The sequence below is a fragment of the Marmota monax genome, unplaced genomic scaffold (genome assembly GCF_021218885.2).
Source record: "Marmota monax isolate L192 unplaced genomic scaffold, Marmota_monax_Labrador192_F-V1.1 WCK01_AAM20220418_F8-fsc00182, whole genome shotgun sequence".
Lineage (NCBI taxonomy): Eukaryota > Metazoa > Chordata > Mammalia > Rodentia > Sciuridae > Marmota > Marmota monax.
Genome location: NW_026693043.1, coordinates 384,510 through 528,688, shown reverse-complemented (window position 1 = coordinate 528,688; position 144,179 = coordinate 384,510). Strand labels below are relative to the sequence as shown.

Below are 144,179 nucleotides of genomic sequence, written 5' to 3'. Positions count from 1 at the left end.
AAATCTGGTTACAGAAGCCTTCTGTCCCCTCCTGGAGGGATGTCCCTTCCCTGGAGAGGTGGAACTGGTTTGTGATTCTGCCTGACCTGCCTTTGCAGTGGTGGCAAGGTAGAAGGGCCTTGTCGCTCCTCTCAGCTCCCACGTCCGCCACCTTCAAGCAAGCTGGCCTGGGCCTTAGTTTGCACAGTGACCAACCTGAACAGCTGCACAGGGAGCTCCCACCCTGATAGAGCACGAAGCGCTTGGGGAGACCTTCCTGGATAGGGGTGGGTGGGGCTCCCCATGTCATTCCCCAGAAAAATGTATATAAATGTTCATATTTGCACAGCTCAGGGTTGGGTGAGCAGAAGGGCATTTGGGAGGTCAAAAGTGGACCTGGTGGAGGAAGATGGGTTTCCTTTCTGCACCAGTCGCAAGCATGTACAGAAAATGCACTCAACCAGAAAAGGCGTCAGGAGCAAGTGTGCAGGTAAATTTCCTCATAAAATCTCTCCAACCTCCCCCTCCCCCACTTTGTTCAACTCTTTGTTATGGAAAATTTCAAAAAATGATAAAAACAGATGACTAGATAATGAATCCTCAGCGTCAGCAATGACCAGTGTAGGGCCCATTTTGTTTTGTCTCTGTCCCTCCCCACTCCCTGTCCTGGTCAACCCTCTGGAGGAGCTGGGATTATAGGTGTGCATCACCTGCACCCAACATCCTTTCTTTCTATTTTTCTTTTCTTTTTTTTGGTACTAGGGACTGAACTCAAGGGTATTTAAGCACTTAATCACTGAGCCACATCCCCACATCCCCAGCCCTTTTTTGTGTGTTTTATTTACAGACAGGGTCTCACCAAGTTCCTTAGGGCCTCGATAAATTGCTGAGGCTGGCCTCAAACTCACGATCCTCCTGCCTCAGCCTCCCAAGCTGCTGGGGTTTCAGATGTGTACCCCTGCTCCCAGCCTCTTCTTGTTTTAATGATAGATTGAGGTTCTGTTTTAGTTAACCTTTGCTGTGTTACAAACTGTTAGCACAAAGAGATTGGGCTGGATACAAGCTTCATGGGTCATTTCAGCCTTTATTCAGGACCAGAACTATACCTACAGGATGGACCCATTTTCCTGGTGGTAAATGAGCCACTGAACAAAGGAGGGGACTGGGCTTATACAGGTTGTGGGTGATTGAGTGAGCATGTCAATCTGGGTACTCAGGAATTTGGGTCTTTGGCTTGGGGGTGGGTGGCCGGGGTTTATTTTGGAGGTGGTCATGTTGCCTAGGGACTATCATTCTAGGTTTCATGAAGCACATTCTCCCAGCCTGCGGCCAGCATCTGGGAAGGATTTATCTTGAAAGAGACCACAGCTATCAATGTATGCCTTTCTTTTTCACTTTCTTCTCCCAGGCCTCAATATTCTGGGGTTTTTCATTTTCCATATCCAATACAAACCAACCCCAGAACATAATCACCCCAAATAATAGTTTTTCTTATTTCCCACCATTATGGGGAGCGGCCATCCTGGCTGTCCTTTTGTCTGGGCTGACTGCAGAGCTGGGAACTCAAACCCAGGGCCTCTGGCCGGCTAGGAAGGCTCTCTACCACCGAGCTGCATCCTCAGCTGAGGTGTGCCAGCTACTGCAGGGCTGCGGCCGGCACCCACCACTCTCCCCTCCACCACAGCCACCCCCAGGAGGCTCCATGGGCTTCTTTATAGAGCAACCAGCTTCCTCCAAGAGAAGCCAGACAGAAGTCTCAAGTTTCCTGACGCGTAGGAGTCCCTTCTATTTGAGCAAAGCAAGTCACAAAACCAAGCCAGCCTGGGGTGGAGGTGGGGAGAGAACAAGACCCCCAGTTCTGGATGGGGAGGAACCAAGGGCAGAGACACATTGCAAAGTGATGCGCATGCTAGGAGGAAAGGATTTGTGGCCTTTTAACAATTGGCTGCAGTTTGTGTCCCATGAATGTCTCTTTTTATTTATTTATCTATTTATTTATTTTTGTGGTGCTGGGGATTGAACCCAGGGCCTTGTGCATGTGAGGCAAGCACTCTACCAACCGAGCTATATCCCCAGCCCACTCAGCACCTTTTCATTTTTTCTCTCTCTTTTTTTAGAGAGAGAGAGAGAGAGAGAGAGAGAGAGAGAGAATTTTTTAATATTTATTTTTTAGTTTTCGGAAGACATAACATCTTTATTTGTATGTGGTGCTGAGGATCGAACCCGGGCCACACGCATGCCAGGCGAGCACGCTACCGCTTGAGCCACATCTCTAGCCCAGCACCTTTTCATTTTTATTTTGAGACAGGGCCTCACTAAATTGCTGAGGCTGGCCTCCAACTTGTGATCCTCCTGCCTCAGCCTCCAGAGTTGCTGGCATTGATTACAAGCAAGTGCCACCACATCTGGTTGTAAGGTTCTTATTGTTACATCTGTCATATAGGTGATCTGGTGGTGCAAAGCTATGACCATTATTATTCATTTTATTTTTTCAAAAGATATTTGAAATATAACTTTATTCTGATTCTAAATAAAACAGAATGGAAATAATATTGACAAGATTTCACAGGGTGTGGTGATACACTCCTGTAATCCCAGTGACTCAGAAGGCTGAGACAGGAGGATCTCTAATTCAAGGACAGCCTGGACAATTTAGCAAGACACTGTCTCAAAATAAAAAAAAATAAAAAGTTTGAGGATGTATCTCAGTGGTAGAGTGCTTGCCTAGCGTGTTTGAGGTCCTGGGTTTAATCCACAGCACTGCAAAACACAGTTTCACCACGGAATATTGTGACATGACCTTAGTAAAAATCAAGAGGGAAATAACTACATCCCAAAACATGTGGGACCAACAGGGTTTAGTGGCACACATCTATAATTCCAGAGACTTGGGAGGCTGAGGCAAGAGGATCATGAGTTTGAGGCCAGCCTTAACCCTGTCTCAACATAAAACATAGAAAGGGCTGGGGATGAATCCCAGTGGTAGAGCATCCCTGGGTTCAATCCCCAGTACTGCAACCTATCAATAAAAATATGTAGGGCTAGCTGAGTGTGGTGGTGTGCACCTGTAATCCCAGTCACTCAGGAGGCTGAGGCAGGAGGATCACAAATTCCAAGCCAGGCTTGGCAACTTAGCGAGGTTCTAAGCAACTTAATGAGAACCTGTCTCTAAATAAAATATATTTTAAAAATGGGCTTGAGATGTGGCTCGGTGGTTAAGCAGTCCAGGGTTCAATCCCTAGTATCAAAATAAAATAAAATGTGTGTGTGTGTATGTGAGTGTGTGTAGAGCTAAAACATTTTTTTTGGTACTGGGGATTGAACCCAGGGGCAGTAAGCCACTGAGCCCCATCCCCAGCCCTTTGTGTATTTTATTTAGAGGCAGGGTCTTACTGAGTTGCTTAGCCCCTTGCTAAATTGCTGAGGCTGGTTTTGAACTCGAGATCCTCCTGCCTCAGCCTCCGGAGCCGCTGGGATTACAGGCATGCGCCACTGCACCTGGCTTAAAACACAATTAATTGCCACATTCGCTCTGAAGCCCATGCATATCCTTCAGCACCCTGAAGTTGCAGCACACATCTATTAGCTTTGCAATCAAGTGGCAAACACACACACCACCAAACGCACAGCACAGTGGCCAGAATGAAGGAGGTGTGGGTGAATGAGAGTCCAGCTGAGGACTCAGTCCCATGGTGGTGGGTTGTATGGAGAGGGAGGCAGAGAGGCCCACATCAAACTGGCCTCCCAAGAAGCAGGCTTGGGGACCCTCCAGCATCCTATGCAGGCAACCCTGCCCTGCAGAAGACAGTCTGCAGCGACAACCCCAGCAGTCAGGGGGCCCACTGGGTTTTCCCTGTGGGAGGGTCAGACATGCCAAGATTCATGCTAAATGTGGACACTCTTCCTCAGAGTTCAATACTAGCTTAGTTTTTAATAAACACAACACTATTTTGGTGCCATAAACCTATTTTTCACCATCTGGCATCTCCTTCTGCCTCTTCTAGGACAACCTAACTGAAAAGAAAAAAACTGTCAGGGAACCAGAAACACGCCACCAACCAGGATATCACCATGCCGTCCCTTTCGAGGGGACAGGGGACCTCTCTTCAATTTGCATCTGCTTAACTTTGAGCAACAGATCTTTAAAAAGCTCTCTTCCTATAAGTGTCTAGAGAACAAAATAAAGAAATTTAGCTTACGAAATGCTAACGAAAAATGAAAGTTGGATTTTTTTAATTTTAATATTTATTTTTTAGTTTTCGGCGGACACAACATCTTTGTTTGTATGTGGTGCTGAGGATCGAACCCGGGCCGCACGCATGCCCGGCGAGCGCGCTACCGCTTGAGCCACATCCCCAGGCCAGAAAGTTGGATTTTTTTTAACATAACAGATGATGATAATCCTAAAATACCCCTAAGACTAAAGAAGAAATCCACCCGTTCTGTCTGAGAGAATGGTGAATCATGGCCCTAAGCCATCCTCTGTGATTTCTTTGGGGGTGACACGGAAGGAATGGAAAGCACCGGGGGGGACCAACAGGAAAATTAGCTTAATTAGTCAAATTAGCTTAATTAGTCAAATTGGCTTAATTAGTGGAAAATCATTCTCCTTGGAACAAGCTTTTAATCCGTCTGTGGTAATGGTGTGATTCTATGAATTTTCTGGAATACGTGCCAGGTGTGTCTGTGGGAGTGGGAGTGTTTGTGCCTGTGCGTGTGTATGCACAGGTGTGTGGGGGCAGGTCCAGGTTTTGTGCTGCTTGATTGTACAATTTGAGTGGCCCTTTAAAAAAAAAAAAAAGAAGAAGAAGAGGGGCTGGGGATGTAGCTCAGCTGGTGGAGTGCTTGCTTTGCATGCACAAGGCCCTGGGTTCAACCCCCAGCTCTGCAAAAAAATAAAGAACACAGGGTTGGGGGTGCAGCTCAGGAGTAGAGTGTATCCCTAGGGCCTGCACCTGAGCCCTGGATTCCATCCCCACACCACTAAAGACATGCACACACACGCACACACAATACGGATACAAAGAAGGAATGTTTATGTATATATTTTTAAGTTTTTGGTACTGGGAATGGAACCCAGAGACGCTTTACCACTAAGCTACATCCCCAACCCTATCTATCTACCTATCTATCTATGACAAGGTCTCACTAAGTTGCTTAAGGTCTTGCTAAATTTCAGAAGCTGGCCTCGAATGTGTGATCTTCCTGCCTCAGCCTCCAGAGTTCATGAGATCACAAGCGTGTGCCACCGCACCAGGCAGGAAATTTATTTTTCTTTATGGAGGGTTCAGAAAACTTTCAGCTTCAAAAATGGGTTAATAATTCTGTATAGTTGTTTTTTGTTTTTGTTTTTTTTTGGCCATGTTTTGGCAAGTGCTTTATCACTGTGCTATACACCCCAGGCCCTTTTTATTTTTAATTTTGAGACAGGGTCATGCTAAACTGCCAAAGCTGGCCTCAAATTTGTGACCCTCCTGCCTCAGTCTCCTGAGTTGCTGGGATTACAGCTGTATCACCTGGTCCAGCTGCACTCTGTGTACATTTTAAGGATTGTTTTCAATTTTGGGGAACCTCTATAAAGTTTCTTTCATATAAAAGCTGCAAATTTGCTGGGCACAGTGGCTCATGCCTATACTCCCAGCATCTCAGGAAGTTGAGGCAGAAGGATTGCAAGTTCAAAGCCCACCTTAACAACTTAGCAAGACCCTAAGCAACTTAGCGAGACGCTGTCTGAAAATAAAAAAATAAAAAGGGCTAGGGAAAGCCAGGTGTGGTGGTACTTTCCTGTAATCCCAGTGGCTCAGGAGGCTGAGGCAGGAGGATCATGAGTTCAAAGCTAGCCTCAAAATGGTGAGGCACTAAGCAACTCAGTGAGACCCTGTCTCTAAATAAAATACAAAATAGGGCTGGGGATGGGGCTCAGTGGTTGAGTGCTCCTGGGTTCAATCCCTGGCACAAAAAAAACAAAACAACAACAAAAACCCAAATTTTTTTCCTTTTTTTTTAGTGTTGCAGATTTTACAAGGTATCTTTTTATTTGTTCTAATAAATTATAAATGACAGCAGAATGCTTTTCCATTCATTGTACACAAATGGAGCACAATTTTTCACTTCTCTGGTTACAATGTATTTCTTGATGTCAGAATGCTTTCTTTTGTTACCCATAAAATTTCTGAAAAATAATTTTATTGTATTGTAAGCATGCAACTATATCCAGTGATACTCTTTTTTTTTTTTTTTTTGTACTGGAGATTTGGATAGTTTACCACTGAGCCACATCTGCAGTCCTTTGTCCTTTATCCTTTATTTTTTATTTTGAGACAGGGTCTCCCTAACTTGCTTAGACTGGCCTCCAATTTACCATCCTCCTGCCCTGGCCTCCCGAGTTGCTGGGATTGGAGTCTTGCACCAACACCATCTGGCTTTATTATATTATTCTTGACAGGAAAATCTTTCTTTTTGATCTGCTCACATGTTTTTGTATGTAATGGTTGGAAGAATTTTCCACAGGACCGGCTTCTGGATCTATCACTTCAAACCTTGCTTCTCCTCCACCACCCACGTGGCAGCTGCTGTAGCTCAGTGTCATGATGCCAGGCGGGCAGCGGGATTATTCTTGGAAGTCATTCCTACCCCAGAATGGCCAGTAAAAACAGTATGTGGAAATACAGCCCATTAAACCACCCAGAATGTATCTTCGAGGCAACTTCTCCAGGTCCCAAAGTCCCTCAGCCTTTCTAATGCTGCAGGACCCCTGGGAGAGGTCATAGTGGGAAAAGTCAGAGTGGGAAGAGACAGCAATCGTAACCAATAACAGTTCGAATTGTTGTCTTTTGCACATTTTATAAACTTTTGTGATTATGTGCATTCATTTCAGGCGTCCCCGAAGTGTCCTCTGCAAGGGAGCGCCTGATGCTTGAGCTTTATTGGTTTCATAGAGGTGTTCTGGGTATGTGTGCGTGTATAAGGATTTTATTGTTTTCTTTTTCCAATTATTTATTTGATTTGTGGAGGTGCTGCGGATTGAACACAGGGTCTCCACACCCTAGCCCTGTGTCTGTCTGTCTGTCTTTCTTTTCTTTTTTCTTTTTTTTTTTTTTTTGGTACTAGGAATTGAACTCAGGGGCACTCAACCACTGAGCCCCCTCCCCAGCCCTATTTTGTATTTTATTTAGAGACAGGGTCTCACTGAGTGGCTTAGCACCTCACCATTACTGAGGCTGGCTGTGAACTCACCATCCTCCTGCCTCAGCCTCCCGAGGTGCTGGGATTCCAGGCGTGCGCCACTGTGCCCGGCCCTGTGTCCTTTAAAAAATAAAATAAAATAATTTAACAAGGGGCAGCAAAATGCCAAAGGGCTTGGATCTAAGTGACCCTGAATGAGTCTCTCCACGTCGCAAGACCCCTCATGGGCCAGGTAGCCCCGCGACCTCTAGAGGGCACCAAATACTAATCTTGGACGGCTCGGAGGGCGGCGCGCGCTTGGTTGCCAAGGAGACTTCCGACCTGGCGGCTGGCCAAGCTCCCGGGCACTTCCGGCGCTTTGCGCAATCGTGCTTCACGCACGACGTCGGTGGGCGGGAAAAACGCCCACCGGGTGGGCCTGGCGCAGATCCCGCGTGATTTGGGCGGAGGGCGGCCCAACTGCCGGGCTGCGGGGGCGGGGACGGCCTGCCCCCTGGGGTCCGCTGAGCCGCGGTCCGGGCCCCTTCCGGAAGGCCTTGGCCCTGTGCCAGTCAGTAAGGGGCTCTCCTCGAGGGCTTTCCTTTTTTGCATTTATATCATACAGTTATAATTTGACATAAAAATGGGGTTCATTTTGCAATATTCGTCCGTGCACGTTACGTAATTTGGTCAGCCTCATCCCCCAGCATCTTCCCTTCCTGGGTACTTTGATCACCCCTCCGACTTCTGGAGCACACAGGACACTCCTGCTCTTGATTTGGGATGTCTGGGGCAGCAGGGGACATAGGTGGCGCGAGGAGTGCTTTTGACCAGGAAGGGCCACCCCAGGGCGGGCACACAGTCCAGGCAACATGTGCAGAGCCTCACACGGGTGCTGGGGGCTTCGGGCCTCATTTGGAGGTTGGGCCATTCTCAGGGAAGGACCAATTTACAGTGGGGTCCACTCAGACGGGGGCCGCCTTAGGTCAGGGAGTTGGAATTCGGGCAGGACGGGGGGGGGGCGCAATAGACTGCAGAGTCCCCCCCTACAGCCTCCTGTGGGTGGAGGGGCACAAGGACTCTGATGATAATGACTGTTGTCACCCCTGTGCAGGTATGCCAGCATGGTGGCGGTGATCCTCTGTGCAGGGCCCAAGTCTGTCATTGCTTTGGGACCTAACAAAGTGCTCAGTTTAGTTTCAGATTAAGGAAGTCAACAGATACCTGGAAGAGCTGGCCAAACACACAGGGTGTAGGGGAGTGTGGGGACAGGAACCAGCGCACACCACGCAGAGCAGGGCGTGCTTGCGACAGCTCCTTATGGCAACTGCAGGGAAAGTTGCATCTTTAAAATTTATGGCAAAATTCATGTAACATGCAATTAGCCTTTTTAACCATCAATTTCTTTCAACCATGAAACATATACTATAAAATATACCATTGTAACCACTTAAAAAAAACAACTGCAGTACTAGGAATTGAATCCATGGGTGCCCCACCATTGAGCTCCATCCCCAGCCTTTATTCTATTTCTATTTTTTATTTTCAGACAATCTCACTAAATTGCCCAGGCTGGCCTTGAACTTGTGATTCTCCTGCCTCAATCCCGAGTACTGGGGTTACAGGTGTTCATCATCTTCCCTGGCTGTAACCCCTTGAAAGTATATAATTAGTCCTGAGCGGTGGCACACGCCTGTAATCCCAGAGGCTCCAGAGGCTGAGGCAGGAGGATCTCAAGTTCAAAGCCAGCCTCAGCAATGGCAAGGCCCTAAGCAACTCAGTGAGACTGTGTCTCTAAATAAAATACAAAATAGGGCTGGGGATGGGGCTCAGTGGTCCACTGCTCCTGAGTTCCATCCCTGCTACTCCCCACCCGCCCCCCCAAAAAAAAACAAAGTATACAATTACGCAGCATTGAGAACATTCACAATGTTGCACAACCATCACCTGTTATCTAGTTCCAGAACATTCTTGTATCCTCAGAACACCCCCCATTAGCAATCCTCCCCCTTTCTTTATCCCCCTTTCTTTCCTCCTCTAGCCCCCGCCAGCTGTCTCTGCTTTCCATCTACGTGGATTTGCCCATTTTGCAAGCTTCATAAACGGAATCAGACAGCATGTGGTCTTTCGGCAGGTTTCCAAGGTCCATCCGTGTCACAGCATGTGTCATCCTCATTCCTTCTTATGGCTGAATAACATTCCATTCTGTGGACATAATCCATTTTCTTTATCCATTCATCCATGGACACTTGGGCTGTTTTTTTTTTTTTTTTGAGAGAGAGAGAGAGAGAGAGAGAATTTTTAATATTTATTTTTTAGTTTTTGGCAGACACAACATCTTTGTTTGTATGTGGTGCTGAGGATCGAACCCGGGCCGCACCCATGCCAGGGGAGGGCACTACCGCTTGAGCCACATCCCCAGCCCACACTTGGGCTATTTTGACCTTTTGGCAGTTGTAAACAGAGGCATATGAACCTCTGTGTCTGCATCTCGTCCTCATTGGCAGGCCTCTCTGGGTCCAGTACCCTCTGCTACTGCTGGGCTTTAGTCCACCTTCCCTTAGCCCCTATCCATTCCCAGGGAACTTTTGTCTGATCCCCGGATTCATCAGGTGCAAAGTTGCCTCAAGCAGAGAGTTAGAGTTACGGTGTTTCAGAGGTAAGGGCCCTTTAAACTTGGATGTTAGAAACACCTCCTTTTGCTCTACTTCTGCTAATACATCCTTAAGGCAAAGAACAAGACTGGCCTGACTGCTGCCATGATAAGAGGGTGAACAAGTCAGGGATTGGACATCGGGGAACAAAGGTGACAGTTTGAAAATTGGATTTCACGTATTTTCTCCTTTGGATTTTTAGACTTGTCTGAGGATTGAACCTAGCAGTGCTTAACCACTGAGCCCCATCCCCAGCCCTTTTCATTTTTTATTTAGAGGCAGGGTCTCGCTGAGTTGCTTTGGGCCTCGCTAAGTTGCTGAGGCTGGCTTTGAACTCACGATCCTCCTGCCTCAACCTCCAGAGCCGCTGGGATTACAGGCGTGCGCCACTGTGCTTGGCCATGCTGTGTATTATTATCCTCACACTCTCAGATGACAACGGGTAAAACTGATTGGAGGGTGGGACAGTTTGGAAGAACATGGAGGCCACAGGAGATCAGGAAGAGCCACCTTCCCCATCCGCATGGCCAGTTTACCCAGGCCCTACTAGGAAGCAAGAGAAGTTGGGACCCCGTGCAGGGAGTGGGGTCTGTGGAGGTTCTGCCTGGACCAGCAGACCAAGGTGCTCCTTCTTTGCCAAGGAAGATGGGCAAATTGCCATGGCCAGTTCTTGGGGAGGGTGGAATCTCTCCCCAAATCCGCATGAACTCGCCCATATACTTGGATCAGTGCACAGCCCATGTCAAAGCAGGGCACAAGGGTTGGGGCTGGGGCTCAGCGGTAGAGCACTTGCCTAGCATGTATAAGGCCCTGGGTTCGATCCTCAGCACCACATATAAATAAATAAATAAAATAAACGTAAATGTATTGTGTCCACCTACAACTAAAAAATAAATCAATAAGAAATGCAAGACAAAAGTGTTGTCCTTCCACTTACCAAGCTCTCTAGTTACAGAGAACAAACACATCTCTGCCCTCTCCCCCGGTACACTTTGCTACATCCTAATTTGGATGTTTGAATGAAGGAGCAGACCCATCCCAGGTCACCTCATTCAGAATTCAGCATTTACTTACTGTGAAGACCTAGATGAACTGTTCTCAGACTTGCAAACTCATAAGTACATTTTTTAGCACATTTTTATGTTAAGGAGACCAACATTGGCTTTCTAACTTTTTTTGGGTACTGGGGGTTGAACTCAGGGCCACACAACCACTGAGCCATATCCCCAGCCCTATTTTGTGTTTCATTTAGAGACAGGGTCTCACTGAGTTGCTTAGAGCCTCACTAAATTGCTGAGGCTGGCTCTGAACTTGCAATCCTCCTGCCTCAGCCTCTCATGCTGCTGGGATTACAGGCATGTGCCACTGTGACTCGCTGGTTTTCTAACTTTTTGGTGTGTCAAGAGAAAAACAACAACAACAACACTGTTGTAGCATTTCATGTAAGGGTGGATATTTGAATTAAAGATGATTCAGGCCAGCACAGTGAAAAATGTCTGTAATCCCAGCACCTTGGAAGGCTAAGGCAGGAGGATCACAAGTTTGAGGCCAGCCTCAGCAATTTATTAAGGCCCTAAGCAACTCAATGACACCTTGTCTCTAAATAAAACATAAAAAGGGCTGCAGATGTGGCTCTGTGGTTAAGTGCCCTGGGTTCAATCCCTGGCACCAAAGAAAGATGATGCAAAGGTACGCTCTGGTGGCATAGTATTCTAGGGTTTGTTTTCTCTGCTTGGTGGTGGTTGTTTTTGCAGTGCTACCACCAAACTGCCAGGCAAGTTGTACTGCGGAGCTAGATCCAGGGCCCTGATGGTCATTTAAATAGAGTGAATTCAGTTTATGAAAATCTTACTCCATTGTCTTGTGGGAGCATAAAATATTCCACTGAAAATATGCTTATTAGCATATTTCCAGGGGGTTATGCAGAGAAAATTCATACCACTGACAGAGAGAATAGTTCCCAAAAGCTGGTTTTTTGTAAAAGAAAATTGACATCTATCTGCATTAGTGAAGTAAATAGTGAATGCAGATGGTCTCCCTATCCTTTCCCCCTTTCTGCATAGGAGAGCTTTTTTGTTTGTTTGTTTTTGTTTTGTTTTGTTTTTCCAAAGGAGGAAGAGATGGGGGTCTTACACCTGGCCCAGACAAAGACCAAGCAGGTGGCTATTACCTGGAGAGCTCATCTGCATCCCAAAGCAACCCTGGGTTGCAGGAGCCTCCTCTCCTCCGCCTTCCCCACAATGGCCCACCCACCAGCCTTCACCCCCAAAACCAAGCCCCCCTCGCCTTCATCTCTGTATAAGATGAAAAAGAAAAAAAAAGTTATTAAGGCTCAGCGGTCTTGCCCCTCTTTGGGTCTATACCCCCATCCTTTAGGTAGGCATGGAGTATGTTTTGTATATTCCTTTCCCCATTATCTGCCTACTGTCAGTTTTCTTGTAAGTGATCAAAACTTAGGACAGAAAAGAGTGCATTTAAAGCTTCCCTCCAGGGCTGAGGCTGTGGCTCAGTGGTAGAGCACTCACCTAGTATGCATGAGGCACTGGGTTTGATCCTCAGCACCACATAAAAATAAAATACAGGTATTGTGCCTGCCTATAGCTAAAAAATAAATACATAAGAAGGGAAAACTTATTTCTAGTTCTGCATCATCCCCCCCATTTTTTTTTTAATGGTGCTGGGGATTGAACCCAGGGCCTTTTGTGTGCAAGGGAAACACTCTACCATCATTCCTTTTTTTAAATATATATTTTTATTTTTTTGTTTTTTGTTTTTTTTAGTTGTTGATGGACCTTTTTTTTTTTTTTACTTATTAGTTATGTATTTATTTATTTATCTTTCTGTGGTGCTGAGGATGGAACCCAGTGCCTCCCATGTGCGAGGCGGGGACTCAGCCACTGAGCCACACTCTCAGTCCTAATTCTGCATCATTCTGATCAGAGAAAATCCTCCAGGGTTCTGAGGTCTGGGGACCCGCTCTGGAGTTTAGAAACCGCCTCCCCAGGGCACATCCCATCTGGCTATCTTGTTTCCATCTTGAATTATTCTTCCCAGTTTCCTTCTTGAGATAGTCATGAGGGCTTTGGCTGCTTAGAAAACACACTGCTTCTTATATCAGAGAAAACACTCAGCATTTGGTTTTTTGGGGATTGGCATTTAATAAGATAATGCTAGAAGATAATGCTAACTTCACTTAGCATTATGTTCTCCAACTCCATCCATTCACCTGCAAATGCCATGATTTTGTTTTATTGCTGAGTAATATTCCATTGTGTATATATGCCACATTTTTAATCCATTCATCTAGGGGACCATGGGAGGAATAGATGAACTCTAGATAGGGCAGGGGATGGGAGGGGACAGGAGGGGGCAGGGGGCTAGCAATGATGGTGGAATGTGATGGACATCATTATCCAAAGTACATGTATTGGGGCTGGGGATCTAGTTCAGTTGGTAGAGTGCTTGCCTTGCATGCATCAAAGCCCTGGGTTCAATCCCCAGCACCACAAAAAAAAAAAAACCAAGAAAACACAAAGTACATGTATGAAGACATGAATTGGTGTGTACATCCTCTATATACAGAGATATGAAAAATTGTGCTCTATATGTGTAATAAAAATTGCAATGCATTCTGCTGTCACGTATTTAAAAATTAAAATCAATTTAAAAAAAGAAGAAGAAACACAATGCTTAAATCAAAACCCCTTGTAGCATCTAGAAACCTCTCTATTTGTGGTGAACAGCCTTTATTTTCCCCCACAAGAGCCAATGTAGGGGGAAAACGTTGCTTATGGGCTGCATTTCTTTTCCTTCCAAATGAAAATAGCTTTGGATCCCAGGGCGGGGAAATGGATTCTCTTCCAGGGCAGAATGTTTGTAGGATCAAGTGGATTTCTGCTGATCATCAAGCGCCGCTGCTGGGCAGTGGCTAAAATGTGAATATCCCCCAGCTCTGAGAATTCCTCCCAGGGAGGCAGCTTTCCAATTCTTTACCCTAAAATTAGTTGACAGACTGAAGATCGGGATAAATAGAAGAGCACAAAGCCATTTATCACCAGCCTTGTGCTTCATTTCTCGCCCTTTGATCAGCCCCTTAAAGTTGTTCAGCTCCAATACAGGAAACCAGCCAATTAAGAATTCTGCTTGGTGTGAAAGCATTGCAAATTGTACATCTCAGTCAGACCTCAGATGTTTGCTAAGGTTTAGTTGTAAATGCCAGTGCTCAGAACAGCTGCTCTCCCCAGGAAGCCAGGGCTTCCTAAGTCCTGAAGGGAGCCCAGAGCGAATGTACTGGAATTGCTTATTTGGAAGGTTTTTCTTTTTTGTTCTTCCTTTTAATTTTTTATTTTTCTTGTTGTTGTTACTGGCGATTGAGCTGAGGGGTGATCTACCACTGAGCTGCATTCCCAGCCTTCTGTATTGTCTGGTGTGTGTGTGTGTGTGTGTGTGTTGCTGGGGATTGAACCCAGGGCCTTGTGCATGCCAGGCAAGCACTCTACCAACTGAGCTGTATCCCCAGCCCCTGTATTATCTATTTTGAGACAGGGTCTCCCTAAATAGCTGAGGCTGGCCTTCAATTTGTAATCCTCCTGCCTCAGCCTCCCAAATTGCTGGGATTATAAGCAGGTACCACCGTGCTTGGCTGTGTTGAAGGCTTTATAAGAAAATAAGTAACTGCTTATGTGTTAACAGGATTTTTTTTTTTTTTTTTTTTGGTACCAGGGATTGAACCCAGGAGCACTTAACCACTGAACCACATCCCCAGCACCCCCACCCTTTTTTTGTATTTGATTTAGAGACAGGGTCTCACTAAATTGCTGAGGCTGGCTTTGAACTCACCATTCTCCTTCCTCAGCCTCCCAAGCTGCTTAGATTACAGGTGTGCACCACCAGGCTTGATTTAACAGGAAAATTTTTATATACAGATCATGACTCAAAGTATAAAACATCTGTTAGCTAAATCTTTCATGTCATACAACCTAGGTGACCAAGGCTTTGATACAAAGAGGGATAATGTGTTTGATCCTGAGGCATCAGGTTTGTAATTTGGAGTTGAATCACCTGGGTTCAAATCCCTGCGAAAACAGTGCCATTTAATTTACTGACTACTATGTTCTGATTCCTAGCGCAGAGGGACTTAAAAAAACAGGACTAGTGCAGTTAGCGAGGTTACAAGATCTGAAATATGGGAACCACTAGTAGTGATACTGCAAGGGAGAGACAGACACAGCATACAGAAAACTTGAAGAAATCACATGATCTAGGAGAGACTTCAAAATCTATTCCCTGACTGAAGGGGTGCGATGGAGCACACCTGTAATCCCAGTGACTAGGGAGGCTGAGACAGGAGGATTGCAAATTTGAGGCCAGCCTCAGCAACTCAAGAGAGACCCCGTCACTAAATAAAAACTAAAAAGGGCTGGGGATGTAGCTCAGTGGTTAAGTGCCCCTGGATTCAATCCCTGGGACCAAAACAAACAATAATTTTTCTTTCTCTCTTCCTGCTGAGCAACCCCCAAACAAGTTGTGTAAGGTCTTGGAGATGAGATTTCTTGGTGTATAAAATGAGAATATTTCTCCTACCTCATAGGGTTTATGAAGAGTAGAACTAACCCATTGTTTGCAGAGGACAAAATAAACCAACTTTTCACATAGTCCTATTCCAACAGAAAAGTCAAAAGACTGTCTTTAAATGTCATTTTGCAAATCACTGCGGAAAAAAGTCACCATTAGCTAAATGCCAGGATCATCATTGCCCAAGCATTATGAGAATTCATTTGGTGGCCTAGTTCAGCAGATGCGACATAAAATTCTTACTGCTATTCTCAGCAACAAAGCTAAATCTAAACACAAAACGGCAAGCCCAGACTTGTGGCACCCCCCTTTTCTTCAAAAAGAAGAGACGCCTCTGCACTAGCACAGTCCCCGCGTTGGATGCTCTGAAGCCACCACGCATGACCAAAACATCTTGGACAAAAATAAGTTGTGTTTCTTTCTGAGATGGAAATTGCTTTTGGCTGCTCACCCGACCATGATTTTTGCTAAACTCTGGGCTTTGTTTTTGCTTTTCGATTGAAGCAGGTTTATAAACAGCAGAGGCAAAATTCACCAACTCGAACAGATGGCTTCAAGTGCTATTTCATTTGTCATTATTTGTTCAGGGAAGATTGCAGAGTCAGAGTCGGGCTGCTGGGATGGCAGCCTTAAAGCCAGAGGAATTGTCTTGGGCCAAATCAAAGCCCCCTTGTTACAAGTATCTACAAAGGTGAGCCGCAGCACTTTCCTTTCCTGAAATCACAACTCGACAGACACAAAAATATCCTTTTCTTTTTTCTTTTCCTTTTTTTTTTTTTTTTTTTGGTACCAGGGATTGAATCCAGAGGCACTTAATCACTGAGCCACATCCCCAGCCCTTTTTATGTTTTCAGACAGGGTCTTGTTAAATTGCTGAGGCTGGCCTCAAACTTGTGCCTCCGGAGCCACTGGGATTAGAGGCATGCACCGTTGTACCTGGCCCTTTTTTATTTTTGACTTTTAGACAGGGCCTAAGTTGCTGAGGGTCACTTCCAACTTTAGATTCTCCTGTTTCAGCCTCCCAACTTGCTGGGATTGAAGGCGTGCCCATTGTGCCTGGCTGCACACTTAACATTATATGCCCACCCTGGTTCACAAAGTCACTCCAAGTACAGAATGCTAATAAATAATAACCAGGAAAATGTTGTGACCACCTCTGGGTTTCCTTTTTCTTTTGGGGGTTGGGTAGACCTCATTATGTGCTAGGTAAATACTGTATTAATGAATCACACCCCAGCCCCTGCCCCTGGCTTTCTATCAAGCATGTTTTCTGGCTTGCTTTCATCATGACATCTAAGATTGGGTCTTTAGAGCTACATCCCAGCCCTATTTTGTATTTTATTTTATTTTTTTTTTTTTTAGAGAGAGAGAGAGAGAGAATTTTAATATTTATTTATTTTTTTTAGTTTTCGGCGGACACAACATCTTTGTTTGTATGTGGTGCTGAGGATCGAACCCGGGCCGCACGCATGCCAGGCGAGCGCGCTTCTGCTTGAGCCACATCCCCAGCCCTATTTTGTATTTTATTTACAGACAGGGTCTCACTGAGTTGCTTAGGGCCTCACTGTTGCTGAGGCTGGCTTTGATCCTCCTGCCTCAGACTCCTGAGCTGCTGAGATGACAGGTGCACACCATGGTGCTAAGCTACTTCTTTCTTTTCAACCTCTGATTTTGTAATGACCATCTCTCCTCACACTTCTGGGTAGCAGAATGTCAAGTAAAAGTTTACATGTGGGGCTGGAGTGTAGCTCAGTGGTAGAGCACTTGCCTAGCATGCAGGGGGCCCTGGGTTCCATCCCCAACACTCTCCACCCCCACAGCTTAAATGTGGATTGCATATTGATAAAATTATTACTGCCCCCCCAAACCTTTTGCTCTTGATTACCCACATAACCAGTTTTTCTAGAGACAAAAACACAGCATGAGAGATACATCCTGTAGCCACTTCTATCACACTTGGTAAGACTTTTCTACTAACATTCTTCTCCAGCCTGCATTCCTTCTGTAACAATGGGCTTATGAGAATTGGATATTGGCTAACATCAGTATAAGCAGCCTATTTCTACAGTCTAATGCTGTGTTGATAATTGAAAGACAAACCTGTTTATATTTTAGTGCAAGTCTTTGTGGTTTTTGCTTTTTTATTAGTTAAAAAATTCTTGGAGCATGGCGTAGTGGTGCATACCTGTAATCCCAGCAGCACAGGAGGCTGAGGCAGGAGGATCGCAAGTTCAAAGCCAGCCTCAGCAACAGCGAGGTGCTAAGCAACTCAGTGAGACCCTGTCTCTAATAAAATACAAAATACAAATAGGGCTGGGGATGAGGCTCAGTGCTCAGTGCTCGAGTTCAATCCCCAGTACCTGACTCCCACCCCACAAAAAACAAAAAATTCTTGGAGCAATAATAGCAAAGGCTAAGGACAACCTAAGAGCTTGGTATTTAAAACTGACTTAAGGCCTGGGGTTGTGGCTCAGCGGTAGAGCTTCGATCCTCACCTCAGCACCCCATAAAAAACAAATAAATAAAATAAAGATATTGTGTCCATTTACAACTAAAAAATGTTAAAAAAAATAAAACTGACTTTTCGCTTTAGCTTTTAAATTTCTTTCTAGTCCATTTGTACTCTTCATCTTTGAGTAAGACTTCCTAAATAAGTGATGTTTAACATTACCTCTTGGGAATCTACATAAAGCCCTGGAAGGATTCATCATAAATGCTTAAGAAAACATTCTGAAAGTAGATTACTAATTACTAATACTACTGATTAATATTTTCAATAAAGAGGCTACTTATTCATCAAAGGTAAGTAGATACTATATATGTTTCTTATTTTTTAAGCACAACCTGAAAAACTTGTTTCCGTATTACCCAAGAGAACATACTAATTTATACATCAAGAAATTTGTCAGGGACAATCCAAAGCATTTAGACACCTTAGGAAAATGGATTATGATGGGCTCTGGCTCAACACCATACATGCCCTATGTTGACCTACTTCCTTGGCACCCTGGTTCCAAATGTCTCCTCTCCCTAACAGCCATTGTGCAGGCAGTACATTTAGGTGGGCAAGAAGGGAAGGGGATTCTGAACCTTCATGAATCAAAATGCCTCCTTCTCTCTGGGTCCACCTAAAATATTGGATGCAGCCAGGCCTGGTGCAGTGGTGCATGCCTGTGATCCCAAGGACTCAGGCGGCTGAATCAGGAGGATGGCAATTTTGAGGTCAGTCTTGGCAATTTAGCAAGACCTTGCCTCAAAATAAAATATAAATATAAAGTTCAGGGCTGGAGATGTGGCTCAAGCAGTAGCGCCCTTGCCTGGCATGCATGCGGCCCGGGTTCGATCCTCAGCACCACATACAAATAAAACTGTTATGTTTGCCGAAAACTAAAAAAAAAAAAAAATATTAATAAATAAATAAATAAATAAATATAAAGTTCAATTCTCAGTACTGGATAAAAAAAAAAAAGACCCAATCAAAGTTATCCTTACTACTGAATTCCAAAGGAATACGTATTATTCTAATGGTAGGGGGAAGAAGTAGATGAGAACATGACCAAATGGCAAGCAAGTTAACCTGACTTGAGAGGCATAATTCTGTTAAGAATATATTTCCATTCCTCATGCAACACAGTCCCTTCAAAGGACTCCATAAAAACTCTTTTCCATTTCCAAAGTGCCCATTTTGAACTTTTCTCCATCTATACAATTGAAAAGAAATAGAACATAAATACAGTTCTTACTGTCTTGCAAGGTCGCCCCCTCCAGGTTTTTTGGTGAGGGATAGTGCCACAGTCTGGCTGGGCACAATTCAGGAGCCACTTGTCAAGCAGAAATGAACTTTATTTTTAGAACACACACACACACACACACACACACACACGCCACACCACACAAGCTCTTCAGGAATTCCCTCAGAGCCCAACTGCCACCACTGGCTTCCCACAAGCCTCTCAACCTCCCCCACTCCTCCTGCTCTTGAGGCTGATTGGCTGGGTCGTGTGGGCAGAGCCAAAAAAGTCCCCCAATGAGCAGCTCCATGGTCTGAAAGGGCAGGGAAACAGCCCCAATGAGCATCACTGCAGAGGAGCCAATCAGCTGGCAGCTAGAAGTTTGCTGGGGCCGCTGTGAGTCAATCATCAGCTGGCAGCTGGAAGTTTGCTGGGGCCCCTTTGGCTGTGGCTCTCAACAGGATAGCAGTGTGAAGCTCAACTTATTTTTGCAGTACTGGAATTGAATCCCGTGGCACTCAAACACTGAACTGCATCCCTAGCCCTTTTTGAGACAGGGTCTCCCTAAGCTTCCCAGGCTGACCTTGAACTTGCAAATCTGCCTCAGCTTCAGTCACTGGGATTACAAGCATTATAGGGTGCATCACCATGCCTAGGTATACTCTCTCTCTACCGCTGAGCCCCAGCCCCAGCCCCATATATACTCTTACTTTCTAATGTATGGAATGCACAAGAGTCCAGGGCAGCTGATCAGTAGTTAGCAGCAGAAAATCTATGCAGATGAGAACTGGAGATGAACCACACAGAACGATCTCGAAAGAATGGCCATAGCCAGGTGCACGCCTGTAATCCCAGCAACTCAGGGGGTTAAGGCAGGAGGATCATAAATTTGAGGCCAGCTTTGACAATTAAGAAAGACCCTCAGCAGCTTAGTGACACCTGTTTAAAAAAAAAAGTATGGCTATACTATTAAGAATTTTTCTTCATAAATCTATGAACTGGCCAGCTTTGATAGTAACTACTCAAAAATAGCATTTCTAAATTTTGCTAATAGAAAATAAGCAATGTAAAATCTACAAAAAATCTATTTCTAAATGTTAGATGGGAGTTGCCACCATATGGATAATTATTGGATGGATTCCCCACATTTTGATCTCTCAGTGAATTTTCTTAATGGTGCACCTCATAATAGATGACATCTTTGATTTGGTAAAACTCAACGATTCTCTAGTGTTAGTGGGGTAGAATTCGAACCTGTTGGACCCAAGATGACAGCTAAAACCACACACACACACATATTATATATATATATATATATATATATATATATATATATATATATATATATATAAATGGAAATTGAATCCAGGGGGCACTCAACCAGGATCCCCAGACTTTTATTTCTTGAGACAGGATCTCACTAAGCTGCTGAGGCTGGCTTTGAAATTTGTGATCCTACTGCCTCAGCCTCTGGAGCCACTGGAATTACAGGTATGTGCCACCACGCCCAGCTACCACTGATTGTTTCTGTTTGGTACATTTAAATGGAATGTCTTAAACCATTGTTTTAATTTTGCAGGGGATGGAGGGGGGAGTGGGGATTTAACCCAGGGGCACTTTACCACTGAGCCACATCCCTGGCCCACTTAATTTTTTGAGCTAGGGTCTCATCAAGTAGCTGAGGCTGCTTTGAACTTGAAATCCACCTGCCTCAGCCTCCTAAATCAACTGGGATTATAGGAACGCACCATGGCACCCCGCAAAATAGCGAACTTTTTGATGAGTCTGAAATTTTAGTTTCTGGCCTGGTGTGTGGCTCAGTGGTAGAGCTTGCCCAGCATACACCAGATCCTGGATTCCATCCCTGGCACTGGGGAAAAATGCCTAAGGTAAATCATAGGGCCACTAAGAATATTGTAGAAAATTATTCTCAGGCTATGTATGATACATTATGAAACATAAGTGAATTTCGTATTTAGACAGGGTCCAAGTTGCTGAGGCTGGCCTCAATACTTTTTTTTTTTTTTTGGTACCAGGGATTGAACCAAGTGGTGTTTAACCACTGAGCCACATCCTCAGCCCTTTTTTATTAGACAGGGTCTGAGTTGCTGAGGCTGGCTTTGAACTCCTCCTCCTGCCTCAGACTCTCCTGAGTCGCTGGGATTACAGGTGTGTGCCATCATACCTGGATGGCCTTTGACAACTTTTTTTTTTTTTTTTGTATCAGCGACTGAACTCCAGCACTTAACCTCTGAGCCACATCCCCAGCCCTGTTTTTGTTTGAGACAGGGTCTCACGGAATTGCTTAGTGCATGGCCATTGCTGAGGCTGGCTTTGAACTCCTGTCTCAGCCTCACAAGCCCCTGGGATTACAGGGGTGTGCCACCACATCTGGCTGCCAGCAAAGCTTTTGATCCACCTGTTCAGCTTCCCAAATCACTGGGATTACAGTGTGTACCCCCATGCCTGTCCTGCTGTTGAAAATTATCAATAAAATTAGATAAAAAATTGGGATATTTCTTTAGCGGTACTCTTTGAAGTAAACCAACTTTAGGGAAACACCAACAGATGTCTGGAGAAGTCCCAGTTCCCTGAAACATGACAAGTTACTTTTTAGATACCAAGAGCAGATGGCATGTTGAGAAATGTTTCCCTCCTATTACTTGCCTCAAAATATGTAACCTGGCTTTTATTTCAGATCTGAAAGAACTCTTGAGACACCCAACTTTTAAACTTGGTTTTAGAAGAAAGGACTAGGTCAGCAATTAGATCACAACTCAATCTCAGAACTGCTTAGGTAGGAATACACTTTGATCAACCAAAACATGGCAGAGTTCCCTTAAAAAAATTTCCTTCAATGGGGTGTTGAGGTCCTGGGTCTGATCCCTAGACTTGTGGAGTGGAAGGCGGAGAATTCCCTTCTGAACTTAGAAGTCTTAATAAATAAAAGGAAAACCCAAATTTAATTTATAAAGTTTTATTTTTGTATATGTGCTAAATCTTAGGAACTGTGGACAATCTTTATGTCAGTCTGTTGGTTTGTAAAAGGCTAGGAATTTTGAGTTGGGTGGTGAAATTTCCTTTTGGGAATCTGGATTTCAAAATAAAAATTTGCACTCACGCGTGACTTTAAAATGTGGTGTACCTCTCTCCCCACCTTTTCTTACACCTATCAATTTGGAGGAAAAGTGCTACATTTCTGCAAGCATGAAATAACTGTTATAAATACAATTGGCAGTTAAGTTCTTAATACATTTAGCACTTCTTGTAGTGATTCATCACACCCAAAACCTTGTTTTCAAATGGTAAAACACGGAGGTGTAGGACCAATTCTGGTTGAGCCCTACTGCGAAATCAGTACTGTTCTTTTTCTTGGTAACACAAAGCGGGGGAGTGGGTGTTGTCTTCCTATATCGGCAGCATGTATGTTGTACCTTTAAACTGGAGGCCAAAAGTGGGCACTTAAAATGAAAAGGCAATTTTCTTATCCAGTTATAATTCTAAATAAGGCAGGATATAGCCACCAAATTAACCACAAAATCCGGCAAAGTAAAACAGTTCATGGGAGAACGTAAGCTGCAAAAATACTAATAAAAAACTCAAAACTATTCTGAATTCATCTGAATTATCACAAACTGTGGTTTTCATTTACAAACAATTCAAATAAAAAAGGCTCATCGCTTGAACCACTGAGAGGATTAAAGACTTATCATTCACTAATAAAAGTTAATCATGAAAAAAATAGAAAACACTTTAATAATTCTAAGTTTGTATACATCATAACTAAAAGACGAAAGGCTGGGAAATGATGACCGAGAAAAATTCAACAAAAAGAAAAGTCCCCAAATATGATTGTTATTTCTGCCTCTACCATGTTGAACATGAAAATTTTGGTTGGTGGAGGGCTTAGAAACAGCAGCAATACGGTTCTTACCAAGTTGTACACTGAAATACTTAGATCCAGCAGGGCAAACTCCTAGTTCACACAGTTTTACAACTAAAACATCTTCAGTCTTTACGTTAACAGATTCTACTGTCTTCTATGCGAGCAATCATGCCATTTTGAGTTCCAGGAATATCTCTTTTGAAGGAAGACTAGTGATTCTGCAAGAAACATTTAAAGTAGGACGTATATGGCTCAAAAAAATCATCTGAGGGAGAATTAAATAACCTTTAGGCACTTTTGAAAACTTGAAATTGAAAATGTGCCGTGTGTGTTCAGAAAAAGACCTCAGAAATCACCACTATGGTTGCTCTTACGATAACATGCATCTTAAAATTTGCCGTTCTACACTAATACTTAAGAGGTAAATACAGAAAATAACTTGCACAAACAAAAATAACTGTTCGCTCTCCCTCACTCCTGGTCACAAAACAGGCCATTCTTCCTCGGAGAGAGGGGAAAATGATTCTCAAGCCCTCACCTGGCACCACGTGGGGGGAGCGGCTTGTAAATTCAAAGCAAAGTTGGGATCTCCCTCCAGAGAGAAAAATTCACAGCCTTTTAAAATGTCAAGTTTTTTCTCATCTAGGAAGTCATTACATTTTAAATTAAGCCCATTACATACTTTTGTTAAGGACCAGGAAATTTTAAAATCACATCTCAGATGGTGAGATGGTATCATTAACAATAATAGGAACTTTTCCAAATAAAGTTAACCTACTTTGCTAGTTGAGAAAGCTTGTGACTAACTTTTAAGTTAAACTACCAACTGGAATCGCAAACACTGTACAACCCTTGCTCAAACAAATTCAGGCTGGGGATGTAGCTCAAAGGTAGAGCATTTGCCTAGTATGCGTGAGGCCCAGGGTTCCATCCCCAGCTCTGCAAACTACAGAAGAAAAAACACAAACTTAAATTCAGATGTAACATACTTAAAGTAAAAACAAACTATCTGCTGTCAAAATTTCCTAATACTACAGAAAAACCTAGAAGCACAGATTTACTAGAGTACTGCAAATAAGATACCCAAAGCTTTATCTTAAATACCTGCCCCTTTTAATCACAAAATAATGCAATGCTGTTTGTTTCTGCTTTGTTCAGTTCCAACTATTGCCTTTTGACAAAACTTTTTCCCATTAACTGAATTGTAAAAAATACAACCTAGTTTGTGCTCATTAAATATACATGTATATAAAAAACATACAAAAAGTACAAGATTGATTGTTAGGAAACTTCTACAGTGTCAACATTCTGTTTTCTCGAAGTATTTAATTTTGGGGGACTGGGGACTGAACCCGGGGGCACTCTACCGCTGAGCTGCATCCCCAGCCCTTTTGATTTTTTAATTTGGAGACAGAGTCTCGCTAAATTTTCCAGGCTGGCCTCCAGCTTGAGCTTGCGATTCTCTCGCCTCAGCCTCCCGAGTAGCTGGGATTACAGGCGCGCCACTGCTCCTGGCTCTCTGCAGTCTTTAGTAAAGGGCCAAAGGTCAGATATTTCTGTGCACAAAAATGTTAACTGAAATCCTGAATTAAGTGCCATGGCTATGCATGCTATGCACAGAATTTTAATATGCAGTCCTTAAAAAAACAAAACCAAAACCAAAAACAGGACCAAAAAAGTAACCAAAAAGCCAAAAACACACCACAGGACAAAAAGTTCTTCTTAAATCAAATTCTATTTGTGAATTCAGCAAAATAATTTCTATAAAATAAAACAGCAAAATATTTAAATAGAATAGGGTGGGCTGTATCTGTTTGCAGGGGTATTTGGTTTTTAGACAGGTTCCAAAAAAATTACACACATTCAAGTCACCAATTCTCTTTTAAATACAGTATTAACCGATGAGTTCCTTACTTTAATCAAATGTTTATTCTGAAATTGTGATACTTCAATTATATTAACTAACCAGTAGTTTCTTTTTAAATTAGACCCTGCTTTGAACGTTAATATTTTTGGAATAATGGAAAATGAGCTAGGACAATTCTTGCTTTCAAGTAAAATTGTGACTGAGCAGAAAAATCAGTCAGACATCTTGATGCAGAGGTACTCCAAGTACTGTGGGATTCTGATGACTTCCACATTACTGGGATCCAGAAGAAAGGTTTTAGAAGACTCACCTAATAATCTCTACCAAAGAAACAAAAACAAGCATACCAAATACAGTCTTCTATTATGCTCCAGCATCCTGGCATAGCAAATTTTTGCATATTAAAAAAAAAAATCTTTTAAAATTCCCATTACTGATACTTAAGTTTTCTTTATCCCACCCAAAGACTGAACTGTCAAATATGAGAAAGAACATAAGTGCAACTGAAAACTGCCTGTCACATTTCTCCCCTCGCTTTTTATATTCTAGGTGTAAGAAGGAAAAGCTCTGAGCAACACAGCTGTCACTTCCAGACAACTGCAGTCGTTATGGTAGTTTTTTCCTCATTGGCTACACTAACGTGGTGTGAAGCCATGCTAAATGTTACAGCATAATTATAGCCTCAAAGTGATTAACCTAATATCAGAATAAAAAGGCAATGAAAAAGACCTAGAAACAATGTTACATCACCAATTTTCCACATCAACCAAATAATTTAAAGGTTACCAGCCTTACATTGCTCATAGTTAAAATTGACTTCAGTGGCAAAGAATTAACATGAAACTATTGGTGTTGCTGACATGAATGGGCTGTTTTGTTGCTGTTGGTTTATTTTTTGTTTTTGTAAAGGAGTTGATCCAACTGCCAAGAGGCAGGCAACACTGGTTGCAAAGTGCAGTGGGTATAACAAGAAAATTAACTTTTGTAGTAGTTTTTGTAGATCTGTGAGTCCCATCAAGAAAAAAGTTTCTTGCTTAAGAATTAACAGTCAAACATTAATATACTATATACACCTTTGCCATTTACACATTAGCATCAGGCCATTTATTACAAAACACTATACACTTTCCACTGCAGGCGGGTTATATATTGACAGCAAATTTCTGCAGATAAGACAGTGAATAAACTCTCCACTCCATGTTGATTAGGAATAGTTTTCTAGTTTTAAATATTAGCCAGACACAGAAAAAGGTTGGACTGTAAGGCCTGGGTGCACAGTCTTGATGGAACCAGTTAATTATGTGCATTTCACTGATCCTTGGTCTGAGGTGGGGATACTTCTTCACTGCCTTCGTAGTTTTCTTGTGCTCGTTGGCCAGTTCTCTGAGGGTTGTTCATGTGGTGTGCTGCTGGGCCTGTATATGGCTGTCCATGCACATGGTTATTCTGGGAGGGGAGAGGAGATGTGCGTGTTAAAATTTTCCCCAGGCTAAACAAATTTTAAAATCACAAGCTCAAGTTTGTGAAAATGTAAAGATTTCTTTCATTTCTGAGACTTATCCTTTAAATACACTTAAGACTAATAGTGAAAAAATTAACCCGTTTGAAAGAAAAAAAGCTAGTGTAAGTACAAAGCACAAGGCCCCCTCAAAAGAGTGATGATTGTGTAGCTCTGTATAAATCTTTGACCAAAGTTATTTTTACTTGTCTAAGTTGCCCAAGCTGGCCTCAAACTTGAGATCCTCCTGCCTCAGTCTCCCAAGATGCTGGGATTATAGGAAAGCACCACTACACCCAGCCCAAAGTGACTTTTAGTGTGAAACACATGACTGCCCATGATATGAGATCTGCAGGCGCAATAACCACGAACACAAAACAATGTTAGTGAGAACCAAACAATGTTGAAGAAGATAATAAAGCAACCAAGCGTGCTTAATATGAGCATTCTCAGGGTCAAGCAAGTAATTTTCTCCTGTGGATTTGGTTAATCTTTTGAAATGCCAGAACCCTATAGGCACTCGTTCTCCTATATATCCCCACCAGCCAAGCCAAGATTTTAAGCTTTATTTTCTATACATTTGCAATACAAAAATAATTGTGTTGAATATGCACTTCTTAACTATTCGGCATGCTTCTATTTATACCTTGAAGCCTAAGAAAGAATGACTTACATGTGTCTCAAACAGTTTTTTAGACCAGCAGTGGGGAACAGCACACTGTAGGGGGAGGAGACCTGAGGCTCTGGGCAGGGTCTAGCACCCTGTCCTCTAACAAGCCCTCTAGGAGACTCTAATACCTGTTCAAGTACCACTGTCCATCGCCCACTGGAAAACTGCCAAATCCTTATTTTTTTTTTCCTCAACAATTCCCACTCACTGAAATCTAGGGTTAAGTAACCAAGGATCCCTTACTTCATCACCATACCTGAATCAGAATCCATTTGCAGACTTAGCCTAACAGGAAATATCGTTCTAATCCTTTGCACTAAGCAATGGTTATCATTTTATGTTGACATGAATGAATACACAGATTTACCAAGTAAATTACCAGTATCAGAAGGACACCTATGTGATGAGGAATCTACCACAGGGGCCAGTTGAAATGGGCACCATGATCCCACTCTCACCATTTCTCTTCTAATCATGTCCCCTAGACAATCCCTCCATGACTTCAGTCATAAAAGATTTGGCCACTATTTAAGCCTAAGAATTGGTTCTAGAGACTAAAACCAATATCTGACTCCTGTTTACCTGTTGATACTGAGATCCAGGTGAATGGGGGTATAATGGGGCATCTTCAGGGGGAGGTGACTCATGCTCATCTGGGGCATCTTGGTCATCTGGTTCCTAATTTAAAAAAAAAAAAAGAAATTATAAAGGCAAATTCAAGCTCATTTTTAACCTTTTCTATTTTAACTAAAATTTACGTATTTGTTTTTGTGGTATTGGGGATTGAACCCAGGAGCACTCTAGCCCAGAGCCACATCACCAGTCCTATTTATTTTGAGATAGTGTCTTGCTAAATTGCTGAGGCTGGCCTCAAACTTGCAACACTCCTGTCTCAGCCTCCTAAGTAGCCAGGATTACAGGTGTGCCTCACTTCGTCCAGAATATTTTTTTTGTTTGGTTTTATGGTGCTGAGGATCAAACCCAGGGCCTTGTGTATACTAGGTAAGCACTCTACCACTGAGCTACATACATCCCCAGCCCTGAAATAAAATTTTAAAACCTACAAAACTAACCCATTAACAACTTCTTTTACTGCAGATAAACAAAGGAACTGGAATCAACACAACATACAGTAACAAACAAAAACTTCAATATAACTTTTTTTTTTTTTTTTTTTAAGCACTACTGCTAATACATAAACACTGGCCTATAAAGTAAAGAATTACTTTGCTTTCTTCCATTTCTATCTGCTGCATACTGGTGGCTTTTTTTACCTCCTCTGGACAGAGTTCACAAGCTTTTGCAAGTGTCATCCTAGCGCTATGTGATCTCTCCAAGAAATAGCCATTTGATGTTTCATTGCTTTGTACTGGGGGAGACCAATTGTTGTAAGTGTACTGAGGATTGCCAGTATATGGTCTTCTTTCAAGTTCGTCTCCAAGCCATTCCACTGCCCAGGTCCACTTTCTTTTCAGATCGCCATTACCCTTCAAAAGAAAATAAAAACCACATATGTAAGAGGACTTGGAACACTTCAAACTTTAACAAACAAACAAAAAACCCTAAATTCTCAGGACTCTCTTCTTTAAGATAGAATCCTTAATTCTGATTCAGATCTCTACAGAAAAATAAAAAATCTTCACCTGTAGGATTTGGTAAGCAACAGGACAATTGCTGAAGAGAGCTACCATACATTTTATACATTGGTAAGCTCTTTTCTGATAGTGATTCTTAGAGCGCTGGATTGTGTCAAACAGCCCATCTCGGTCATCTGGAATTCCCTTAAGGGCATTATGAATTCTGAAAGAGAAGCAGAATATAAGATTAAAACTTCTAAAATCTAATATAGCAGCTTATATTTATTGCCTATTACATACCACATATTTAATGTCTGATCTAGTCATTTAATCTAATGCTAGACTATAGGTATTGTTATTACGCCCATGAACAGATGAGAAAATGTATCAAATAATTTGTCCAGGCTAGCACCAAACTTGTGGTCCTCCTGCCTCAGCCTACCAAATAGCTATAGGATTATAGCTATATGCTACCATGCTTGGCTTGCAAGCTCAATGTTAGTCAATAATGTATGTTATACTGATAGGTGGATAAAAATGTAAACAGAGGTTCAAAGAAACCAATTTCCTAGCAGGAGTAACAGTTTATTATTTACTACCTCAGTGTCCACAACGACTTTATAGACTGCTGAGGACTACTTTTAAGTAACCAAATATTTCAAGCAACTAATTCTAAAACTAATGTGAACTAATCCTAAAAAACTTCAAGGGAATCATCAATGAACTTAAATATTTACCAAATGCTTATGCTGGAGGGAGGAAGAGAAGCATAGGGCAGTAATATTGGTCAAATTACTCTATTATGTGCATGTATAAATATGTAACAATAAATCCCATCAGTATGCATGACTATAATTTAAAAATTTGATTCAAAGAAATGATGTTAGAATGTTAAGTATGAAACTCAGGCAACGAGAAGAAAAACAAAATAAAAACCAACCAAACAAACAAAAAAACAACAACAAAAAACAAAATAAAAATATCATGCTGGGGGCAAGCACTATCACTGAACCACACCCCCAGCCCTTTTTAAAAATCTGAGACAGGATCTCACTAAATTGCCTAGGTTGGCCTTAGCCTCCTGAGTAGCTGGGATTATAGGTGCATGCCAATACACCTAGCTGTTTTTGAGTTTTTTAAGATAAAATATTCACTAGGACTCTAAAGTGGTGACTATTGCAATTATGTCTAACACCTAGGCACATATAAGTAGTCCAGTAACGAAAACAAGTATCCACCTGTGAGTCTGCCAGGAGTCCTCAATCAGTAAGATTTGTAGAAGGAGATCCAAATAAGGCCGAAGTTCATAGGTGTAGGAATATGCAACCTAAAAACAGGCCAGAGAGAGTGAACAACTTAAAGGAATAACAAATCAAATCACAGAGATTTATCAATGTTTATATGTTCCTTTAACCTGCCAGAGAAGTTCACTGAGGACAGTAGATGAGAACTGAGGATTCTCCCAGCAGCAAAAACGAAGCAATTTGACAGTTTCCTCTGAGTTACTGCAGTCTTCAATGATTTTCTTCACATAACTTGTTCTCACAAATAAAATGTCTGCCACATTCTGCTGAATTGGCATTATAGGTTGTGATAAATTGGGATCACCAAACGGATTGGGAAGAGGAGGATTACCTGGAATGTAGATTTGGCAATGAACAACTAATAAACTTTTCTGTAATAACAATACACTGATTTCACCATAAAGGTAGCCTGTGAATTTATTTTTGAAAAATAACTTCATAAATCATGTTTCTTAAGCACAATGAATATTATGTTACCATGATTAGATATCCCAAGATGACATAATGCAAAAAGTTAACTCTTTAAGTATGCCATAAACAAAGTGTCAACTTGAGTAGCAAGCAGACAGAAAAGAATTCCCTGTTAAACATGTGAAAAAGGTATAAGCACTCAAAAATATTTCCAAACATGGACCTTCCTCCAGACTCTTATTTTGTATTTAAACATTTTCAGAATTAACATTTGATCAAGTGCTATATAGCCCAGGAATATTTCAAAATTATTGGGAAGAATGAGGCTTTCTACTTTACCATTTATTGAAGACTGCATCCTTGATGAGACATTGCAACAGCGGATCAGCTGTGACACTACTGAGTATAATTTGCCTAATTCAGCATACTGATATTTGATTGGAGGACCTGGCCCTTCATCTAAAGACACAAGCATAAAGGTAGCAGGTACACTTAGTTTGAGCAGCTGTGTCTTTTCTGCCACACCTACAGTGAAAGAGACGGTAGAAGGAAGAGAGGAAGAAAAGCATTAGGATAAGGGCTTTGTGAATAAAAAAGATAGTATTCAATAGGTCTATCAAATTCTTATGTCAGAAGTGTATTACATTTCCTTAGCATTCAGACTTAAATTGGGATAGAAAATTCACAGATTAGGTATAATTAGACTTAAATATTAAAATTGATAAACAGCAACCATGACTATAACCTTCTGGTTATACTGGGCTATGTGGAACATGAACTTTCTGGGGCCTGGAGAGCCCAAAAGGACTGACGAAGATGGCAACCTTTATCATAGGGATGATAACTATTAAATGGAGAAATAAGAACTTTTTATAAATTGCCTCTCCTCTTTCCTCTGCAAACTTCCTGAAAAAGATGCTTATATTTGGTTTACTTTCTCATTTTCTCACTCCTCAAAATTCATGCCAATTTGGTTTCTATTTCCCTTCATGAGGTAAAGGAACAGAGCAGTTTTCAAACTGTAACTACTTCCTTCTTAGATTCTTAACTACCTTTTTCCTGCTCCCATCTTTTATTCTTTTCTTTTTTTGCAATACTGGCTATTGAACCCAGGTGCGCTCTATTACTGATGTACATCCCTGGCTTTTTCTTTTTCTTTTTGGGGGGGACCAGGGATTGAACCTAGGGGTGCTTAACACTGAGCCACATCCCTAGCCCTTTTTATTTTGACACGGGGTCTCAAACAAGTTTCTTGGGGCCTTGCTAAATTGCTGAGGCTGGCTTTGAACTTGCAATCCTCCTGCCTCAGCCTCCTGAGCCGCTGGGGTTATAGGTGGGCGCCATGGTGCACGGCATCCCTGGCTCTTTTTTTGAGACAGAGTCTCACTAAATTGCTCAGGCAACTGGGTGTCACACAGGCGCAAACTGAATCTGCCCAAACTGAAATCATCCTCTTCCCCCATGCTTTTCCTCTGGAGTTTCCCCAACTCAGTGGCACTATTATCTTTCGAGTTGGTCAAACTGGAATCCTGGGCATCATTCTTTGTTTTTTTTATTTATTTTTATATGGTGCGGAGGATCTAACCCAGGGCCTCTCATGTGCTAGGCGAGTGCTGTACTGCTGAGCCACAACCCCAGCCCCTGGGCATCATTGTTAACATCTATTTCATGCTCCCTCCCCTGAATATCCAATCACAAAATGCCACAGACTCTCTTTATCAAGTACTAGAATCTACTTGTATTCCTCTCAATGCTACTTCTGCAGTATAGGCCAGAATGATCTTTTGTCTACAGTTCATTTTAACCACCTCTAGTCCTACTCTATTGTAGATCTTTCTAGAAGGCATGTCTGTTCAGAGACCCACAACAGCTCATCATCAATGCTTCAAAATATAAGCCAGACCTCTTTCACAAGGCTTGCCAGAATAACATGAACAGGGACTCCTGTTCACCACTTCTGCCAATACTATATCAATTCTAAATAGACTGAACAACTGTCATTGGACAACGAGCAACACCAAGTTAATTCCACTTATTTGTATTTGCTGTTCACCCTGCATGGAAAACTCAGGTAAGGAATTCCCATGTCAACTTCCCCATTAAATCTTCTACCCCAAAGATGCACATCCATAGTACTTTATATTTTCCCTATTATAACCATGAACATATTTAACTTAATGGCAACTACATTTTGGTTTGCTTCCATATCCTATTAAGACAGTAGACTATTTTAACACAATAAATTCACATCTATAACCCTTATCTGAAATCCTGAGAAAAGTTCTTATTATAATCAAATTTCTTTCATAAAGTTGGTATCAAAAATATGTATTTGGTAGGAAAACCTAGCCTGAACTGAAAACAGGCTATTTTCAGTCTTCCCGCTCCCGTCCCCATTTATTTATTTTTAAATATATTTTCAGTTGTAGATGGACACAATACCTTTATTTTGCTTATTTTTATGTGGTGCTGAGATCCAACCCAGTGCCTCATGCATGCTCGGCAAGCGCTCTACCACAGAGCCACAACCCTGGCCCCCGTTTACGTTTTAATAAACATACAACTCTCATTTACATTTTACTCCAGGAATATTAATGTGTTTAGTTATAAGGAGCTGTTTAGACTCAGATACATTATATATGGCATATGCACTGCCTTATTTTTCTTAAACCCAAGCAATTTTGAATCACATAAAAATATATTTTTTTAATTTTTTGGTTGTAGATGGACACAATACTTATATTTACTTATCTTTATATGGTGCTAAGGATCAAACCCAGGGTCTCACATATGCTAGGCGAGTGCACTACCACTAAGCCACAATCCAATCCCAGCATATCTGTTCTTAAGGGCTTCATATTGAGGCTTATAGACCTGTATTTGCCTTTAGCAGGGAAATTTTATTAGTGAACAATGATATGTGCTTTATGAATATGCAATATCTAAAGGGGAAGTTGAATAGAATAATATTTTTGTGAATGCCTAAATTTGGAATTTCTAAGTTTGAAATACAGATTCTAGTTAGTGTTTGTGTAATATATTTCCTCTTCTTTCTCAACTACAAATACCAAATGCCTCTGGTATGGAAAGGTAAGGGAAAAGATGATCAACTACAGAGACAAACGGAAAGTAAAATGTTCCTGATGTTAAAAGGGCCATGTATCAGCAGAGCGAGCTCATACAGAAAACACGGGAAATGACAGGGATGCTTGGGTACAGAACTTAATTTTGGATAGATCAGTTCCTAAACTGGCCAAATAAATATTATCATCTCATTAGTAATTTTCATAATTTCAATCATAATCATAAGAAATTTACCTACCCTAGGCCAAAACAGAACACCCGCCCCAAATAACAATGAAAATATATTCTATGATATTCCTCACCACCCATCCATTCAGCAAACAAACATTTACCAAGGGCTATTGTGCAATCTAGTGGGGGAGCAACAGAAAAATTTGGTTGCTATCAAAATACAATAGAAAAAGTAGAACCAAGTATAGCATAAATTTTTAGGTAAATTTCAGTAACCAATGAAAAGAAATGATATAGTGATGTCAGAGTAGGCTACTTTGAAAAGGACAGCTGTCATATAGTGGCAACAATAGAATAATTTAAGCAAATTCCTAAGTTTTTCTTGTGGTGCTGGAGTGGAACCCTGGGCCTCATGTAGGCTAGGCAAGAGTATTTCTATACCACTGAGCTACATCCAGTCCCTTAAATGAGGCAAGAAGGGAATTTTATATTTATATGAAATATATAAATAATAAATAAATAAACAAAAATCCAGGGGTCACTCTAACATTGAATTACATCCCCAGTCATTTAAAAAAATCTTTTTTAAAATTTGAGACAGACTTTTTGCTAAGTAACTGAGGCTGGCCTCGAACTTGTGATCTTCCTGAGTGCTTCCTGGGATTACAGGTGTGCATCACCACATCCAGCTAAGTGAATATTTATACTATCCCTCATTTTAATTTTGTTTACTTCAAGAAAAAGTTATATGTAGACCTCTATTCAAAACTTGGGAAGTACTACAATCATCTAGGGACCTTTATAAAATATAGATTCCATAAATTAACTTTGGGAATTCTGATTCAATCAGTGTGAGATTGGGGCCTAGAAATGAGTATGTTCAAAAAGCAGCCGAATCTGGCAGTGTTTTAGGAGACAAAATGTGACGACATAAGATTCTCATCTGTGTCTAATGCAGAGCAGTAACACATGAATTACTATAAAGTATAAGGTTTCCTGTACAAAATTTCTATGTTAAACTAGGTTATATGTGATCAATTGACCTAAACGATTTCACCATATAACATACAGATTATGAAAACCTAAATTCTTACCTAAATTGGCATACATTACAAACAAGTTGAAATACTGCTGTAAATGACGTCCATGCTCTGAAACTTCCCTTCTCAAGAGATTTAGTACTGCTCGTAGTAAGTGATCGCTCAAGCTTAAGTTGTCATAAGCCTGTAAAATATAAAACAGTAGCTGTTTCTCAGCAACAACGTGCAGGTATAACTCTCTTCACACAAGCATAAATTTATGGAAGAACTGATTACACAAACTATTTGAAAGGGTTGATGGTTGGGAAAGGGAATAAAGATCTGGGTAGATTTCATTATAAATCCTTCACATTATCGTATATTTTAAGTCCATTAAAAAACCCTTTAAGAGAAAAATTTACTCAAGTTTATAATTAAGCTACTGTATGTATCTGAACAGTAAGAGTTTCTTTATTATTATTATCCTGCCTCAGCCTCCTGAGTTGTTGGGATTATAGGTACAAGCCACCACACCCAGCTCCCTTATGTTTTAAAAGGTCAGTAATCACTATTCATTTCTTTCTTTTTTCCTGGTACTGGGGATTGTACTCAGAGGTACTTTACCTGAGCCACATCTCCATTCCTTTTTATTTTTTTAATTTTGAGACGGGATCTAAGTTCCCTAGGCTGGTCTTAAAAATTTATAATCCTACTGCCTTATCCTCAGTCTGTGTGATTATAGGTGTGTACCACTGTACCCAGGTCCCAGCCCCTTTTAATGCATTTCCATATAGTAGTTTTCACAGAACTTGAGACATTAGATTCTGTGTGTATGCACACATATGAAGTAAACATATCAAAAGAGATGAACATAAGCCTGTGACTACAACTTCTAGCAAACATTATTCTTTGGTAAGCATTTAATCATTAGAAAGCAAACTGTACAATTACCTGACTAGAAGGTCCAGGAGACGCAAAAGGTGAAGGACATGGCCCATCTTGCAAGGAAAAATGTGCAATAAAAACTATAAGTTTTGCAAATGCACCCCTCACTTCTGCACTTGGGCATTCCAAAAGGTATTCAGAGAAGCGATTTGAAACATTAAAAAGGACATTATGAGCAAACCAAAAACGTACATTCTTGCTGTGGCGAAGGAGAATACACAATGCATCATACCTAAAACAAACAAAAATATCTATGACTATCAATATGGCTTATATTTGACTTATTTCATATACAAAAGGGATAGATCTCTATGAACCAAAAGAAAAAAAGTGAAGGCCTCTACTGCTGGAGAGAGAAGCAGCAAATGGTTGCTTCTAGTACTAACATTAAACGGATAGGTGAATACTATGACTTGGGTCTTTTCTCAGTGACTTAAAAAAATAAGCAAAAGTTTGCACTGTACTCTGAAAAATCTACTCTAACGTTCCATGACAAAATAGCCCCCACTTTCCTTAACATCTTACTCTTGGATGAGTAAGTAAAACTAGCCATATTTAGTCTAAGTATTTTAATCTAATCTCACCACTGCTACCAAGAATTTTTTTTTTTTTAAAACACACTTCAAAATTGAAACAAGATCCTCATGGTTTGGAAAAAGTAAAAGAAGTTCTATTAAAGAACCAAATCAAATGTCAGTATACTAGGAATGAAAAGTCAAAGCAATGTACCAATCACTGGCAGAGCCACGGACTATTTTCTTTGTGTGAAATCCTGTAGTAAAGAGGAACCTAGCAGCAAGTTGAATACTAATCATAGTGATTTCTTCTGCTTCAGGCAACAGGTGATCTTGCCCTATAAATAAAATGCAGATATATATATATATATATATAAAAAAATCAAATTTCTATTTTCAAGCCCCATTTTCCAACAAGTCTGCATTCATGAGAAGTCCTAAATCTGTTAAATACCCCTTTTCCTGCTACTTAGAAAACAATTTTTTAAAAAGTATTTTTTTATAGCAGATGGACACAAAAATGCCTTTACCTTATTTTTATGTGGTACTAAGGATCAAACCCAGTGCCCCACACATGCTAGGCAAGCGTTCTACCAAGTGAGCTACGGCCCCACCCCAGGAAATAATTCTTACTCCTTGATTTTAGCAGCTCATGAAAGCATTTTCAAATCAGTGAGGAAAAAAATCCTTAAAACAAACTAAACTTCCTGTCTCCAAACAGTTAATTTATTGCTCAAAGGTACCAGCCATCTTAAATGTGACCTTAAAATAAGCAAAAACTTAGACCCACTTAAAAATATCAATATTTTATGAACTTAAACATGTCAATGCTTGGAAACCCTTCAAGTATGAATTATTCTTTATTATTAAGAAACCAAACTCTCAACACTTACCTGGAGGAGGGTTTAAGTAAACACCATTACATGTAAGCAGTTTTTTCATAAACTGAAAATACTCCAAACTGTACTGCATTCGGTTATGCATGAATTGTACATTCTGTTTCCGTACACTTCTCTCAATGGCTGATGGCATTATTATTTGATGGGGTCTTGTGGTGATAGCAAGCTCTGATATGTATCTTATCAACTCATCGTCTTGGTCTATTGTGTCCATTCGTTCATAGAAAAGTATATAAGCATTCCACCACCTTTTCTGGCGCCTGTATGACATGCGCTTCATCATGTGATCAAACACTTCTCCCATGTATTCTCCACCAAAACACTGATTTTTCATTTCCTCATCGTCATCCATTTTACATTCGGTTACATCTCCATCATCAAATTTATACCAGCGATTTCTCTCACCATCTCCACCATTCCTTTGAATGATGTAAGAATAATAATGTCCCCCACTTGCTTGACCACTGTGTACAAGCACACCCACAAGCCTATACTTTGTGCTTCCTGCAGTCTCACTTTCAGACTGCTCATTCTGTTGTATCAGCTGACTCTCTGGGTTTACATTATCTCCTTCCAGCTTAGCAACACCTGCAACTGTGTAAGGTTCCATGTCCAGCTCACGAGGAAATTCAAAATAATCATTGAACTTGATTGCACATTCTCTTTCCCAGTCATAGTCAAATCGTTTTAGTTGGATAGCAAGAACAGGAGGTAATTTTTTAATTAGCAAGCGCTTTACGGTATCAACCTAAAAATAAAGAGAAAGTTATTGGCTGCTTTCTTATAATCCACTGCAAACAAACAAACAAAAAACAAGCAAATCTTTAAATGATATTATCAAACTCCCTTTAAGACTTACTTGGATTTTTATGTGTAAAGAAATACATGATAATGAACATAAAGTAATTCTGCCATAGTTGACTTAACTGTAAACCAAAATTAATAACATGGAAATGGCCTCTGTGATGTTACAAACTGTAAAAATTAGTGATACTAACACCACTTCTCGCCTGGTTCTTACACGGTCATAACTACCTAGCCATTACTACTTGATGTTTAATGTTGTTCTAATGAAGGTGGTTTGGTGTGAGAAAACCAAAGAAATAGAACAAGTTATTTATTGGGCAATTAGATGCCAGGTAATATTTTAAATGCTGCACGAACACTAACATATTTAATCCTTACAACCCTCTCAAGCAGGTACCACTGAATCTTAAAGATGAGGATAAGAGGTTAAGTGACTTGTCTCATGTCACAGAGGTGTGGGAGGCAGGCAAGTAGTATGGCTTTTGCAACCTCTACACTTCTCTAAGCGGTTGGTAAGGCAACATAATGCAGTAATTTGTAGGTGAGAGGGCCTGGGAACCTGAAAAGATATATAATATTTACTACCTATGAAATCATCTCCCTCAAAGAACTGCTAAGTTCCCACAGATAAAAACTAATTAGATCAGTCCAAATATCTAATCCAAGTGTTAAACACAGGTGGCAAATCTTAAGTGGTTAAATAAATTAATGGTTTTCTCCAAGTAAAGGACATGAGAGGTGAAGCATTTTCCTCTATTAGCAAGAGAATGTAATGTGGTGTCAAGTTATTATGACTTCTAAAAATCATCCACATGTTCATCACCTCTATGGTACTTTTTAACCTTCTTTGCCCAATAAATCATTAAATCAGCTGTCCTCTTGACTATCTCTCTATTACTGCTATGACAAAGTAGGGTAGATATTTTTTCCAAAGGGTGAATTTTGAGGATAAATGTCATCATAATTATTTTAAAGCTGGACAATCCATACCTTTTTATTGCATTTTTCACAATGATATGCATTTGCACCTTCTAATAAATCTCCTTTGACATACTGTTCCAAGGAGTCAAGAAGATTTTGGTGATTTCTAATGTCTACATTCAGAGTCGTAAAAGATTCTTCACATTCGTACCTAAAGATATTATTTAAGAAACAATCAAAAAGGACTTTATGCAAACTACATTTGCAATATTTATTATGTAATAATAATGAAGCTCCTAACTCACAGAATGTTACCAATACTGATAGCTAACATTTACTGATCATTTGCTCGTGCTTGTCACTATATTTGGTCATTTAAAACACTCAACATATTAGGTTTCTTGTTTTTATGACAAACTTGCTAGAGAAAAAAAGTTTTGAAGCCAAATATATTTGGACTTAACAGCTTAAGCTCCTTATAGTCTACCAGTGATATGTTTAGATAGAAACTATGGGTCCTATGGTCTCTGTGGCAGCTACTTAATTCTGCTATTGTAGCAAAAAGAGTCACACAGTATAAAACTGAGTACGTTCCAATAATATTACAAAAACAGGTGATGGGCTGGATTTGGCTTGTGTTATATAGTTTGTTGACCTGTTTTATTATGCAAAGTAAAGCCCTGTAACATACAGTCTTGGGACTCTCTATGTATGGTTTGGCATGTAATAAGAAAAAGACTAGTTCAGATATTGATCAGGCAGTAAGGATCTGACTTCATGAACATGATCTTTTACATTTTCATTTGGCAAAGAACACAAATCATTTCCAAGTAATTTGGTAAACTGTCCAAAACAAACTGAGGACCGACAGAAAAGATGAGCAAAAAGTTGGCCATATTATCAATAATTAAAAACAAAAAATTAAGCTGAGGACAGTGGCACATGCCTGTAATCCCAGGGACTCAGGAGGCTCAGGCAGGAGTATTGCAAGTTTGAGGCCAGCCTCAGCAACTTAGAAAGACCTAGCCTACAAAAACAAACAAACAAAGAAGGCTAGAGATGGGGATGTTGTTCAGTGGTACCCTTTAACTCCTGGTGTCACAAAAAAAAAAAAAAGAGGTTAAAGTGATAATCTTATTGTTTTCCTAATGATGTAAACGGTCTTTGCAAGAAGGCCAAAAGTTGCCCAGGCTAAGTAAGTACATACACCAATTCAGAATGAATGGTAAAATTATAAAACCATAAAATTATTATTTATAAAGTATTCTTTACCCCTCATGATTTCTCTATGTTTAAACACTAAGTGCCTCCAACAACCATACACAAACTCAACTCTTGGCTATATATATATGATCAATTTGACTTATAATGAGGTTTTTCTTTGGAAACAGCATCTTGCTAGGTTACCAAACCACGTCTTGACCTTGGGATCTTCCTGCCTCAACCTCTGGAGTTGCTGGGACTATAGGGAGGCACCATCATGCCTCATTGCTATTGTTATTAGGTATCATTAATTAAACACTTTACTTCCTTCCGTCCATCTGGACTGGGGATGGAACCTAGGGTAGTCTACCAAACAGCTATATTTCCAGCCCATTTTGAGATAGGGTCTTGCTAAGTTGCCCAGGCTGGCCTTGAATTTTCCATCTTCCTACTTTGGCCTCCACAAAAGCTGGAATTATAGGTATGATACCATGCCCGGCAACAGTTTCCACATTTAAAGTAAAAAACTAAACACACAACAAAGCACACAAACACAATTTGTTCTCTCATTCTTGCTGTACTGTATACAAACATTTTTAAGCAAAATGATAAATGATGTTATTTTACAAATGAGTATTTCACTTTAATAGGGAATACTACTCCAAATCCACCATCTTTTAGGTTTAATACAGCAAAAATTTTATTTTTGTTAGTATATAAATACTACTACTTACACTTCCAATCTGTAATTAGCACTTACCTATGTGGACAGCCTTGGCAAATCTTCTGATCAGCAAAGGACCCTCCTAAGACTTTACTTAGCATAGCTGGATGTCCTAAGGCTTTTAAAGCTTCATCTAAACTATCTACCAATGAATTAAAAAATTCTAAAGCATCATGTTGTTCACGCAGATTAACAGGCTCGCCCCAAAGCCTAAGAAATGAATGAAATAAAACATTTAACATATGACAATATATACACTGTACATACATTGTATTTTTGAGGGGAAAAGAAAGCAATGTAACCACAAATGACAGCATATGTACACTGAAATTTTCTTCCTCAACTACATGAGGAAAGTACTGGTGTGGCTGACAGATAGTATGGGTCCAAGAAAGTTGAGGTTGCTTCAGGTGATGTGACAAAACAAAGTATCACTTATGTATACCACAAAATGAGAACTGACATTGGTAAAGCCCAAGCACTGCTGGAAACTATCAATGACATCCAATTTTGTATTTACGTAAATAAACTAATACATGGAGTATACATATTTATTCTAAGCAAGAGCTATGCTGAATTATATTTTAGACACTTCAGAAGAACTGTCTTTTGAAAAATACTTCTATCACTTGTGAAAATAAATTTGTTGCATTATTTGAAAAACCAGTCCATTTTATTTGTTTTTGGAAATTTGAACTACACACGACTTGCTAAACTTTGCAATGTGTACATAGTCTAGATGTCAACTTATTAATTATAAAAGAGAAAAGTTACCCTTTACAATGGAGAAATCTGTTAAGACACTGGGGGATCAAAGTCATTACCATCAATAATTAAACACATGGACAGCATATGCTTCCCAACTGGACACACTGAGATGCATAGAACATCATCGATGTAGTTTTCCTGCTTTCCTCCCCTAAAAGCTTGACCTGAATCTAACCATGAGGAAATAATCACACAAATCAAGACAGACAGTCAATACGACAACTGGTCTGTGCTGAGCACGGTGGCACATTCCTGTAATCCCGGCTCAGAAGGCCGAGGCAGGAGGAGGATCACAAGTTCAAAGCCAGCCTCAGCAAGTGAGCAAGACACTGTTGCTTATTAAAATATAAAAATGGGTTGGGGATGTGGCTAAGTGCTCCTGGGTTCAATCCCTGGTTTAAAAAAAAAAAAAAAGGACAACTGGCCTGTACTCTCAAAAAATTTCAATGCCATAAAAGTCGCAAATTAGGGAGCTGATTCTAGACTAAAAAAGAATAAGAAGGTGAATTAAATTCTTTTTGATTCTTTTTTTAAATATTTTTTTTTTAGTTGTTGATGGACCTTAATATTTATTTATTTATATGTGGTGCTGAGAATCAAACCCAGTGCCTCACACATACTAGGCAAACACTCTACCACTGAGCCACAACTCCAGCCCCTCTTTTTGATTCTTTCCTGTGTATTCCAGATTGGGATATAAAAAAACAAAAGCTTCACTATAAAACCATTTTGAGGAAACTGGAATATGTACTGATATTATTAGAGATGATTAACATTAAATTCATTGGGTATGAAGCGTCATGTTTTCAGATTACTATCAAATGGTTTACAAAAATAAACCAAAACCCCAAAACCAAGTATACGCATGGAAAAACAAGCAAATATGGCAAAATGCTAGCAATTAGACAGATCTAGGTAAAGAACATAAAATAACAGTGATGACTTCCCCTTTACTATACTTCTGAAAATTTTGAAACTAAAAAAATTGGGAGACACTCACACACACACAAACGGGAAGTTTAGTTCACATTTTCAATAAATTAAATAGACTGGTACTGTTTCTAATAATGAAACAAATTGATTTTAACAAATAATGTCTGAAGTGTGGTAAATTGAAAAGTGCTAGTTTACATGAAGTGTGAGCTCCACTAGCTTTAGGGGGAAAAAGGTATTGTAAGAGAGAAAACTGAGTGATAAAATCCAAGCTATAAACTTGAATCACTAGTACAGATCAAGGAGGGGCCTAGTTAGGGGAATAAAATGTGGTAGTGATGGTGAAGCCACTGTATATCAGGCAGGGGGTTCACAAGAAATCTAAATATCCTCATATGTAAAAAGGGAGCCTCACTGCCATTCCACAAAATTAAAAACATCACTTGAATCTGCTCAAGTCTCCATCTTACATCTCTTACAGATGTCGGAGAATTAAGAAAATAGGAAACACTAAAATACCCTGGGGACCCCATCAACAAAATTCTGACTGGGAAAACTTGTAGTGTTAACTACCTGTTCCCCTCCATAAACAACTGTATTAAAAAAAAAAAAAGGCAGGGTGGGGGGGATTTTGCAACAATGACCAAAAGAAACTTAAGAGGCATTATTAACCATTTGTGGTATATGAACCTCATCCAGATCCTGATTATTGGGGCAGTACTAGGGATTATACCAAGGGGTGCAATCCTCTGCCCCAGCCTCCCAAATTACTGGAATTATAGGTGAGTGCCACTGGGCCTGGCTCTGGATCCCAATTTTAAAAAATACCAGTGAAAATAATTTATGAGAAAAGTGGGTTAAGTTCAAACACTGATCACATTTGATATAAAGGATTTTTTTTTTTAAAAAGACATAGTAACAGTTCTATGGTTATGTTTTAAAACAGATATTAGAGACACATATGGGTGAAACTATCTTTTACCTCCAAACAATCTGGAAAGAGGTAGATTATAGAATACAGATTAAATAAGATTGGCTATGAGTGGACAACTGTTGAAGTTGGGTGATAAATATTAAGGTTTCATACTATTTGTGTACATATCAGACATTTGCATAACAAAGTTAGACGTCTCAAAACATTTATCTATTTTTGGTGCAAGAGATTTAACCCAGGGGTGCTTAACTACTAACCCACATCCACAGCCCTTTTTAATTCTGAGACAGGAACTTGCTAAGGCATACATGACCAGGCCCGGCTTCAAAACATATATTATAGAAGTTTAATATTAATGTATTGAGTATGTTCATCAAGTTTTAAGAAATATCCCTACATATTTAAATATAACAAAAAGAAAACAAAAGATGATCCCTATTATTATTCATTCATAGTTTACCTGAACTGTTTCCAAAATCCTCTGGGCACATAGTATTGTAGTCGAGAAGCAGCTAAATGACCAAAGATGACCTGAAGGTGTCTTAGGACACCAATATTGTATTCTTTTCTATCTTCTGTTTTACTTAATGCTGGCTTGTCTTCAAATTGTTGAGGATAGCCAAAAACATCATCCCTGGGATCAACATTGCTCTAGAAACCAAAAAATATCATTAATTAATGAGCTAATCTAAAATGTAAAAAATATGGTGAGACAAATGCCAGTTAGGGAAGAAATGATTTGTAGTTTACTTATGTTTCTTATTTCCAAAGCACTTAAATTCCAATTTATAAATTTATAAATTTTAATTATATTCATACAGCTATTGTGGGGATTATGAGGTAACATATAGAAAGCGGAACTCTAAACATCCTAACTCATACATATTAACAGTAGTAGTAGTACTCGTTAACAAACAGTGTTGGGAAAACCAGATACATACAAAATAATGAAGTTGGATCCTTATCTAAAATTTTTTATGTCTAAAAACTAACTCAAATGCACCCAAGTCCTAAATGTAAGAGCTGAAACCCTAACTTTTAAAGACAACAAGGTAAAAGCTTCAAGACATTGGAGTTGGTAATGATTTCTTAGATACGACACCAAAAGGACAGGTGACAAAACAGACAAATTTGACCTCATGAAAAATAAAAACTTTTTTTTTTTTGTAAATACATTGAAAGGGCAATTCATAGAATGGGAGAAAATATTTGCAAATCACTTATTTGATGAGGGATTTAATCTCGAATAGAGAATTCCTAAAACTTAACACACCACAATTTTAAAAATGGACAAAAAGTTTTAGAGAGGTATTTCTTCAAAAAAGATACACAAATGGCCAATAAGAATAGGAAAAGAAACTTAAAATCACTAGTCATTAGGGAAATTCAAATTGAAACTGCCACAGGATACTACTCACGCTCAATTAGGATGACAACTATGACAGATAGGGTTGGCAAGGATGTGGGAAATGGGAACCCTCATGTACCTACGGTGTTAATGTAAAATGGTACATTTGGGGTAGAAAAACAAATTCCTCAAAAAAAAAGAAAAGAAAAGAGCTGGTGCACATGAATGAAATCAGTTATTCAGGGGGCTTAGGCAGTAGGCAGGAAGATCACAAGTTCAAGGCCAGCCCAGGCAGCTTAGTAAAACCCTGTCTTTAAATTAAAATTTTAAATAGTTAAAAAATGAGGAAACAACCCAAGTATCCACACACAAATGGATAAGCAAAATGTGGTATGTACATACAATGTACTATTATTCAAATATTAAAAAGAGGAAGTTCTGGGGCTGGAGATGTGGCTCAGTGGTAGAGTTCTCGCCTAGCATGTGCGGGGCACTGGGTTCGATCCTCAGCACCACATAAATGTAAAATAAAGATACTGTGTCCACCTAAAACTAAAAAATAAATAAATATTTTAAAAAATAAAATGAAAAAGAGGAAGTTCTATTACATTCTAACATGAATGAACCTTGAGGACATTATGCTAAATGAAGGAAGTCAAGCTATAAAATGGCAAATACTCTTTGATTCCACTTATATAAGGGACTTAGGAGTGGTATAATTCATAAAAACAGAATGGTGGATCTCAGCAATTGGGGGGACAGGGGAAAAAGAGGTTGTTTAATGGGGACAGAATTTCAGTTTTGCAAGATGAAAATAAACTCGAGAGAAGAATGGTGGTGTACAACAATATAAATATATTGAATACTGACCTGTACACTTAAAAATGGTTAAAATGGTCAATTACGTGTATTTTACCACATTAAGAAATTTAGTTGTGGTATATGTAACATTAAGACAGAATTGTTGAGCATCATAATCTAATGACAGTAAGAATAGCTGTTTGACCTCTGATATAGAAACAGATACTATCCAATCTCTGCCCAAGAGAAACTTACAGTCTAGGGAGGGAAACAAAAGTACAAATAGAATAAGCCCCTCCACCCCTGAAATCCTTATAGTGCAGCAGGGTGAAGACAGCATAAAAGCAGAGGTACCACAGAAGCAAAGGCAGGACACCTTAAGTTGATTCATATTCCATGTGCCTTATCTACTATTTGCCAGTACAATTAGCTCTATCAACTTGTGTTTAACTCAGCATCCTGGGGATGTATGATGGGCCACAGAACTAGAATTTGAACTCAGAGCAGTGACTTTTGACCAGATGAGTATAAACATCCCCTTGAAGTCTTTTCAAAAAGTAAAATTGCTCAGCCCCCATTCCTTGGGTCATCAGGTCCAATGGGTCTGTGGAAGAGTTGAGGCAAGGGTTATGTTCTAGCAGCCCTGTAAGTGGTAAACTGTTTCTTCAGAACAAATCCAATTCTGGTGACTGAAGGGAAGGATTGAGGAATGAACCATTTTAAGACATTTACTACCACAAGAATACACTTTGGATTTTCTCTTCAGTTCTAACACAACAAACAAGGAAAGATAAAATAAAAACAAAGTAGCTTAGGGTATGTACAAACATTACTACAATTTAGGTCTTGCCATATTCTCTTCTTCGAAAAGCCACATAATAGTTATGTCAAATCTGATCCACCCCTACAACCTAACATTGCTTTATTCTGCACTGGATATGCCAAAGGCAGTCTACATTTGCTCACAAGACCATGTAATACTATTTCAAGTGTAGAGGAGTTTATTCTTTAAGCAAGAAGAGTTACGATCTGGGGGAAATGTAAGGACAACCTAAAAGCTAGAACATATAGTAAAAGTGGCAGATACTGTCCAACTTGTCATAAATCAATGGAGATATAATTGAAAATATGAAGTAGAAAAGTGAAAATATAATTCAAACTATTATCAAAAGGAGATGGGTACACTGTTACTTTAGAGACATACTATATCCAGAAGAGTTCAACCAGGAGAGTCCATTTCTACTTTCAAACATACTTTTAACAGATTTGATGAAAGTATAATATAGTCGGCCCTCCATATCCACTGGTTCTGCATTTGTAGATTCACCAACCCCAGGTGGGAAATATTGGGAAAATAATTGGGTTGGTGCTGAACATGTACAGACATTTTTTCTTGTCTAAACAATACAGTATAGCAACTATTTACACGGAATTTACATTGTATTAGGTATTTAAATCTAGAGAGGGGGCTGGGGTTGTGGCTCAGTGATAGAGCACTTGTGTGAGGCACTGGGTTTGATCCTCAGCACCACATAAAAAATAAAAATAAAGGTATTGTGTCTTTACAACTAAAAATTTTAAAAAAATCTAGAAAAAAAAGTGAAGTATATAGGAAAATATATATAAAGGTTATATGCAAATACTATACCTTTTTATATAAGGAACCTGAACATCTGAGAATTGTGGTATCCTCAGGGCATCTGAACCAATCCCCTGTGGATACTGAGGGATGACTGCACTCTCTTGGAAAAGAGAATAGTATCTGACATCAGAACTTCAAACACAGAAAACAGAAATAACTAAAACTTACCTCATTGTCCTGCTTCTCATCCCCAGACATATCATCATCTACATCACTACCTGTGCCTTCAATTGCAAGAATACCGTTCCTGATGGAAGGAATCATGTAGAGTTGCTGAATCACAGAATTCATGTAACAAGTAGCACCAGCATTTTTCAGCCCCACAAATCCTTTGGGTGGGCGGGGTCCAACAGGTGGCAGATATTCCCATTCAGTAAGTGCTTCACAAGCTGAAAGAAGGGAAGAGTCTTGTAGCATGAACATAACCACTCTGTACTTTCAAGCTCTATTAAGCTGATAAAGTAACAATAATGACAATTTCACCATCCCCACAGCTACCTGAGGCAGTGAATGCTCTCACTTTGCATCCCCTCAATCTAACATAGAAGCACAGGCCATTGCAGATTCTTAACATTAATGTCTACAAACTCATGTTTTATCTGGTATTATTTATATGGCAGTCTTAAAAGTAGTCATACAAGATGGCTCAATCCTAATTTGTGTGCTAACTTTGGTTTTATCTTTACCGTAACCATCATTATTTATCATTTTATACGCTTTTTAAAAAAACATATATACTTTTTAGTTGTCAATGGACCTTTATTTTATTTATATGTGGTGCTGAGAATAGTGCCCCACACATGCTAGGCAAGCACTCTACCACTGAGTCACAACCCCAGCCCATTCTCTTTTCTTAAACATGCTTTCAATCTCACTGTGGCATGAAACGTTATATAAATATATCAACACATGAGGCTTTGCTCAGTTTCAAATAATCCTAGAACCACCGAGGTTCAGTCTCAGTTTGGACACTTTTTTCCACCTTCAGGTGACCTTTTGTCCACTCCTACTAAGAGTAACATTTGCTTTGCCTATATCCACAGTGCTATTTTGGGGAGGAAACCAGAAAATGGATTTAAAAATTCTGTAGGAATTGTCAATCACTAAATGTATGTCCCCAACTCCCTCCACCTACCTAGTATAAACCTGAAAACAACACAATCATCATTTTCTAGGGAACCAGTTAAATAAGTTTAAGTATATTGAATTGAAAAGTATCTAAGCCAATACATGGAATTAGGTCAATATTTACATGTCAGATAGGGAACAATGACAGATATATTATTAAGGTATTAAGATATATTATTAAAAACAGAGTGAATGAGACTGTATTTTATTTCCATTTGTGGTTAAAAAGTTGGGGGGAAAAAAAAAGGTTTTGGCAGGGCGCAGTGGTGCATACCCATAATTCCCGTGACTCAAAAGGCCGAGGCAGAAAGATCACAAGTTGAAGGCTAGCCTCAGCAACTTGGCGAGACCTGGTCTTAAAACAAAAACATTTAAAAGGACAGGATGCATAGCTCAGTATCAAAGGGCCCTTGGGTTCAATCACCAGTACCACACACAAAGATTTTATATGCTAAGCAACTCAGTGAGACCCTGTCTCAAAATATAAAAAAGGGCTGGAGATGTGGCTCATGGTTGAGTGCCCCTGGGTTTAATCCCTGGTATCCCCCATGCATTTATATGTAGATTCTGCATACAGAGAAGTGGGAAGACAGACATGAACTGATGATAATGATTATAACTTTCAAAGAGGACTGGGGAAAATGGATGGGCAGAAACATACTTTTCACTGTATACTCAATCTTAAGTACTTGAAGTTTTCACCATGTAAATGTATTACTTAAAAATAAGCACAAACTCCTCTCCGTTAAAAGAAATAATGGCAACAAAAATCACCTCACTAGATTTGTTAGCTAAAGGTCTATTCTTCTTAAAATTTTATATTTTCAGTTGTAGATGGACAAAATACCCTTATTTTATTTATTTTTATGTGGTGCTGAGCTACAACCCCAGCCCAGGTCTAATCTCTTAAGCAGTCTATTTAACCAGAAACACTTAAGATGTTATTTTAAAACTTCCTTATATTCTGAAACATATTAAAAACGATTTACTATAACCATATGTTTTTAATGGTATATAGGGACTGAATTCAAAAATATTTAACCACTGAGCCACATCCCTAGCCCTTTTTTAATTTTTTACTGAGTTGCTTGCTTAGGGCCTCACTAAATTGCTGAAGCTGGATTTGGACTCAATGATCCTCTAGACCCAGCCTCCCAAGCCACTGGAATTAAAAGCGTTTGCCACCATGCCCATCTATATTCTTTTTTTTTTTTTTTTAAAGAAAGAGTGGGGGGGGGGAGAGAGAGAGAGAGAGAGAGAGAATTTTTTAATATTTATTTTTTAGTTCTCGGCTGACACAACATCTTTGTTTGTATGTGGTGCTGAGGATCGAACCCGGGCCGCACGCATGCCAGGCGAGCGCGCTACCGCTTGAGCCACATGCCCCAGCACCCCCATCTATATTCTTAAGTGGTGTAGATAAACTGGTTTTCTTCTTAAAATGAAATTGCCTTGGATTTGTTTGTTTTTACAGTTATTTTATATATGCATTCAATCCCTTTGAGCTTCAGTTTCATATCTTAAGATCTAGAATCTGCAGCTACTGTCATAGGCTTAATGTGGGTTATCAAGTGAGAACATGTAAAATACACCAAAATAGTATCTTCTCACATTCTAATCTTCAAAACTCCATATTTTCTTTGATGGTCAACCTTGTTTTCATATGAATTCTGAGCGAGTACCTGAGAGGTTGGCTAACCCATGCAATTTAGTTGTAAGCTGTATTTACTTTGGCTACTCTGGAATTGGGATTTTACTTCAGATTTGAAGGCTGAAACTTAATTTGTCAAATATTTATACACTTTCAACAGTTAACAAACACTTGAAAACTTTTCTATATAAGGTTCTCTGCTTGTAATGATCATAATTATATATCCATTTGCTAAAAATGTCAAGCTAGCAACTGACAGAAACAACATGACAGATTTTTACTGAAAGAAACTTGGCAAATAAAAAATTGAAAAATTACAACTATTAATCATCACAACTTCATATTTTAAAATACTTACTAGTTATCGCTGTCCCAATGTAATACATTTCAGTTAAAGAATCTACTATCTGTTTGAGATTCCTCACACAGCCAACAGCTAATGCTACAAGTAACTCAAAACCAGCATTAATCGTAGCTGGTGAACTACAGACTGGGATAGCCTGCTCAGCTGGGAGCTCTCCATTTCTCATATATTGCAGGTAAACATTGGACGCAGGAAAGATGAAATCGTCAATTAGTTCCTAAAAGGAGTTGAAAAAATGATTACATATTAACAACAATATATTCAGGAAAACAAAAAAAAATGTCTCTTGTAAGAAAACAATTTAAAAATTACTTATCAAAATTTAAGATCTTATTACAGCTCAGAAACTTGGATTTTCTGATGAATGTCCAACTTAGAAACATGAGTTCGTATAATTAAGAGACACATCCAATTTCCCATATTAAAACAAAGTATTAAAGACAGAATAAACTGCATTACTTAACAAAATTAACATTAATGCTTACTCTAATCAGACGTCTATCAAAATAAACCGATTTTGAATAAAAATTACTTACCACATACAAGAAAAACTCGAAATGATACATGACTCAGTCTTACAACAAAATGGAGGTTTGCCTCTTTAAAAATAGTCTGATGAAATGATTAATCCAGAGACACTGATGCTATTAGACAGATTTTTTTTAAATGGTTGAAGACTTCCGGTTTATTTATTTATTTATTTATTGATTGATTTTTAACATTTATTTTTTAGTTTTCAGCAGACACAACATCTTTGCTTGTATGTGGTACTGAGGATCGAACCCAGGCCAAACGCATGCCAGGTGAGCGCGCTACCGCTTCAGCCACTTCCCCAGCCCCTATTAGACAGATTTGATGGTGAAACATTTAGAAGGCTATGAAATCTAGTAAGGATCAAGAATGCTGAACTCACCTTAATGAGATTAGCACCTCCTTTTTCACAACCAATATGAAACTTTTTCTCAGGAGTTTGAAAGGCCAGTAACTCTTTTGTTACCCCAAGGTGGCCTTCCAAGATAGTCTCTTCAACACCCGTTTCACCTGTTCTTTTAACATCATCCTGCCAAATTAAAAAAAGAAAATAAAATAATAAATAAATGTCTAACTTTTAAAAGGGAGGCTAAGAGGGAAGGAAAAGCCAGTACAAGACAGAGCTGGAGGGACATAAGATAATTTCCAAAAATTGATCCACTGAAGCAAGTTTACAGAATTTCTTAGAGAGCAGGCTTTATATACTATTAGAAAAACTGCTATTTTCAAGACTAAAACCATCAGAAACAAATTCTCACGCAATTATGTCCAGGAGTTATGATCAAAGTGCTAGCCTATCAGACTCATTTTTTACAAGAACAATTTAAGAATGCTTTTTTTTTTTTTAAAGCTAGCAATTTGTAAAAAGGCCCAAAATACTAAAATGGAAGGAGGTGAACACCAGCATTCAAAGTTTCTAGTAAGAAAGCATATTTTATACAACTAATGAAACGTTTGTTCTACAAGTCATAAATATCCACCAATCCTTTGGTTTGTTTGATTACTTTGGAGCTCTCCATTTAACCGAAATGCTCAAAACTATAAACCCTCTCTTTTAACAATGATATATAACAGTATTAACTGCAACTTACCCTAATTCTTTTAAGCCAATCAATTTCATTATTGAGAAGAACTTCAGCATTGGGTACATTAATATTACTGTTATAAGCATAATTAAGAAGATGCCTTAAGAGAGTGAAGTAGTCGCCTGAATGTTTAGCTCTCTCTCTGGCGGTACTCTGAAAATAAGAAGGTATGAAAATGTCAACTTATATGCCCATGCTCAGAATCTACTTTTTAAATACTCAGTAAATTAGAGCAGATAACTAAAACAGGGAAATTTCCATTTAATAAAAGCTAAGACCATAAATCCCAGAATGTCCCTGGTGAAAGAGTGAATCACAAATGGTAAGCATATTAAAAAATGTCTCACCCCCAAAACGGTAAAGAGCAGAGTAATGAAGAAAAGTAGAGGCCTGTGTCCCATGCAACACCTGGTGCACATTAAAAAGAACTGCTCCTGTGCCACCTGACGGACAGTTCTGAAACAGAAATGTTTCACATTTAATACATTGCTCTTATTTAGAAAAAAAAATTCTAACACTGTTTTCTGGTTGGGGAAGGGTTGAATTAACAGTAATAATAACAAGGTAATCTCCCACTTAAGCAGTCTTGGCAATACTTAATAAACAAGCTGTATCCTCAGGAACGTAAGCTCAACCCTTGTGTCTTCTGACATCTGTCTCGGAACAAGCCAGAAATGGTCTTCTAGATACAAAATGTTCTAAAGTTAGCTTAATCCATGTTTTTGGCCTTCCAGAGAATTTTCATTTGGTTGTGCTTTAATACAACCACTTTGTGGGAATTCTGCTGCAATCACCCAAGGATACTACGCAGATGTTCCTTACGTCATACTAGTAGTTTCAAGGGTATGGTCTCCAGATTAGCAACATCAGAATCATCTTGAAAATGCCTATTTTCAGGTTCTATCCCAGAATTCCTGAATCAGAAATACTAGGGGTGGGGACTGAATTAGAACAAGATACATTCCATGCTTTTATCATCATGTCAAAAAGGATTCTACAAAATGTCATAAATAACAAAAAGAAGGAAAGAAAAATACTAGGGGTGGTGAGGCCCAACAATGGTTAAAACTATTTAGGTGGTTCTGATGAGTGCCAAAGATTGAGGACTATGGTATTATGCAATATTTCCTCTATGATAATCCATGGTGAAAACATGGATCTTGTCTCAATCCTGGGAATTTCACATGATCATTTTGAACCCAGGGCTGCTTCACCACTGAGCTATGTATCAGCCCTTCTTTATTTTTTTTTTATTTGTTTTTAGTTGTAGATAGACACAATACCTTCATTTATTTTTATGTGGTGCTGAGGATCGAACCCAGTGCCCCACGCATGCTAGGCAAGAGCTCTACCACTGAGCATTAACCTCAGCCCCAGCCCTTCTTTATTTTGAGACAGTCTAAATTGCTAAGGCTGGCCCTCAACTTGCAATCCTCCTGCCTCAGGCTCCCGTGCTGCTGAGATTACAGAAGTGCACCATCATCCTGAGCTTGGATCTTTTTTGAAAACAAGAAACAAAAACCAAAACTCTATTATATACTATACAGATTTCGCTAGAATAAACACTCCAAGAACCTGAAACAATGTGTGGCATACAGTAGGTGTTCAAGAACCAATTACCAAATGTACAAATACTATTTGTTTACAAAATGGTAGTCTGTCTCCATTAGAAAGTAAGCTCTTTTGGCATGGGGGGGCTTTGATTTGTTGATGCCAGAGTTCCAGGCACCAAGAACAATGTCTGACATGTGGAAGAGGCCCAGTGAGGACTTGCTGACTGAGTATGTGTGTATTTTTCAGTTATCACCAACTACATTTCTGTGGTAACTATGTTTTATCTTTGTGCTAGCTGCTGAGCTCAGAACTGACTTTTTATTTCAATTGTAAATGACCTGACAGTATACATTTTGTGCACTCACCTCCCTTCCTGGAATTTTTAGGTTTCTGAAAACTGCCCATGGGCCCATAAACCAGAGGGACTCAGAAGTTCCTAAAATTATTGTGGGTAGAATTTGGGAGTAACCCAAGTGAAGTCAGGAGTACATAAATTTCTGGGAAGAAGGTCCATGGCTATGTCAGATTTTCAAAGGAGTGCGTGTATGTTACACCCACTGCCTGGTTTAGTTTTAAACAAGTTAGGTATGTAGCCCAAACTGGGGTGGAAGGGGCTGCCCATAAAGAGTTTGTCTGTCAATTCCTCAAAAGCCCCTGAGCACTGTCACACTTTTATACTGCTTGCAAAGAAACACATTTCTGCTTGATAAATCCTGTTGCTTCCATCTTCACAATGTACCTGGAATCCGATAGTTTCTTTCCACTTTTATTAATGAATAGTTTAGCTGCTTTTTCTAATACTCTACAACCCACACCCAACCACAGAACACATCAGATTTCTCCGCTCAAAACCCTACAACAGATTGCCATCTCACAGTGATCATCAAAATCCTCAGGGTGACTACAAAATCCTTCCAGACTACGTATTTATCCCCTCTGGTCTCAGCCCCTGCTACTGCCCTCCTTTACCCTTCTACCCTTCAACATGAAAGGAATGTTCCTGCCTCAAAATATCTACCTCTATTGCTCCTTCTGCTTAAAACAATCCCTGGTTACCTACATGGATCATTTACCTTACTCTTTCAGACTCTGGATTGAAGGGCACCTCAGTGAAGCCTTCTCTGACTTTGCTGGATAAAAATGAACCCCACTGACTCCTAAACTCCTTATTCCCCTTTCCGGCTTTATTTTTCACTGCATTATTTATTAGGTCTAACATAATATATGGTTTTTCCCATGTTTTCCGATCTCTATATCCTTTGGCATATAAGCTCCAAGAAGGCTAAGAACATCTTCATTTTGCTTACTGAACTATTCCATAGTGTCTGCTACATAATAGGTACCAAACAAATGAGACTGACCACCATACTGAAATCAAACACTACTTAGATAGTAGCATCACAGGTCTTCTGTCAAACTGACTCCCACTAATCTCTTTCACAGTGTGATCCTTTGCTCCTACCTATAAAAACTGGATCTCTAGTTCTACTCTGAAAGCACTATCCCAGGGGTGGCAATAGGAAGGGTAAATAATTAGGCCCTGGAGGGGTTCAGAAAAGCTTATCACACCTAAATGATTTCCAATATTCCAACTTATTATCAGTGTTATGATGTGGAAGCAGACCTTTTAATAGGAATGGAAATTTTGGAAACTGTCCTGGTCTAGGGATAAGGAAAAGTTACTGGAAAATATGTGGCATTAAAATTGAACTTGGGAGTAAGGACGAGGAGAAGAGAACAAATTGTGGAATGCTTAAAAAACAAACTTAATGTTTGGATTTGCTTAAAAGGCAATAGGAAGACATAAAAAGACTTTAAGCAGAAAAGAAACAATTGTATTTTGTAGAGACTATTCTGCCTACAGTGTGCTCAACAGATTAAAAGGGTACAATAACAGCAGAAGGAAGAACAAGGACATTGCAGATGTCCAGGCAGTGGGAGCTGGCTGCTTTGACAGAGGAAGAAGCAGTATAAGAATTAAATTAAAAGCAGAAGCAACATAACTGGAAATGAGGGGGAGAGAGGGGCAGCACAAAGGCTATGTCTATCATCCTTTTAAATTTTTTCTGGCACCAGGGATTGAACCCAGGGGTGCTTAAACACAGAGACACAATCCCAGGTCAGTTTATTATTTATTTTGAGACAGGGCCTTACTAAGTTACTGAGGCTGGCTCTGAACCTGTGATCCTTCTACTTGAACCTCCTGAGCTGCTGGGATGACAAGCATGCGAATACACCTGGCCCATCCTCTAAATCCTAACTAAACATGAGCTCACATGCTAAATCCAGCATAAAACCCTCACTCCTGCTTCTTCCCAGGCAAAAGGTAACCTATTCCTTTTCCAATTCCCTAAGTACTTCATATTTTATGGGGACTAAGACTGTTGTAATTGAAATGACTGACAAGGTCAAAACATCACTTAATGCCAAAATTAAGAATCAAGCTTTTCTTATGTGTTAAATTCTGACTTGTTTCTGCCACAGAGTTTGATTCTGGGTATAATTATAATCTACCAGTAATATGTGAATCTCTACTATGTGCTGGGAAGTTAAAATTCAAAAGTCAAATAAGGAACTTTGAGACTCACATAGTTTTTTGGTAGTACTAGAAATATAACTCAGGGCCTTAAACATGCTAAACAAGTGTTCTACCATTGAACTACATCCCCAGCTCATAAGAGAAATTTTCATAAATGGTTGAGGGCAGAAAACATGTTTAAACCAAGTTCCTTAAAATTATATATATAAGTTGTTGATGGACCTTTATTTTACTTATTTGTATGTGGTGCTGAGAATCGAACCCAGTGCCTCACACATACTAGGCAAGCGCTCTTCCACTGAGCTACACCCCAGCCCAAGTTCCTTAATTCTTTTTTCATTAAAAAAAAAAAAAAAAAATTTTTTTTTAGTTGTTGATAGACTATTTATATGTGGTGCTGAGAATTGAACCCAGTGCCTCACACATGCCAGGCAAGTGTGCTACCGCTGAGCCCTACCTAGCCCCAGCCCCAAGTTCCTTAATTCTTACTAGGCCAAGTTCATGAAACCCATTCCTTGTGAATTACAGTAGATGGGGTAGAGAGAGAAGATGGGAGGGGAGGGGGGATAGTAGAGGATAGGAAAGGCAATAGAATACAACAGACACTAGTATGGCAATATGTAAAAACATGGATGTGTAACCGATGTGATTCTGCAAACTGTACACGGGGTAAAGATGGGAGTTCATAACCCACTTGAATCAATTGTATGAAATATAATATGTTAAGAGCTATGTAATGTTTTGAACAATAATTAAAAAAAATTCCTAATAAAAAGTTTAAAAAAAAAAAACAGAATAAGAAATCTGCTATCTCCAGGACTGACTTCAAGTCTCCTCCCGCCTCTCCTCCCCAACTAATATCTACCACTGAGCTATGTCCCCAGGGATTGAATTTTTATTTTGAGACAGGTTCTCCCTGTGTTGCTGAGGCAGGCCTCGAACTTGTGATCCTCTTGCCTCATTTCTTACTGTAGGTGCCCGCAACCATACCTAGCTTCAAAAAACTTCTTAAACATTCCTACTTGAGAACCTACAACACATCAATTTTAAGCACCCTTGAGAGTAGGCAAGTTGAACACAACCTATTACATACATCATGTACATTTTTTAAGCTTTATTTATGCATCACTAGATTTCATTTCAGCTTATTTCATTCAGCTTATTTTATTGCTTTATTTTGACTTTATACTAACCTTTCTACAACTAATTTTGTCATTACTGAATGGCATGTATGTAAGACAGATTAATCACACATTAACAGTGACACTAAAGTTTAAAAACTTAACCTTATATATGAAGGTCAGGATCAGACTAACGGAAATGGATGGAAACCAACATTTTCTACAAATCTGATGGACTTGCACAAAAGAGTGCAAATTGAAATTATTATCACTGACTAAATGCTTTTGTAAGGAAAGTCTTTATAATTGATCTTTATTCTAGTGTAAAATGCCAAAATTCGTTCAGTAACCTTGTCTCATAAATTTGATATCATATTAACTTTGACTAAAGAAAATCTGGCAAGGGAAGGGAGGAGGAATGGGAATAGGAAAGACAGTAGAATGAATGGGACATTATTATCCTATGTGCACATATGATTACACCATCATTTTAATCCTATATCATGAATAATTCGAAGAACGAGAATATGTCAAAATACATTCTATATCATGTATAACTAATTAGGAAAAAAGTATATGAAAACTTAAAAAAAAAAAAAGAGAAAGAAAACCTGGCATCTAAGAATCTAAGATAGGAGAACAATATCCTAGTTAAATCTTACAGTTCAGATTTTCAAAGATGGGCTAATCCATATTTCTTAGTTGACCCTAAGTAGAAAAAAATTAGTACTTTGAGAATTAATATTGGCTGTTCTTTGCCTTTTTTTTGGTACTAGGGATTGAACCCAGAAGTGCTTTATCCCCATCCCTTTTTGAGACAGGTACAAGTTGCTAAGTTGCTAAGGCTGGCTTTGAACTTACGATCCTTCTGCCCCAGGTTCTCGAGTCACTGGGATTACAAGGCACATGCCTTGTAATGCTGGGCATTTGCAGAGACAAAAAAAATCAAATGAATTCAGGTTAGGCAAAACATTATTACATAAAATTTTCCTCAACACATGCTACAGAGATTATCTGATTTAAGAGATACATTATGCCAGCATAAATCAATTTATTTCTGCTTACAAAATAAAATCAATTTTTATAAAATTAAAGACACTTACTTGCTGTGACAGTGCAAAAGCAAGTCAATAATGAATGTCTGCCAAGCCTTTTCTTTACTGAGAGCATCTAAGGCTGTTGGAATCAAGGCAAAACATAATGTCATCACTTCCAGTGCTTCACAGCAAACCTGTTCATCTTCCAAGTCCAGCTCATTGCCTGCATTGGTCTGTAAAATTAATTGGGAACAAATTACCTAGAGATGCATTTCAGAAAAATCTCATGTGATTCTAAGACTCCAAAGTAAATGCTTACAATTATCTACTTGCTTCAACAACACAGCCTTAGTCTCCTGCAACTCTTCAGACTCTTTTGAAATAGTCTAGAAAGAATTATAATGGAAAACAAAGTCTAATTCCAGTATTTTTCTGTCTAAAAAAGGGCTGAAGGAGCATATTGAGCATGACATGTACTTCTTTGTCCTTAAGGCTCCTTCTAAGTTACATAATTTTATACCAAAAACCATGCTTTTCTAAAGAACCACTCTAGTATAGTACTTTTGACTAGTTCATCTGATTTTCCTATTGTTCCATTTCATTCAAAATCATTTGTCTTGAACAATTATTCAGGAAGATTTTGAAAGCAGCCTAAAATATGCTTGTGAATTTATTCATTAAAAATAATAACTATAGTACATGACTGCAACAGAATAGGCATTCAGTAACTTACGGAATGAAGACCCAGGACTTTAAATAGACACAGATACTATTGGACACCAATAAAGTAATGAAAATTGAGGGTTATATTTGCTATAAAATACAAGTTCTACTGAGCCATAAAAGTACGTATAACCCAACCTCTCCTAAATATGTAGCAGTACCTACCTAATAGGAACAGGTACACATGACAGAAAACCAAAGAGCCAAGCATAATTTCTGTTGTGTAAATAATTTAACACAAGGTCAGATATGATACCTAACTGGTTGATATTTTTCCTACTTTTTTGACTGCTTTAAGAGACTCAGACAAAAACACTTTAATGCCATGATACCATAAGATAATTAACTAAACCACAATTCACATAGTATTAAAGGGTGATGAAAGAGTAACAGAATGGGAGAATGCAATTCAATGATACGATTTTATCCGATCCCCCAAAGTAGTTAAAAAAAAAAAAAAAGAGGGGGGGGGGAGAAAAAACAAACAAACACCAATTTTATTTAAAAAGCAGACTCAGGGCAGGATTCTTAAGTATTTTCAAAGCAAGATTTTTATTAAATTCTCAACTATAGATACCAGTTGATTTTCAGTCATTAACATGCAAGCAGATAGAATTTTTAAATATAGCAAACTTAATAAAAATTTAGCCACATACACAATTAGCAACATTTATTAAAAAGAATATATTTCTGTCACAATTCTTACCTTCTCATAAATTTTAGTGATTTCTTCATTTGGGCTAAACACTAGTTGTAATGCCCCACATCCTGATGCCCAGATGATTTTTTGTATAGCTCTAATGACACAAATATCAGGCATGTATCTTGACGCCTGCAAGATAATGAGTAATTAAAACTGTTGACAGAAATATGAATTAGTGAAAAGTAGTATCACTGTCTTTAGGTTTTCAAGTTGCCTTCATCCTTTATTTATTTAGCTTAAACAAAAGTATGCTCTACAAATTAGTACCAGAAACCACACTGTTTTTATCAGGGTCTTAAAATGACAACCATTCTACTCTGTTGCTTACCCAAGAGACTTGAAACTCTGTATCTACAGAAACACATGCACAGAATATTAAATAGCAGCTTTCTTAATAGTCAAAACAGTCCAAGTGTATGGATAAACAAAATGTGAAATATCCACAATGGGATACTATTTAGCAACAAAAAGAAATAACTACTGATCCATATAACACATAATTCTCAAAGTCAATAGTCTGACTTTCACATATATATTACATACATATGCATGTGAAAAAAGACACAGAAGACATGCTATATGATTCAGTGTTAGAAAATGGAAACTCCTCTTATAAGGACAAAAAGATTAGGGACTACCTGGGATGAGAGTTGGAGGAAAGAATGGACTGTAGAGGGGCAGAAAAGACTTAACAGAAATATTTTGTGTCTTGAGTCTTCATGTACAATGCCCTAGATTTGATCCCAGTGCAATAAATAAACTTTTGGGTAGTGGTTTCACATGTGTGTACTTGTCAAAATTCACCAAACTGTATACTTTCTGTTATCTGTAAACAAAGATATAAAAAACTCATATAATCCTTACAATACTAACCTCATCAGATATCTGCTGAGCAAGACGAACTGACACATTTCTAAGCATGCACTCAGATGATGGATTAGGAATGCTCTGAAGGGCACTTTGTAGCACCACTGCTTGATCATGAGTAACCTGGTTGACCTGGAAAAACACTTTATTTAAGTGATTCGTACATAAGCAGACCCAATCATTTGCACTTCATTCATCAACATCCAAGATGACCACCTCTGCACAAATATAGAGCCTGTAGTGACTTAGACAAAGCACTTGATGCTGCCAACAAGGTGTGGGTTCCCTCTCTTGCGCTTTGAAGTGCTATGCGCCTGTCTGCCAACTCCATTTTAGATTAATCCACCTTGTGTCTCAATATCTGGGTTTAGTGTAACTTGCAGAGGATAAATGATAAACTGAATAGACTAGGTTCAACTTTAGGGACTCAGTAAAATATTACGCATGCCCCTAGGCAGACCCTGCTTGCATTTTCCCCTATTCATCAAATTCCACTTTGTAAAGGAGAAAAGGAATGGAAAGGGGTGGGGGGACTAACTTATGAAAGATATCAGTGTCTTTCCTTCACAGTATAACCAAATTTTGCAGTCTACAAAACCAGATAAATTTTATTAAGTATTTAACAACACAATTCTAACTGCCTTTGAGTGGAAACTTCCCTTGTATATACTATAAATATTTCTATGTCATCATTTAAAATATTTCTATATTACTAATTTTATATATTTTACATATTTTACTTCCTATAGACTATGAGCTTCTTGAGATTGGAGGCTATTATGTACTGATTGGAGGCTATTATGTACTAATGGCACATTCTCTGAAAAGGTTAAAAGCATTTTTTATTTTTGGACTTCATTAAACATCCGCATTAGGAATTATGACAAGAATCTGTTCTTATATCAAAACAAGAAGTTGTCTTTTAGTGCTTCCCCAAAAATCCCAACAAAACGGACCCACAACAACAAAAACAAAATAATATAAAACATAGGTCATTTTATTTTATATTGAAAATTTCCAACACATATGAAAGCAGAGAGAATAATTTAATAAACTGCCACATATTCATTACTCTGCTTCAACTATTATAAATAATGGACCAAATTGTTAGTTATCTAACTATTCCTCCTAATTTCCAATCTCAGTATTGTTTTCAGTCAAATCTAATATAATAGCATTTACAAGTATTTCAGCCACTATTACAGAAATGGGAGGGGGGCTTTTCCTTTTAAATGAAACCATAATATTATCATCCCTAAGACATAATTATCTTATCAACATTCCAATCTTCCCAAATTAAGACATAATTTCTAAAGAATAAAATCTCATCCCTGAAACTTTTATATTCTGTCAGTACCTTTGTAAAATTATCACTTACAATGTATATAATACAACTAAAAGTTTAGTTTGACCTCTCATAAGTAGGTGTCAAATTCTGGCATATTTGGAGAACTTTAGTACTACGGATCAAGGATGCCACCAAGGAAAAGGCAGTCAGATAAAAAGCTCAGAAGTGGAGGTTAAGCTGATCAAAGTGGGAAGGGAAGCTGACAATAGGCTAAATTAATTACAACTGATCTTCACATGTCTGGCAAGTACAAGTTACTGAGACTCATAAGGGGTTTTTCTTAGATTTAAAATAATTTAAAGTCAAGCAGGATGTAAGCAGCAAGGGGAGGAACAGCCTTCTCAAATCAGTAGCATACTCAGTGAAACATTATTTACACTTTTAACACAAATATACTATAATAGAAGAAGCTTCTAAAACTGGTATCCAACTGGAAAAAAAATTGCAACATTTTGAATCAACCCCGAACTCTACTTAAAAGTTGCTGAGAAGTTTTATCTTAAGAATTACTATCATAAACTATTACAAAAAGAATATTTTTTAAAGTCTGTATTACCGATGTCATGGGATTCACGCCTTCTACACCTGGCTGACAAGCCTCTGCCACTGCCCGAACATGGCCATAGCCAATAGCAGTTAGCAACAGTTTGGCTATTTTAAGAGCATTGAGGTAGGCACCCCTTCGAGTTTCCATATCTGCATTTGGTAGGAAGTTATTTCTGGTTAGCATACTCAGGACGAGGGGTAGACCACCACTTTTTAAGAAGTGAAACTGAAAATCAGAGGAATCATCAGCCAGAGGCGCACCAGCAGGCATTAACAAGGCATAGACCACCTAAAAAAAAAAAAAAAAGAGGGGTGAGGGAGACACTGTATTAAAAGATTCAATAACTTCAATTTCTATCATCATTGCTAAGAAATACTTGACCAATTCAAAAATATCTCACCCATGTTCTTCATATTAACAAAAGATCAAATTTAAAGAACATGAATGGAATAAATTCAAAAGGGGGAGGGGGGAACCAACCTCTGTTAGGTATAGCACTTGTGAGGCTGAAGGACCAAAGAAAAGCGAGTCGAGAGATGGACTAAGGCTGCTCTCTCCAAGTTTGGCGTGGTCTAAACAAATAGCTCTTAATTTTTCTATTGTTGTACTATCTGTAAGAAAGAGAAGACACGGTCTGAAACAAAACATAATTCACGTCTTCATAATATTTCAGTTGCCACAGGCTCTTTTAAACTAGATTGATTTAACAACACAAACACACACACACACCCCGCCACCCCAACCAGGGCCCTTTAATCAGTAATCTTAAACACAAAGGGAGCAGTAGAGGCTTCTAGTGAACATGCCCTCCTAGGCCAACGGACACTGAAAAAAGAAAAAAAAAAAAAAACACTTCAAAAAAAGTGGTTCTGAGCCAGCACAGTGGCACATGCCTATAATCTCAGTGGCTCCCGGGTTAAAAAACAAAACAAAGAACAAAAAAATTATAAACTCTTTCCTCCAAATTCTCTGTGTGTGTCCTCATGACACCACTAGCAACTTGGCAAGGCCCTGTCTCAAAATAAAAAATAAAAGGGGTGGGGGAGGGCTGGGGTTGAGGCTCAGTGGTAGAGCATTTGCCTCACATGTGTGAGGCACTGGGTACAATTCTTAGCACCGCATATAAATAAATGAATAAAATAAAGATCCATTGATGGGGCTGAGTTTGTGGCTCAGTGGTAGAGCACTTGCCTAGTATGTATGAGGCACTGGGTTCAAGCCTCAGCACCACATAAAAAATAAATAAAGGGGCTGGGGATATAGCTCAGTTGGCAAAGTGCTTGCCTCACATGCACAAGGCCCTGGGTTCAATCCCCAGCACCACAGTCAATCAATCAAATTAAATAAAGGTATGATGTCCATCCACAACTAAAAAAAAAAAGTTAAAAAAAAATAAAGATCCATTGACAATTAAAAAGATATATATTGGGCTGGGGATGTGGCTCAAGAGGTAGCGTGCTCGTCTGGCATGCATGCGGCCCGGGTTCGATCCTCAGCACCACATACAAACAAAGATGTTGTATCCGCCGAAAACTAAAAATTAAACATTAAAATTCTCTCTCTCAAAAAAAAAAAAAAAAAAGATATATATTTTTTAAAGGGGCGGGGGTGCTAGGGATGTGGCTCAGTGAATAAGTGCCCGTGGGTTCAATTCCTGGTACCAAAAAAACCAAACCAACCAAAACTAGCTTGCTACACTGAGAGAAACATGGTGGTACACAGGAAACATTCCTAAAATTTTTAGCCAACATTACTAATGCAAATATTTACCTTAAAATAAGAACTTTGAATTTTTTCTATAGTTGTATAATTAAAATTTTTTGAGTTTCTTCTAAATTACAGTGAAGAGAGTTAAATAAAACAATAATTCCACAATACAATTAGGCATTTGCTACCAAATTTAAGAATAATTAATCAGGGGAATTCTGTCTCTTCTCACTTGAATACATCTTATTCTTAATGCTTGGGGGCAGAGGGAAGAAAGAAAAAGTGGTTGATTACCTTTAGAATACTTTGATAAAGTTCTAAGTAACTGCCCTATAATTTAAAAAATTGCTCGATAAATTACTAACTACTTTTTTTCCTACAGAAAATAGTAAATAATAATAGTTAGTAAATTCAGTAATCATAAATTAAGTAATCATTTAATATGTGTGCATTTATGCATATATTTTCCCCACATTTTTATTGGTGCATTATAGTTGTACTTATTCATGGGATGTGTTATGTATTATTACATGCATTAATTAGTTCAAAGAGCTTATAACAGACTTTGACGTATTTTAAAATATTAGCTGCCCGAAGCTTCTATAAAAAAAGCAACTTATTCCTCCTGGTAAATAAAAAATTTAATCACTCAGTATCAAGCAAGTGTCTTTTTCTGCTGCACACAAAGGACACAGGAGTTAAGTATAGTTTAGATCATAAGACATCAAATTATAAAGAATACAGAAGCTCCAAGTTGAACAGCAAATCACAGTAGAGGCCCACTTCAGGCAATGATCTGCAAATACCTAAGACATAAAGTCAATTACTAGGACATGCATGCTGTGTTTATAGCAGCATAATTCACAATATCCAAGCTATTTAATCAACCTAGGTGTCCCACAATGAATGGATAAAAAAAATGTGGTATATTATACACAATGGAGTTTTATTCAGCCATAAAGAAAAATGAAATTTATGTCATTTTCAGGAAAATTGATGGAACTAGAGATCATTATGTTAAGTTTTAAATAAGTCAAACTGAGGTGGTCAAGGGTTATGTATTTTCTGTCACATGTGGAAGCTAGAGAAGAAAAAGTAAAAGATGGGGATGGATCACGTGAAAATCAATGGAAGATCATTAATTAAGGAAAGGGACTAAGTGGCTGGAGGTGGGAAGAGAGGGGGAAAGTGCTGGGGAGAGATATTGGCCAAATTATATTGTTTTACTGTGTATTGTGTGCATGTAATAATACATAACACATCCCATGAATAAGTACAACTATAATGCACCAATAAAAATGTGGGGAAAATATATGCATATATGCACACATATTAAATGATTACTTAAATGTTACACAGCTGATTATCATCTGAAAAAAGCATCTTCTCAAAATTTCAGCCTGAGACTCCTGAAAAGAGCTCACTCTCGCCATCTGGTGGCACTAAACTCAAATCACAAGACCAAGGATTCTATAGTAGTTTTGTATTTTATAATGTCAAAAGGTTGAATTTGGATATATAATACTACAACTATTACTGAGACATTAGTGAATGAAATAATACAAATTTTATACAATAAAACAGATCAGGATTAAATAAAATTTAGGTAAGTTTTATCTGAGAGGCTAATTTGTGAAGTGACTTGTCTCACTAATCAGAAAGTAAGATGAGAAAGCCAATAAGGTGGTTACTAAGTCAGTAATAGAAGCATAAGACAGTTTTTAAAACTATCACGGTCACTCAGTGGTCAATGCCCCACACCCGCTTCAATCTCCAGTACCAATAAAATATAGTTGGTATATTGTCTGGAAAGCTATGGATGAATATTCCTTGTAATATCTCCCTAGAAAGGAGATCAACTTTGAACTGATGACCATTTTCTTGGCTGAAAAAAAAATCCATTCATTTGAGAAAAAGCACCATCCTAAATTGGTGGTAATGTAGGGAGGATGATTTATATATATAGATATATCTTCTCAAAAGTTTTGTATTTCTATTTTTTTTATTTAATATAAAGATATAAGGGCACAGGACAGAACTATTTACAGGGTAATTATCCTAGAAAAAAGTATGATATATTTGTATGAAATATAGATGTGTATGAAATAAATGTATGTGTATCCATAAAAAACTATCATGATAAATTAAACAATACATTTAACTATCAGTAAAGTATCTCCAAATGCCACTAAAATAAGAATGAATATAAAAATAAACTCAGAAGGACATAAAAACGAGAGGAAGCAACACTAGAAAGCTGTTAAATTATTAAAGAGGTAAGGATGGAAGATGGTTTAGCTGAGCCAAGAAGTGCTTATTGGGGCGAGGAGGAAAGTAAGTCGGTATCTGAAAATTTGAACGCCACTCAATCCTAGAAAGCTAAGGATTTAATAACAAGTACTTAGAAAAGTATAGATGAATCAAGAGCCTGTGCACAGAGGAGTTAAAATCTTTTTAAGAAGCAAAGTTTCCCTAAGGAGGCCTCTAGCCATCTCTCTGAGCTGGCTTTTCGGTGTGGGAGCTGAACACAGAGGATACAGGCGAGGAGGTGGGTGAGAGACGAGAGTCCCTGCGAGGGAAGCTCTAGTATATTGTTCGGGACTTGAAATCTCCTCAGCCCTCCAGGCCTTACCAGGTTCATCCCCTCCCTCCCATGACAAAGCCCCAGACTCACTCCCAAAGGGTAGGAGAGAAGGAGCTGAGGGAGGGTGAAGCAGTGCCATAGCAGGTCTGGACCGGCAGAGTGGACTCCTGGGTGCTTGTCACAAGCTAGAACTGCTGCTATCCAGGGGGCCAGGCTGGGGCTGCAGCTCTTGGACCTGCTTGGGTTGCCAAGTGCTGACATGCTGAGCTGGACTCTAGTCATGGCGTTTAGTGGCCCAGTGTTTGTGTTTTGTCTTTCTGGGTTACGGTAGTTTGTGTACCACAATAAGAAGTGGAACTGGGAGTTAAACTGAATCAGTTTTGCAGTAAAGCCTAATCTTGTTAAATAAATAAAGCTTTGAATAAAAAAAAAAAAAAAAAAGAAGCAAAGTTTCCAATCCCTCTGAAAGAGATCGATTACAATGGATGTAACCAAATAAATGAAGTAAGAATCAATGAGTAAAGAGTGACGATACATTAACAAACTGAAGACAAAGCGCTACCTTATAATATACAACGCCAGTTAACAGATGGAAAAGGAATGATGAAGTGAAAATAATTCTGCAATCATGATAAAAACTGATTTATGTCATAATCACAGTAAGTAAGTAAGGTGAAAATTTCATCAGGAAAAGATAGGCAATGTCTCAAAACATCTTCCCACAAAAGGAAAAAATATTAACTTCAGAGGAGAAACCCAGCAAAGTAAGTAAATCTGGGTTAATGTAACCAAAAGGACACAGTGTCTCCTGTTGTGATGCCCTGAGATAAACAAAGCATCAATGTAAGTTGTATTGTGTGGAAAAAAAATATACAACCTGTATAAAATCATGAAGATTTTTGAGATAGTCAACACCACAACTGATCTGTACTTTTCGAACACATCAAGGTGATGAAAGAAATACTGAGGTGCTTTTTTGAATTAAACAGTGCAAGGGGAGGAGAGAGTCCATACACAGAGGTAGCCCAGCATGAAGATTTAACTCAAGCCATGTCAGGACAATGACCATTGAGTGGAGTGAGGCCCAGGATTGAGAGTAGAGTCCTGCACACAGAAACGGGTGGTGGTGATGACTTGTTACATGAGGAGGATAGATTAAATAGGAAAATATGTTAAAGGACAACTACCAGACATTTCACAAATACAGAAAGATAGAAAATTAGAATGAACCTGTCACAGGTGACAACTGGAGGAACTGACATGATCTCATAGTTTTAAAATAAATATATACACACATACACTATATGTATGTGTACAAGGACCCATAGGTCCTTGGAGAAATGGTAGATTCTAGACTAGGGTTACAAAATACAGGTTGTCAGCCTGAATTATCTTGAGCCAACAAGAACACAAGTGCTCAAAAACTGATGAGAACAAATTAAAAGAAACCAGCTTGAAGAGGTTTCTACTGACCAAATTAGAGATAATTTGAGCATTCAAGTAAATGTCAAGTAACAGATTATAATCCTTTGAATGTAACAGGAAACCATGAATTCATAGATATAAATGCATAAAAAAAGGCCAATGAGAAAAAGTATAAACAGATTCAAGGTATCTCAAAATACCCTATTACAAAGGGAAAAGAATAATTTTTCCAGCAGAGAAGGAAAAAACTCAAGTGCTTACAGAGATCATCAGGAGTAAACAGAGAAACTGAAATCACAAAGCATCAGAAAGAACACATGGAGAAGAAAAGAACATCACTTCTGTGGTATTCCCAAAGACTCAAATTGAAAGCTGTGTATGGAAGGCAAAGAACCGCCAAATGAGGAAGATGAGGAGGAAGAGGAAAAGGACAATAGCAGAGTTGATGGATTATATAATGAACAATAATGGAAAATTATTTGAAAGATTCAAGAAGGTATATGGGAAGAATTAAAGAGATATTTAAACAAATTGGGGAGGATGTAGGAGTAAGAATTTTCATCTACACAGTGGACAATCAGTATACATCTAAAAGTGACAAAGAACCAGTGGTAAGAGGATATTATTTACAGATATAATGGTACATACATATGTAAGAATAAAAGTTAAAGTTGAAAGTGATTGTTTCTAGGGAATAAAGAAGTAACAATACTGTTGGTGACAAATGATCTACATAACAAGACATATGAAAGCAAATGTCATCTATAAAAGGCCTCAGAGTAAATATTTGAGGCTTGTGGGTCACAATTACTAAGCTATGCTATTGCAAAACAAAAGTATCAAAAGACAGTGAATCTTTGAGTGTGGCTACATACCAATGTAATTTTGATTATCTACGTTAAAATTTAAATTTCATGGATCACAAAATAGTATTCTTTTGCATTTTTTTTTTTAAAGAAATTTAAAAATTTAGAAACCATCTTAAGGTATTTGGTTATTTAAAAAAAAAAGGTATTAGGCTGCATTTGGCTTGTGTTTGTCAACCCTTAAGTTGTGGTCCATTCAGAACGAATTTGCAAACATACCCCTTTTATTGTTCAGCATGTACTATAGCATCATTTACACATTCTTACCTGGTGGCATAAGTTTCATAAGCACTCTTGCTCCATCTCTAAGAGGTGGCATGTTTAGGCTACTACCCAAGTCTGCAACTTGCCAAAGGAAAGAGATGTATCTAGGATGCAGTGACATTATCTAGAATACAAAATATATGAATTACCTGTAAATCATCCCCCACAAAAAACATAATCCAAAGAAGTTAAACTCCATAATTTGTTCATCTCATGTCTACTCTGATATAGTTAGCTTTTGGCATCTTCTCACCTTTACTAATCCTTCCTGATACAGACTGAACACCTTATCTAAGACACTTCCAGTAACTTCTTTGTGATGGCTCTTTTACTGTTCTACTAAATTTCTCCCACATATACAACTTAAAACTCTGGACATACAAAAGGATACTATTTGCACTACTCAATTCCTAATCAAACTGCTGCTGGGAGCCAAATTCTTCTGACACCGGAATAGCTGGTGTTACTGTAGTCAAAGATTTTTGTGGAGAGGGGACAAAGGAGATGTCAAGAAAGGGAGAAATAACTGCTTCTATGGAGGATATTCTGCTGACAATCTAAGAAGATTACAGATATTTTCCTACATAAACAGTTTTAAATAAAGGACCCATTTTATTCTGGTACTAGGGATTGAACTCAGGGGCACTAGGCCACCGAGGCACATCCTCAGCCCTATTTTGTATTTCATTTAGAGACAGGGTCTCAACTGAGTTGCTTAGTGCCTTCCTTTTGCTGAGGCAGGCTTCAAACTTATGATCTTCCTGCCTCAGCCTCCAGAGCTGCTGGGATTACAGGCATGCACCACCACACCTGGTGACAATGATATTTTTTGAAATTTATATATTTGAGTATTATAATTAGGCTCTAATAGATTACTTCAATGTAAACACATCATATGTATCTATAGGGAAATTGTTTTACACTTCAACTGAGTTACAATCACCATTTAGAGCAATCCATTTTAACATTGATGGTCAATAGTTGATAACAATTGTAAACTCAAGAAAAAACAAGTATTTTGTATACTTCTTTATTCTCAAGATTCTAGCTAGCACAATGTCTTACACACAGTAAGTGACAACTGCATCTACTCACCACTCCGGGCAAACAACTTTCCACTTCTGGATTGGGACCATCACTGTAATGGTTACCGTGATTTCCAGGAGATCCAGTTGAGGAATCAGAAGAGCTATCAGGGCTTGAAGGCATATTGGAACTTATTTGCGTAAGTTTGGCTGTAATCAGCTGAAAAGGACATAATGTATTAGTATCAAAGACAAGGAAAAATATTTACACAAAACCCAACTCAGAACCTAGTGACATACCAAGAAAACACCCTAAAATGACATGCTATATTTTTGAAATTTTTTAAATTACCTTATATAACCCACTTAGTTTTTAGAAATCTTTTATTCTGATATTTTGTAGGTGTCAGTATGCCTGTTTTAGTTAGCAGTATAAGCCCAAACACCTAACACAGCCTTATGCATAATAAATAAAAAGCATTTCTTGAATGAATTAATAAATAATCTCAGGTTTAGTTTTATCAAAAAAAATTAGCAAGTATACATACTTTACTTACCGATTTATCTTTAAGGTTTAATTGTCCAATCAACTTCCTATCGTCTCCAGGATCTATTAGCTCACCGCCCACAAAGAGCTCAATTTTTGTATGGGCTACATTGGCTTTAATGCGATTGAGAATACATCGTCGAACTGAACCAATTGTATCATTTGTATGAGACCATACCTCCAGATCATCTACCTGTCTGCCCTGGTTTGGAAATCGAACTACAAAAGAGAGGTGTTTGCCACGGAAAGCTCTGCGGGGGACGAAAAAAAGGAAAACATTATCATATTCAGCAGTCTTTCAAATCCTGTGGCCAAGAAAATAAAGCTAGGAATTTAACACTGAGTATTTTCTTATTAAATAAGGGGAAGTGAATTAAAGATACTTATTATTTTTAGTATCCTCAGAATGAAAAATGATCGCTCCTTTTAACTACAAGTAACTTCAAAACACAACATGTTTGTTAATTTTCTACTACAGTTGCTGAAAATGATGGATATGACTCAAGGAAATTAAGACAGTGACAGAAAAATTCACTTATTTTTATGGTATAAAAGCCAATTAAGACTTTGTAAATGTGAAATGTAAACGTTACCTTGAGAACATCAACAAAAATGCTAATATATATTTTCCCTGAAAAACTCTAAATATGAAAATTCACCCGAAAATGATATTTATGTTAGCATATTACCTTCTTTTAGTTAAGATACAAAATACAAATCATACTAAAGGAGTAATTTTATCTAATTCTTAAAAGGCAAAAAAAGATGACACTTTATATAAATGGCATTTAAATTACTAAATGATGAAACCTTAAGAAAAATGTTACTTAGCCCATATGAAAATCTTTTTTCATTTTTTTAAAAAAATATATTTTAGTTGTCAATGGACCTTTATTTATTTATATGTGGCGCTGAGAATCAAACCCAGTGCCTCACATATGCTACGCAAGTGCTCGGCCACTGAGACACAACCCCAGCTGCTGAAAATGTTATATTTCTTCTTATATTAGCTATCTATAATGGCAGCTTTAAAAAGTTCTAATTACTCCCCAATCTGACTAAGCTATTATTTTTAATAGTTAAAAAGGCCACTATTGCAAACATTCTGTATGATACAAATAACTCAGTTTTTCTATGTTTTGCTATGTTGCCCAGGTTGGTCTTGAATTCAGGATTCTCCTGCGCTAGCTTCCCGAGTTGCTGGGACTACGGGTATGCATCATCACACCTGGCACAAATAATGTTTTTAATGGGCAAAACACTAATATTTTGTAAAGATTTCCTCACTCTTTTTACCTGTATCGTCTTTTTCAATCATAAGATTAGGAAAATACCCAATAATTAAGAATTAGCACTAGTTGATCAGTTATTCACAAACCTTGACATAGGTAGAATTGTTCTTTCCTCATGATAATCACTGTCACATTCATTTATATATTCTCTTAAAACAGTTAATACTCGAACCATTCGAACTGCTTCTTGTCTTGCACAATTAATACTGTCTTTGTCACCGTCCAAAACACACAACGTGTCATAAGAAGCTTTCAAGCGATCAAAGCAAGACTGAATGAAGTCTTCGTGGATCACCACCTACAAATAACAGGCCAAATAAAGATAGTTCAAGTTGCTCTAAGATGGAAAAATTAAACATATAACATTAACTTAAACAGAGATGACAATGGCTAATTTAAAGATAGCTCTCAATGAGACTCGGTCTATAGTAATAAAAAAACACATCAAGGTTTTTCTTTTCTGTCTTTTTTAAGGAAGCTAGTGTTAATGGAAATTACTAGGATAAAGTAGGTTTCCAAAATGAACTTTAAAAGATTAGGTACTAGTATCAAAACAAATTCAGTAAATCTCTTTGCCATTTCAACAGATGATTAATAATCATATTCAAACAAATTAAGCCAGCCATATATGTCAAGATTCACTTATATATTTTGTTTAACAGAAATATGAACTTTTTACCAATATTTTTGATAACTAGAAATTGTTTTGTTCCAGCTCTTAATTCTGAATAAAATTCTTGGGGCTGGGGCTCGGTGGTAGAGCATTCGCTTAGCATGTGCGAGGTGCTGGGTTCAAACCTCAGCACCACATAAAAATAAATAAAACTATTGTGTCCAACTGTAACTAAAAAAAGAAAGAATAAAATTCTTACAGGACACAGAGTGCCAAGTGTTACCAACTGGTACTCTAATTAATGTGGGAATTGGTTTTATTTATTTATTTTGCTTATGGTACTGGGGATTGAACCCAGGGCCTTGGCCATGCACAGCAGTTGAGAAAGGGTCTCACTACGTTGCCCAAGTTGATCTGGAACTTGCAATCCTCCTGCTTCGGCTTCTCAAATGGCTGGGATTACAATCATGTGCCACTGTGTTTGGTGTATGTGGATGTCTTAAGCACACAGATTCTTACCTGATTAACCTGTAGCCTTGGACCAAGGTTTGTGTATATCTCTTTCAATAGATCTATAGCTCTGCTGGCAATATCATCATTACTCTGAATCACAACCTAGGTTCAAAAAGATTGAAATGTTAATTCTCAAGACATGTTTAGTTGATCATATGCTCAATTATTTTTAATATACTCTTCAAAAATTAATATTTAATTATAATCTGACTTTAATAATCAAGTGAAACTGGTAGAAATAGACCAAAAGAATAAATGAAAAATTTTAGTCTTTGAATAAAGAAAACTATTTAAGAATGAGACATTTTACTTAAGATAAAATAATCTTTGACCATTATTATTTAACCCTATAATTTTAACATCTTATTAACCAAGTCGTAAGGCATTACAGGAGGAATTCAAATTAGTTGAAAGGAAGGAAGAGAATAGTGAAATAGTTTAGCATACTCTCCTTCCACTCCCAGTTTCTAGAAAGCTTTATCACCCATCTAATTACATTAGTGGTTTTCAAACTATGTTCAGAATCTAAGAGGGCTTAAAGGAGGTGTTTCAGTGCTGACCACTCTAAGAGGCTTGGGGACACCAAACAACAACAAAACCCACAGGATTTCTTTGTTTGATTAGATTTACATTTTGGATTATTACGTGAATTTTGATTTTTAAAATCCATTTCCGCTGTTTAAAATTTTAGTGTGTGCTAAGGATCCCCACTAACCTTTTCTGCTGCTACAAAAAAGCTGAGAACACTTTCTTAAAAATGTTTTAAATACTCGTATACCACACTAAACATTTTAGTCTACCTATGGTTTAGATTTCTATGAAATAATGTTCTAAGAAAACGATATAAAGTGCTGTATAACAGGTCAGATTTAGTTTTTTTTTCTTAGCTTTTTTTAAATTTTATTTTTTAGTTGTAGTTGGACATAATACCATGATTTTATTTATTTATTTTTATGTAAGGATCGAACCCAGGGCCTTGCACGTGCTAGGTGAGCACTCTACCGCTAAGCCACAACCCCGTCCCCGATTTATGTATTTTTTTTGTGTATGATACTGGGGATTCAACCCAGAAACTCTAATTGAACTACATCCCAAGCTCTTTTTGTTTTAATTTTGAAACAGGATCTCATGTTGAACTTATGATTGTCTTGCCTCCCAGTTGCTAGGATTATTAAGTGTGTACCACTGTACCTGGCAATAGGTCAGCTTTTTAAAGATAGGAATAATATATAAATACTATAAAAGATGGAAAGATTAGCCTTAAATAGATATTATACTTCCCTAACTATTTACCAATATAAGTTTAACAGTGCCCATAAAGTACACACTCATAATCCTGTCTATAAATAAAGTCTTCTTTTCTGTCCTCTGTTTTAGTGTCAAACATACAATGAACTAAAATTAATAACGAAGGAAGATCTACAATGAATGAAACTGGGGTGGAGCGGATTAACTTCCATGGGGAAATTCATTAAAGATTTGTATGGTTAGCATACTCCTACACATAAACAAACACGAAATTTCAAGCCAGACAACAGGAACACCAGTGGCAGAATGAGGGAGATGGAAAGAAAGAATACAGAAAAAAACTCTCAAATGACAAAAGATACAGTAAGATCAAGATGAACCACTACCATCCCAGAAGCCCGGGCTATACATCAGAGCAGAATACATACATATCTATATGTAACTTTATAATTCCTACAGATAATGTTTACAGAGTTCCTACTTTTGACTTACCCTCCAAAGATAGTCTAATCCTATCAACTCCAAATCATCCATCATATAGGCTCTCCTTTTTGCTACTAGTTTTCCTTCTCGACAATTCACAGCTTTGAAGAATCGCTCAAAACATTTCATTCCATTTTCAGTTAATAGGGAAGGATCAAGCTGAAGCACATTACTTTCAAAGAAGTCCTTATTAATATCAGGATCTAAGTCTGGTTCATCCCCCATCAATTTGGAATACCACTTAAAACAGGCTTCACGATCACAAAGGTAAACTGCATTCTCAGCTAAGCATTTCCATATTTGTTTTGCCTGAGGAGCACATAGCCACAGTTGGCCATCCTTCAATAAAAATCTTGGAAAAACATAAAAAATTGGCAATTAGATTTACATAATTTTTATCCTGAAAGGCAATCTATCCGTATATGTATGAAATAATACATTTATCACAATTATTTTTTTTTAACTACAGATAAAAAGATGTCAGTTCTTTCACAGGAACCTATTTCTCAACTTTTATCTAGTACTAAAAAAAAAAAAAAAAAAAAAAAAAATACTAGATAGGAATTCATTCAACACGCCTGTACAAGGCACCCAGTATAAGCCCTATGGAACTTCACTAAATGATTATAAATAAAACATTCATTCCTTGAATTCAAATAGGTCAGTCTGTGAAACCAGCCATTTTCGAAGTATATTCAATCAATAATTTGAGTTTAAAATAATGAAGATTTGGCATTGTTTAAATGGCATCACTGGGAAATGAGATATTCATAGCTCATTAATATTTATGGGTCAAAATTACTTCCATTTTAATACTTTCTGATGACCTAGTAGCCATCATTTGTTACTTGATCACACTGAACCCAATAACATGTATGACTTAAACAATGGTCAATAATCAATAGGATGCCTATCAATCATTTGGTGGTGCTCTCTAGGGTCTTTTAGTTTTCTGACTATTGGATTGGTCATTAAGAACAGACAGTAACCAAGGTGAATTCTGCTATAAATAGTCCTTTTTGGTAAAGCTTTCTAATTTCCTTTGGCATCCATTAACCCACCCTGTTCTGCCATGTGTATGAGACAGGGAACACCTCACTTTATTCTGAGTAATGTAACATAATAATTTTTAGCTAACACCATAATGGCAGCCACATGCCCAATGAGAGTAAGTGCATTTACTTAAATGTTAGGAGGTTCCTTTTCCTTTTCAAATCATTTTTGGATCTCAAATTAAGGCTTTTGATATTTTCACAGAACACACTTCTACCTAACCCTGACAACCTCTACTTTATAGATCAAAACAATGGAGGTCCAATGTGGAAAAAACACAATTGCTTTCAAAGTTTATTTAATTTTGTTCTAAAGACATCAGCAGAAACCTTTTTTCAAGTGAAAATAACTTTTAGAAATCTGATACAAAAGCAGAGCTGCTCCAATTCTTAGGAGAGGTAAAGAAAGGAATGAGAAATGGGGTTGAAACTTCTCTCTGCTTATTTTAAAAAATTTTCACGGAATCTACTCAGAAGTCCTAAAACTCCAAGTCTGAAAAATTACTCATCTAATAGGAAGAACACAGACCTGTGGAGAAGTGTAATTCTATCCCATACTGTCTATGTGATTTCAAAAAAGCTACTCTAAGTCATTTGAATCTTGTTTTCTTCCGGATATCACCTACCCTCACACTATGCTATGAGTTGTAAGGTGTTTAACACAGGCCAAATACACAGCAGCCATTAATTTGGTTCCTTTGCTTTAAATCTGTTGTTACAAGTCACACAGGTAAGAACTAATAAGTAGGGGTCACAATAGGTCCCCCTGATCTTGATCTTTAATTAGAGAAAACAGGGCTTGCAACTGCTTTTCTGTTCTAATAAGCCAAAGGGATACAAGATACACCAATCATTAATGACGACTCACTATTGCAGTGATTTTAAACCTGGGAAGCAGACACCTCTATGTGAGTGGTCAAAAAACAAATTTAAAAACTCCCCGTAAAACTACTTCACATTAAACAAATGCCAAATTTAAAATCTGGTTGAGTTTTTCTTAAGTCAAAATCATTCTAATTACTTAAAAATAAAGAAACAAAGTTCAATAAATAGAAGTCCCTAATTAACAAACCCCAGGAAGATACTCTTTCTAGAACTTTTAACAAAATAATAAATATGATAGATTTTCTAAAGTACATAATTTGGGCATTTTTAGCACACTTATTATAAGAAAAAAATTCTGCTATATAATGTGTTTTATTTAATCCTTTAAGATACATCAAAAAATTTAACCATAGATATTTTTGATATTTTTCAAATGTATAATCATTAAAAGCTCAATCACCAAGAAAATACAGTTTTGGGCATTTCACTTAGTGGAATAAACCTTATTTTCCTCATCCTAATTAGAAATCATGTTTCTAATGTGACCCCAAATTGCCCTTGCCAGGCATTGTCAAGATAAACAAGGCACTAAAGGACTAAAACCACTTTTCTTAGGCGCTGGCCCAGCAACCTTTTGTCTCAACTTTCTTGGTGTCTATAATATCATGGAGATAGGTGTGGTTCTCTGTCCAGTTGTGTGAAAATATGGAAATCTATGCTTTAAAAATAAAAATAATTCCCACAATGAATATGAGAAGTCTACTCTAAAAAGCTTAAAATGTGTTTTCTTTAAATACTGCAAGAAAGTCACAACTCAGCCATTAATTTTAGAGTATTCAGTAACAAAAATAAGGAGATGTTGTATGTCTTTTAGGCAATGATTTTCACAATTAAAAAAAAAAAAGTAGTAAGGGGAAAAGACCACCCAATGAAGATGTAGCTGTACAGCATATTCCCTCTACATTCCTTTTCTATGTCTTAGAAAACAATGGAATTATATAAAACAAACCTAAGGAAGTTAAGCCGTTCTTGGACTTCTTGAACATGACTATATCTACTTCCCAGCCTCACAGTTTGTGGGTCATAGTCTTCATGGTCTGCAAATTAAGAAAAATCATGCATTATACACATGGATACTCATATCAATTGTTTCTATCAAAGAAATTTTCAATTAAAAAAACTCATTAATCTTTTAACATTAGAAAGCAACTTGAAATCTACTTATAAGTGGTAGTTTTGAGTATTAAACATCTCCTTTTTTTGTCCCCATGAAAGAGAAACTTTCCATTCCTTTTACATGATCAAGAGAGATAAGGATCTGTTAACACCAGGAATTCTTCAGCATAACCCTTAAACTATACAATGAAGCAATTGATTAGAGGCTAACACTCATCTGAGGGGTACGTAAAAACAGGCAACCAAGACAAAATATATTTTTTATTCAATTTAGTACCCATTATACTGAAATCTGCCTTTGCAGAAAAAAAAGAAAAACTTCAGTATAATAAACAAATCACATTACTAATTTATAATTGGAAGGACAGGGTAACACAAAATGCTACACTACATGACCAACGTATCATACCACCAATACCATGTCATGGATGTCGCTTCCCTTTAACATTAAATACAGATATGGCTATACTAGATTCTGGACTTCAGAGTATGCGTGCAGTACTGCCAAAGAATTCCAAATGCATGGTGCCCTTTGGAAATAGTATAGGTAATCAATGTCTTCAAAGAGAGTGAAGTTTCTTCTCTAAACAGCTGGATGTGCTGTAATAACAGGACGTTTACAATGTTGTGGAAATATTGTTTTTGACGCTTTGGTGATGAAAGAAGCTCCATGTATTATGACTGCTTTCTACCTGCGAAAATATTATTAGCTGCCAACAGTCCTAAATACGTGTTATCTAATTCCAGAAAAGTCAATTTCATTAGGGCTCAGAACTTAAAGCACTATGTCAAGAAAATGGATAGAAAATCAAATCCTATTCTGTCACATAAAAATTTTCTTTTTACAGCACTAGACTGAGAAGTACACTGACAAATGCTGGATTTCAAAAATCCACCAATTTAAATACCTTCCCCCACCACCTAATATTCGGAATTCATGAACAGTTGTATTTTTGGCAGGTACTGTTTTTAAGGGTAAACTTTTTAATAATTTCAAGCAAGTTTTAGAAATATAAGAATTTCCTTATAATCTGTAACCGTATTCACCTATTATTTATATTTTGCTCCATTTGCTTCATTAGGTGCCATGTATACTCAACATGTATACTAAACTATTTGACAGTGAACTGGAGACCTGTCCTTTTACTCCAAAATACCTCAGCTCTTCCAAATAACAAGGAACTGCACACTATTGATATTTTAGGCTGGACACTTTGTTGTATGGGACTGTCCTGTGCACTATAAAATGTTTAGTAGCATTTCTGGCCTCCACCCACAAAGATAGATTTGCTTCTACCCAAAGTTAAGAACTATCAAAAAGAGGTCACCCCACGAAAGTAACACTAAGGCACATCCTGTCACTTGTGGCAACACTTAACAAAGCTACCTTTCGCTACATGGTCAAAATGGTTTCTACTAGGTTTCTCCACTGCAAAGTCATCATTTTTACTAATTTGCTTTAGCAACCAACCTCTGCTCTTCTAAATTTAATTACCAACCATAGACAAAGGATAGAATTCAAGAGTCAATGAAAGCTAAACAATAATCAAGAAGTAAGAAGGTCCCACTGTGCTAATTAAGAAGGATGAAGACGCCTTCTCACACAGAGAAGCTTCCAGACAACGTAAACAAAAACACAATCTGGTTGATTTTGTTGTAAACATTCTGATGCAAATACCTTGATTCATTAATAGTCAAATAAGGAGGATGATCCATTTTTGACATGTTGCCAGAGGTGGCGGATAACCCACTGAAAACGGGAGGAGTAATGACATGAGATCAAATTAAGTCAGGTGTCTTTGAAAATCGGTGGGAAACAGTGGTGAATCATGGCTGAGACAATATAAATTGTCTCTTGTCCTCATAAATAGCAAGTTGTCTAGGACCCATTTCAGAACTCATGAAAGAGAACTTTAATTAGTTAACATTTATTGAAATGTGACTCAAATACCATAAAAATCCACCAATTTAAAGCATACGATTCAATTTTTTGAGCTATATATTCACCATCACTATCTGCCCATTTTTACTTACCTCCCAACCCTTTGTCTATTTGAAACATTTCATACAAAAGTAATCAATGCAACACCTAGTGTTTTCTCATTGGCTTTTGTCCACTTGGCATGTTTTCAAAGTTCATACATGTTGTATCATATATTCTTTTTAAATGCTGAATAGTATATATACATTGTATTTATTCATTCATCAAACATTAGACACTTTGGGGGTTTCCACTTTTTGGCTATTATGAATAATATTGCTACGAACATTCATGTACACACATTTGCATGAATTTGTTACCATCTCACTTGAGTATATAACTGGAAACAGATCATAAGCTTTAACATTTTGAGCAACTGCCAACATGTTTAACAAGGTGGCTGCACAACTTTGCAACTCCACAAGCCATGTATGAAGCCTTCAATTTCTCTGCATCCTCACCAACACTTGCTGCTACCTTGTCATTCTAGTAGGGGCAAAACAGCTTATATTAGTATGGTTTTGATTTGCATGTCCTGAATAACTGATGATACTAAACTGCTTCTCTATTCAGATCCTTTGCCCACTTTTTAATAATTAGGTTGTCCTTTAATTGTCAAGTAGTAAAAGTTCTGTATATAATCAAGATACAAGTCCCTCACTAGACATGATTGGTAAATACTGTCTCCTATTTTTCCTCACATGTCTCTTCATTTTCTTGATGCTGCTTTCACTTGTAGCAGGTAATTTTGAGAAACTCATGTAGTTCAATTTACCACCCTTCCTTTTTGCTTTTTTCGGCTGAATCACTTTGCTTTCCCTAACCCAAGGTCATATAAATGCATAATAACTATTTCTTCTAATAGCACTATACCTTTAGCTGTTATTTTTGGGTCTAGGATTCATTTTGAATTAATTTTTAACATATGGTATGAGGCAAAAAGACCCAACTACAGTCTTTTAGATGTGAATATCCAATTGTTCCAAAAACCTTTGTAAAAAAAAAAGGGGGGGGGGGAGGCTGTTCATTTTCCACTGTTAGGTTTAGCACCCTTGTAAAACTTAATCATAAATGTGAGGGTTTATTTCTGGACTGTCAATTATACTTCACTGACAGATACGTTTATCTTAGTGCCAGCACCACAATGTCTTATTGTTGCTTTGCAGTACGTTTTGAAACCAGGTGGTTAGAGTCTGCTAACTTTGGTTTTGAAATTTGTTTTATTTGAGCCCTCTGTGTTTAGAATCAGCTTTGTCAATTTCTGCAAGAAAATAAAGCAGGCTGCAATTTTTATAGGGATCATACTAAATCTGCAGATCATCTTGGGGACTATTGTCATCCTTTATTCCATTTCACGCTGCTATGACTGAATACTTGAGACTGGGTGATTTAGAGAGAACAGGGAGTTAATTACAGTTCTGGAGGCTGGGATGAGAAGTATCCACAGCTGGTGAGGACCTTCTTGCTGGGTCATCTTATGGTGATAGGTAGGAGGGCCAAAAAAGAGCATGAGGGACCAAACAAGAGGGTTTTTTTGTTGATTTTTTTTTTTTTTGGTACCAGGTATTGAACTCGGGCATACTCTACCACTGAGCCACATCCCCAGCCCTACTTTGTATTTTTGATTTAGAGACAGGGTCACTGAGTTGCTTAGTGCTTAGCAGTTGCTAAGGCTGGCTTCTGGCAATTCTCCTGCCTCAATTTCCCAAGCCGCTGGGATTACAGGTGTGTGCCACCACACCCGGCCAAACTAGCTCTCAAACAAGCACATTCTCGCAACATCCAACTTGCTTTCTTGATGAGGACATCAGTTTACATGATCTAATCACCTTTTCTTGGGTCCCAGCTCCCCACACTGTTGGATTTTCCAATACATGGACTTTGGGTGACACATTCAAACCACAGCATTACCTCAACAATATTAAAGTTCTCCACGCCATGAATACAGGATGGCTTTGAAAAAAAGAGACCTAAATAATCACAAAGTTTTGTAACTTCCTGTCCTCTCGTTTATTTCTCATTATTTTTTGATGCTACTGTAATTAAAACTGTTTCATTATTTCATTTTCAGGTTTTTCACTCCTAATGTTTATTAATTTTGTTTCCTGTAATGCAGTTGAACACATTTACTCATATCCTATGGTATTATAAACATATATAGTCTTTTACTTTATCCATTTCAATCTAGAAGCTTTTTACATTTTGGTGGCAGGGGTACCTAGTTAGCCTGCGTAAAATGTCAAATAGAGTGTTCAACAGAAGCAGCTAGAATATAGAAACTCGTCTCACTCCCAATTCTAGGGGGAAAGTAACCAGTCTTTCAGCATGAAGTAGTACACTACTGTGTGTTGAGTTGCTTTGTGTTCCTGGTTTATTGAGCATTTTTATAATAAGAGGGTCACAGGATTTTATTAAATGTGTTTTCTGCATCTACTGAGATGATTACATAATACTGGTAGTTTCTACTATCATTGGGTGGAGCGTTCTATAGATAACCATTACAATGAGTTAATTCACAGTGTTCCTCTTCCTTTTTTCCTGAAGATTTTGAGTCATTGCTGTCATTTGCTTTTCACTTAACTACTTCCTTTAGGATTTCTTGCAAGTCTGACAATAATGAATTCTCTCTTTGGCCTTCACTTTTACTGAATGCAAGAGTCTTGATGGTTGGGTCCATCCCTCAACACTGGCACTTCGAACCTGCTGTCCAATTGCCTTCTGGCCTCTGATGTTTCAGACAAGAAGTCAGCTGTTAATTGTTACTAGGGTTTCCTGTGAGGAGGAAAATATTTTATCTATCATATCCAAGATTGGGCCTCTCTGTATTTTTCTTACTTGGAATTCTATTTTCTTGGACTTATAGGGTAGGGTCTTTCACCAAATTTGGGAGGTTTTCAATGGTTACATCTTTTTTTTGTTCCCTTTTCTCTTACCTATCTTCTGATATTCCCATTAGATGTATGCTGATGTGCTTGTGTCTCATACCTTCCTGAGGCTGTTGATCCTTTTTCTTCTGTTTTTTATTTTATATAATCCCAATTGATTTGAGTTCACTGATTCATTCTTTTGCCAGCTCAAATCTGTTGAATGCCTATGGTTATATTTTTAAAGCGAAGAATTCACATGTTGCCTTTTTCCCTTTATTATTTAAAATAATTTCTTTGATATTCTGACATTGTCATTATTACTTTTTTTTTGTACTGGAGCTTGAACCCAGGAGTGCTTAACCACTAAGCCACATCTATAGCCTCCCCCACCCCATGCCTCTTTAACATTTTATGTAGAGACAAGGTCTCGCTAAGTTGCTGAGGCTGGCTTTGAACTTACCATCCTCCTGCCTCAGCCTCCAGAATAGCTGGGATTACAGGCTTGCACCTCACTACTACTTTAATTGTTTAGACATGGTTTCCTTCAGTTTTCTGGGCATCTTTGTACTTTTTAGTCTTTTACAAAGTCTACCATCTGGGCCCCTTCCAAGGCAGTTTCTGCTGGGCCACATCTTTCTGTGTTTAGAAGCCTCATTTTTCATTGAGATGAAGATGTTTTAGAAATATATTGCAGCAACTTGGATACTGTTTACTGGGTTATCAGAAGTCATGGTGCTCAGCCACTGACAGCTCCGCTCACGGGTTTTCCCCTTGTTTTTATCTTTTACCATGGCTATGTAGGGGTCGCTCCTGGGTCAGTATAACCCTTTATTGGTCAAACTTGTACTTGAGACCCCTTCACTAGATTATTATCCATAACCACTGGGTATATGTGAGACTCAGAGGCTGTTATTACAGTTATTACTTTTTTTTGGTCCTAGTAACTTGGATGCTCCCTTTTCAATTGTTCCAGAAAAGAGGCAGTTATTCCAGACTTCTGGGAATACATGCAATTTTGAAGCTTGGCTTCCTAGGAGTTCTTCCTGATTCAGGCTATCTTATTGTTCATCCAGTGTTCTGTTCGGTCAGGAGTTGCATATGAGCACAAAAGTATGGGTATTTGCGAAGTGTGTATACTGCACTCAACCTAGTTTCTCTCACGATTTTGGCTGTCTTTGGTATAGAACGTGTATCACACGTTTGCACGCCTATACTGCCTTCACTGTTCTAGCCTGCTGCTTATAAGGAACACAGGACAGAAATGATAAAAGGTCACTGTCTGATGCCCATCACCTGCCTAACTCTTAGACTGCTTGTCCAGTTCTACCATCTGGAAATGATCCAAAGAGAAAAAAAAGGAAGAACAAAGGCAACAAAGTCAGTAGGGCCATCTGAAGAATTGCTTAATTCTTCCTTTGTGTTTATCTGAATTGTAAGGGTTAAGCAAAAGTCTGGTGATTTATAAGTACTATGGAATTTTATTCAACAATGTTGAGTCTACTCTGCTTCTCAAATAATGAGTATTGCAAATGTAATTATTTTTCACATACACTATTGGCTTCTCCAGGTCCTAGTATAACATGTTAAATGAGTGCTATGTTTAGTAAATATTATGTTCAAGTCTGTCTTTAACAACGATGATATAAAGTTATCTATGGCTCTGGGAACAAACTATAAGGTGATGGTGGGGGCAGATGTGTATTAACTCATCTATACTCTAGCACACAAACAATCCTGACACAACTATTAAAAAGAAAAAAAAAAAAAAAAAAAAAAGCATTGACACAGTTCCATATATGGCAAGCACTTAAAAATGGTCTGTTGAAACCATAGGAAACTTCATTCCAACATGTTTAAACAATTTCACACTTTTAAAGCAAATGTAAACATCCAGGTACTTGTAGCTTCCTGTTTCTCCCCATGAAGTCTGAATTCATAAAGTCTGAAGCACTTATAAAACAGACTTAGGATTATTAAAAAACTAATATGTGCAAAACCAGACTTAGAAAAAACAAAAGTTTTCTTGAAAAGCTAAAGGTGGTGGCAGTAAAGATTCAAAGGTTGAAAATGAAGTCAAGTACATACCTACAAAGATAACAGCCAAGTGTAGTACAGAGAAGCAGTGTGCGCCAGATAGGGACAGATAAAGAAATCAACAAGAGGAGAAGGCAGGCCCTGAGTCGACAGGCTCAAAATGTTAGACTGGAGTTTAGGATGTGTAAGATTTGACACTGAAAGTAATCAAAAGTCCATAAAGGAACACGATTCAAAAGCCAACTACCATGTATCATTTAAAATAGATCAGTCGTTTCTAATGTAATTAATATAAGAAAGAAATCACTGTTATTTCCCATAATTTATCTTATAGTACATACCTCTAGCATATAGTCTCATGCTTTCCATGTAAGTTGCAAGATTTTCAGCTACCAAAGTAACTAGGGCATGATTGTGCTGGAGTTGATTGATTAAATCATGGCGATAAAATACATGGGGACTTCGCTGAGTTTGACTGAAACGAGAAGAACTTCACAATATAATTAGGCAATTAAACTCTGTTGTGTTCAAGAGTTTACACATCTAAATTTTTAGCTAGTAATTAAAAACCTTTAAAAATTATACTTTTGACGATTTACTTCCTTTAATAGAAATATTAAGCAATTTAAAAGAAAGCAATGCCTCAAAAAATAAAAATTATTCTAATTTAACTAAAAAACATGCATCAGTATTCTCTACCTTCACCCCACAGGGAGTCTAGTTCAATGACTGATTTCTAGTACCATACTACAATAGTACCAAAGTATATGCGTCTGGTTTCATGATTATTTCAGAATTATAAAAACAGAAACATTCCTTCCAAGACTATCATTGTAACTGCTAGTGACGAATTTAACCAAAGAAATATTTTCATAAAAATTTTGTTTATTACTCACTCAAGGTACATACTAGGATACTCGGTTTGTGGCCAAGACATTTTCTGGTGACACTCGTTGGCAAACTTGGCCATAGGCAACCAGTCAACTTTCATAGCCATTATTATTCATCTAGTGAAGATAACTACCGGTCCTTTGAAGAGTTGGGAACTACTGTCTATGTACATGTACAACTATATATGTGGTGGGCCAAACATTTGAAGTACGTTCTTCAAATAAAATATTACTATTAGTAAGATAAGTGTCTGAATTCTTCCCACTAATTTATACCTCTAGCTTTTCTAATTTCCTATTATTTTTTTCCAGATTGAAGGGGGAAAAAATGAGACAAAGTTCACCTGCTAACATATATATGACCTTTTCTATTTAGGCATAATCATAGTAATTCAGAGTTGAATTACATGGAAATGATCTTGCCAATCATTTAACCCCCCCCCCATCCCCCAGCAGTATTGGGGATTAAACCCAGGGGCAATTTACCCCTCAAGCAACTGAGCAACATCCCTAAGTCCTTTTTATTTTGAGATGGTCTAGCTAAGTTGCCAAGGCTGGCTTCAAACATGTGATCTTCTTTCCTTAGCCTTCTGAATGGCTGTGATTATAGGTGTGCACCATCTTTTTTTTTTTTTTTTTGGAGGCGGGGGGGGGGGGACCAGGGATTTAACCCAGAGCACTTTTACCACTGAGCCACATTCTCAACACTTTTTATTTTTGAGATAGTGTCTCAGTAAATTGTTTAGGGTCTTGCTAAATTGCTAAGTATGGCCTCAAACTTGCAGTCCCTCCTACCCGAGTCTCCCCAGTTGCTGGGATTACAATTGTGCACCAGCATGCCCCACTCCATTATTTCATGTTGTACAAAAAAGAAAAAAAAAATAGATCCTTTAGAGAATGTTCATAAGCTTAAATGACTGGTTTGACACAAGGTTCACATTCCATTGTGAATATTCCTTACACTAAGCTCTTTCTGTCCATATTATTTTTCTTTTAATATTATCAGTTCCAATTCTATTATCAGAAAATTTAAAGACAAATCATTACAGTAAGCTACTAAAAGGAAACTTCACTAAAATAAAAATTTTAGATCATATTTTGTTATCTTCCATTATTTAAATGTCCATGAAGTCTAATGTTTGAAATTGACTTTAAAAATTTACTAAAAAAGAAAAAGGTTTTACATTGAAAACTATTCGGTAGTAGTATGGTGATTCAAACAATGAATGCAAGAAAGATAAAATCAAATGAAGAATGAGATCAACAGACACAATACATGCCATAAAACTGTCTGGCCTACTTGCTGGAAATAAAATACCTCTGAATAGAGAACCACAAGGCAATATTATCAGCTTGATTCTGACATTTATCCATTAATTGTGCCTTACACTTTCTCATCAATAAAAAAAGAAGGCAGATATGACAAACTAAGCCTCCTCTTAGTTTAGGTCGCCACACTAAAATTTTAAAATCTGTTTTTTACCATTTGTTATGCTATTTCTATTCAACAAAATACATACATAAAAATATAGTAAAATTGGCTAGGTTTAAAAGTCTTACCTCAAATTTTGAGGTGCTTCACCAAACAAACTACAAATTTCTCTAATTTGTTTCAGTGCGGGAATAACCCATTTGTCATTTGTGCGAAGTTCTTCTATAAAGCGATCTATCCACTGGATCTTTTGTGTGTCACGGTCCTTAAACAAACAATTTCAATGTTTTATATAGAACTATAATTGGAAGAATTCTACCTTCACACTTAAGAGAATTATAAAAGTTTTTCTCGTCTGATTAGCATTACAATTATGCTGTAATTGTAGTAAAGAGTTTAATGTTTTTTGAAAAACTATGTTTTAATTTCACATTTACTACCAAAACTCCAAAAAAGTAAAGCACTATTAAACAAATGTGGTATAATATATGTTTGCCAGAAGGTATTGCCTCTTATCCAGTGTTTTGAGATTTTGCCATATCACAGGATTGAAGATTAACATATAATACCCTAAATGAAATGTTGTACTATTGAGGAAATTATATCAATTTTTTCTTACTTCTCCTATGAGCAAAGAGAACCTAATTTCTCTTAATTCTGAAGACCCTAATCAGCATGTCTTATGATCTATTTGAAACTGGTATTTCTGCATTGTACATTTAATAATACTACCATTAAATAGTCTTTTGTTTGTACTATCTTTCTCCCAAGGAGAATCAGATGATTCACAAAACCTTGATGTAAATACCTAAGTTAAAAAAAAAAAAAAAAGGCAGACTTATTCAAACAAAGTCAATTCCTGAAGATAATTTGAAAAATAACAATGTTAGAATAACCTGGAACTGTTCTACAGCTAAGCTATTCTAACTGTGAAAGAGAAGGCCACAAAAATTGAGAAAAGCAGCACATCCTTACCTGGGAGCAACTATAATCCAATATTTTTATGTGGGCACTGAGGGCCAGGTCCATGATATCTACAGGCACATCATCACTGTGGGCCAGATTCCAGAGAAGGTTCAACACTTTGTGTGCCATCACACCATCTTTATCATCTTCTGCAAGACGTCGAATCAGCTCAAGCAGCTTTTCGCGTTGCTTTTTACTAGCATTCGTCCAACTGGCCTAGAAAAATAATTTCAGTGACGTGAAAACAACCTCTATTTGGTTGCTGCTTCTTTAATGCACTGTTATCAAGTTAACTGAATTCAATTCATTAGGGAAAAAAAAAAACATAGATGAGCACAGAATTATGTAAGTGATAATATGAAAGACGACAATAGTATTCATGGAGCAGAGTCAAATTCCAGGAAAATAGAAAAAAGTTTCCTTTTAGAGTTAAACATCTTACCTTGGGTTTCCTAACTTCAGTATTACTGTCATTTTGAGCAGGAAACTTCTTTGTTGTAGACACTGTCCTATGAGTAGCAACCCCCACCCTCCTGTGATAACTATTTCCACACTGTGTGCGTGTGTGTGTGTGTGTGTGTGTGTGTCTCTCTAGTGGTGGGGGGCGGATAGTCTGTTGAGAATTAAGATTTGACCCTCTACCTGTGACTTTATAGAAGAGAGCAAAGACAAATTCATATATCAACATTTTCATAATGAATGCAAAAAGGTGATAGAACAATCTGCATTACATGTTTGAAAACAAAAGAGTCTGTGACAAAGTCTAAATTATTCACAAAGAAAAATATCACACAGGCTGAGGTTGTAGCTCATTGGTAAAGTGCTTGCCTCACATGTGTGAGGCACTGGGTTCGATCCTCAGCACCACATAAAAATAAAGATACTGTGTGTTCATCTACAACTAAATAAATATTAAAAAAGAAGAAGGGCTGGGGATGTGGCTCAAGTAGTGGCATGCTCACCTAGCATGTGTGAGGCACTGAGTTCGATTCTCAGCACCACATAAAAATAAAAAATAAAGATATTGTTTGTCTACCTAAAATTAATAAATAAGAAAATTTTAAAAAAGAAGAGAAAAATATCACACTAGGATCCTGACTCAAACATACTTCTAAAATCAAGTATAACATGAGACACCTGTAAGATTTTACACTGCTTGATGATGTAAAGAAATTGTTATTTCTTTTGGTGATAATGGCATTGTAAGTATTCATGTGCTCTTTTGGATGAGGCTTTAATTTACAACTTTAACATCCTTAGGATTCATCTGGGAAATCTGCTTACATACATACATACTGCCAGGCTTCATACCTAGTGATATATATATCTATCACTATCTACTGTTATGTGCTGCTGAGGATTGAGCCCAGAGCCTCACACATGTTATACAAGTACTCTACCACTGAGCTACATTCCCAGCCCTATTTTGTATTTCACTTAGAGACAGGTCTCATGGAGTTGCTTACAGCCTCACTTTTGTTGAGGCTGGCTTTGAACTCGTGATCCTCCTGTCTCAGCCTCCTGAGCCTCTGGGATTACAGGGGTGCACCACCTCACTCGGACAGGTCTTCTATTCCACAAATTCACTAAGCACTTGGGATTTTACAAACCAAACCCTACCAACTGATGAGAGACTATTACACAACATGGCCTTAAAACGCACAAGATGGCACTGATGCAAATATGATTATAGGGGTGTTGGGTTACCTTAAGAATTCTATTTCCATTTAGTCACATGCAGCTTGGGCATTTGTCCTCAGGACCATGGTATTTGCATACCCTTCCTTTCTACTGTAATCAACCTTCCTGTAGCTCTATAGTTTGCTTAAGCCTATTACCAAAATATACACCATGAGGGGAGGACAACCCAAAATAATAACCTGAGTTTTAAAAAGAATGACATTCCTTATTTATAAGTTATGATTACCATTGCAAAACATGAAGTCCTCATTGGAAAAGAAAACAGTGGCAAAGTCCTTCACACCAGAGACAGTTTAATGAGATTTCTATGAAAGTATTTTTATTTAAGAACAACATATCAATCTAATGAATAAATTCTATTTAAAATAAAGTGGTAATATGTTAACAATTACCTTAAAGCAATCAAAAAGATGATCAAGTTGTTCAGGAGAAAAATCCCATGCTAATTTTGCCAATAGATCATGTACATTCTTTACAATGGCTTCATGTTTCCCCGCCTAGTAAGAAATAAAACCACAAGCATATTAAAATGTGAACAATAGAAAAATAGTATGAACTGCTGGTAACTATCAAGTTATTCCATCTCCTTCATTTAATTGTGTTATGTAAAATTCCTAACATAAATGCTTTAGGTCTAAAATCTGGCAATTCAATTTCTGAATACACACAGTTAACGTGTACTTTGACAATTACAGTTTACTGAATTTAACATACCAATTATAATATTGTAAATAGGAAAAAATAAGGCACATTAATGATACTATTCGAAAATCAGAACCTAAAATAATCAAAAGCAAAACTACTCTGTTGATTTCTACAGACTTAAGAAAACCCAAAGCTTTGTCATCTAACACTCAACAATGCTTCCAAAGTGACTTACAAATAAAAATCTATCATTAAGATAATTGAAGGATTTATGCATTTTTACATCTCTGAAACTTTCCAATTCTCCTGATAAATTATAAGACCTTAGGAATAATCACTACAGGTCTTTGTAAATAATTGAATGATATAACTATCTTGATATTGGAAGTTTTCCCGCCCCCTTCTAAATCTACAAAGTAATCAGAGTTGTCTTATGCTCTTCCAGATAATGTTATTACTTTACTATTTGCATCTTATTTAAAACCACCTACAAAATGCCAAACTTTACCAAATACAAATTGATAGAATATTTTACATTTTAAAATATTAATGGCTATTAAAAGTTTTCTAGAAAGATTTCTGTAGGAACTATTTAAATGTACAAAAAGTCACATAACACAAGCCTGTGTCCCATTCATGACTGCTATATTTGAGATTTTAAGCAACTTCTTTCAGAAATAATAACCCCCACCCTAAATTTCCTTACCTGTGCTGCCCAGATATTATCAAGATCTTGCAAGGTCAGAGCTTTTTCTTTGATGACAAAACGAAGAATCTTCTCTAGCTTCTCTACATACTGTGGTTGATGAAGACTATCTCGCAAGACTATGGATAAAATATTGTTCTGCTGTATCCATTCCTAAATAAATTTAAAAATGTGCTTCAAAAGCAGAAACTACAAAATGCAGGCTTTATTTTTTTTTAAGAAGTTTTATTTTCATCTTGGGTGAAAAGGCACTCTTTATATATTTTTTACTTTATAAACTGATTACCATGTGCCAGACATGGCACCTGCTTATCGATCAGGTCTGTCATATTCTAAATGAACCTAGTGAGGGGATATATTACCCTATTACAGAAAAGTAAAAGGGTATGCAGGTGGCTCGAATTAGAATCTGAATCAAGTCTGCCCCTTCCACTGTCTGTTCCAGTAGCATTATGCTAGGTTGCTTCATTGACATTCTATTTAAAAATCCAGCATCCATAGCAATGAAGGACCAGGTCATGATTTAAAAAAAAAGGTAGTAATCTACAACGCATGGCTTTACAGTATTCAGCTGACTGAAAATAAGTAGTAGTCAGGCCCAAAATGTGCTATAGAACTACACTTCTCAGCTGTTAAAGGGCTGTTAAAACAATTTTTAACCCATTATAGATATTTTCCTAAACTACAGTAAAAATGTGACTAGGTTAAATTACCACTAAAGTTTCTATACATTCAATGCTATTTTCTGTGCCAGACATGGCACCTGCTTTCCCAAGGCTGAGAGGGACATCACATGCACAAACAGACATCCATCTATCAAAACACCTCCCAATTTTAGGGTTTACTTTAGAAAGTTCCTATTACTAATTTTATCTTAAGTGGATTCTTGTTTATTAAAAAAAGAATCATGCTTGGTCTGGTGGCAAATACCTTTAATTCCAGCAATCTGGAAGGCTAAGGCAAGAAGAGAACAACAAATTCAAGGCCAGCCTAAGTAAATTATTGAGACTCAAAATAATTTTTAGAAAGGGCTGTGGATATAATGCAGTGGTTGAGTTCTTGCTCAGCACATGTTGAGGCCCTGTGTTCAATCTCAGCACCGAACACACAAAAGAACAAGACTTACCGCCATTCGTTCAGCTGTGAGCCACTCTTCCTCCTCAGGATTACCATGCCGATGCGTATAGTATGACACACTAGATATCACCTTGTTGACTTCATTCAGTGCATTCATCTTTCCATTGAAAGAAGAAATTTGCAATAATCTGTAGGAGAAATTCAGCGATAAGTATGATTCTCAAAATTCACACACATGATTACTTCAAGAGATAAATAACTTACCTAAGTATCATTTTTAATCTAAATATTTCTAAGTTTTTTACAGTTTCTTCTTGTCCTGGAACCCTTGAAGCTAAATTCTTCAAAGATTTAATAATCATTGAAAGGGCATCATTTTTGGCTTCGTTCTTTGCTTCCTTTTTCAGTTCTTCATCAGTTAAGTTTTCTAAAAACTGTGGAACCATTTCTATTATTGGAAGAAAGTACTTTTTCACTGTATGAAGAGTAAGAAACTCATAGCATTGTCCAAATGGTCTGAAATAAAAAAGACGAGACTCCTGTATTAATTCCTTATAATCTATTAAGATAAAATTCTAAGACTACGTATATAACATTTTTTAAAAATCCAAGTAACATAAGAAAAACCCACATTTGAACAACTCCATTTTTTAATCAAGCAATAAAAATACAATTTCTGCGTCACACTGAATATTCATCTTAAAATATAACTTACTTAATAAGGGCTGCAATTATTTGAACATTTAATGCTGATCCATTAATAAAACGATCATGCAGTATCTGGAACCCATTTAAAGTGCCAAATTTGTTGAGAAGATCCACTAGCCAACCCTGCAATACAATTAATGAAAAAAGTTAACTTCCTGCTTTTAGGGGGGAAAAACTACTACCTTGACTGATACATACTAGAAATAGTAAATTCAATAAAACAAAATTATGTCAAATCATCTTCGAAAAGACCTCAGAATACTGCATTTTTTTCCATCATCCCACTTGAGATATGAGCAACAGAAGTAGTAAGTACACTGAGACACAGCTCTTTACTCATACCATACAGCCAGCAACCAGGTATTAGAAGCCATGCTTCTATTTCAGCAATCTCAACATAAAAGAATGAGTATATTCTAAATATCTGCAAATGTTCTACATTAAAAGCATAAAGACTTCAAAATTTAATAAATCAAGAAAAAGCTACTTAGTAACGTAGTATAATAAATTCTGAATCCATTTCTTATTGTAATTGTGGATACTAAAAAGTTGCTATAAATATAATTATTTCAAAGCCTGAAAGCAAACTGGCCATTAAAAACTAATCCTTGGGGGCTGGGGTTGTGGCTCAGTAGTAGAGATCTTGCCTAGCATGTGTGAGGTACTGGGTTCGATTCTTAGCATCACATATAAATAAATGAATAAAATAAAAGTCCATCAATATCTAAAAAAATATTTAAAAACAAACAAATCCTTGATGTGCTAGGGATGTGGCATGGTGGTAGTGTACTTGCCTGCATGAGCAAGGCTCTGGTTTCTATCCCTAGGACCACAAAAAAACTAACACCAACTCAACATACCAATACCCCTGAGCCCCTGAGATTAATGATACCTGCAGTTCCTTTTGCTAAATTTTAAGAATGCATCTAGTCCTCCTCATCTTAGAAGCAGCACCATACAATAATAGTCTTTCATCCTCTTCTTTAAGGAACAGTGGTGACTCAACGTACAATGTAGCAGGGGCAGGCAATAGCTGTACAACTAAAACCATGTTTATATGTAAAAGCTTTTAACATATTAAAGGTTAAAGCACCTAAGACAACATTTTACATTTTGCCTTCCTCAAAGAAGCCACATTTTAGAAGCCTCTGAGGGAAAAACATGGAGGAAAAGAGGCACTCTATTGAGCCTTAAGGAAAAATAATTTCTACTTAGAAAAAAATTTCCAGGAAAAAGGGAAAATGATACCATAGCTTTTATTGTTCATGTGTGTTTTAAAGAGAAAATATGGTAGCTGATAGTTTTGATATTATTTTGGGATAATGTAAATCAACTACATTCTCCCCTAAGTCTACTAGCACATTTCCATCCAAGTTCATGTGGAGTTTTCCTTTTTATTTGGTCTTAAAATACTAATTCAAAACAATTAAAACTCTTAGTACTTAATTCATTAGACATTTTTGGGATTCGGTAAGTATAAGAAATTACATGCTCTTTTTTAAAACAAAATGTTTTAATTGTAGTTAGACACAATACCTTTATTTTATTTATTTTATGTAGTGCTGAGGATCAAATCCAATGCCTCACTTGTGCCAGGCAAACGCTCTACCACTGAACTACAACCTCAGTCTAGTACATGCTCTTCATGTAATATATTCTTATTTTTTCAGTAACAAGAATGAGACTATTGGACTGATATGCTAATGTTATAAAGATAGCGTGTGTGCTCACAGTAATGACTAGTTAAAATCTAATCTTTCCATATTTCTTCAGCTGCAATGTTTACATAATTAGGAATACTGAAGTGTACTTTAAACTGAAGTGTACTTAAGATAGCTTTAGCAACTGGAAACAAGAGCCCTCCTTATCTCAAAGTTCTCAACACTGACAAGGACAGACCACTCACCCTAAATAAAAATTCACATAGTCCATAATTCGTTATATTTTTAAAACACACACACACACACACACATATTTGGTTGTAGATGAACACACAGGATCTTTAATTTTATGTGGTGCTGAGGAATGAACCTACTGCCTCACACATGCAAGGCTTTACCACTGAGCTACAGCCCCAACCCTTGTTATATTCTTTAAATGTAGTTTTAACTACACTATTGCTTCAACCTATCAAGTTTCTACTATTTTTTTTTTTAAATCTTTACTTATTTTGCCACTACTGGCTCAGCATCCCAAAGCCCCAAATCCAAAATCTAAAACCTTTTGAGCAATAATGCACTTCAGATTTTCAAACCGGGGATCCAAAATTAAAAAACAAAAATCGCCACATGCAAACCTGAAATCTGAAACATTTGCAGGACAAGGATACTCATATTCAACCTATACCATGGCGGGGGCAGGTGGAGGGGCAGGTGGGTGGTGTCAGGGAGGGGGACGTTTACATTTCTTTCAGGTTCTTCTTTATATCACCGTACCTACATCCAACTAGGGACACAGTTAAAAAATTTTGCCCGATGTATCTTTCAATCAATTTTCAAAAAGTTGATAAGACATATTTAACAATGTGGAAAACATGAAATTTCTCTGACTGCAGTAGGAGGTAACTGAGCAGGTTTAACTCCACAGAATAGGTTTCTCCATGGTTTAGTACCCATAACTTTGGCTACATTCAAAAAGAGTTTATACTTTTAAAGACTTCAAAAGGCTAAGTACCCTGAGAGCTATTTAAGAACTAGACTTCAAGATACATCTAATAACTCTAAAAAAGAAAAAAGTACTAGCCATGTTAAATCAAGTTGTTCCTTGAGTCTTTTAAGACTTGCAGATCATTGATCCACTGAGAAAAAACATAAAATACAATTTAAAAATACAGGTATAGATAAAAATTGATTAAGACTGCAATTATTTTTATATTAATCTGATCTACTCAAGGAAAAATAAGCCATCTAGTGACAACAATATTAACTGAGAAGTATCAGAAAACATCTCAAGTTCAATATATTTTTAATGATTTCAGCTTCTAACAAAATAAACCAAGTACATGCCTTCAAATTTTTGTGGCTGATCAGAAAAATGAAAATTTTCCTAACAGTCACAATATTACAAACATCTCCCTAAATTCTAAAATAATATCATTGATAGTAATTAAAAGAAACATAATTTTTAAAAATTTACAGTAAGGGGATGGGGTTGTGGTTTAGCGGTAGAGCACTTGCCTGGCATGTGCAGGGCTCTGTATTCAATCCTTAGCACCACATAAATAAAACAAAGGTATTTTTTTTTTAATTTTTAAAAAAATTTACAGTAAAAAAGACCCACATTTGTAAAAAGCATATAATCTGTTTGCACTGATATGGGAAATTTACATTTATGTAAAGAAAAAAATATAAACCTGTGTATGTGTGTGTGTATAAGCATTTATAGGATAAACTCGATTTTGGAGTAAAACAATCTTAGAATGTAGAAAATGTTAAGAGCCTTATAGAGCAACACCTGAGGTTTTCAATACAATATCCTACTCTGTTCTTATTACAAAGGAAAAACAGTCTGTTTCATATTAACCCAAATTATGATTACTTCCATAGAAGCTGAGTAGAAAACAATGAGGACTAGTTACATAGAGAAAATTTTGAAAGATGGCCATAAGCACTGAACTAGAATGCTGTGGCTATGTAAAAAGGCTCCCAGTTTCACATGTTTTCATTTAAAGTCTCAAAGCAAATTTGACAGACTATATATTTCAACACAGAAAAACTTACCAGTAGTACAAAAAAGACAGAGCACAGCTTTGGTACAAAACAAAGAATTCAAAAGACGGAATAATGCAAAATCCCTCTAAGAGCAATGGGAAATAACTCTTTGCCATGTTAAGAGGTTCAGGTTACAAATTCTGTGGCAGACCAAAACAACTGTAATATTTAATTTTGGAAATAACAAACCCAACACACTTTTGGTGATCGAGGGTCTGGAGAACGAGCGAAGAGTTCATCTTCAGGCAACTGAACACTTGAGGAAACTGATTCGCATGGACGTGTACCATTGTAGATATGAAATTTGCAATGAGGATTTAAGGCCATGGCAAGAAGTTCTAGAAGTGGAAACCAGTCTTGGGACAACTTTGCTACACATAGCTCCACCAGGCGATGAGTATTGTTAATAATACATCTCTGTTATATGGGGGAAAGATGATTGAAAATATCAAAACACTGCACTTTTACACAAATACCTTATGCTCTTACTCTCCATTTTTCTATACTAGTCATCTGAATTATAGTTTGATTTCACTTGTATTAGGATCAAACTACCAGATGACAAATAGCATTTATTTACTTCATAATTTACAGGGTATCTACTTTGAAAAGCCATTTCCTATGAAATAGGTGCCCCAGGTTATCAATTCCTGCTCTACGTCCACACATAAGAGGTAAACTACCATTCTTTCCTCTTTGGAATTTGTATACCACCAGCAGCAATTCTCTCTTTTTTCCCCTTGATAGTGGGGACTGAATCCAGAGGTGCTCTACCACTATGCTACGGCACTTTTTATTTTTTGAGACAAGGTCTTGCCAAATTCCCAAGGCCGCAATGAAGTCAATGGCTCATTATTCTTTTGTTTAACTGCTGGGAATTGAACCTAGGGCCTCACACACTCTAAGCAAGGACTATACCACTGAGCTACATCCCAGCCCTTTTTATTTTGAGACAGGTCTCCTTATGTTGCCCAGGCTGGCTTTAAACTTGCCATCCTCCAGCCTCAGCTTCCCAAATAGCTGGGCTTATAGGAGTGTACGATGATGCCTGACTCAGAGGCAGCCATTCTAAAACTCTACATAATGTCAATTACCCAAGATGAAGATCTGTTATCCTCAATGACACAATTTCTAGTTAAATCAGAAGATGTTAGAATTTCTATGCCATAGTCATAGTAGGGAAATAGTTCACAGATGACAAAAAATATCATCTGCTTTATAATCTATGACATTTCCATAGCCAAATAAGGAACAGACTTGGGGTAATTACAATATTTCATCAGTCTAAGATATATCTTGTTTTATTTTTTTAGAGATCTTTAGAATCTCCATCTTATAATCATTGATTAATGAGGTGTTTGAGGATGATTTGTTTGCCTTTGCTAGTTATAGAGAACACCACCAACATAAAACCATTTTAAATTCTCTACTTAATGTTTATATTTTAATATGACAACCGTAATTTGAATTCAGACTATGAGGCTGAGGATGTATCTCAGTGGCAGAGCACTAGCCTAGCAATGTATGAGGCCCCAAGTTCAATTCCTAGTACTGCCAAAATAAAAAAGTCTGTTGAATTCAGACTATAAAAAATAACAGCATACGATTTAATTCTTTTGGATGTCTTTTTTCCTCCCTCCACCAGGTGGCAAGATTGAAACACACATGCTTCTTTGCCATCCCCTTGAGTTCATCTCATTTACCTCTATGCTGTCCTCAACATGTTTTACATTCTTGGGTATTTTTCTTCCTTAATGGTACATAAAACAGTGATGCATCTTATAATTGATAACAACACATTTTCTTTTTGGTGTTACTGGGGATGGAACCCAGTAGTGCTTTACTACTAACCTATATCCCCAAACCCTTTTACTATTTTACTTTGACAGAGGGTCTCACACTAAGTTGCTTAAGGCCTTGCTAAGTTGCTGAGGCTGGGCTCAAACTTGTGATCCTCCTGCTTTAGCCTCCTGAGCTGCTGGGTTCAAAAGTGTGTACCATTGCACTTGGCTGACAACATTATATTTTTAATGAAATGTGGTAGCCTAAGGTCACAAAGCACTTGAGAACCCCACATTTTCTAATTCTAAACCTCAAGCTCATTCTAAATGACCATGCTGCCTTCAATAGGCAATAATAATAATATATTTTACAAAATTCTAAGTTTCATTTTTACTCTTTTTAAATTAACCAGCCAAATACATAACCAAATAAACCACACACACACCCCTGTACTTCCTTCCCAACCAAAAGGGGATCACGGGGCAAAATTATATAAGTCATATGCAACAACTTACATGTATTTCAAACTTCCATCCACTCACTGCTTCATCTGTAAGGATTTTAGTGAATGATATTGTTAGCCCATCTCGAAAAAATCGCTGACAGGCTTCACTTTTAACATCAAGGCCTAAAAGGTGGGGGGAGAGAAAATTAGAATGCAACATAATATTTATCTGGTTGTTTTACAATATTCAGTGATAAAAGGTTACAATTGGATCAAATAACTGTGAACCAACTGTGAATCAAATAACTTTTCTCTTTATAATCTGATTATCTCAGTAATTTACTACAGGAACATTAAAATTGATTAATACACATAGCTGTATTTCAAAAAATGAAGTTTTACTTCATTTAATCTTAATCTCCAATAACCTAAAAATTAAGTGCCTAGTGTTGTAATAGTTCTCCACTAAGAGAATTAAACTGCACATAAAGTAAACCAAACAACTGAAATGAAAGATAATTAACACTAAGCTTTTACTTCTAGACAACTGAATATAAACAAAATCCCTTTTTATTGGCTTCTAATGTATTTAACATTGAACCTTATTTTTCCAAGTGTTTTTCTTTTTTTGGAGGGGGGGAAATCACACCTGTTTTTTTTTTTTTTTTTTAAACCACATGTAAACAAGATAGTTTATTTTTAAAACACTATTAATGAAATGGCAATCTTTATTCAAATGACCATAGAAGATGTACTAGGTACAAAGACAAACACATTTCTTGATTCTGTCATTTTAGTAGATCAGTCAGAGGGCAAATGTAAATACTTTGTCAATTTACATAATGCATGTCCTGAGACTGGAAATGGCTCAGGATAAACACATACACAGTTAGCTATACCTGAAGTTCATACCATCACCTACAGAGTAATTAACAGTAAAATGTTATTTTGTGTATACTATTTCCCCATAATGGACAGGACTCTACATTATAAAGGTTTTTTCACCTTTGAGTGACAATCCCTTTATGAATCTAAGTAACAGATCTGTTCCTTAGAAATATAAACATTCATAAATTTTGTCTACTAGACAATTCATAAATACCCTTGAAGGCTGTCCAAAGATTATGAGCCTTGATCCTAAGCCACAGCACATCTTTATAACAGGAAAACAAGGTCTTCGGGAGATAAAGGGAAAAAATCTATCTAGTAGTATCCATCACAAAAAGCATAATATCAAAACTTACCTTTCTTACTAAGATCAATAGCAGCTTCTAAAAGCACTTCTAATTCCCCTTTCGGCAAAACAGGAACCACCCATCGAGGCCTAAGAATTTTTTTGAAATAAAAGATACTTATTGGCTGTGCACTAAAAAGGGCATTATAAATAAGTTAGTAATTATAATTACTCACCCTACCATGAATATATTAATACTAAAATAACATTAAAATATTAAAAACAGCAAGGTGGGCAGAAAATCTGCTTTGTTGGACTAAGCACCATCTGTTGTCTCTACAATTTTTGAAGGTATTGTAAAAATAAAAGCAATGAGGGAAGGAAACTAAATCATTCTAAAAAAAGGCAAAAAAGAGTCTTGAGATTCAGAATAGCAGAGACATTCTTCAACTTCCTCACTAAGAAGAAAATAATTAGGAGGCAAAGGACTAATTTAGGCCTCAATTCACCATAATTCATTCACTTCTTCTGAAGGGTAAGTGAGTTGTGGGTCCGCAGTCTCCATGTTTCCACAGAAGCCCTCTGCCCTGTTCTCTCTCTGCTCTCCAGAAGACCAGCCTTCTTCCATCCATCCCTTAATCTGCTTTAAGAGCTGGCTTCTTCAGAATCCCCAAATACTCCAACACTTTAAAAAAAGGCATTTCATTTCCAAACAATCCACGAAACAAATGTATATTACCTGTCATTATTTTGTTTACATTTTAAAACATCCTTTGTATTTTTCTTCCCTTAAGGACTGTTAATAGTAATTTTTGGTTGGATGTATGAAAGGGGAAGATAAAGAGAAATTTACCTGCATGATATAGTTACATGTTTAATAATATATGTTCAGGTATTTTTTTTTTTAAATGCAAAGGATTTCTATGTCTCCTGACATTTAATAGTGATTTATTTTCAAAAAGTGAAAATACAAGGGGGAAAAGTAAAGCAAGTGCCTATAATAGGGTTTCTGTGTTTTGGTTACACTCCCTTTTTATGGGGCTGGGGGGATGCATCACAACTTTCTGGCACTCATGTGTTGAACCCACAGCCCAGTGAAGATCATGCCCATGTGGATTTCCTTAATATGCTATTCTTTTATCCTTTTAAAATCTTTTTCTTGCCCTTCACAGAAGCTTAAAGCCTCACTTTTGAGGGCTCATAAAGGGCAGGCACTGATGAACTCAGTCTTCTCATGACCTGGGTTATCCCAGGGCCACTGAAAAATTATTAAAGTCATCCAACAACCAACATGCTTCATAAACCCTTGAAAACAAAGTACACAGTAGGGCTGGGGTTGTGGCTCAGTGGTAGAACACTAGCCTGGCTTGTGTGGGGCACTGGGTTTGATTCTCAGCACCACATAAAGAAATAAATATATAGTGTTCATCACAGCTAAAAATATTCTTTTCAAAAAAAAGGTGTATAGGTAGTTCTTCAAAAACATACTAGCTAGGGTGGTCATGGGTCTAAAATCTTTGATATTCTCATTCCCTTTATTAAGTCCACTTAAAACCATGTTTTACAAAGTACTTAGCAATGAGTAAGTGGAGACTCTGACGGTGGGCAGTGGGTACCTGTCATATTCTTCTTCACTCTTTTCTTGTCCACTACAACACACAATGCTGAGAAAGCTAACCAGCTTTCTCGTATGTTACAAACATTAAAAAACAAAACCAACTCACCTGTTGATCATATCATCCAACTTTGCCAAGTCAGTATGTGGAAATGCAGGTTCCTCATCTTCAACCTGTGGTGGGGCATCACCTTGACCTTGTTCATCTGGAGGAGTTGCCGGGGAATTTTCATTGGAAGAATCAGGCGACGAAGTCTTGATTAAAAATTAAATATTTCAGACTTAAGTTTCTATAATATATGTACAATATCCATTAATATAAACACCAACAGAGATTAGTATTATAAATATAAAAATTTTATAAAAATTACATACTTTTACTAAAAATATTACTGAAAGTTTACAATGTTAGAGGCGGCTTCTATGCTACTGTGTTTTAAAAATAATTTTACTTAATCCTCAACAGCCCAAGGAAGTATCTATTCTACTGTCATTTAATAGATAAGAAAACAAGCTCAGTTAAGGTCACACAGCTCAAACTGTTGTCAGGACTTGAATCCAGCTCTATTTTAAAGTTTGTGCTTTTACCCATAATTTATACTGCCTCTCTACTAATACTTTTTCATTATATGAACACTATCATGATACAGAAATTATGGTATAAATATGAGACCTATTATAGATTAAGAAGTTTGATTTTCGGGCTGGGGATGTGGTTCAAGCGGTAGCGCGCTCCCCTAGCATGCGCGCAGCCAGGGTTCGATCCTCAGCACCACATACAAAGATGTTGTGTCCGCCGAAAAACTAAAAAAAATAAATAAATATTAAAAATTCTCTCTTTCTCTTTAAAAAAAAAAAAAGACTCTTAAAAAAAAAGAAGTTTGATTTTCAACTTCCACTTTTTTTTTTTTTTAAAGGGGAAAAATGTGTTTTTCTGTGAATATGGAATTCTCAAACTATTATCAAACAATAATTAGTCAGGCACAGTGGTGAGCAGCTGTAATCCCAGCTACTCGGGATGCTGAGTAAATGAACTTTTATGACCTATATTTTACTTTTTTCTTTCTTTACTTCTTTCCTTCCTCCGCGTCCTTCCTGTGGTTCTAGAGATCCAACCCAGGGCCTCTTACATGTTAGCTACAAGAGCTACACCCCCAGCCCATGACCCTTATTCCTAAATTTAGAGAGTAGGTGTATTTCTCTTTCAAAATGAAATCAACCTAAATTCTAAAATGATTTTTACTCATACTTCTTGAATTTTCTACTCACTGTAGGTTGATGGGCCTTTCAGAAAGAGGGCTGGCACCTCTTTCACTATCATCAAAGTGCCTACCGAATAGTTACATAATAAACAAGAGTTGCATAAATAAATGCTGAGTCAGGTATACCACCTTAATATCTTTATTATGGTCTACTTACAAAGTTTATACATAAACTTATATGGCCTATTAGCGAGTGAAGGGTAAACTTTTACTGAAGATGTTCCGGAGAACACATCAGGTGCCGCAAAGCGACTCTCCAGGCACAGAATTCAAATGCTAGAAGACCAACAAAAATAACTTAAGTATATAACTTTAGAAGCCTGTTTCTTTTTTTGTTGTTGTTTGAAAAAGAAGAAAGAAATCTTTCCCCTGGTATATATGTGATATTTTAAATATATATGAAATACGTATATCTCACAGAAAATGTAAAGATAAAAATAAAAATGAAAACATCTGTTAATACCACACCAGATATGAACCTATCAATGATACTGCACTGTAATCTGTGGGCCAAAATAAAGCCTGTCTATATCTATGTATAAATTTTTAATAAAATTGGGATTATACCTGCTTATGTCTGTGCCCTTAAATTCAATACCTGAGTAGTAAATTTTTTAAATTAAGACTCTATAAAAAATTAATGGCCAGACAATATTACCATAAGGGACATTCACTATCTTGTAATTTTTGCTGCTAACAAATAAAGCTATAATTAATCTTTTTATGACAAATGTTGCATTTTTGCTTAGGATTGGATACTAGAAATATAATCACTAAACTGAGAGAATAAACAATTTCTTTTTATAACACTAACATATATGTTCCCAAATTCCATTCTAGCACCTTCACTGGCCATTAGATACATGGCACAGGAAAAACTTAATTCTGTCCAAGAAATATGACCATACACATCTGTATTTTATGTCTTAAAAGTGGGAACTGGAGAGGAAAAGGAATTTTTAAAGTTGGCACATTTGTTAGGGAGACACCTGACCTGCACATTTCTCTAAAATATCAGAGAAGGACAGAGAGAAAGCAGCTCTGTCCCATCAGACTACTGATAGAAGATCTAATCTGTCACAGTTGGACAGTAAGAACTTATCCCCAAATGACAAATATATTGTACAATAAAACACTTTTGCCTTAAAACATTTCACACAGATTCTACAAAACCAAATACCAACTATAAGCAGTATGTCTGTGACTCCCAAACAACTTCAACTCATTTATCTCTAGATGCTATTTGAGCTGCATATCACAAATCTTAGTGCTCACCTTATTCAGTTTTAAAACTCCCCAATATAAAAACTGTATATTAGGGAAAAAAAGCTGAAATCCATTACCTAAACTTCCATTTCAAGAAATGAGAAAAAGTACAGCAGACTGAAATCAAAAGAACAGAGATAAGGGTAAAAGCTTGGGGGGAGGGGTCAAAGCCCCACCAAAAGCTGGTTTTCTGAGATTTTTAATGAGATTGATAAACCCCTAGAAAAATCAGGAGAAAACACAAATTAACAGTATCAGAAATGAGTAAGAAAATACTACCATAAGCCCTAAGACACAAAAACATAATAAAAAGGATGAAAAGATATTATCAAAGTTGGTGGGGGCGCATAGCTAGCTCAATGGCAGAGCATGAGCAGGCCCTGGGTTTGATCTCCAGTGCATGTGCGTGCTCGAATGCACACCCATTATTATAAACAACCATACCTCAATAAATTTGACAATCTAGAATTGTCAAATTCTAGGTATGGTTGTTTATAATAATACAATACATACTCAAACAGCACTGTCTAAAGCAGTTGAGCTTTCTTATTACTGTGCAAGACCTGTTTACTTTTCTTTTAAAACAAAACTTATGATTATTTCACTAATCATTCAGAACATGCTTCATACCATATTAGTATCATATAATAGACATAACAATTTCAATGTCCTACCTGATTCTGTTGGAGGGGGGGCTGAGACTGTCCATCAGGAGCCTGGCCCTGGCTGTCATTCCCTCCGACTGGAGAGCCACGAGTCGTGGCTGTCATACTCGACACAGGGCAGATCTTTGCAATTTTGTCTGCTTATGTAGTTGTCTTGAGAAAAGAAATTATAGTCCACTTATACAAGATGAAGTACCAGCATTTGTCAGTCTTAAAAAGCTCCAATTCAAGAATAAACCATCTTGCAGAGACCATTGCATAACCTACAAGTAGAAGGGGAAAAAACTGTTTTAGCTATAAAAAACATGAATTAAACAACTGTTCAAATTTAGTACCACCAATAAATGAATCAGGTCAGGAGAAGGTGGCTATCTAAATGAAAGAGAAAAGTAAAAAGCTCAAGTTTCATACCACATTCAACTTAAACTGATAATGGCACATCAAAATATATTAAAAATAATAGCTTTAGTATGTAATATTTCAGTTTTCTTCTAAACCTGACTCCAAACATAGTAGCAAGGCACTTACTTAGTTGCCACTTGATTATTATGGAGTACCAAACTATCTGTCCTCAATTTGCCAATGCCTTAAATATACCACAAAAATGTGTGTAAGAGAAAGCAAAAACAAGATTTTTTAAAAACATTTCGGGAAAAACTGCACATCTAACACTTATCATTGATACTAGGAGATCATGATTGTTTTTAGTTTCTTTTGCAGTGCTGAGAACTGAACCAGGGGGGCCTCTCACATGCTAGGCAAGTGCTCTACCACTGTGCTCTACACCTCCATCCCTTAGAAGTAGTTTTAACATAAGCTTTTCATGCTTTGGGAAGAAAACTCCAAGAGTGTGCACATACAAAGGAAAGACTACATGAATGCAGCAAAAAGGAGACCATCTGCAAGCCAAGCAGAGACTTCAGAAAACATAAAATCTGACACCATGATCCTGGACTTCCAACCTAAAACAGCGGAATGCATTACAACTCTTATTACATATATAGAGCTCAATTTTTCATATCTCTGGTTGCCAACCTCCAGAATTTTAAGATAGCAAATTTCTGTTGATTAAGCCCACCCCACTCCCAAACCAAAAAAAAATAAAACAAAACAAAACAAAAACCACTCTTTGGGGGACTTCTTAGGAAAAGGCAAACTATTTCAATACAAGTGAACATCAAGTGACTTTAGGTCTACAACGTTGGCAAGGTTGAAACCACAGGGAGTCCTGAAGCCCTGCAGGGCTATAAACCACACCTCATTTTAAGGAAATCCTAATTTTAAGCAAATCTTTGCAACCTACCAAAAGTACACAGGAGAATACTACCAAATCCTCAATTGTATATTCATTAGACCAGTGAATTCCATATTTAGCTAAATAGTAAAATCACCTGAGGTATTTTAATAACACTGATGCCCAGGTTCCTCTCTAGATGGAATAAATCACACCATTTCTTTCCTGTGATTGATTTCACTGTGCCACTAGATGGAGAAACTTATTACTTGATTGATTATAAGTACTTGGTTAGAAGTAAGGTGACCACACCTCATATTTTTGCCCAGAACAGTCCATGTATGCCTAAAAATTGAAATATAATCACTTAACCCACAGTCAAGGTTCTAACTTACTGGCTATAAGAGATATTATGGTTTGAATGAGGTGTCCCCCAAAAGCTCTTGTGTAAATACAGGAATTTTCAGAGGCAAAATCATCAAATTACAAAAGATAACTAGTCTGAGTAGGCTGACTGGGTGGTAACTGTGGCATGGCTGGACAAGGTGGGTCACTGGGGGCATGCCCTGGAAAGGTGCATCTTCCCTGTGACCCGTCCCCTTTCTCTGCTTCCTAGACGCCAGGAATGAGTGGAGCATTGCTCCTCTGTGGCTCCCTTTGTCCATGCTGCTGCCTCACTTTGTGCCCAAAGCAACAGATCACTGGTCCATGGACTGAACCTCTAAAACTGAGGCAACATAACCTTTTCTTCCTCTAAGTTGTTCTTATCGGGTATTTTGGTTGCAATGATGAAAAAGCTAATACTGAGACTGAGAGAAATTAGACACAAACATTGCAAAGTTTCATTTCTATGTTTTCTAATCACAACCTTGCCAAGATACTCAAGACCAAATTTAAAACATGTATATAAAACATACCTAGGGCTCATCTGCTTTCGTAATATTAATACCCAAGTATTTATCACGAGGTACTTAGGTGTACGGAATGTCAGATCTATAAAGTGGTTTCCACCACATGTCCTACTATGCCTCACCGATTCTCACACCCAGTCTACGCAGTACAGAAAAGTGGGTATTATCATCATCCCCATTTTATGGAGTCAAAAATAAGATCTGCAAGGACTGGTCCACATTATGTAGAGCCAACTCTAATTCAGATCTGACTATATGACTTCTTCCACTTCAAGGTTTCTCTCATTTTTTTTTTTTTTTGAGAATTTTTAATATTTATTTTTTAGTTTTCGGCGGACACAACATCTTTGTTTGTATGTGGTGCTGAGGATCGAACCCGGGCAGCACGCATGCCAGGCAAGCGTGCTACCACTTGAGCCACATCCCCCGCCCGGTTTCTCTCATTTTCAAAACAAGCATATCTTATACCATACAAAAACAATGAATTGTAGGTAGGTTAATGGAAAATGTAAACAGGAAAACTATAAATTAGAGAACATGTTTAAAACTTATTTAAAAAACACACAGAAGTTCAATTTTAAGATACACCTTCCTCTAAGCAAAATTCAAAGACATCAGGGAGAAAATTGAGATTGGTTTCTGTAAAAATCAAAAGTAAGGGCTGGAGATGCAGTTAGAGGTAGAATGTTTGCCTAGGACACTGGATGCCCTGGATTTGATCCCAACACAGTAAAAAAAAGTAAAATATTTTATGCCAAAGATATTACAAAAAGGCAGTTAAAAAAAAAAAAGGATATAAAGTCTCAGAAATACAAGCAACCAATAAACACATGAAATAGACAACTTTAAAATAAACCTTTTCACATTACGCATTGTCTGAAGCACTTTAAACCTCACATGTATTTACAATAGGACCTATTCTCATCCCTCTATAGATGAGTAAAGAGTGGAAATAAGCTCCCTACAGCATTACTTAGTGGCAAAATAAATTTCCAACCCATTTTGCCACTAAGTAATTCTTAACTGCTACACTACCCTACGTTATCAACCTCATTAGCAATTGTGAAAAATGTCAGCTAACTCATAATCTCGCCCCCCTCCCCTTATTTCCCTTTGAGAAAAAGGAAAAAGTTGTTTTACTACAAAGGGGACTCCTGTCCCAGAGACTGTGATTCTGTCCATCAGGAGGAACAGAGGGTTAATTTCATTCATACATCTTTCTTTACTTCAAGTTTGTTGCAATATCTTCCTCTTGTCCCCCAATCTGTGTTCATTATTCCACTACATACACTTCTTCAGTGGGTGATACTAAGAGTTCCACATTGCTGGGCAGGTGTGTCAGGACTCAGCATACCACCATGCAATAATTTGATAACTTTCCCTCAGCATACTAGGTTGCAAGCTAAGGACCAAGAAGTAAGTATGCAACAATTAAAAATAATTCCTACATTTAACATAACTCTTGTTCAAAACCCTACCTACGACGCTTATAATCTGCCTATCTTAAATGCCAGTAACATCCTCTCTTTTTCTACCTCTTTAAAATTAAGACAGTTAATCACAAAAAAATGCCTTGAGAATTATAATGGTGTCTCACAAATACCAAGCACATAACAAAACTTTTAAAATATAATTTTCTTTTCCCTTCTAAAATGTACTTTGTAAGGTTTCTGAATATTTGGGGAGTGAATTTGAAAATGTTTTCAGAATCAATTTGGAAATTTTTGATGGGATATAAAAACTTTACCACAGATATTCTACAATTCTACTACCTTAAGAGGAAAATAGGGGCTGGGGATGTGGCTCAAGCGGTAGCGCGCTCGCCTGGCATGCGTGCAGCCCGGGTTCAATCCTCAGCACCACATACAAACAAAGATGTTGTGTCTGCCGAAAACTAAAAAATAAATATTAAAATTCTCTCTTTAGGTAGCTGTAGATGGTCAGAATGCCTTTATTTATTTTTTATGTGGTGCTGAGGATCAAACCCAGTGCCTCACACATGCTAGGCAAGTGCTCTGCCACTGAGCTATAGCCCCAGCCCACAATGTGAAATTTTACTGCATGAAGTTTAAAGAAAAAACCTCAATAAGCAGAAAGTATCTTAAATTTTCTGCAATACAAAGTAACAACCAAACCAGTAATATGAGACTGCATTTGGGATACACTGCATTTATTTCATATTCAAACTTAACACTCCAACCTTTTTGGGGGGAGGGGGGCTGGGGGGGGAAGGGTGGTGCTGAGCTACACTGAGCTATATTCCCCAGTCCTTTTTATTTTGAAACAGGATTTTTATTAAGTTGCTCATGCTAGCAATGATCTTGTGATCCTCCTACCTCAGGCTCCCAAGTTGCTGGAATTACAGAAATGCACCACCACACCAGGGTATAATGTCTTTCACATTGAGAAAAGCACCACCTTTACCTAGATAAGGTTGAGCCTAAAGTTGTTTTATGTTTTGTTTTTTTGAGGGGGAGGGGTTACCAGAGGTTGAGCCCATGGGCGCTAACCACTGAACAACATCTCCAGCCTTTTTTTATATTTTATTTAGAGACAGGGTCTCACTGAGCTGATACTCTTAACACATGGTAAATGACAAAACATTTTAAACTTTGTAGAACTGACTTCGCTAGCAACTTAAATAGGCCTACTTAAAATTTTAATGTAAAAATGTACAATAAATTGTTTCATCTTTGCTATAATCCAGTAAGACACATCTTTTAAGCACTAAACTTTCAAAATAACCATTTTACAGTACGAAAATATTTATTTTTAAGCCAAGAGTATTTACACCATTTTGAATTTTAGGTTTTTACTGCTATGAAAGATTCAATATGCTTTTAAAGGCAGTTTACATATTATCTTAAAGAAAAAGTATCCTATATAATAGTTTTTCCATACAAGAAAGGATATAAGGTATTGCAGGCTTGACACACAGAGAAATTGCCCAAACCCACTTTATGAAGCACAATACAAAATAAAAATAATGAGTTCACAATTAGCCTTCAATTTTTCAACTTTTCTCCCATTCCTCTATTTCAAAACTATTGCTACCAGGTTGACACACTTCAAATTTTAAATAAAATTTTCCTTATTAATAGTTAAAATTTGAGTGTTTACTATGTATCAGGCACTATTCCACTCAAGACATCTAATCCTCAGAAACTGAGGCAAGCTGGGCATGCTGGTGCACACCGTAATCCCAGCAACCAGAGAGGCTGAGGCAGGAGTAACTCAACTTGAAGGCCAGCCTGAGCAACTTAGCAAGACCCTGTTTCAAAATAAAAAAGGCTGTTGCTGTAGCTCAATGAGAACATTCCCAAGTACAATCCAAAAGAAGGAAAGGAAAGGGAGAGGGAGAAATGAAATGAAACTAGGGCAGAAAGGAAGCTGTCAAAATGGTATTTCCAGGATAAGCCCAGGCAGTACAAGCTCCACTTACTCAGTGTGAACCACCACACTGTACATTAATAATGTTGAAAATAAGTAAGGGGGAACAAACTACCATTAATCTCATAACATCCCCACCCTGGAGGTAAACTGTATCAAATATTTTTGATACAGAAATATTTCACAAAACTGAATTTTTCACTTAATGTGATTTTCCCATGTTAAGTATTCTTTTAAAACACAATTAGCTATATTCCCAAGAAATGGCATAATCAAAAATCACATTATAAAATTAACAGTTCAAGGCTGGGGTTGTGGCTCGGTGGTAGAGCACTTGTCTTGCATGCGTGAAGCACTAGATTTGATCCTCAGCACCAAATAAATAAAATGAAGGGATTGTGCCCATCTACAACTTCAAAAAAAATCTTTAAAAAATTAACAGTTTAATAGATAAGAATTCATATTAAGTTGTCTGAAATGCACCATTTTAAAATAGCTGCCATCCACAGCCAGAAACCTAAATATGTATCCCTAAGTAATTTTAAAATGAAACCTTCCTTCTTAAAGAAGTGTTTCCCTTAGCTCCACCAGCACTGCTATCATCATGGGTATAGAAGTTACCATTCTTATCTACATTATGTTAAATTAGACACAAAGAAAGTGAAGGCAACTATATTAAGCAAGGCCCCCACCCCACACTAGTTCTAGACAGCTTCACCACCTCCAATCAATAATCCAGAAAATGCAAATGAAGATGTCCAATTAATCTTTGTTAAATTCTAACGTTACTTGAACTAAATGTTCATATTCTGTTTCCAACATTAATTTTTTTTTAAAATCCACCCCTAATTTTTGCCACTTGATCACTGTATATATCTGTAGCTATTTCCTAGGGCTAATTTCCTAGAAGTCATACAGTCACAGAACTGTATCCTGAGCTCAAAATTCTTTATGGCAGCAGAAATTTATTCATTTAGAAATGCTTGCTAATTGGCCAAATACTCCTATTCAAACCTTGTCCATCCTGAAGTCTATCAAGTAATGTGTACACAATTAGGGTACTAGAAGCTTTAATGCTTAAAAAGATTCAAAAACTTTAAGCATTTTTTCCAAGGCATTCTCAAACAGGAATTTTTAAGTGGTCAGTCAATTTGAATAAAATTTAAATTAAAAATTACTTTTGGAGAGGTTTTCTTTTTTTTGGTACCAGGGATTGAACTCCGGGGCACTGGACCACTGAGTCACATCCTCATCCCTATTTTGTATATTATTTTAGAGACAAGATCTCACTGAGTAGCTTAGCGCCTCACTGTTGCTGAGGCTGAGTTTGAACCCATGATCCTCCTGCCTCAGCCTCCTGAGCGACCTGCTGGGATTCAGCTTAAAAAATGACTTTTGGGAGGCTGGGGATGTGGCTCAAATGGTAGTGCGCTCACCTGGCATGCGCAAGGCACTGGGTTCGATTCTCAGCACCACATAAAAATAAAATAAAGATACTGTGTCCACCTAAAACTAAATATTTTTTTTAAAAAATGACTTTTGGAATGGTGGCATCAGAAGCTCTATGGGCAATTTCCCCAGTGAAACCATAGCAGGTTTAAAAAAAAATTAAATAAAAACATTTAAAGTCTCTGGAAATTGTCCTAAGGACATACAGGAAGGCAAGAAACTTTTAATCAAGAAAACCTACCATATACTAAAGTTAGAACACAGCCTGGCACGTAAACCAGCTCAGCAGGACAGAAGCTCCACTTCAGATTAGTACCAGAATTCTGGGCTCCTCCCTCCCAGTTGGTGGTATCTCCCCCTGTAGAGGAAGGCAACCAGCATTTCTCATCCATCACCCCCAACTGCAGAGCCTCCAGTGCAAGCCAGGAGTGGCTGAAAAGCCTGGGGTTCTTATTTTTCCCATCCAGGAAGTACTTGTTGGGGCAGAAGATCAACCCTGGGTGCAGCAAACCAAGAATACTGCAGTCCTGATGGCCATCACCCCACCTCACCCACAGAGCCAAGGTTCTAAGACAGGAGATAAGCTGAGAAGACCAGAGGCTGCTGCTTCCACTCAGCACCCTGCTCAAGAAGCAGGGCAGTTAGAGAAATGAGCTACCATCCTGCACCAATTCTGAAAGTTTTTGCCAGGGGAAAAGGCTACCTGTAAGAATAGAAAACTCTAAAGTTCTCGAAGTAAACTGACTCTGCTTGGTTTAAGGGGGGGGGGGGGTGATTCAGTTTACCAGAGAGAACCAGGGAAACAGAGAGCTAAGTATAACTTTCCTGAGGTCAAAATAAACTTCCAACACTGGTGTGGTAATTTATCCCCCCAAAACATGAGAATTTCATAGAATCAGACTATGGGGCAATTTATATCCCAAGGCATCATGTAAAACAATACAGCAACCAGGCAGCAATTAGAAGAGGCTAACATAGCATGTCAATGGGACAGACCTGCCCTAAGACAGGAACTTACCAAGAAAGCCTTGCTAAACTAAAACCATTCCCACCCTAAGGTGGTTACTACGTACAGGACTAAGGTTATGCCCTCTGAAGAACATCAGAGCCTGCATAATGGTGGTGGGTAGGGGTTTAGATAGAATTTAAGATCACTTAGGCAGTCACCAAATAAACAAGCAAATAACTACAAAGGCCATGGTGGTTGGGGTGAATGAGGATTCAGTATCCAAAGTTACATAATATGAATGGTCCAGTATTAAACCCAAAATTACAAGACATGCAAGCAAACAGAATATGTGGCCCCTCATATAGGGGAAAAAAAAAGTATACAAAAGAAACTGGCTTTGAGAGGGTCTAGATGTCAGACTGTTAGTAAAAACTTCAAAACAGCTATTATGAGTATGTTCAAAGGACTCAAGGATAAACACTTGAAGGAAAATACGATGACAATTTTTAAAGACTATCAGAAATTAAAGAAAAAAACACAGAAAATAAGAGTCAGGTACAATAACTGAAATGAAAAACTCCAGAGTAGTTCAACAGCAGTTGAATCATCAGAGGAAACAATCAGCAAACTTGTAGATTGTTAGATACAGCAATCTGAAGGAGGAAAAAAAAAAAATGAGCAAAGAATTAGAGAAATGTGTGACACAATTTTAAGCACACTAACATGTACAATTAGAGTCCCAGAAAGAAAAAGACGTTAAGAAATTATGGTCGAAAACCGCTCCAAATTCAATGAAAATCACTTATTAAACGGAGAGATGCAAAATGAGAAATATCAAACTGCCAAAGGCAAATACAGAGATTTCGAAATTGAAAATTGAATTGAAAGAGCAAGCGAACCATCACAGAGGAAGGATTCTCAATAAGACTAGCTGAAGATTTTTCAATCAGAAACATGGAGCAAATTCAATGTGTTGAAAGAGAAAAACAAAACGATCAACAAAACTTCTTCAAAAATGGAGTTAAAAAAATCAATTTGCAGCAGGCCAAGGTGGCCCGTGCTTGTAATCCCACTGACTCAAGAGGCTGAGGCAGGAGGCTAGCCAAGTTTGAGGCCAGCCTGTGAAAATGAGTGAGACCATGTCTCACAATGAAACATAAAAAGTAACTTAAGTGGTATAATGTCCCTGGGTTTTACACCCGGTAACCGCCTTCCCTCTCCCAAAAAAATCACTTGACAGCATGAGAGTTTGGTAGGTATGATCACTAAGAGCACTGGTAACTCCAATTATGCAATTATTAAAAAAACAGCACAGGAGCTGGGGATATATAGCTCGGGAGCAAAGTACTTTCACAAAACCCTCATTTCAATTCCTAGTACGGCATAAAGGAAACAGTATGAATGTGTTTCTTCTTTCTTAACTCATTTGAAATGCATTGTATAAAACAACCACCTGTATTTAATGAACTGTTGGGATTATTACATATAAAAATGTTTCCCATTAACAGCACAAATTAGCTCAAAAGGACCTAGATGTATGGTCAAAAGCTCAACAATCTAGGATGCGGTGATGGATTCTTACAGATAAAACATCAAAATCAGGAAGAACAATAATAAAACCAGTTAATTAGATTTTATTAAAACACTTTGCCAGGCGTGGTGGTGCACACCTGTAATCCCAGCAATTCAGGAGGCTGAGGCAGGAGGATCACAAGTTCAAAGCCAGACTCAGCAAAAGCAAGGCACTAAGCAACTCAGTGAGACTCCGTCTCTAAAGAAAACACAAAATAGGGCTGGGGATGTGGCTCAGTGGTCAAGTGCCCCTGGGTTCAATATCCGGTATCCTCCCCCACCAAATTAAAAACTTAAAGTGGGGTTGGGGGTGGGGAGTGTAACACTAGTAGAGTGTATGCTTAGTATGTGAGAGGCCCTGGATTCACCAAAAAGAATAAAATCTTAAAAACAAACAAACAAACAAACAAAAAACCTGTGGTTCAAAGGACACATAAAGACAGTGAAGAGAGAACTCACAAAATGGAAAAAAATTATAAATCGTGTATCAAAGACTTATATTGAGAATATAAGAATTCATAATAAAAAGACAATCCAATTAAAAAATGAGCAAAGAATCTGATAGGCATTTGTCCATAGAAGAAAAACAAATGACCAGTAAGCATATGAAAAGATGCTCAACTTTGACCATCAAAGAAATAATAAAAACCACAATGAGGTACCACTTTGCACCAAGGAGGATGGCTACAGTAAGTGCTGACAAGAATGGGAAGAAATCAGAACTCTCATGTATTGCTGACAGGAATGTGAAATGGTGCAGCTGCATGGAAAACAATATGGCTAAGCCTCAAAAAAAGTTCTAGAATTTAACCATATGACTAAGATCTGGCAGTTATTCCTCTGAGTGTCTTAAGACTTGAACAGATATTTGTACACCCATGTTCACAGCAACATTACTCACAGTAGCCAAAAAGTGCCAAATGTCCAAGGCGAATGGGGAAACAAAATGTGGTACGTACAAATAACACAGTATTATTCATCTTTTAAAAGGAAGAAAATTTTGTTACATTAAAGATGATTGAACCGTGTAGACATTACATTGAGTAAAATAAGCCAGTCACAATAGAACACAAATATTGTATTGACTCCACTTGTATGAAGTACACTTAAAATCATTAAATTTATAAAGAAAGTAGAATGGTAGTTGCCAGCTTCCCCCAACATATTAATGTTTTGTACCAGTGAGTAACAGAAGCTGAACTCAGCTTAGAGGCAGGGGTTACAGGTCTGGACCAGATCTCTATCCCCCACATTCTTCCTCTTGGCTTTGCCCACATGCTGTTTTTAAAAGCATTTATGTGGTTCTATCTGATCTTTATGCATTTCAGCCTTGTTTCCTAACTCAATAACCTCAATCCTTCTTTATACCCCAGCCCTTCCATCAGGTTACCATACCTTTTTTTAAAAAGTCATGTTATTTATTATAGTTTGTCATGAATTTAAGACCTTTTAAACTATCCTGTTTATTTTATTACAATTTTTATCGTCTTGCTAGTACTCTAATTACAAAGTAACACCACTTTTGAGCAGTTTGCTTTTAATCCCATTTTTCTTTTTTTTGGTGCACAATTTTGTAGAATGCAAGGGTTTTTTCAGCCATGCATATATACTGCAATATAAAAGGCCTTCAACAGATGATGTTTAATTGTCAAGTATCATCTTTTTCTCCGAAGGTGGCTGACACCTCCAGAAATTATTATTCTATTCCATTAACACAAAATCCTACTATACTTTAAAATTACTTAGTCCTACTTTTTTAAAGGTATATTTCAAGTCAAGATATCTTATCCTATATAAGACAATTCATAGCACAGTATTCAGAGTTTGTGCTGGCTCCCAAGAAAATGCGATAGTGGGAAGAAAATGCAACAGTGGGGAGATTAAAGAAACCATAACAATTTGACATCAAAATTATGCAGTGCTACACAACTTAATATATTATCCCTTGAATGAAAGGATAAACAAATGAACCATCTTTTTAGGTGGAAATATAAGTATCTTTCCCACACAAACACAGAAATAACCTAGTAAACATTGGCATTGTAGTTTCAGTTCCAATAATCCAACTCCACCAGGTTCCTATCAACAACACCAAGCTGGCTCAAGTTTACTAATTCTGTTCTACTTTAACAGATTTTTTTTTTAAAGCTAATTCAGTTACTTTCTATTTTAATGTTCCTTAAATATATGCAAAAATGAAATTAGGATTAAACTCCTTGTGTTTACTGCTCTTACATAACTATAAAATCAGTACAAATTTTTAAACTAAATATAAACAAAATCATTAATATTAATAGAATATGACAGATGGCAGCATATTTCTGCTAAGGCATGGGTTCCTCTGAGTTTTATATATCATATCACATGGGAGACAGCTCTCCTACTTCTACTTGAATTACTATACCACTTTGTATACATGGTGTGCTGTGACATCATTTGCCCTTGGAGCCAACAACTCAGGTGTTAAGTTTATCTCTATATTCCCACAAAACAAATGGTACAACTGAGCACCAAGACATTAAAAAACCAGAGCTAAGAAGTACTGAAATGCTGTCAGTTCTTGATTATAAGGCAAAATCATTCAGGTAATCCAAAGTACACGTACTTATGATCAACAGTATCATAGAAATGAGAAGACTTGCTTAAAAAAAAGAAAAAAAAACCTTTTAATTTGAACATAAATTCAATGTTCAAGGTCAACAAAGAGATACTTAAAAGGCCAGAATCTTGCAGATAATGGGAGGGATGGCTCACAGGATATTAAGATTTGGATATTAAGTGCTCCAAATTTAGGAAATGCTGTATCTTTTCTCCCCTTGGACATTTTGCCACAACACTGTGAGGCCCACTACTGTGTGCGAAAAAGACCCCCCCCAACCCACCTATTTCCTTTGTCATTGATACACATTACAGTTCTAACCCTGGAACAGAAAGTTAATATTCACCATCATCTATATTATAGCCCTTTAAAATATGAGGATTTATCATGTACATACCACTAGGTCTCTTTTCAAGACGAAGATACACTTTTACATATTCCTTTATTTACTACATACTTACAAAGGGTGTGAGGTTCCAATAAATTCCAGTCCCTAAACAAATCAATTAAAAAAGTGAGTAATGTTGACCTAAAATATTAAGAACAAGTCACATATCAGGTACTCAAACCTTCTGTAACATTTATCCTTCTACTCTGTTGAAATGACAGATTAAGATAAACAACTCAATTTCTGTTAATAGCATTTATCATGTTTGTCAAAATTATCTTAACACTTTTAGAAGTTATAAATCTAGTCATGAAATGCTGGTCCAACACACTGAAACTAAAACCTCATTTTCATCATAGTCAACATTTCAAAGCAAATCATTAATTATATGCATTTTGTGTTCATCTTTTTGCCTGGGATCTTCCACAACTAGTTTGCTGAAGTTGCAAATGTAGAGGTGTAAAGGATCTGAAAAACGAAACCAAAGAATTTCAAATTCCTTTTCAATGAGATTACCTACCGCGCCTTGTGATCTAATTAATATAACCAAACTGTTTGATGAAGCGTACAATTAACTGGGTTTTCATATATTCAGTTGTACAATTATTGCCACAATCAATTTCAGAATATTTTTTCACCCCCAAAAGAGACCCCATACCAGAGCTGAGGGTGTAGCTCACAGGTAGACCACAGGCTTATGTGTGAGGCCCTGGGTCCAACCCCTGGTGGAAGGAAGAAACCCCATACCCATCAGTAGCAATCACTCCCAATTCCCTCCACACCCCTTTCAGCCCCAAGCTAACCTATTCTGTGTCTCAATGAATTGAAATGTTTTGGATATCATATAATATGATGGCATCATATAATATGAGGTCTTTTGTAAATGGTGTTTTTCACTTAAGAATGTTTTCAAAGTTCATCCAAGTTGTAGTATGTATCAGTACTTCATTTCTTTTATTCCTAAATATTCCATTTTATATATAATATATACATATACATTCATCACTTGATGGATATTTGCCTTGATTTCTCTAATGGAGTTTTAAATACATAAATTCCATTAATCCGCAAAAGGATGGCAAGTTGAAGGACATCTCAGCTAATTAGCAAGGCCTCATCTCAAAAGTTTAAAAAAAAAAAAAAAAAAGCTGGGGATGTAGCTCAGGGGTAGTAAAGCACCACTGGGTTCTCTATCACACACACACACAAAAGAAAGAAAGCACACTTTGTTATATGTAAGTTATAAATTTCAGTTTAAAGAATTTACAGTAGATAAGTAGTCACTCAAATAATACTGAATTCTCCTGGCTTGGCATTCTATTGCACTGGTTCTCTCAAGAAAGTGTGGTGTAGGCCTTTAATTCCAGCAGCTATGCAGGAGGATCACAAGTTCGAAGCCAGCCTCAGCAACTTATGGAGACCCCATCTCTAAATAAAACATAAAAAGGGCTAGGGATGTAGCTCAGTGGGGTTAAGTGCCCCTGGGTTCAATCCCTGGTACCCTTCCCCCAAAACAAAGTGTGGTGTAGGGACTCCTAGAGTCTCTGAGATCTTTTTTCAAGGGAACTGAGAGGTCAAAATTATTTCCCTAAAAAGACGTTTGCCGTTTTCACTGTCATTCTCTCTGTTACAAAGGACTTCATCCAGAGGCTACATGAAATATTATATCACAACAGACTGAAATCAAAAACAGAGAATCTAGCTTCTAGAGATTAACAAAAATTGTAAAACAAAGTCACCGATCTCACCAAGGTTTTTCTTTTGGAAAAATTCTTTATCATAAAAATACACTAACATGCAATAGGTTATTTTTAAATACATAATTTTTAAAGATATATTTAAATTTCCAAAATAGGAAATATTGATGGATATAGTCCCACATAAAATCTCTCTGGGGTCCTCAATAATTTAAGAGCATAAAAATCTTGAGACCAAGTTTGAGAATGACTAGGCTAAGAAATACAATTAAAAAATAATTACAATAATGAAAATGAGGTCTGAGTATTTTCTCTAAATCATCTATGCCAGACAAAACTCACTGCTACTGTACGAACCTGTATACTTTCATCTTCAATTACAAAAACATAATTCCCCAGTAAATATTATTTTCCCTAGCTGGCCATATCACTTTAACAGCTGTAATGCTCTTAAAAGTTAAGCCAAACTTCAGATAAAAACTTAACCAAGCTTTGATCTAGGGTTATAGCTTGGTGGTAGCCTATGTGGGTAGATTCCCAGCACCCTGCAAAAAACAACCAACTAGAAAACAAAGTGAAACAACTCTAAACCTTAACCAAACTGTAAGCTGCTCTGCCAGTAAAGAAATTATACCCCTGGCTACCAAGTGTATTGTCCTTAAATTCACACTATGAGCTATTGGCCAAGTACAATTAACCCATTCTAAATAAAACAAAGCCTCCCAGACCCCACAAAGGCAAAGAATCATAGGGGAGGAAACATTCAAATTGTTACACTATCCTTCCATTTACGTGTCAATCCAACAACTCCTAAATCTATTAACTTTTTACTTTATTTTGCTTTAATTGAAATTTTCTCAAGACTCCAGTTTTATCCACATATCTGCTGATAAATGTAAAAATTAAAAACTTAAGGGTAAAAACAAAAGACCTACCTTAAGTCATGTCTTGTATACACACCTTCATTTTACACATAAGCATAAAAAGAACCCAAAAAGTTAGTGAAATGAATTTATACAGAGTGGGATAACTGGAACTATAAAATACAGCTCTTCTGACTGGAATCCAGTTACCCCTCCACTACATCACTCTCACGTAAAATATGAATGCCATTAAACATACAGAGATACGAAAAATTGTGCTCTATATGTGTAATAAGGATTGTAAGGAGAGCCTAGAGTTAACACACTCTGATGCCAGATTCTAGCCCCCTGTATTTGGGAGGGGTGAAGGTGAAAAACACGTATGTTAATAATCCACTTCTATAACCCAGATTCCTTTCTCTCTCTGCCCTTTCAACACACCTGAAACAGCAACAGCAATCACTGAAAGGGAACTGGGGTTAGGAGAAGGAGTTGAAAGAGAAGACAAGAGAAGTATTTTGCTCAGGACTCCAATGGTGACAGAGAAGCCAAAGTCAAATTAGCAGCACATCCCTCATACAATGGGAGCCCTGTGAATCTCATTCCTCTATATTCCATTCTCTAAATCATTGTTTATCATCACTTAGCAGAACTATTAAAACACTGTCCCAATACCCTGCTATCTCTCTTCCAACACAATCAATGTGGGCATCAGAATTGCCTTAAAAACAAATATACACACACAGTCTCACTTAAACTTGAAGGCCTAGCTCATTATCTCAAAATTTAAGTGCCCTAACATGACACTCAAACAATCCTTTGTGAACTTGGTCTCGAACTACCTTTGTAGTCTCATCTTCATGCCCCATCCCTCTCAGTAACTCCAGTGTTCCTTCTACATTCTGCTAGTTTTTCCTCCACAAACATTATCCTTTCACTTTTCATTGATCCTTTATCAAGTAATGATTCTCAATTTTGCTCTTAGGGCACATCTGGAAATGTCTCATGTCATTTTTAGTTGTCACAATTTAAGAGGAATGGTACTTGTGGAGAGAGGTCAGGAGTGAGTAGGACAGCATCCCACAACAAACAATAATATGGCCAAACAGTGTCACGGTATATAAACCTTGCCTGATCTCACATCAATCCTTTGCCTTCCTGGAAGTCCCTGTTCTAATCTATAAAAATAAATGAATAAAATAAAGGTCCATCAACATTTAAAAAATTTTTTTTAAAAAGGCACACCTCTGAGGACCAGTAAACCACACCCAAACCCAAACCAAATAATTTCTTCAACTCTTTTACCACTGCATTTTCCACTTTTGTTTTGAGGTGCTGAGGACTGAACCCAGGGCCTCCTACGTGCTAAGCACAAGCTCTACCAGTGCTCCTCAGCCCCTCATACCACACAGCTCTTACTCAACTGGATAGTTGTCTGTCTGGCCCATTTGACCTAAGAGCCTTGAAAGTAGAGATTAATTATCTTTATACTCGCCCTGCATCAAATGTTATTGAATGGATTCATTTTAGTCATTACAGTAAGATAGCTATCACCCAGTCCAAGTTCTTCATTTTACAATCTTATGGAGGTTAAACCACTTGCTCACTAGTTAGTAGTTACAACTATAAGCCAAGCCTTTTCACTGAGATTAGAGCTCTTTATTACCCATTACTCTCTCACAATTAAACTAAAGAAAGTTGCAGCCACTCATAAAAGACCACTCAGAGCCATGAGTGGTGGCACAGGCCTGTAATCCCAGCTACTTAGAAGGCTGAAGCAAGAGGATCATAAGTTCCAGATCAGCCTGGGCAACTTAGTGAGATCCTGTCTCAAAATAAGTAGCAGAGCACATGCAAGCACAAACCCTTGGGTTCAATCCCTAGAACTAGGGGGGTGAAGGGAAACCTCTCCTCAGGAAACTTCCCATAGTCACCTTCCCAGGAGCTGCTTCTGAAGAAATACAAAGAAAAAATAGAAGAGTTTAGAACAAAACAGAAGCATAGGAAAAATGATATCCAAGTTCAGAGAAAATAAAGACCACTTCCAATTGGAGAGAATTAGAAAATATTCCTCAAAGATGGCATGTGGCTCAAAGGAGATGGAGCTCCAATAATAAAAACCAGGGAATATGAAGATTGGAGCACCCGGGTCAGCTATGGACCCTTTGATTAGCTGGGGAGGTTAAGAAAACCTTGCACTGTAGTACATGCCTGTAATCCCAGGAACTTGGAAGGCTAAAGCAGGAAGATCACAAGTTAGAAGCCAGTCTCAGCAACTTAGGGAGACTGTCTCAAAATAAAAATGACTGGGGATGTAGCTCAGTAGGAAAGTGCCCCTGGGTTCAATCCCCAATACAAAAGAAAAGGGGAAGGGGGATAATCTTGTTACAGCAGACTGGACTAGCTGGCACAGTAAGAGTTTTGAGTAATTTTGGGGAGAGAACACACTTCATGATTCTTAAGGCTAGGTACCTGAATAGAAACCAAATAATCTTCCTATGATTTTATGATTCATTGACAGGATTCCCCTTCTCACAATGAACTGAGTATCAAGGCAATCCTTAGCTTTTATATGGCTCAAACAATGACATGCTCTGACATCAGACAAGGAATACACCTGAACACACTCCATTAGGTTCTTGCACCAACTCTAGGTCTGGCCCCACAATCCCTTTTGCCTGAGCTCAGGGAGCTCCAAGTCAACAACTCATTAAGAATTCTGGTAACTCACTAATATACTTCTACAAAAGACACAGTAAATAGACATATACACACTGATTAAATATATGTAAATGAAGGCTGGAGCTGTGGCTCAATGAGTGGTAGAGTGCTTGCCTAGCATGTGTGAGGCACCAAGTTGGATTCTCAGCACCACATAAATAAATGAATAAAATAAAGGTCCATCAACAAGTGTGTGTGTGTGTGTGTGTGTATGTGTGTATATATATATATATATATATATATATATATATATATATATATGTATGTATGTAAGTGAGATTTCCTGTAGTCATTTCCCTAACAATCCAGACAAATGCTATACATTGGCATCATCCTTTAATTTAATTTACAATGCATTCCTGAGCTGGGCGAGGTGGTTGCATATCTGTAATAACCAGCTACTCAGAAGGCTGAGGTGGGAGGATGGCCAGTTCAGAGGGCAGCCTGGGTAATACAGGCAGACCCTGATTCAAAACAAAAACAACAACAAGAAAAACTAACAATTTATTCCTGAAAATGTGACAGAAGTCAAATCTTTCAAAGTCAAACAATAAAGTCACATGGTTTTAGGGGTTTTCCCTGCTCCCAGAAAGCAAGAAAACAAACCCCCATTACCTTCATCTTTCAATAAGCTTTATCACACATTTGCCATATTTTTCTACTTCATTCACCACCACCTAACAAGGTCAACATAACCCAACTAGCACAACCTAAACCACTAAAGTTAAAGATTCAAATCCCTAATCAGTTCCCTGACTCAAAGATATTCAGTTTGCTTTTTCAGTCATTTGGTATAAAAATACACCTGAACTTGCAAGTAAACAAGATATAGCTGTAAAAACACAGTAAAGCTTTTGAAACCAAATTGTTCTCAGGCAGTACTATTTTGCAAAAAGAAAACAGAAAAAAATCTTTCATAAGTACCGCACAGAAGTCTGAACTTGACTGACTTAAGAAAGGAGAGGCTTGGGGTTGAAGTTGAGACTATACAAAAATTAAATCTATCACAACTAAAGACTAACATTTTTTCAATGGAAAAAAAGGTATAGTATCCAGAAAGCAGGGCTCATTGTAAAGTTCGTATAAAAGACCCTCGCTATATCCAACTATAATCTGCACTGTCATCTCATTTCCCTAGTTCACAGAACATTAAGGAAACAAAGACCAAAACTACAACTTAAAAAAATAAAAATACATTATCAAGAAAACAAAATCATTTAAAAATTTTTAATTAAGAAAAAAAAAAAAGAGCCTGGAGTCTTTCGGTGTTCATGTAAAGTATCCTGTACACATCAGTAACTACTTAAGAGAAAATCAACAGACACATAAAATGAAACAGGCTTAAAAGAATTAAATTATGTTCATAATATAACTGGCATTACCAGACAAAGGGAACTCCTAAAAAGGATACTGGAGAGCTAGGGCTGTAGCTCAGTGGCAGAGCGCTTGCCTAGCATGTGTGAGGCACTGGGTTCCATCCTCAGCACCACATAAAAAATTTTTTTAAATATATTAAAAAATAAAGGTATTCTGTCCATCTACAACTACAAAAAAAAAAAAAAAAAAAAAAAAAAAAACCTTTTTAATAGGGTATTGCAAAACAAAACCATAGAAGTGGGAACACATGGGAGGAGGTTTATGGAGAATTGGGAGAGAAGTAAAGGGGGAATAGGGGATCGCAAGAAAAATGATGGGAAAACAAGTAGTAAAGTTGTATTAAAATTAACTATGATGAGAGTTTTGAACAGTCTTTACAAAAGTTGTCTCTTAAAAGGGGGGGGATATAAAAATAATGTCTTTCATCTGGGCATGAATGTTAGAGTCTGTAAACAAGTCAAAATAACACCTGGCATTCAGCCAGGGGAATGTTAGAGTTCGTAAACAAGTCTGGATGGTGCCTGGCAAAATGCCAGAGGGAGTGGTTTGAGAAGTAACAAAAGCGAGCCATTAAGTGTGGAGATTCCTGATTGGTTGACTGCTGTATCTAGTTTATGCTAATTAGATAAGCTGTGTGGAATGTATAAATACTGCTCCTGTCCTGCAATAAACGGCTCCCACTCCTGCTGTATCAAGTACACAAGTTATTCGTCACCCCCCGGTTATTTTGCTGCAGCAGCCAGACTGCGGCAGTGGTGTATACCTGTACTGCTTGCTACCTGGGAGGCTGAGGCAGGAGGATCCCTTGAGTCCAGGGGTTTTGGACCAGCCTGCACCTTACCATATTGAGACCATGACTCAAAACAATACAACAAAAAAGCCTTTCAGGATGAACACATGGCACATACTCAAGTCCTGAGGCAGAAGACAGAAGATCTGTGAAAATGTGACTTATTAAACTGGTTATGTAACTCAAGAGGATCTTTAATAATTAGAAATTCAGAGGAAAGCATTTACCCCAAAAAGTTCATCACAGCATAACAAAAAAAAAAAAAAAAAAAAAAAGGAGAAAAAGAAAAAGAAGAAGAATTTAAAAGACATGGAGGAAGTTATGTAATGATAAACTCATTTAAAAGATTATAGGGCTATGAAAAATATTTATAGAAAGTTTAAAAATAGAATGGGGAGGGAGTGTACCTACAGTATTTCCCATCTAATTAAAGATAAAAGATAAATGAAAATAGACCTTTCAAATAATATGGGTGTTTCTATATGGTGAAATTAGTAGAGGTAGGGTTTTTGTTTACCCTTTATCTTTTACCCCCTTATGCTCCCCAATCTTTTTCTTAATGACAGAACATACTAACTTCACAATCAGATACAAATTACAGAAAGCATAACATCTTTAGAAAGCTTTCCATTAAATATTAAATTATGGCTTAAGTAGCAAGCTTTGGTATTTTGAAAATTAATTTATACAGAACATTATCCCCCAAGACACCAAATTAATGAAATATTACTGTGTTTGACAATGCCCTTTTCCAGTTTAGCTTACACCATTGGCCTGCTTTCAAAATGGTGTTGTCTCACAGACTCTTAACCTCTAAAGTGTTTCTGGAAATTGATTCTTAAATTCACTCTAACCAGTATATATGACAGGGACAATCCTTTCTTACCTTGTATTCCTGTTACCTTGTATATTACCTAATACATAATACTATGTACATAATAGGCAATTTAATACACAATTATTGGATTTAATATAAAATACAAAATAAAAAAGATTCAAGATAGATTTAGACAAAGTAATAAGCCTGAAGAAAAAGTAGGATATGCTGGAATTCATCTTTAAGTCAGCATTTCTCTAAGGATGATTCCCAGTGTGGGAATTTGTTAGAAATGCATACTCTAGGGACCCACTCCAAACTTAAACAGGATCAAACTCTGAGGGTGAGCACAGCAATTTGTTTTAATAAGCCCTCCAGTTTGGGAACCACTGCTAGTAGCCAGGAGCCAGCAAACCATGGTCACAGACCAAATTCATCCTCCTGTTTTTATTTAGGCCACAAACTGAGAATGGATTTCACACAGAAACATTCGTCAATTTGATAATAGGGATTAAACCCCAATTAAGCAAAATGGTGTATTACCCCCTACACAAACACCAAATTCTACTGTACTCAGACTTGAATTATACATGACTATCTTTAATTTCATTAATACAAAATTTATCCAATGTCCTTGATTTTGCCTTAGCTCACAAAGTACAATATGTTCATTATCCGGGCCTTCACAGAAAAGGTTTGCTGATCTCTGCTCTGAATTAGAGGTCTTATCACGGAGAATAACCAAATCCTTCTAACATTATCTTGATCACAGACAAAACACTCTGTTAAGGTAAAATGTGGGCCTAATACCATAAGACAATTTCCATACTCTCTGAGGTCAAAGTTAAGGGGTAGACTAAGAAGTTCCAAGTAGGGGCTGGGGTTGTGGCTCACTGGTAGAGCACTCGCCTGGCATGTGCGAGGCCCTGGGTTTGATCCTCAGCACCACCTATAAATAAAGGTATTGTGTGAAACCATAACTAAAAAAAATAGTAAATATTTTTTAAAATAATGGAAAAAGATGTAACCAACAACCAAAACTTACAACCCTCAATAACCAGTCTACAGGAAGGAAATGGGCATAAAAAGCAGGAATGGGAGGCTTCCCCTGCTCTCTTTGTTGGTTAAATTTCTTCTTGTCCCAATTCGGACTGCAGAAGATGGGATCTAATATCCAAGACTACCAAGCTCAAAATCATCCCAAGGCAAACAATTCATTTGATAATGGTTAACATGCGTCTAACATGTACAGAGCTCGTGTGATTGATCAGTTACAGTTATTGTGAACGGCATTACCCTAGGGGATCTGTAATATACACACACACAAAAAAAGGACAGAATCCTGGACCATATCCATTAGGAGGGAGAAAACTCAGTGTTAATTTTATAAATTACAAAGTAATTTTATAAATTACAAAGTAATGGTTTAGAAAATAATGTACTTTGTTGCATACAGAAATAGCTTTATGAAAAAGGTAATCTATACATGCCTATCTTAGTCATGCTACTGCATGTCTTTGAGGCATGCATTTGCTTCATCTGAAAAATGAGGGGGTCTGACTATCACCAAGATCTATTCCAAGACTCATCACAGAAGGATTATTAGGGTCAAGTGACTCCAAGTAGTGAAGAGTATAAGCAAAAGAGTGAAGAATTTTAAAATATCATACCAAGAGCTAGGGATGTGACCCCAATAAATATCTGAATTTTTAAAAAGGAAAGCAATGCCTTCACAGATATTTAACATACTAATTTTGGAGCTGAACCATAAGGTTCTCAAAAGTGACGAACTAACGTACTACACGTATGTGAATGAGATTGTGTGTGTGTGTGTGTGTGTGTAATCCCTAACCTGACACCTATTAATCTAGTGTCTGAATTTTTCACTGTTTGTGTTTGAGTCTGGAACTTTTGGCAATGTGACTGACAAAACTAAATTCATGCAAGAATACTGCTGCCTAGTGGTAAAAAACAAAATGCAAAGGGTCTCACCTCCCTTTTCCCTAAAATGAACTGCCAAAAAAAAAAAAAAAGCAGCAGCCAAACAAACCCTAGCTATACCTTAGTAGCTAGCTACACCAGAAGTTTATTTTAAATGCCCAGGTCCTGCTCCAAATCTACTCAACTACAATCTAGAGAGAATAAGACCTAGGCAAAAATACTTTGAAAAAGCTCTAAAGATGATTCTGATATACAGTTGAGGCAGAAAATCCCTGTTTGGAAGTAATTAAGAATCAAATTGGAAACTCATTTCCTGAATATACATATAGGACACAGGGGTGTATGTTAAAGGCCTCAGGACTTAACATGGGTATGTTAGAATAAATTTTAGGTCAAATATCTTAACAATACAGTATCACATTCCATTCCTTAAAAAGTATATTATATGGGGCTGAGGCTGTAGCTCAGTGGAACAGCGCCCGCCTCACATGTGTGAAGCACTGGGTTTGATCCTCAACATCACATAAAAATAAAGATTAAAAAAAAAAGTATATTACAATGATCATCACTTTATAACCAATAGTAATAACTAAATGATAAATTCAAGCCCCAATATGTATGTGCAAATATTTCCTTTTCCTTATGTAAATTACATTAACTTTAATACTGAAATCCTATTTTCTATGATAATTTAACAAAGAGCTTTGAATAATCTTATGTCATATTAAGAATGCTCATAGGGATAGTTGTACAGCTTACTGGTAGAGCTACAGCATGCAGGAGGCTCTGGGGTTCAATCCCCAGCACTGGGGGGAAAAAAAAAAAAAAAAAGGAATGCTGAGAGATCCTACAGTTTTAAGTTTCTTCTTCCCACACAGAATGTAGCAAAGGGGATCAAAGAAATTACACAAACATCAAACAAATGTCTGTTATTGCTATTTTGTTCATTCCACGAAACAATTATCAAATGATGCCACAAAAATGCAAAAGCAAAACCCTTAGTTTTGAAGTTTTTTGTGAAAATTAAACTAGTTTTAAACTACATAAAACTCAAGAATTTTCAAGTTGAGGTAACAGAATTTCACAATACTAAACATTCGCTTATGGGATAATTTAAATAACCTATCAGGCACAAATGCCTGTTTTACATCTTTTAGGAATGTTAAATTGTCTAACATTATTTTAGTCATAACAAACCCAGCAACTTAACTATCACTCTGAACACTGTGGCAGACATATGGAAGACAAAGAACCTATTTGCTACAAAGTTTCAACATCTCCCTTGCCAAAGATATTTCTCAAATTACATTTTGATAAGTCTTAAAACTAAATGTAAAGGTATTCCGGTATAGCAAACAATTCAAAAGATCTAATTTAAAAAAAAAAAAAAACAATAATCAATATCTTTTCACTAACATGGCACATTTGTTGAAGTACCACTGGCTGAGCCCCACAGACTTCAGACCCTCACCTGTGTAATGGAAATAATACTGTGTACATAATAAATGTAATGCTTAATAGTGCTGACATATAATAAATACTCAATAAAAGTTAATTATACTGATAACTGAAAACAGTTGGGGAAAATACATTCACTTATTTATCCGCTTAAAAGTTTTCAACTCTGCATATCAGAATCATACACAGTGCTTTCAAAATATACCTTTGCCCAAGCCCCGAATCAGGTTTTTAAAAACTCGCAACTGATTATAAGAGTTGAGGTCAATGTATTAACTCTTCCCCAAATAGTTAAAAAAGACTATGCTAAAATATACAAGAACTTAATAATAGACGGCTTTCAAATATATAGCTCTTAAAAAGAACCAAATGGAAACCAGAATCCTCTGTTTCTCAATTTTTGAAATGAAAACCATTTCAAGATTCCGAAAACCTACCAGCAAGAAGGGAAAATATAATGCGGGCAATAAATGAAAGCATTACGTTCTTTTAGAACAAAAATCAACTAGTAGCTCAATAACCATGGGATAAGAACCCCTCCCACCACTTACTGCCAAAAGATTCAAAAGAGAAATAATCCTTTAATGCACATATGTATATATTTCAAATAAAGTTCTTTAACCTGATTTAAGGATTGGTTATTAAAATTCTGAAACTAGTGCATAAAGACATTAAAATTGATCTCATGAAATAAAAATACGCTAGAAGAACGCTTGCATGTATCCAATTAATCAAGAACTGGATGACTGGCAAATTCATGGCACACATCCATTTTCAAAACTATAAGCAGCATTATTAATACCACGTCAAAGAAAAATGATCTCTGAGGAGATATCCACGAAATCTCTCGTCTTCTTGAGATATCAGAAAAGGTATTTCAAGATCCTGGAAGACAAAAGAGCCGAGTAAATCCTACTTGAGCATTCACCGATATTAAAAATAAGAGGGCTATGGGATACCAACAAGATACCTCAATAATTTGGTGAAAGGTAAAATCTACCCTTCGAAGTTACTTTTTGAAAGAATATAGATTCTCACATGTAGTGTCTTTGCTGTTATTTAGTCCCTCCAGAAATTCTCAGAAACTACCAAGGTCAGCAAACAAAAGAAACAGCAGAACATTAAGATAACAAGAATTAACAACAGTTACATGTACAGGGGGGAAAAATTTTATGGAAAGGAGTCAAGAGAAGAAACGGTATCGTCTAAAAGTTACGTTTTTAAATTAGAGAAAGCAAAACATGTTAGAAAATATCAAAAACATTTGAGTTCACCCTTGGAATATCCATTCAGAATACTTCAGGTTTTCCCTCAAGCCAAACACTGAAACAATAGTTTTAAAGGTTACAGTTACAAATATGACAAAGCACATGACTTTAAAAATTGAGAAAACAAATGCTGACTTCTTTGTAAATTTATTGCATATTTTTTTCCAAGAATTTGGAAGGCATTTGCTGAAACCAAAATGGCAGCCCAGTGAATCAGTCCACCAGTGAGATCTAAAGGAGTTTGCAGTCTCTATTTTTAAGTTCAAGTGTAAGGGTTAAGAAAGCCAAGCTAATCAAGGCTAACTAGTCCTCTATCATAAAGGTAAATAATCAGCTCCAAGAGAGGGTTAAGTACCTGCTGAAAACTTTCTTAATGCACCCAAAATGACTCTTCCTCAAGAGTGAAATTATACGAACGGTATTTAGACTCCGGGGTTTCCAGGTAAAAGAAGGTTACACTCTCTCCTCCCAAAAGAAAGCATGAATATTTAACGTAAACCTACAACTCGGTTAAATTCAGACAATCTGAATCAATTATACACACCTGTAAACTGCACCATGAAAATGCAATTAACGTTATAACTACGGAACCCCCCCCCCCCAAAAAAAAAACACTTAATTTAAGCAGGAGCTACTAAAAAAAAAAAAATCTTTCAAACCCCAGGGTAAGTTCCAGTCTCTGCAGAAATCCACAAACACACACACAAAAAAAGCCAAACAAAACAAGTAGACACCTGCTCCCTAACTCTTTAAATATTTCACAATGAATGAAAAAAAAGTCATTTATCCAACCCGAAGCCTCACACCCCAAGAATCTCAAGGTTTTATCACTAACAAACTCTCACATGCTAATATTTTCGCAGAAACAGTTAAAAATAGAAAGGTGGTAGGTCCAAGCTCACTTGGAAGCGATTTCTGCATCAAAACATCTTTCGCGGCTCGGGCCCTGGGCAACGAAGGGGGGCGAAGGAGGTGCCGGGGGCCGATAACCCGGCTCCGACTTCCAGACCACAGGGCCGCGGAGAAGCTGCGGGTTATCGCGGGAGGGTGGGGGGAGGCGGACAAGTCGTCAGGCCTGATAGCCAGGCGTAGCCGAGGCCTACCGCTCCAAATCACTCCACCTCAGTAATGGCGTTTGGTGTCAAGTGGAAAGAGACTGGGGAGAAGAGCGGCCGCGACTCCGCGGGGCAGCAAGGTCCCGGGCGGGGGCGGCTCGCCCCCGGCGCTGACCCGGCCCCCGGCGCTGACGGGGGGGGGGGGGGGGGGCTGCACGCCGCGCCCGGAGACTCCATCCTCCTACTCGGCCCCAGACAGGACGGGAAGGGGGAGGAGGGGGAGGAGGGGGAGGGACGGAGCCGTCAGCCATTTTCCCTTACAGTCCAAAACACACAGACACGCTCTCGGGACACCGGCTAAGCAGAGAACACAACCCCGCGCTCGGCCGGCCAGCCCGGACCGAGAGGGGGCCGCGGGGAAGCCCCCAGCCCGACCGGCAGACACTGAGGGAGGGACTTCACACACACCCCCCCTCCCTTCACCCACATCCAGCTGTTGGCCCCGGAAAGGAGCGTCGCCCCGGCGCGGCTGGCTACTCACCGCACGACACAGGCGTCTTCTTCTCAGAACCGGGACACGCGGAGGCGGGACGCAGAAAGGGAGGCAAACCTCGGTCCCGGGGCAAGGCCTAACCTGGGAGCATCCCAGGCCCGCGGGTGACGGGCGACAAAGTGTCCAGAGGCTGCGGCGACCGGGCTCGGGAGTGCAGGCGTTAAAACTAAGGGGCTGCACACGAGCGCTGGAATTCGCTCCTCACCGTGTCCACCCTGCAGCAGCGGTGGCCGCAGCCGCCGCCTCCTCCTCCTCCTCCTCCTCGGCCGGCAGCGGCCCTCTTCCCCCTTCTCCCCTCGGGCTGGGGCTCTAGCTGAGCTCTGAAGGGCTCCGGGCGGTGCGTTTCTCCTGCGTCACCTCCTCCCGCTCCTCCTCCTGCAGCGGCACCTTCACCTTCCCCTAGACGCCGCCTCTGTCCTGCTCCAGGCCTGGTCGCTCTGCTGCGGCTACCTTCTCGCTCCCGGCGCCGAGCCGAGCACCGGGCGCTAAGGCGGCCGCCTCCCGTGAGAGAGAGGCGGTGCAGCGGTCTCCCGCGAGGCCTGTGGGCTGTGCAAGGCGGGGAGGGGCTCGGCGCGGCAGAGGCCCAAACGGGCCGGGTGAGGAGAGGTTGCAGCTCCGGCGGCAGCGGAGACTAGCTTCCGCAGCCGCGGATACCCGTCCTCGTCAATATGGCGGATCCGGCAAACCAAAAGAAAAAAAAAAACCGCTCGACCAGTGGCGGCGGCGGTAGCGGCGGCGGCAGCAGCAGCGGTGGTGGCGGCGGCGCAGACTCCCACTACCCCCAGCACCGCCCAAAGCCCCGAGGTTCTCCGCCCCCTCAAGACCCCGCCCCCTCAAGACCCCGCCTCTCGATCCTCCCCCTGCCCCTACCCAGCCCCCCCTCACTCAGTTACCCCCTTCTCCCCCTCCACCCGGGCTGCAGAGCCTGGGAGAACCGCGTGAGCCGCCTGGGGGCCGGGCCTGGCGAAAGACGCCCAGAACCCTGAGAGCCGGTTGGGGGAGGGGGAGACAATGCGGTAAAGATTGTTCACGCAGTACCGTTTCTTCCGGCCAGCCCCTCCAGGGTCATGCTACGGCCACAAAGTGTTCCATACCCCTCGGCTTGGGAACTGAACGAGGGCAGAGGTGGCACGAGGACGGACCGAAAAGGGGGGGATGGGAGGCCCGAGAACATCTAGCATACCACGCTGAAGAAGGGGCTGGGCGGTGGGGACTGGCTGGGTATATGGCGAGGACAGGGTTAATCGCGTGAGCTGCAGCCGCGTCGCTGGGTTTGACTCAGGACGCTTGTTTTGTTCCATTGTGAACCGTGGCCCCGCCGACGAGTGCCCGGATGATGACGTCACCGGTCTCCCCCTTTTCCGGGATTGTGGGAGGAGGGGCGGAGGAAAGATGAGATTTCAAGACCTAGCGCTGGGCGGTCGCTGCTGCGGTGCCTGGGGGTCCCGGCGGCTCAGCTGACCCGTGTCACGTGACACACGAACGGGCCAGGCCACCGGTGGCGGCAGCGGCGGCGCGATGTCCCGAGAGTTTGGCCACCTGCTCCGTGCCGATAGGGGGAAGGTGTGGCTATATCTCCGCGGAGGGAGGAGGGGGTGGGAGTGGAAGCTTCTTCCCACCCTCTGAGGGAGGCGCTCTAAGAAACTCATTCACAGGATCCTGCAGCATCAGTACCCACAAGCATTTAGGCTTCCTCACATCCCGACCAACCACTCTTTGGCCATTGGAGCCCTTGAAATCGACCAGCAAAGACAAAGATTACGCAGTGCCACCGACAGCACAGCTACTGGGCAGCACTAAATGTGGCAAGATTAGCCTGTTGACAAATCATCAGCATGATTCTGTGTTAGAACCCGGAAGGAACTTATGAACCCATCCGCTATGTCATGGACTATATTCTCACATGTTTATAATCCAAAATGCAGGACCCATAGGGAAAAATTATCAAGCTAATCTCAAATAAGGAGTGCTTGGAACAATACTATACAGTCTACCTAAGCTACCCAAATGAAAAGAAAACAAATGCAATCCCTAATTTGCCAGATTTTCTTTTCTTGCCTGTGGACACTGATCAGATGCAAAATTGTAGTAAAATTCTATAAAACAAGATCTGTTATATTTTGCATAGGACAAGGGTTGGATTTAGTTATGCTATAAATATATTAATTTATAATAAAGAATAAATGAAATGGAATCCAAACCAATCTGGATGGCGGCCCATGTTACTGGTATCTTAAATTTTGAAGCCATTTCTCTATGTAACACTAAACTGTTTTTGCCACAGAAATTAATGGTGTACCAAAACATTCCATCCATAGCCCTAATCACTCTAAGCACGTGTTATCTTGCTTTTATAATTACATGCATAGTTTGCCTTCCCAGGTAGCTTACGAGCTCCTAAAGAGTAGACACTTCACCCATATACACTGTAAAGTTTGCTAGCTTCATGGTGGTTTTCTTGAATCCTCAGAACCCTGTGAGGTAGCCAGAACATATATTGATGTCCTTGATTTTCTAGATAAGGAAACGGTAAATAATTTGTCTACAATCAACAGACAGGATTGGTAACTGTTGACCACAGGTATTTTAACCCTATCAAAAGTACCCTTTCAAAAAGCTGTCTGCTCTCACCAATTCTTTCAACATTATACCTGAGGGTCTAGCCAGGATAGGAAAAAGAAATGAAAGATATCCACATAAAGAAAGTTTGATTGTTCCTTTCTTATTTGCACATGACAAAATCGTATATATAGATAATCCTGGCTAATCCACTACAAAAAGTATTAGAGCTAATAAACGAGTTTAACAAGGTTGCAGGATGTAAAATCAATATTTAAAAATCAATAATATTTTTATCTAGCAAGAAACAATCTGAAATGGAAATTATGGCTCGCATAAAAAGAATAAAATACTTAGGAATAAATTCAACAAAAGTTGCAGAAGGTTTGTACACTGAACAAAATATTGCTGAAAGAAATTAAAGAACAGAATAAATGGGAAAACACCCCAGGCTCAAGAATTAAAAGGCTTAATACTGCCAAAGTCAGTGGTGCAAACTGTAATTCCAGCTACTCCAGAGACTGAAGTACAGAGCAAAGTGGTACATGTCTATAATTCCATTGACTGGGGAGGCTGAGGCAGGAGGATCTCAAGTTAGAGGTCAGCTTCAGCAACTCAGCATAACTCTCAGCAACTAATCAAAACCCTGTCTTAAAATAAAGGACTGGGGGTGTAGCTTAGTGGTATAAAGTGCCTCTGGATTCAATCCCTAGTCCAAAAAAACAAAAATATAATAAAAATTTTTGAAAAAGAGGCTGAGGCAGGAAGATAGTTTGAGGCCTGAACAACACAATGTCACCCTGTCTCAAAAAAAAAAAAGTGCAATCTCTATTAAAATCCTGGCGGGCTTTTTTGCAGAATTTGACAAAATGATGACCCAAAATTATCTTTAAAATAAGAACAAAGTTGGAGAGCTCCTATTCCCGATTTCAAAAGTTACTGCAAAGCTACAGTAATCAAAATAGCACTGGCATAAGGACATGAATGTACACTAATGGAACAGAAAGGAGAATCCAAATATAACCCTTCAGTCAATTGATTATCATAGTGTTTTCCCAGCAATATATATGTTGCATATATATATGCAAAACAATGAAGTAGGATCATCACCTCACATTGCATGCAAAAATTAACTCAAAATGAACCAAACACCTAAACATAAGAGGTGAACTTATAAAACCCTTAGAAGAAAACAGGGGAAAAGCTTCATGACATTAGATGTGGTAATAATTTCACAAGTAAAATTATAATAATAACATAGGCAACAAAAAAAATAGATAAACTTGACTTCAACAAAATTTAAGACTTTTATACATCAAAAGACACTATCAAACTGGGCACCGTGGTGGGTGCCTATAGTCCCAGCTACTTAAGAGGCTGAAGCAAGTGATCCCATGAGCCCAGAAGTTTGAGCTAGCCTGGGCAACACAGTAAGATTCTGTCTCAAACCAAACAATACCAACAACAAAAACAGATACTACATCACACTACAGAAATATATTTAATTGCTATGTGTCAATTAAAAAATCAAAAATATTTTTTAGAAAGAAAATGTAACCTACAGAATGGGAGAAAATATTTGTGAATCATATCTGAGAAGAGATTAATAATACCTTTATTTAAAAAGAGGCAAATGATTTGAATAGATATTTCTCCAAAGATATACAAACAGACTATAGGCACAGGAAAATATGTTTAACATCACTCTCATTAGAAAAATTCAAATCAGCAGGCTGGGGATATAGCTCAGTTGGTAGAGTGCTTGCCAACCATGATTCTTTTTTTCTAGATTTTGTGATGTTTTAATTGGCAAGCTATTTAAAACTTGTCATTTGTGGTGATTTCTTCTCTCATTATAAATATTCCCCTCTATCTGTACCTAATTTTGCATTTATAATTTTGAAATGTCTTCTTCTTCTTCTTCTTTTTTTTTTCCCTTAAAAAAGGCTCCCAGAAAAAAAAGTAAACACTTTGAAGCTCATAAACAAGCGTCAGGCTTCACAAAGCCCAGATTTGGCCCTGTTAAGAGAGATAAGCGGGGGCTGGGGCTGTAGCTCAGTAGCAGAGCACTTGCCTAGCATGTGTGAGGCACTGGGTTTGATCCTCAGCGCCACATAAAAATAAATAAAATAAAGGCATCCTGTCCATCTGCAACTACAAAAAATAAAAATAAAGAAATTTTAAAAAGAGATAAGGTAATAATAGTCAATAAATAATAATTAAAGGCCAAACCATGAAGTTGCCAAGAGTGTCCCTAAAGAAAATGTATGTACATTTTCTGTTACTTTCTTTAAGTTAAAAATAGAACAAAAATCCCAAGTGACTTTAAAAAAAAAATAACACAAAAAGAAAGAAATATATGTGATAAGTTGGAATCTTTTCTATCCTGATTTAAAAAAAGAAACCTTGAAAGGTCCACAGGGTGGACTATGAGGCCTCAGAGCCTGGGCATCCAACTGGATGGCTCTGCAGGAACCCCAAATAAGTGTCTAAAGGAAGGGCACAAGGGCAGAGGATCACTGAGAGCATAGGCAGGGAAAAGGAGTCAGTTTTGGAGGCTAGAGGCTGGAGGCTGGGCCTCCATAAGTGAGAAGCCCCAGAGAACACAGATACCCTGAAAAAAAGGACTCCATTCTTCCTGTCCCTGGGAAGTGACACCTTCCCTTAAGAATGAACACTCCCACTGTGACCTGTGGGTTAGGCTCATCTGGCGCTATTTAGCCAGCATGAGGTTATCATCAGAGACCAGTCATATGTGTGTATGAAAAAGTTGAAAAACGAGACTTGACAATGTTGGCTGAACCCCAGAGCTGACTCCAAGCCAAGCTGCTCTCTGGCATTTTCACCCCACCCCCAACAGGAAGCACCACTTAATATTTCACCAATGAGTCTATTAACTGGTGTTAAAGGTATATCTTCATTTCTTTCACCCTAGAGTTTTTGGATCTTTGGGACTTTCTTTAAAATCTGAAGGGTTCTATTTTATATATTTTATGTAAACTACCACGGTTTACAAAATAATTTGATCCTTTTATTTTTATTCGTAAGCACAGTCTTGCTAATTTGGTCTAGGTTTCAAAAGTACATATTTTCGCAATTGGAAATATCCCCACCAGTATGTGGCATAGATTATGCCTCCCTCCTGATCCAATGCTTGTTTTAGTAAATGCCTTCACAGTAGTATAGCTCAGATCTGTCCACATATTAGTCTGATAGATATCCAAATTTTCCAGGTCTTACATATAGACAGTAGAATCAACAAGCTTTTTTTTGGTACCAGGGATTGAACTCAGAGGCACTCAACCACTCAGCCACATCCCCAGCCCTATTTTGCATATTATTTAGAAACAGGGTCTCACTGAGTTGCTTAGCACCTCACTTTTGGTGAGGCTGGCCTTGAATTTGTTATTCTCCTGCCTCAGCCTCCCGAGCCATTAGGATTACAGTCATGCGCCACCATGCCTGGATTTTCTCAATCTTTTTTTTTTTTTAAAGATATTTTTTAGTTGTCAATGGATGTTTTATTTTATTTATTTATATGTGGTGCTGAGGATTGAACCCAGGGCCTCACACATGCCAGGCAAGTGCTCTACCCCCCTGAGCCACAGCTCCAGCCCCTCAATCATTTTTTTAAAATATTTTTTTAGTTGTAGTTGGACATAATATGTTTATTTTACTTGCTTTTTTTTTTTTTTAATGTGGTGCTGAGGGTCGAACCCAGCGCCTCGCAAGTGCTAGGTGAGCGCTCTACTGCTAAGACACAGCTCCAGCCCCTCTCAATCATTTTTACAATCTGAACTGCACTGCAGTCACCAGGATCAACCTCTTGGTAATTCAAGTCTGACACCGAGTCAAATTCTTGCTCCATTTTCTCTATGTCACTGTAGCCCGAAATCAGCTCCATCTTGCTTTCTGCTTAAGCACACATTCCCACTTCTTGGCCAGCTTGAAGTTCTATAAAAAAGGCAAATTTTCAACCAACTCTTCCTTTTACTAGTTTCTTTATTCAAATCTGGAAATAGTATTACATGTCCTAGAAAAAAGTAAACACTTTGAAGCTCATAAACAAATATACTCATTTACTACCAATTCATGCACTATAGCATCATTAATTTAGATCTCACTAAATCAGAACTAAAGTTTGAGATCTTACTTCCTTCAGGACTTTCAAGATAGAATTCATTCACTGTGTGTGTGTGTGTGTGTGTGTTCACATACCATTATTTCTGTAAAGATATCCTGTAGTACAAAATTTTCACTAAAGATCTAATCAATTGGAATTGGTGAGATTTTTGGTGTGTTTGTTTATTTTTGTATTCTAACCACTGTATTTAAAAAAAAAATTGGGGGGGAGGTTAGGAAGGGCAGCTGAATAGAATAGACAATACGATTGATGTATGTACATTCCATGTATGTATTATATGTCAAAATACATTCTGCTGTCATGTATGACTAAAAAAAAATTTGTACTTGTAGATGGAAAACATGCCTTTATTTTATTTATTTTTTTTATGTGGGGCTAAGGATGGAACCCAGTGTTTCACACATGCTAGGCAAGCGCTTTGCCACTGAGCTACAGCCCCAGCCCCCTAACCATTATCTTTTTTATTGCTAAAAACAGCAATTCTTTCTTGGCTCTTAAGTTTCTCCATCCACCCCCTTCTTTTAGATAAAACTGATTGCTTCTAAAAAAACAAAAATGTAAATGGTGATTTGCCAATGATCTAGCATTCATTTTTTCCCATCTTTACAATTTGGGACTAACTTCAGAACCTCTGACTTTTTTCGGGGGTTGACCTGGGTTGTGCAGCAGCCATTCGAACTCTGTTCTTGGGTTTGCCAACTCAAGCAGTTGTTTGCAGAAGGTGCCACTGTTTGTGGATCCACTACTCACTAACAGTTTACATAAGGACACAGGCAGCTTTTTCTGCTGGGTCAAGTCCTTCAACAAACATGGGACTGCATATTGAAATAGTGATGTATGATAGCTTTTAAACGTGTGCTACAAATGGCAGCGGAACAGGTTGAATAATCAATAGAAACAGCCTGGACCAACCATCATTCTGTAAAAGGGCCTTCCCTTCAGTTTACCTAATCTGGACACCAGAGGCTTAAACCAAATAAAACTTGCATGTGTCATACACAAACAACATGATTATAACTATATTACAAAATATCAGACAAATAGGGAGAAACTTTCCCTAATTCCATCACCAAAACCAATGACCACTGTCATTTTTGCATCTTTCCTTCCACATTCATTTGTATGAAGTCTTTTGGGAAAAAAAAATTTATAGAAATAATGCAACCAAATTAAGGAAGTTTAAAAAATTGAGAAACAAAAATGTCTTCCATCATGCCAAAACATGATGGCTGTCATTCTGGTGTATTCTCTACTCATTATTTAAAATTGCATTTTTCTTGGGACTGGGGATGTGGCTCAAGAGGTAGCGCGCTCACCTGGCATGCGTGCGGCCTGGGTTGGATCCTCAGCACCACATACAAAGATGTTGTGTCCGCCGAAAACTAAAAAATAAAATATTTTAAAAATTCTAAAAAAAAAAAAATTGCATTTTTCTTGCCAGTTATGGTGGCTCACATCTATAATCCCAGCAACTCAGGGGGCTGAGGCAGGACAATTGCAAGTTCAGAGTCAGCCTCAGCAATTTAGTGAAGCCCTAAGCAACTTAGTGAGACCCTGTCTCAAAAATAAAAAAGGGGTTGAGGGTGTGGCTCAGTAGTAAAGTAGCCCTGAGTTCAATCCCTGATACCAAAAAATTACTTAATTAATTTAAAGATTACATTTCCTTCATTCTGAGGAAGAGTAGGTGTGCATACAAATTCCTTTTTCAAATAATCATGTATTCACTTCCTAGAACCTTCAGCAAATGTTAGTACAATCTTTATTCGCTACACCTCGCTTTTTTTTTTTTTTTCACTTAAAATATACGGCAGACCATTCCATTTCAGGATATTTCAAGCTGACTTTTTATTTTTTTTAATCATTATTTTTTATCACCTAAGTATTTCACTAGGTACATGTTCCACAACTTGGATAGCCAATCTTTTACTGATGCATATTTGGAATGTTTTAATCTTTTGCTATTGTAAGAAAATGCTGACTTCCAGCTTCCGGTGTGATATGTAAGTCATCACTCTCAACATCACAGTGACAAAAAGACTGAACAACCACTCCTCTTAGATTGATGAGAAAACCGAGGTTACAGTGCTGCTACTCCCCCAAATTGGAGAACACAAGTGAATATAGGAAATCACAGTTGACTAGAGCTTTAGAACACAAAAGCCTGCAGCTGGCCCCAGAACTAGAACTTAAAACCCTAACTGACCAACTACAGGACAGTAATGTGAATAAGTCACAGAGAGAAAAACTCAGTTTGAGAGTGGTCCCACAATTTTGTGCATCTGACCTCCTGGAATCTATCAGATTCCCAGGGTCTATGTGTAGGTATGAGAGAACATCCTGCTTCTCTATAGGGGGAGAGGAAAAGTAACCATTTTGAAATATGCCTAGAGTGTTCTGTTCTCCTTAACAAAAATGTTGTCAGGAAGAGAAGCTATGTGACCATGTGCCTAGCCACTGCCAGTATCATCAGTCTAATCATCACTAGAGCCTTCCAGATAGGAAGGAAATAGCAACTCCAGCCTCCACTAGCCTTCCAGTCTCACCGAAAGAGGGAGCAGGGAGGGTGAGAAGTGCATATGAAGGTCACAGCCCACCTAGCAGCACAGGCTGGCTAAAAGACCTAATTCACAGGACTATAAAAATCCTCCCCCTCCCCAACACACTACTACCAACCACATCACTCAAGGTCTGTCTGCCATAGTTCCTTTTAGCCAGCACATGTATCCAAGAAGGTACAGAACAATTCAAAAGTTGTAACTTCTGTGTAATGGGAATACCAGAAAGAAAGGAACAAAAGAAATATTTGATATAATAATGGCTGAGAATTTCCCAGTATTTTTACAATGTTATTGTCTTTTTATTTCACATTTATTTTATTCATTCATTCATTCATTCATTCATTCGGTGCTGAGGATCGAACCCAATGCCTTTCAACAAAAAATGAAAAGGCATACTAAAAAATAAAAACATGGTGTGAAGACACAGAGTAAGCAACAGAACTAGGCTCAGATATGGCAGAGATGTTGGAATTATCAGACTAGGAATTGAAGAGAATTCTGACTGGGCTGGGGATGTAGCTCAGTGGTGGAGGGCTTCCCTAGCATGAACCAGGGCTTGGGTTCAATCCCCGGCACCACAAAACCAAAACAATCATGATGAACACCCTAAGGGATCTGATGAAAAAGTGGATAACATGCACGACTGCCGCAGTCTGGCTGGGCACAATCAGGAGCCACTTGTCAAAAGAAACTAACTTTATTTTTAGAACCACACACGCCAAACAAAACAGCTCCTCAGGAAAAACCCTCAGAGCCCCAACTGCCACTACCAGCTTCCCACAAGCCTCTCTCCCAACCACAAGCCTCTCCCTCCACCACCCACAATCCTCCTGTTCTTGAGGCCGATTGGCTGGGTTGCATGGGCGGAGCCAAAAAAGTCCCCCAATGAGCAGCTCCGTGGTCTGAAAGGGCAGGGAAACAGCCCAATGAGCATCATCGCAGAGGAGCCAATCAGCTAGATGTTGCTGGGCCGCTGTGAGCCAATCATCAGCTGGCAGTCTGAAAGTTTGCTGGGGCCCCTTCGGCTGTGGCTCTGAACATCTCCCCCTCTCTGTTTAAACAACAAGCATGTGGCTTAGGGACCGTGCCTGCCTTAGGTTGTCCAATAGTACATATGGTCCTTACCCGTTAGGTTGGTACCATTGCAATTGGATCTTACCTGTCACTGACTACCGGTCCAGTATACAGCCACACCTGTGGAGAGGTCTTTGTACGGGGGTGGGGGGTGGGGGGGGAGGTTCTTTGCCTCACCTCTGTTGGCCCCCAAATTTTAGCTTAACGATCATGACAAGCAGAAGGGAGGAAGATACACCAAGTCAATTGACAGCTCCTTTTGGAAAAATTGTACCACCGATGACATCATCAGCAAAAATACCCCAACACTACCACAAGTCGCTGCACCAACAGATAGTTCACAATGCATACAGGTGAGTTCACAATGCATACAAGTGATACATAGTCCAGGCAAGTTCTGCAAGCAGTTCAGTGATGGCTATTGCAGAAGCTGTAGATTGGTTTTCTCTTTGTCTTCACCGGCACTGGGATGAAGATAGGAATTCTGGCAATAATGGCTAAAGAAAAAATTATGTAACATTCCAGAAGGCACTAAAAGAAAACAATTTTCTTAATAATTTACATTGTCTTTAAGAAAATTATTAAATATAATGAAAAGGAAAGGTGAAAGTAAACAAACAGATCTGTTAACCTCCTTTAATCCTCAACAGTTGTTTACCCAATTTAAATCACGTGAATAAAAAAAATTTGGATCCATTTTTTCATGAGTGCTCATCATATGATATACGGACATATGTACATTCAAACATTCAGAGCCCCAACTGCCACCACCAGCTTCCCACAAGCCTCTCTCCCAACCACAAGCCTCTCCCTCCACCACCCACAATCCTCCTGCTCTTGAGGCGATTGGCTGGGTTGCGTGGGCGGAGCCAAAAAAGTCTCCCAATGAGCAGCTCTGTGGTCTGAAAGGGCAGGGAAACAGCACAATGAGCATCACTGCAGAGGAGCCAATCAGCTAGATGTTGCTGGGGCCGCTGTGAGCCAATCATCAGCTGGCAGTCTGAAAGGGTGGGGAAACAGCCCAATGAGCATCACCGCAGAGGAGCCAATCAGCTAGATGTTGCTGGGGCACTGTGAGCCAATCATCAGCTGGCAGTCTGAAAGTTTGCTGGGGCCCCTTCGGCTGTGGCTCTCAACACACGACCAGATGGGTAATGTAAGCAAAGAGCTGGAAACTCAAGAATCACAAGGAAATGCTAGAAACCAAAAATGCTACAATACAAATGAGGGCTCATCAGGACTGAGCATTGACAATGAAAAGAATCAGTGGCCTTGAGGGGCTCAGTGGTGCATGCCTGTAATCCCAGCAGCTCAGGAGGCTGAGGCAGGAGGATCATGGGTTCAAAGCCAGCCTCAGCAAAAGCAAAGCCCTAAGCAACTCAATGAGACTCTGTCTATAAATAAAATACAAAATAGGGCTGGGGATGGGGCTCAGTGGCTGAGTGTCCCTGAGCTCAATCCCTGGGGTACCAAAAAAAAAAAAAAAAGCGGTGACTGCAAAGATATGGCAATAGAAAATTTACAAACTTAATTTAAAGAACCAAGTGTAGGGGCTGGGGATGTGGCTCAAGCGGTAGCGCGCTCGCCTGGCGTGTGTGCGGCCCGGGTTCGATCCTCAGCACCACATACAAACAAAGATGTTGTGTCCGCCGAAAACTAAAAAATAAATATTAAAATTCTCTCTCTCTCTCTCTCTCTCTCTCTCTCTCTTTAAAAAAAAAAAAAAAGAACCAAGTGTAGTGATGTAAGCCTGTAATCCCCACAACTCTGGAAGTCTGAGACAGGAGAATCCCAAATTCCAGGCTAATCTCAGCAACTTGGTGAGACTTTGAACCAAATAAAAAATAAAAAGGGATGGGAATGGAGCTGAGTAGTAGAATACCCTAGGGTTCAATCCCTAGTACCAAAACCAAAAACTTAATGCAAAGAAAGAAAAAAGAATAAAAAAGTTGGAACAGAATATCCAAGAAGGTACAGAACAATTCAAAAGTTGTAACTTCTGTGTAATGGGAATACCAGAAAGAAAGGAACAAAAGAAA

The 144,179-nt window shown here is 38.0% G+C and overlaps 1 protein-coding gene across 3 annotated transcripts; it reads right to left on the bottom strand.

Annotated features, from left to right (window-relative positions):
- Positions 1 to 25,929: 25,929 nt before the first annotated feature.
- Positions 25,930 to 132,557, bottom strand: Usp9x (ubiquitin specific peptidase 9 X-linked). 3 transcript variants are annotated; one of them, XM_046453868.2, is made up of 46 exons: positions 131,794 to 132,557; positions 129,732 to 129,814; positions 104,783 to 105,036; positions 101,690 to 101,835; positions 100,036 to 100,115; positions 98,862 to 98,974; positions 96,763 to 96,981; positions 92,862 to 92,977; positions 92,411 to 92,662; positions 92,196 to 92,334; positions 91,070 to 91,222; positions 90,111 to 90,215; positions 88,027 to 88,233; positions 87,180 to 87,316; positions 85,071 to 85,219; positions 77,681 to 77,768; positions 74,804 to 75,146; positions 73,070 to 73,165; positions 72,024 to 72,235; positions 70,656 to 70,896; positions 70,169 to 70,318; positions 69,077 to 69,197; positions 62,708 to 62,838; positions 62,237 to 62,515; positions 60,339 to 60,464; positions 59,469 to 59,594; positions 58,106 to 58,272; positions 52,136 to 52,244; positions 51,795 to 51,941; positions 51,086 to 51,232; positions 50,167 to 50,389; positions 47,198 to 47,418; positions 43,699 to 43,889; positions 40,640 to 40,813; positions 38,746 to 38,887; positions 36,943 to 37,696; positions 36,264 to 36,387; positions 35,541 to 35,766; positions 34,665 to 34,794; positions 30,655 to 30,840; positions 30,015 to 30,235; positions 29,839 to 29,927; positions 28,667 to 28,823; positions 28,298 to 28,510; positions 27,606 to 27,701; positions 25,930 to 26,301 (listed from the first exon to the last, which is right to left on the bottom strand). In XM_046453868.2, the coding sequence occupies exons 3-46, from the start codon at positions 104,876 to 104,878 to the stop codon at positions 26,164 to 26,166; spliced, it is 7,680 nt and encodes a 2,559-aa protein (XP_046309824.1). In that variant the 5' UTR covers positions 104,879 to 105,036; positions 129,732 to 129,814; positions 131,794 to 132,557; the 3' UTR covers positions 25,930 to 26,163. The 3 variants fall into 3 exon arrangements, with proteins under 3 accessions (XP_046309824.1, XP_046309823.1, XP_046309825.1); XM_046453867.2 differs by lacking the exon at positions 129,732 to 129,814; XM_046453869.2 differs by lacking the exon at positions 129,732 to 129,814 and having other exon boundaries at positions 85,071 to 85,204.
- Between the last annotated feature and the right edge of the window lie 11,622 nt (positions 132,558 to 144,179).

Excerpts from the sequence above, each read along its gene's own strand:
- Usp9x (XM_046453868.2), bottom strand. The coding sequence starts at position 104,878 with ATGACAGCCACGACTCGTGGCTCTCCAGTCGGAGGGAATGACAGCCAG. Across the intron at positions 96,982-98,861 it reads GATGGAAGTTTGAAATACAT|AGATGTATTATTAACAATAC; the intron begins GTAAGTTGTTGC and ends CCCATATAACAG. Across the intron at positions 92,335-92,410 it reads AGATTAAAAATGATACTTAG|ATTATTGCAAATTTCTTCTT; the intron begins GTAAGTTATTTA and ends TTTCTCCTACAG.